At 33.1% G+C, this 144,179-nt stretch overlaps 9 protein-coding genes and 4 non-coding genes across 26 annotated transcripts; 6 read left to right on the top strand and 7 right to left on the bottom strand.

Moving 5' to 3' along the window:
* The first annotated feature begins 60,543 nt into the window (after positions 1-60,543).
* On the top strand, positions 60,544-63,058 carry LOC107925728 (UPF0481 protein At3g47200). The gene is made up of 2 exons (XM_041080222.1): positions 60,544-61,423; positions 62,283-63,058. The coding sequence occupies exons 1-2, from the start codon at positions 60,981-60,983 to the stop codon at positions 63,010-63,012; spliced, it is 1,173 nt and encodes a 390-aa protein (XP_040936156.1). The 5' UTR covers positions 60,544-60,980; the 3' UTR covers positions 63,013-63,058.
* A 5,312-nt stretch (positions 63,059-68,370) lies between these two features.
* LOC121209492 (UPF0481 protein At3g47200) lies at positions 68,371-71,216 on the top strand. 2 transcript variants are annotated; one of them, XM_041080221.1, is made up of 2 exons: positions 68,371-69,618; positions 70,438-71,216. In XM_041080221.1, exon 1 carries the CDS (start codon positions 68,848-68,850, stop codon positions 69,538-69,540), a length of 693 nt encoding a protein of 230 aa, XP_040936155.1. In that variant the 5' UTR covers positions 68,371-68,847; the 3' UTR covers positions 69,541-69,618; positions 70,438-71,216. The 2 variants fall into 2 exon arrangements, with proteins under 2 accessions (XP_040936155.1, XP_040936154.1); XM_041080220.1 differs by having other exon boundaries at positions 68,581-69,618.
* A 2,944-nt stretch (positions 71,217-74,160) lies between these two features.
* Positions 74,161-76,450, top strand: LOC121209491 (UPF0481 protein At3g47200). The gene is made up of 2 exons (XM_041080219.1): positions 74,161-75,025; positions 75,639-76,450. Exons 1-2 carry the CDS (start codon positions 74,238-74,240, stop codon positions 76,366-76,368), a joined length of 1,518 nt encoding a protein of 505 aa, XP_040936153.1. The 5' UTR covers positions 74,161-74,237; the 3' UTR covers positions 76,369-76,450.
* A 2,900-nt stretch (positions 76,451-79,350) lies between these two features.
* On the top strand, positions 79,351-85,370 carry LOC107942591 (L-galactono-1,4-lactone dehydrogenase, mitochondrial). The gene is made up of 6 exons (XM_016876289.2): positions 79,351-80,263; positions 81,218-81,468; positions 81,762-81,947; positions 82,790-83,210; positions 84,155-84,295; positions 85,009-85,370. Exons 1-6 carry the CDS (start codon positions 79,613-79,615, stop codon positions 85,165-85,167), a joined length of 1,809 nt encoding a protein of 602 aa, XP_016731778.1. The 5' UTR covers positions 79,351-79,612; the 3' UTR covers positions 85,168-85,370.
* Positions 85,371-87,171: 1,801 nt separating this feature from the next.
* LOC107942588 (condensin complex subunit 1) lies at positions 87,172-98,591 on the top strand. Of its 3 annotated transcripts, none has more exons than XM_041080217.1 (17): positions 87,172-87,425; positions 88,291-88,616; positions 88,867-89,027; positions 89,118-90,303; positions 90,458-90,649; positions 91,195-91,836; positions 91,939-92,115; positions 92,437-92,504; positions 92,588-92,810; positions 92,907-93,006; positions 93,105-93,220; positions 93,305-93,362; positions 94,130-94,281; positions 94,368-94,569; positions 95,348-95,518; positions 95,593-95,687; positions 98,313-98,591. In XM_041080217.1, the coding sequence occupies exons 1-17, from the start codon at positions 87,281-87,283 to the stop codon at positions 98,358-98,360; spliced, it is 4,062 nt and encodes a 1,353-aa protein (XP_040936151.1). In that variant the 5' UTR covers positions 87,172-87,280; the 3' UTR covers positions 98,361-98,591. The 3 variants fall into 3 exon arrangements, with proteins under 3 accessions (XP_040936151.1, XP_016731774.1, XP_040936152.1); XM_016876285.2 differs by lacking the exon at positions 98,313-98,591 and adding an exon at positions 97,186-97,507; XM_041080218.1 differs by lacking the exon at positions 87,172-87,425 and having other exon boundaries at positions 88,582-88,660; positions 98,313-98,589.
* Positions 98,592-98,665: 74 nt separating this feature from the next.
* LOC107942589 (eukaryotic translation initiation factor 2 subunit beta) lies at positions 98,666-103,034 on the bottom strand. The gene is made up of 10 exons (XM_016876286.2): positions 102,795-103,034; positions 102,602-102,642; positions 102,313-102,421; positions 101,972-102,021; positions 101,827-101,881; positions 101,625-101,716; positions 101,216-101,361; positions 100,802-100,944; positions 100,603-100,688; positions 98,666-98,913 (listed from the first exon to the last, which is right to left on the bottom strand). Exons 2-10 carry the CDS (start codon positions 102,635-102,637, stop codon positions 98,836-98,838), a joined length of 795 nt encoding a protein of 264 aa, XP_016731775.1. The 5' UTR covers positions 102,638-102,642; positions 102,795-103,034; the 3' UTR covers positions 98,666-98,835.
* LOC121210249 (small nucleolar RNA SNORD34) lies at positions 99,341-99,422 on the bottom strand. Its single transcript, XR_005905371.1, has one exon. It is a non-coding gene; the product is annotated as a small nucleolar RNA SNORD34 (small nucleolar RNA).
* Positions 99,527-99,609, bottom strand: LOC121210250 (small nucleolar RNA SNORD34). Its single transcript, XR_005905372.1, has one exon. It is a non-coding gene; the product is annotated as a small nucleolar RNA SNORD34 (small nucleolar RNA).
* On the bottom strand, positions 100,177-100,257 carry LOC121210248 (small nucleolar RNA SNORD34). Its single transcript, XR_005905370.1, has one exon. It is a non-coding gene; the product is annotated as a small nucleolar RNA SNORD34 (small nucleolar RNA).
* Positions 100,389-100,470, bottom strand: LOC121210252 (small nucleolar RNA SNORD34). The gene has a single exon (XR_005905373.1). It is a non-coding gene; the product is annotated as a small nucleolar RNA SNORD34 (small nucleolar RNA).
* A 5,665-nt stretch (positions 103,035-108,699) lies between the features above and the next one.
* Positions 108,700-115,358, top strand: LOC107942593 (cystathionine beta-lyase, chloroplastic). Its single transcript, XM_016876291.2, has 13 exons — positions 108,700-108,870; positions 109,309-109,479; positions 109,571-109,684; positions 110,212-110,282; positions 110,413-110,504; positions 110,834-110,921; positions 111,029-111,140; positions 111,816-111,912; positions 112,015-112,096; positions 113,334-113,451; positions 114,218-114,325; positions 114,411-114,513; positions 115,083-115,358. Exons 1-13 carry the CDS (start codon positions 108,805-108,807, stop codon positions 115,256-115,258), a joined length of 1,398 nt encoding a protein of 465 aa, XP_016731780.1. The 5' UTR covers positions 108,700-108,804; the 3' UTR covers positions 115,259-115,358.
* A 1,710-nt stretch (positions 115,359-117,068) lies between these two features.
* Positions 117,069-123,511, bottom strand: LOC107942590 (uncharacterized). 11 transcript variants are annotated; one of them, XM_041080213.1, is made up of 9 exons: positions 123,354-123,504; positions 121,762-121,801; positions 121,636-121,684; positions 120,792-120,897; positions 120,150-120,332; positions 119,043-119,474; positions 118,670-118,753; positions 118,494-118,573; positions 117,069-117,494 (listed from the first exon to the last, which is right to left on the bottom strand). In XM_041080213.1, the coding sequence occupies exons 2-8, from the start codon at positions 121,797-121,799 to the stop codon at positions 118,509-118,511; spliced, it is 957 nt and encodes a 318-aa protein (XP_040936147.1). In that variant the 5' UTR covers positions 121,800-121,801; positions 123,354-123,504; the 3' UTR covers positions 117,069-117,494; positions 118,494-118,508. The 11 variants fall into 11 exon arrangements, with proteins under 11 accessions (XP_040936147.1, XP_040936149.1, XP_016731776.1 ...); XM_041080214.1 differs by lacking the exon at positions 117,069-117,494 and adding an exon at positions 117,744-118,065; XM_041080215.1 differs by lacking the exon at positions 121,762-121,801 and having other exon boundaries at positions 121,636-121,715; positions 123,354-123,511.
* A 3,310-nt stretch (positions 123,512-126,821) lies between these two features.
* LOC107942592 (nucleolar protein 10) lies at positions 126,822-134,507 on the bottom strand. Its single transcript, XM_016876290.2, has 16 exons — positions 134,160-134,507; positions 133,930-134,028; positions 133,732-133,823; positions 133,073-133,173; positions 132,173-132,263; positions 131,238-131,296; positions 131,015-131,135; positions 130,722-130,790; positions 130,568-130,620; positions 130,312-130,420; positions 129,456-129,626; positions 129,184-129,342; positions 128,786-128,878; positions 128,438-128,632; positions 127,511-127,716; positions 126,822-127,401 (listed from the first exon to the last, which is right to left on the bottom strand). Exons 1-16 carry the CDS (start codon positions 134,290-134,292, stop codon positions 127,041-127,043), a joined length of 2,112 nt encoding a protein of 703 aa, XP_016731779.1. The 5' UTR covers positions 134,293-134,507; the 3' UTR covers positions 126,822-127,040.
* Between the last annotated feature and the right edge of the window lie 9,672 nt (positions 134,508-144,179).

The raw sequence follows: 144,179 nt of genomic DNA, 5'->3' as shown, positions 1-144,179 counted from the left end.
ACAGGTTCGGGAGTCGGTTACGCACGAGGAAGGATTAGCACCCTCATAACGCCCAAAAATTGGTACCTAGTTGATTAATTAATATCTTAGTGTCGAAAATTGAAAGCTTGAAAGACATTGAAATACGATCCCTCTTCGTAAAAATGCTAATTTGAAAATGACTGAATAAATTAAAACAAATGTTAAAGACTCTCTCATCTCGAAGCAATAAAATGTCACGCCCAGTAAGTTAGGACACGACATCTCAAACTTTGAGAATGAGCTTGCCTTTATTTATAATTCATATATTCTAAATTTTTTAAGGGTTGTTCAGTTATTTAGGATAAACAAGAAAAGTCGAACCCCAGTAAGTTAGGGCACATTTTCTCGAATTTCCTAATACCAAAAATTGCCTTTATTTTAAAACAAATTCTGAGGGCACGTTTTCTCAAATTTCCTAATACCAAAAATTGCCTTTATTTTAAAACAAATTCTTACTTCGAGGTAACAAAGTGTTATACCCAGTAAGTTAGGGCACAACACCTCGTACTTCCGAAAATAAGTATTATTCAAAACTCGTATTGCGATTTAAAAGAGTATTCTGTATTTAGATTAAATAAGAAAAGTCGAAACCCAGTAAGTTAAGGCATGATTGTCTCGAATTATCAAATACGGAATATTTACTTTTATGAAAGAATTATTATTGGATTAGATAAAACCTAAATTCGTGATGGAACGAGATAATAAAGAACGCATAACAAATAAAAATCAATAACTATAACAAGATAAACATAAACACAAATATGAATAGTAACGATAAATACGAAGGTAAGATAAATGAGTCGAACAAATAATAAGAAAGGAAAATAATGAATAAGCTATATGTTTGAAATTATTTAAAAAACTATAAGTAGAATAGATGATGAAATAATAATAATAAAAGTAATGATATGTAAATAAAATAAATATGCTAAAAAATATATATTTATTAAATTAGTTAATATAAAAAATAATAACGTATAAGTAAATACAAAAAAAAAAAAGAAAATATAATAATAATAATAGTAAAAACACAATAGTAATAATAATGAAAAGGTATTATAATATAATAGTAATAATGATGATAATAGTGGTATTAGTAATAATAATAATAATAGAAAATAATAACAATATTAAAAATAACACTCTCTCCCTCCCTTCTAAATCCGGCCATTGGTCCGGTTTTGCTTCGGTTACGGACCCCATGGGCCGCCGTCCGCGCCACTGTACACGGTGGCCGGACCTCAAAAAAAAACTTTTTCAGTAATGAAAATATGGATAAGCTTCTTACTTTTATTTTTACTTTCGTATAAAAAAACAAAATAAAATTGAAAGGAAAACAATAAACAAACAAAGAACTTAACATGAGAATAGACAAAAGAAACCTTTTTTGCTTTGATCTTTGATTAATCTCCAAAAACTAGCCTTTCCAAAAAAAAAAAAACCTCCTCTACCATAGTCTTGAATGGCTTTTTATAGCCAAATTTTACAAATAAATCTTTTGTAGGCAAGTGGAGTGGTTGGGGTGGTTTAGTGGAGTGGTTTAGTGGGGTGGTTTAGTGGAGTGGTTGGAGTGGTTTAGTGGAGTAAAGATATTTGGATTTTATTTCTTTTATTTTTTTTATTTCATAGATGGGCCATTAGTGTAACACCCCGAACCCGAGGCCGTCGCCGGAGTCGAACACGAGGTGTTAACAGACTTCAACCCACTTAAAAAAAATTTTCCAGACAAGCTGCCAGTCTGCGTACTAGTCGCTAAAAAAATCATATCTCGAGTTCTGAAACTCGAAATCCAGTTCCATAAATTTTCCCTGAAAATAGACTCATATGCCCATCTACACATTTTTTTCTAAAATTTTTGGTCGGACCAATTAGTACAGTTTATTAGTCAAAGTCTCCCATGTTACAGGGATCGACTACACTGACCTTTGTGCATTACGACTTGGATATCTCCCTGCACAGAGTTTCAACACTGATGCCATTTGTTTCTATAGAAACTAGACTCAGAGAGGAATCTATACATATATGGTATGACTCCTAATTATCTCTGGTTGATTTATAATGAATTTCCAAAGTCGGAACAGGGTATCCAGAAACCGTTCTGGCCCTGTCTCACGAGAACCTGAATATCTCTTAACATACTGTCCATATGATCTTTTCGTTGCTTCTATATGAAAATAGACTCATCGAGCTTCGAATACATAATTTATTCATCAATTAATTCCACTCCTACTATTTTTTAGTGATTTTTCAATCTCATGTCACTGCTGCTGCCAGCATCTGTTACGAAAGTAACTAGGTCCATTTCATGCCTACTCCTTGATCCAACTCAATCGAACATTCATGCCATTTTCGCATGGCTTAAAGTTTACATACCAAAGTTCAAACACAACATAATAGCCTATACATGCCGAAATGTTCTCCTAAGCCGACTAAGAAGAAAGTACCAAAACTTGCTATCCGGTGTGATGACTTCGATGACGGCCCGACCACGCAAAAAGAGATGTGTCCAAGAAACCTAGAATAGGTGACAAGGAAACACCGAGTGAGTTTATAACTCAGTAAGTCATAAGCTATGCACTACCATCCATCAATAACATTATCACAAGAGAAAACAAAATGGAACGAGGCTAATTACTCCATCCATTCCGAACCATACCATAGTTCCTCCGACCTATCGGTTTAATTTCATACCAATTTATGCATTCACAATCCACATACTCATCAATAGGATATTCGAGGCATTTTCATAAATCATTTTATTTTCGTTACAAACATACAACTAAACGGCCTTTCACCCATTCTACGATAAATTTCATGTACGTGACTTCAAGTATATTTGTCACATAGGTTCAAACTTACCAAGCTCAACACCAAGTATAGACATAACACCTATTAGCCATGAACTCAAGACACTTACCCGATCCGCTGTCCGTGATCGACTCAATAGCGTCGCACACTTAGTGTCCATAATGATTCAAGAATATATATTAAGTCCGCACACTCAGTGCTATATAATCAACTCGCACACTTAGTGCTACATAATCAAACTCGCACACTTAGTGCTACATAGTCAACTCGCACACTTAGTGCTACATAGTCAATTAGCACACTTAGTGCTACATAGTCAAACTCGCACACTTAGTGCTACATAGTCAATTCGCACACTTAGTGCTGCACAATTTAAACCCGCACACGTAGCGCCAATCTCATGGTCATAAATGTTTATACTCGCACATTTAGTGCCGAGATCAACAACTCAATACATCTCACCTCTTTTCTTTTCATTCAACACTTTCATCATCACATACGTACATGCATATATATATTTATTCATTCCATTCAGCATCATTACATAAACGTTATGACCATTTGAATTAATACCAACTATATGCTTAATGACTTACCTCGTGTTGGGTAAGACGGTTCCAACTCGGCTACTCGATGACCTTTTCTTTGCCTTTGCTCGATTCACCTCCTTTAACACCTTGAGCTTAATCAATAATTTAACTAGTTTAACCACCTTGCTAAATATTTACAATCCAATTTCACATGTATATGTATGTTAGTATATTCGGCTAATAACCTCATGCAACTACCATATCATCAAAAATCTAATCACACATGCACATGCATTAGGTAAGTTACCTTTGCTAATTTTAAACCCAACATCACACAAGCTCTCAAGTGATGGCCGAATGCTTCTTTTGTTACCCAACTAATCATTCGACAATTTCATCCCCTTTACCACCCTTTTATGCTTAATTATCTAAATCAAGATAAGATCATCAACATGCCTAACCATAGCCGAATGTGCAACATTAATCTATCACCTCTATCTCTTAAATACTATCAAGTTCATTTACTTCTAATTTCTTAAGTTCAACATCTTAATGCCCATTATAGCCACTCCCATAATCTAAATTTAAAAATCGGCAACACCTACATTTCAACTATCTTAGCCGAATACTCCTCAACACTTAGACTAAAGTATGCACATTAAACTTAATACAACTTTCATTATTCCTTTCACCCTCAAACATAATTTATAAATCTTGCCCTTCCTTCCATGTTTCGGTCAATTATTCAAATTACCTCATAACATGAACATTCTTTTCAACTAATCTAGCATGACTCATTCGGCCTTAACAAAGAACCACTTTTCATACAAGGACAAAAATAAATCAAATGAACCTCCCATTTAAACCCCATTCTATCTTCTACTTACTCAATAATACATGTTTCTTAGTTCATATTCATCTATAACCATTTCAAATCACATACTACAAAACATCATCAATTTGGCATATAAGAACATAACCAAAGGTTTCTTGCAACACAACTCAAAAATCAACACATGGGTCATGTTATGAGCATCAAAACAACTCAACTTCACAAAAAAAATGCCAAAAGAACCACATGATATCATACCTTAATCTATAAACTCACTTGGCCGAATGTCCTAGCTTCCATTTTTCTTTTCTTTTCCTTATGGTTTCGGCAAGATGATAGAAAAGATGATGGAACTTTGTTTTTATCACCACTTACTAATATAAATTTATTATACATAATTCCCACCAAATATAAAAAAATGAAGACAATGGAACACCATAATGCATGCGTATGTTGGCCGGCCATTCACATTCAAAAATGGTCTATTTGACATGCAAGTCCACTCTTTTTGGTACATGCACTAGTAGACCATTTTAAATTGGACTATCATATTTTCACCATGTCTCAAATCGATCCCTATTAACAATTTCTCATGCAATTGGTAAAATTAGGGAATGAAACTTCCACATACTCATGTTCACACATAATAAGCATAGAATATAGCAATTAATTATTTTACGACTCGGTCTTGTGGTCCCGAAACCACTTTCCGACTAGGGTCACATTAGGGCTGTCACAACTCTCCCCCACTTAAGAAATTTTCGTCCTCGAAAAGCTTACCAGTAAATAGGTTTGGGTATCGTTCTTTCATCGAACTCTCGGTTTCCCAAGTAGCTTCCTCGATCCCGTGTTTGAGCCATAACACCTTTACTAACGGAACCCTTTTGTTCCGCAACTCCTTCACTTCACGAGCTAGGATACACATCGGCTCTTCTTCATAACTCATATCGGCTTGAATTTCAACCTCCGACAGACTAATTATGTGCGAAGGATCAGATCTATAGCGTCGAAGCATCGAAACATGAAAGACATCGTGTATCCTTTCAAGTTCAGGGGGCAAAATCAATCTATATGCAACCGGACCAACTCGTTCGGAGATTTCGTACGGCCCAATGAATCTCGGGCTCAACTTGCCCTTACGGCCAAACCTGAGTACCTTTTTCCAAGGCGAAACTTTAAGGAACACTTTATCTCCCACCTGATATTCAATGTCCTTTCGTTTCAAGTCCGCATACGATTTCTGACGATCTGTGGCTGCCTTCAGACTTTCACGGATTACCTTTACTTTCTGTTCGGCATCTTTAATCAAATCGACTCCGAAAATTTTACTTTCACCGAGCTCGGTCCAAAACAATGGTGTACGGCATTTACGACCGTACAAAGCCTCGTAAGGTGCCATCTTAATACTTGATTGAAAACTATTGTTGTAAGCGAATTCAATCAAAGATAAATACCGTTCGCATGAACCACTAAACTCGAGGATGCAACATCTCAACATATCCTCAAGTATCTGAATCATCCACTCGGATTGACCATCGGTTTGTGGATGAAAAGCGGTGCTAAAATGCAGCTTGGTACCCAACGCTTCTTGCAATTTCTTCCAAAATCGCGAGGTGAATCTCGGATCTCTATCCGACACGATAGAAATAGGTACTCCATGTAATCTCACAATCTGAGAAACATACAATTCGGCTAGTTTATCCAATGAAAAATCCGTACGCACAGGGATAAAGTGAGCCGACTTAGTCAGTCTATCAACAACAACCCAAATCGCATCCTTCTTACTTGTTGACAATGGTAGTCCGGACACAAAGTCCATTGTGACTCGATCCCATTTCCACTCGGGTATCATGATCGGCTGAAGTAATCCTGAAGGCACTTGATGTTCCGCTTTCACTTGTTGACATATTAAACATCTCGAAACAAAGTCGGAGATGTCCCGTTTCATACCATGCCACCAAAACCGTCGTTTCAAATCGTTGTACATTTTCGTACTCCCCGGGTGAATTGACATTCGGCTACAATGAGCTTCGTTCAGAATCATCGAAATGAGTTCTGAATTTCTTGGAACACACAACCGACTTCTGAACCTCAAACAATCGTCATCATCAATTTGAAATTCGGATTCCATATTCGGAATACATTCAGCCCGTTTTGCAACCAATTCATCGTCGACTTTCTGAGCTTCACTAATTTGATGAATCAATGATGGTTTGGCCTTTAATTCAGCTACTAACACATTGTCGGGTAGAACAGACAAGTGCACATTCATCGCTCGTAAAGCAAACAGCGATTTTCGGCTTAAGGCGTCCGCAACCACATTAGCCTTTCCCGGGTGGTAATCAATGACAAGCTCGTAATCTTTCAACAACTCAAGCCAACGTCTTTGTCGCAGATTTAAATCTCTTTGAGTCATCAAATATTTGAGACTTTTGTGATCCGAAAATACATGGCACTTTTCGCCAAACAAATAATGTCGCCATATTTTCAAAGCAAATACGATGGCGGCTAGCTCGAGATCATGGGTTGGATAATTTCTCTCGTGTGGCTTCAATTGTCTCGACGCATAGGCCACAACTCGACCTTCTTGCATCAATACGCAACCCAACCCGAGTAGGGATGCGTCACTATAAATGACAAACTCTTTGCCTGATTCGGGTTACACTAAAATTGGAGCTTCAGTCAAATGAGTTTTCAGTTGATCGAAGCCTTTCTGACATTTCTCCGTCCATTCAAACTTAGCATCCTTTTGAAGTAGCTTCGTCATTGGTGTGGCTATCATCGAGAAACCTTTGACAAATCGTCGGTAATAACCGGCGAGTCCCAAAAAGCTCCGAACCTCAGTAATACTTCTCGGAGGTTTCCAGTTAAGTATGGCTGAGATTTTGTTCGGGTCAACTCGAATACCCGATGCGGATACCACATGACCCAAGAAGCTAACCTCTCTTAACCAGAACTCACACTTACTGAACTTAGCATATAACTTCTTATCCCGCAAAACTTGCAACACTAATCTCAAGTGTTCAGCATGTTCGATCTCATCTCTTGAATAGACCAAGATGTCATCAATGAACACAACTACGAACCGATCCAAATATGGTCTGAAGATCCGATTCATCAAATCCATAAATACCGCAGGGGCATTAGTGAGCCCAAATGGCATCACTAAGAACTCGTAGTGACCATATCTCGTCCTGAAGGCAGTTTTGGGTATGTCCGATTCTCGAATTCGCAACTGATAATAGCCCGATCTCAGATCTATTTTTGAGAACATTGAGGCTCCCTTCAGTTGGTCAAACAAATCATCGATACGCGGTAACGGATACTTATTCTTTATCGTCACTTTATTCAGTTGACGATAGTCAATGCACAACCTCATGGTTCCGTCCTTCTTTTTCACGAACAATACTGGTGCACCCCAAGGTGAGAAACTCGGTCGAGCGAAACCTCTATCCGTCAACTCTTGCAATTGAGCTTTCAATTCTTTTAACTCGGTTAGTGCCATACGATACGGAGCTATCGAAATTGGCGTAGTTCCAAGTACAAGCTCAATACCAAACTCTATCTCCCGAACAGGTGGCAAACCCGGTAACTCTTCAGGAAACACATTCGGGTATTCACAAACCACCGGCACAGATTCGGGTTTCTTTTCTAACTCTTTGTCATCAAGTACATACGCAAGGTATGCTTCGCACCCTTTTCTTACATATTTCTGGGCCAACATTGCTGATATTACAGCTGGCAACCCCCTTAAGTCCGCAGACTCAACTCGGATTATCTCGTTATTTGCGCACCTCAAATCGATAGTCTTACTTTTGCAATTCACAACCGCATCATGCGCAGTCAACCAATCCAAACCAAGAATAACATCAAATTCATCAAACGGCAAAAGCATCAAGTCCACCGAAAAACAAGAACCTCGAATTACTAGGGACATCTCTTACACACTTTGTCGACAAGCACGTAACGACCCAAGGGATTTGACACCCGAATTACGAACTCAGTAGTCTCAACAGGTAGAGTCTTACTGGATGCTAAGGTTTCACATACATATGAATGAGTAGAGCCAGGGTCAATCAATGCAATCACATTAGTATCAAAGAGAGTAAAGGTACCAGTGATGACGTCAGGGGAGGATGCCTCCTCTCGTGCGCGAGTGGCATATGCTCTAGCAGGAGTACGGTTCTCGGCTCGAACAGCCGTATCAGAGGTCCCTCTCTGACTACCACCCCTACCTCCTAAAATTCTCGGTGGTCTACCTCTAGTTGTCACTCCACTAGGTCTTGCACCTTGAATCTTATTCTTCTCATCAAGCTCCGTGCAATCTCTAATGAAGTGGTCCTTCGAACCGCATCCGTAACAGGCCCTGTTAATAGTCTTACCCCAACATTCACCTATGTGTCGTCTTCCACATTGGGGACATTCAGGTTTCTCTAGACGATTATTGCCCACACAGCTACCGAAGTAGCTCGGGAGTCCGTCGATGGTCTTGCTCTGATGGAAATTCCCGCAGTCGTCCTCGACTTATTAGTGTCCTCCCTGAACTTCTTTACGGCTGAGAATGGAGCTTTACCCGTCGATCTTTTACGATAGTCTCTAGCCTCAGATTCAGCCTTCTTCTTCTCCTTTCCAAGTTCTTCCGCCTTGTAGGCTCGTTCGACTAGTGTTACGAATTCTTTTATTTCCAAAATACCCATTAGTAGCTTTAAATCTTCATTCAATCCTTCTTCGAATCTTTTGCACATAGCAACCTCATCAGCTACACACTCCCGGGCATACCTACTGAGTCTTATGAATTCATGTTCGTATTCAGATACTGTCATACGGCCTTGCTTAAGTTCCAAGAATTTCTTACGCTTTTGATCAATGAACCGTTGACTAATATATTTCTTTCGAAATTCCGTCTGAAAGAAGTCCCAAGTTACTCGTTCGTTTGGGACTATGGAAATCAGGGTCCTCCACCAATAGTAGGCTGAGTCCCGCAACAAGGATATAGCACACTTTAGACATTCATCGGGTGTGCATGACAGTTCATCAAACACCCGAATGGTGTTATCAAGCCAGAACTCGGCCCTTTCAGCATCATCAGTAACTATGGCCCTGAACTCCTCAGCCCCGCGCTTCCTAATCAAGTCTACAAGTGGCTTACTCAGCCTCACAGGATCAGTAACTGATGGCATTACTGGCACCGGGGGTGGATTATTCAAATTCGGGAATTGTTGGACAGCCGGATTGGTTCGGGCATACTGCGCGACCCATTCATTCATCATGGTAAAGAAGGCTTGTTTAGCCCCCTCACCTTGATTATTCGCAGATGACTGAGGTTCAACAGGCGGCGTCCCTTGTGCAGGAGCAGCCGCTACACTTTCAATGTCATCCGTCAAGGTTCTCTCTACACCGGGATCCATTTACTAATCAAAACATAAATTTTAACCGTCAGAAGTCATCACACAGTTAAACATTAACATTCGGCATGTATAGCTAGACTCATACGTGCTATGGTAGTCCTAGAACCGACTAAACCATAGCTCTGATACCAATCAAATGTAAAACCCCGAGCCCGAGGCCGTCGCCGGAGTCGAACACGAGGTGTTAACAGACTTCAACCCACTTAAAAAAAATTTTCCAGACAAGCTGCCAGTCTGCGTACTAGTCGCTAAAAAAATCATATCTTGAGTTCTGAAACTTGAAATCCAGTTCCGTAAATTTTCCCTGAAAATAGACTCATATTCCCATATACACATTTTTTTCTAAAATTTTTGGTCGGACCAATTAGTACAGTTTATTAGTCAAAGTCTCCCATGTTACAGGGATCGACTACACTGACCTTTGTGCATTACGACTCAGATATCTCCCTGCACAGAGTTTCAACACTGATGCCATTTGTTTCTATAGAAACTAGACTCAGAGAGGAATCTATACATATATGGTATGACTCCTAATTATCTCCGGTTGATTTATAATGAATTTCCAAAGTCGGAACAGGGTATCCAGAAACCGTTCTGGCCCTGTCTCACGAGAACCTGAATATCTCTTAACATACTGTCCATATGATCTTTTCGTTGCTTCTATATGAAAATAGACTCATTGAGCTTCGAATACATAATTTATTCATCAATTAATTCCACTCCTACTATTTTTTAGTGATTTTTCAATCTCATGTCACTGCTGCTGCCAGCATCTGTTACGAAAGTAACTAGGTCCATTTCATGCCTACTCCTTGATCCAACTCAATCGAACATTCATGCCATTTCCGCATGGCTTAAAGTTTACATACCAAAGTTCAAACACAACATAATAGCCTATACATGCCGAAATGTTCTCCTAAGCCGACTAAGAAGAAAGTACCAAAACTTGCTATCCGGTGTGATGACTTCGATGACGGCCCGACCACGCAAAAAGAGATGTGTCCAAGAAACCTAGAATAGGTGACAAGGAAACACCGAGTGAGTTTATAACTCAGTAAGTCATAAGCTATGCACTACCATCCATCAATAACATTATCACAAGAGAAAACAAAATGGAACGAGGCTAATTACTCCATCCATTCCGAACCATACCATAGTTCCTCCGACCTATCGGTTTAATTTCATACCAATTTATGCATTCACAATCCACATACTCATCAATAGGATATTCGAGGCATTTTCATAAATCATTTTATTTTCGTTACAAACATACAACTAAACGGCCTTTCACCCATTCTACGATAAATTTCATGTACGTGACTTCAAGTATATTTGTCACATAGGTTCAAACTTACCAAGCTCAACACCAAGTATAGACATAGCACCTATTAGCCATGAACTCAAGACACTTACCCGATCCGCTGTCCGTGATCGACTCAATAGCGTCGCACACTTAGTGTCCATAATGATTCAAGAATATATATTAAGTCCGCACACTCAGTGCTATATAATCAACTCGCACACTTAGTACTACATAATCAAACTCGCATACTTAGTGCTACATAGTCAACTCGCACACTTAGTGCTACATAGTCAATTCGCACACTTAGTGCTACATAGTCAAACTCGCACACTTAGTGCTACATAGTCAATTCGCACACTTAGTGCTGCACAATTTAAACCCGCACACGTAGCGCCAATCTCATGGTCATAAATGTTTATACTCACACATTTAGTGCCGAGATCAACAACTCAATACATCTCACCTCTTTTCTTTTCATTCAACACTTTCATCATCACATACGTACATGCATATATATATTTATTCATTCCATTCAGCATCATTACATAAACGTTATGACCATTTGAATTAATACCAACTATATGCTTAATGACTTACCTCGTGTTGGGTAAGACGGTTCCAACTCGGCTACTCGATGACCTTTTCTTTGCCTTTGCTCGATTCACCTCCTTTAACACCTTGAGCTTAATCAATAATTTAACTAGTTTAACCACCTTGCTAAATATTTACAATCCAATTTCACATGTATATGTATGTTAGTATATTCGGCTAATAACCTCATGCAACTACCATATCATCAAAAATCTAATCACACATGCACATGCATTAGGTAAGTTACCTTTGCTAATTTTAAACCCAACATCACACAAGCTCTCAAGTGATGGCCGAATGCTTCTTTTGTTACCCAACTAATCATTCGACAATTTCATCCCCTTTACCACCCTTTTATGCCTAATTATCTAAATCAAGATAAGATCATCAACATGCCTAACCATAGCCGAATGTGCAACATTAATCTATCACCTCTATCTCTTAAATACTATCAAGTTCATTTACTTCTAATTTCTTAAGTTCAACATCTTAATGCCCATTATAGCCACTCCCATAATCTAAATTTAAAAATCGGCAACACCCACATTTCAACTATCTTAGCCGAATACTCCTCAACACTTAGACTAAAGTATGCACATTAAACTTAATACAACTTTCATTATTCCTTTCACCCTCAAACATAATTTATAAATCTTGCCCTTCCTTCCATGTTTCGGTCAATTATTCAAATTACCTCATAACATGAACATTCTTTTCAACTAATCTAGCATGACTCATTCGGCCTTAACAAAGAACCACTTTTCATACAAGGACAAAAATAAATCAAATGAACCTCCCATTTAAACCCCATTCTATCTTCTACTTACTCAATAATACATGTTTCTTAGTTCATATTCATCTATAACCATTTCAAATCACATACTACAAAACATCATCAATTTGGCATATAAGAACATAACCAAAGGTTTCTTGCAACACAACTCAAAAATCAACACATGGGTCATGTTATGAGCATCAAAACAACTCAACTTCACAAAAAAATGCCAAAAGAACCACATGATATCATACCTTAATCTATAAACTCACTTGGCCGAATGTCCTAGCTTCCATTTTTCTTTTCTTTTCCTTATGGTTTCGGCAAGATGATAGAAAAGATGATGGAACTTTGTTTTTATCACCACTTACTAATATAAATTTATTATACATAATTCCCACCAAATATAAAAAAATGAAGACAAGGGAACACCATAATGCATGCGTATGTTGGCCGGCCATTCACATTCAAAAATGGTCTATTTGACATGCAAGTCCACTCTTTTTGGTACATGCACTAGTAGACCATTTTAAATTGGACTATCATATTTTCACCATGTCTCAAATCGATCCCTATTAACAATTTCTCATGCAATTGGTAAAATTAGGGAATGAAACTTCCACATACTCATGTTCACACATAATAAGCATAGAATATAGTAATTAATTATTTTACGACTCTGTCTTGTGGTCCCGAAACCACTTTTCGACTAGGGTCACATTAGGGTTGTCACAATTAGGGTTTAGGTGATTGGGCTTGTAATTGGGTTATAGTTTGGGCTTTGGGTTTTAAGGTTTATTGGGCCCCGGGCAAATTTGGGCCTCTACAGTTGCCCCTCTTTGCTAATTGTCGTGTAACGAGAATGGAGCAAAGACTATAAAAGGACCAATTTTGCCCGGGCTCACTGAGTCTTGAGTTCTTGATCCTTGATCTTCTTTAAATGGCCTCTTGACGGCTTCAATCTGCTTCACTGCAACCAGGAAGGCGATATCTGCTATCTTTGATCTACTCCCCGTCTAATACAAAGACGCCAAATCTGTTATTTTCGATCTGCTCCCCGTCTAATACAGAGACGCCAAATTTGCTTCTTCAATCTACTCCTTGCAAACTCATGATTGTCATGTTGATATCTTCAATCTGCTCCCCGTCGAACACAGAGATGCCAAATCTGCTTCTTCGATTTGTTCCCTGAAAATACAGAGATGCCAAATCATCTTAGATCTACTTCCACTAAGCACGTGAAAGCCAAATCAGCTATGTCTTCGATTTGCTCCTTGTAAGCACAAGGATGCCAAATCATCTTGGATCTTGCTTCAGTATAAACATCTGAAGGCCAGATCTGCTATGTATCTGCTCTCCATCGAAATGGAGATGCCAGACTTCGACTTGATCTCTGACAATACAGAGATGCCAAATCATCTTAGACTTGCTTTAGTGTAAGCACGCGAAAGCCAAATCAGCTATGTCTTCGATTTACTCCTTGTAAGCATAAGGATGCCAAATCATCTTGGATCTTGCTTCAGTATAAACATCTGAAGGCCAGATCTGCTATGTATCTGCTCTCCGTCGAAATGGAGATGCCAGACTTTGACTTGTTCTCTGACAATACAAAGATGCCAAATCATCTTAGACTTACTTTAGCATAAGCACGCGAAAGCCAAATCAGCTATGTCTTCGATTTGCTCCTTGTAAGCACAAGAATGCCAAATCATCTTGGATCTTGCTTCAGTATAAACATCTGAAGGCCAGATCTGCTATGTATCTGCTCTCCGTCGAAATGGAGATGCCAGACTTCGACTTGTTCTCTGACAATACAAAGATGCCAAATCATCTTAGACTTGCTTTAGCGTAAGCACATGAAAGCCAAATCAGCTATGTCTTCGATTTGCTCCTTGTAAGCACAAGGATGCCAAATCATCTTGGATCTTGCTTCAGTATAAACATCTGAAGGCCAGATCTGCTATCGATCTGCTCTCCGTCGAAATGGAGATGCCAGACTTCGACTTGTTCTCTGACAATACAGATATGCCAAATCATCTTAGACTTGCTTTAGCGTAAGCACGCGAAAGCCAAATCAGCTATGTCTTCGATTTGCTCCTTGTAAGCACAAGGATGCCAAACCATCTTGGATCTGCTTTAGCTAGATCTGCTATGCTGTGACCTATTACCCTACTGCTTAGGGGTTAAGGTGCATCATCTTTGATAACCTATAGAATGATTATGCTTGATAATTAGGATGCCATGATCGAAATGAGTCGGATGTTCCTAATTAAACATGTTATGATGCAGAATTTTGTGAATATGACCCCTATCCTAGACGACACCACGCATTCCTTCATTTGTCTTTTCAAAGCATTATTCTTGCTCAACCTGTAGGCCTGTACCCTTCCTCTAATGCTACGGCCCACTGAGGATGTGTGAATTTCTCGAACAATTGTCCTGTTTTAGTTTCTTGTATTATCTAGAAATTCCAGAGTAATGCGCAAAACTTCATTTGTAAATATATTTAGTTCATCTATCATTATTTCAATGCAACATGGAAGATGAATAACTCTTTAAGAATAATTGGATTTGAATGAATTAAAAGGAAAGGATACAAAGGAAATGAAAGCCTATCTTTAGGAAGGAATAGAATCTAAAGATAGAAAACAGGATAAAAGTTAGATGCTCAAGATATTGCTGCTTTAGTGTCTATACACCAGCTCCATGAAGTCTTCCTTGAGTTCAACATGTGTTTAAAAGATCCAAAGTACTTTGTTGATGCCCCAAAATGCCACGTGCTTCGCTCTTCAAATATAGCAAGATCACTGTGTATTCTTCAAAATTTGAGCTGCCCTTTCTGGTTTTCAACTCAAAACCCCTTTGGTCATAAGGTGCCCTTTGCGAGTTTTCACCTTGGCCTCTCCGTTTTTTTTATCTTAAGGCGCCCTTGGTGGGTTTTCACCTTGGATTCTTTTCTCCTTTAGACAAAGTATTTTTTAACTGAATCTGAGTTCACTGGGTTGGGTAAACTTTTCCCATCCATTTCCATTAAGATCAATGCACCACCAGAGAAGGCTTTCTTCACGACATACGGCCCCTCCCAATTCGGTATCCATTTCCCCCTAAAGTTCTTTTGAATGGGAAGAATCCTTTTCAGTACAAGGTCTCCCTCGTGGAACTCTCTGGGTCAAACTTTCTTGTCATAAGCTCGCATCATTCGCTTCTGATACATCTGACCATGTCGAATGGCTCTTAGCCTCTTTTCCTCAATCAAGTTCAACTGGTCATATCGGGATTGAACCCATTCAATTTCATCTAACCTTATTTCTATTAATATTCGAAGAGAATGTATTTCTACTTCAATAGGTAACACTGCTTCCATCCCATAAACTAACGAGAATAGGGTTGCCCCAGTAGAGGTTCTGACAGATGTTCGATAGGCCAGGAGTGCAAACGGTAACTTCTTATGCCAATCTCTATAGGTCTCAGTCATCTTTCCCACTATTTTCTTAATGTTCTTGTTGGCAGCTTCTACTGCCCCATTCATTTTTGGACGATAGGGGGAAGAATTGTGATGCTTAATCTTGAACTGGTCGCAAACTTCTGCTATCATTTTGTTGTTCAAGTTCAATGCATTGTCTGATATGATCCTTTCAGGCATCCCATACCGACAAATGATCTCTTTCTTCAAAAATCGACTCACAGCCGACTTAGTAACATTTGCGTAAGAAGTGGCCTCTATCCATTTTGCAAAGTAGTCAATGACCACGAAGATAAACCGATGTCCATTTGAAGCCTTCGGTGATATTGGTCCAATGACATCCATGCCCCACATGGAAAAGGGCCATGGAGAAGTCATAACATGTAGAGGTGAAGGTGGTACATGTATCTTGTCTCCATAAATCTGACATTTATGACATTTCTTGGCGTAGTTGATACAGTCCCCTTCCATGGTGGCCCAATAATAGCCAAACCTCATGATTTGCCTTGTCATCGTGAATCCATTTGCATGCGTCCCGCACACACCTTCATGAACTTCTTCTAAAATTAGCTTAGCTTCTACAGCATCGACACATCTCAAAAGTACTTGGTCTTTCCTTCTCTTGTACAGGATATCCCCGTCTAAGACATAGTCACAAGCTAACCTTCTCAAAGTTCGTTTATCATTTTCACTAGCCTGTTCAGGGTATTTACGATCCCTCACATACCGTAATATATCCTGATACCAAGGGTTATTATCCTTTTCTTCACTCTCAATGTTGCAGCAATAAGCGGGAACCTCATAGACACTCATTTGAATTGGTCTCATTTCTTCTTCTTTATTTGCCCTAATCATTGAAGCCAAGGTTGCTAAAGCATCTGCCATCTGATTTTCATCCTGTGGGAGATAATTGAAGGTGATGTCATCAAACTCCTCAAGTAACCTCAAAACTATCTTTCGATAATTGATTAATTTAAGGTCCCGTGTCTCCCATTCACCTCTAAGCTGATAAATTACCAATGCAGAATCTCCATATACTTTTAAGGTTTTTATACCTCACTCTATAGCTGCTTGAAGTCCCATAATGCATGCCTCATACTCAGTCATATTGTTTGTGCAATCAAAGTTCAACTTACATGTGAAAGGGTAAAGATCACCATTCGGGGATACCAAAACTGCCCTAATTCCATTTCTGACTGAATTGGAAGCCCCATCAAAATTGAGTTTCCAAGAAGAATCTTCGGTCGTTGCTATACACATCAACTCCTCATTTGGAAAATCAAAGTTCAATGACTCATAATCCTCTAGAGCCCTACTGGCCAAGAAATCTGCTACCGCACTTCCTTTTATAGCCTTCTGGCTTATGTAGACTATATCAAATTCTGAAAGCAAAATTTGCCATCTTGCCATTCTTCCATTCAGTTCCGTTGACTCCATCATGTATTTCAATGGATCAAGCTTTGAGATGAGCCAAGTGGTATAGTATAGCATGTACTGTCTTAATCTCCGAGTTGTCCAAATCAGAGCACAACACAACTTTTCAATCGGTGGATATCTCATCTCACAGTCAGTGAACTTCTTACTGAGATAATAGATTGCCTTCTCCTTTTTCCCTGACTCGTCATGCTGGCCAAGCACACATCCCATGGAATTACTGAATACTGACAATTACAGTCTTAACGGCTTATCTAGGCTAGGTGGAGATAATACCGGAGCATTCAACAAGTACTGCTTGACCTTTTCAAAAGCATTCTGGCATTCCTCATCCCAAGTACCTTGATTGTGCTTTCTGAGAAGGTGAAAGATAGGGTCACATTTTTCGGTTAGTTGTGAAATGAACCGAGTGATGTAATTCAACCTTCCTAGGAATCCTCGAACTTCTTTCTGAGTACGTGGTGGAGGTAATTCTCGTATGGCTCTGACCTTGTCTGAGTCAACTTCAATTCCCTTTTCACTGACTACGAAGCCTAATAACTTTCCCGATCTGGCTCCAAAGGTACACTTTGCTGGATTGAGTTTCAACTGAAATTTTTTCAACCTCAAGAACAATCTTCTCAAGACCTCAATGTGCTCTTTTTCTGTATGCGACTTGGCAATCATATCATCAACATATACCTCAATATCCTTATGCATCATGTCGTGGAATAAGTTTATCATGGCCCGTTGGTATGTTGCCCTTGCGTTCTTTAGTCCAAACGGCGCTTGCACTCACATTTCTCTTTAATTCTGGCCGTGACCCACTGCTCGTTCATCCCTGTAGTGGCCATTAATTTCTTCCAAAAGGTAGGGACACAAGCAGCTCGAGAATAAATCTTATTACTCTGAAACCTGGGACAACGAAGTAAGGCGGTGTACTCCTCCACGGTAGGTACCAAGTCTTTTTCTCCAAAGGTGAAACAACTGTACACCGGGTTCCAAAACTGAGCAAGGGCTCGGAATAAGTGCTCATTTACCTGAATATCGAGTAAGCAAGGTAAATATCCGTAATTATCGTAGAATAACTGCTTGGTCCCATTGCCCCACTGATCCCAAATTTCCTTAAGCTCTTGGAGATTATTCTGTGTGACACTTATACGAGTATAATCTGGCAACTCCGACACATATCCTATAGCTATACTGTCTCCCTTTTCTAATTGAGTTTGCTCTGGCCATTTATGAACATCGGCGTTGCCCTCCACTCTATCAAGAAGTCCGTTTTCCATAATAAAACTTCCTAACTTAGAAACTGACCGTGAATCGATACCTTTATAAATGCAAAATGATATGCAAACAAAAGAAAATAAGTAGTCAGTATTGCATGATATCAATAAACCTCAACGATAGTTTATAAGGGTAATATCTAAGGTTTAATCCTAACTAAGTTGGGTTCTTACGGTTTTTCTATATGAGGTTGGTTCTAAAGTTTGAGGTAACTGAATCAGCAGATTCCTCGATCCTCACCCATTATAGGCTCATTTGAATCGAGTTCAATTCAGGGGAATACATTTCCCTATGGCTACACGGAGATGAAAATCTCACGAAACCATAGGTACGGATGTATTCTGAAAGTGATCCACTATCCTGCACGGAGGCGAAAACCTCACGAAGGCGTAGTTTCTCACTCCCACTTAAGGGTGTGACCACAACGGTCATGCAATGCAATGCGAGAAGATATATACATAAAAACTTGAAACGATTAAAGAAAATAGGAATAAAATGATGAAAATAGTACGAAAAACGGGTGAAACGCAATGAAGAGATCGTATATCAAAACCGGATTCTCAATTTTCGAAAAAAGATAAAAGTTAATCAACTTGTGGCTTGACTCTCTTATAACTACATCCCTAGTGGAGTCGCCAAGCTGTCGTAACCATTTTTTTGAAAAAAAACGAACGGGTATCGACTTGGAGAAAAACTAAAACGGGAGTCGCCACCAATCTTTTTAGGTGTGATTGGATCACCTTGTAAAAGTGGTTGTTTTTAATAATTGGTTTGATTTATTTAAACAACAATTTTGGTCCACGTAAATCAAGAAAACAGGTTCGGGAGTCGGTTACGCACGAGGAAGGATTAGCACCCTCATAACGCCCAATAATTGGTACCTAGTTGATTAATTAATATCTTAGTGTCGAAAATTGAAAGCTTGAAAGACATTGAAATACGATCCTTCTTCGTAAAAATGCTAATTTGAAAATGACTGAATAAATTAAAACAAATGTTAAAGACTCTCTCATCTCGAAGTAATAAAATGTCACGCCCAGTAAGTTAGGATACGACATCTTAAACTTTGAGAATGAGCTTGCCTTTATTTATAATTCATATATTCTAAATTTTTTAAGGGTTGTTCAGTTATTTAGGATAAACAAGAAAAGTCGAAACCCAGTAAGTTAGGGCACGTTTCTCGAATTTCCTAATACCGAAAATTGCCTTTATTTTAAAACAAATTCTTACTTCGAGGTAACAAAGTGTTATACCCAGTAAGTTAGGGCACAACACCTCGTACTTCTGAAAATAAGTATTACTCAAAACTCGTATTGCGATTTAAAAGAGTATTCCGTATTTAGATTAAATAAGAAAAGTCGAAACCCAGTAAGTTAGGGCATGATTGCCTCGAATTATCAAATACGGAATATTTACTTTTATGAAAGAATTATTATTGGGTTAGATAAAACCTAAATTCGTGATGGAACGAGATAATAAAGAACGCATAACAAATAAAAATCAATAACTATAACAAGATAAACATAAACACAAATATGAATAGTAACGATAAATACGAAGGTAAGATAAATGAGTCGAACAAATAATAAGAAAGGGAAATAATGAATAAGCTAAATGTTTGAAATTATTTAAAAAACTATAAGTAGAATAGATGATGAAATAATAATAATAATAATAAAAGTAATGATATGTAAATAAAATAAATATGCTAAAAATATATATTTATTAAATTAGTTAATATAAAAAATAATAACGTATAAGTAAATACAAAAAAAATATAATAATAATAATAGTAAAAACACAATAGTAATAATAATGAAAAGGTATTATAATATAATAGTAATAATGATGATTATAGTGGTATTAGTAATAATAATAATAATAATAATAGAAAATAATAACAATATTAAAAATAACACTCTCTCCCTCTCTTCTAAATCCGGCCATTGGTCCGGCTTTGCTTCGGTCACGAACCCCCACGGGCCGCCGTCGGCGCCACTGTACACGGTGGCCGGACCTCAAAAAAAAAACTTTTTCGGTAATGAAAATATGGATAAGCTTCTTACTTTTATTTTTAATTTCGTATAAAAAAATAAAATAAAATTAAAAGGAAAACAATAAACAAACAAAGAACTTAAGATGAGAATAGACAAAAGAAACCTTTTTTGCTTTGATATTTGATTAATCTCCAAAAACTAGCCTTTCCAAAAAAAAAACCTCCTCTACCATAGTCTTGAATGGCTTTTTATAGCCAAATTTTGCAAATAAATCTTTTGTAGGCAAGTGGAGTGGTTGGGGTGGTTCAGTGGAGTGGTTTAGTGGGGTGGTTGGGGTGGTTTAGTGGAGTGGTTGGAGTGGTTTAGTGGAGTAAAGATATTTAGATTTTATTTCTTTTATTTTTTTTATTTCATAAATGGGCCATTAGGGTTTAGGTGATTGGGCTTGTAATTGGGTTATAGTTTGGGCTTTAGGTTTTTATTTTGGGTTTTAAGGTTTATTGGGCCCCAAGCAAATTTGGGCCTCTACACCAGACAAAGCTTTCGACGGTGGCCAACCCAACTTCACTGCCAAACCATTAATACGAAAAGTCCCATCAAACCATTAATACAAGCAGTTTACATGCGTTACGTTAATGATGATGATGATGGTAAATTGTTTATTACGAACAATTTGCTGACATTTGTGTACTCGGATCTGTTCTTGTTGGAAAACCAATTACCTTTTCGTGTTCTTGAATTGCTTACAAGCTCGGGTAATGGCAAAATGTTCATGAATGCAATCCAAAGGTTCATCGACGATACTGTTATCAACCCAGCCGAGGACAGGTAATTTAAGGAATTAAATAAAGAATCATTTTGTGGACTTTATAAATGTTAAAATGTTAACTCTCATTTCCAGATTAGTTCATTAGTTTAATTATACAAATTTTAAAAATATTAAAAATAAAAAAATCAATTCGATTCTTTGATTCAATTATTCTAACTCCAACCTTGTTTCATTTTTTATTCAACTAATTTGACTTAGTTATACGACGATTTCACCGTCACTTAATATATGTGTTTCCTTGATTTATTGATCGATAAAGCCGAAGATGTTAAAGACCTGAGAGACGCCGGCATACTATTCAATGGGGAGTGATGAAGAAGTGGCTAAGCTTTTCGATAAGATGAACACTGATTTGGTTCCTAGTCCGATAATTTACAGTGGGGTTAAAGGGCAAATAAATAATCATTGTAAGAATATGCGGATTAATCATGCAACTCAAGGTTATCATTACTTATTTTAGGAGTCCTTGGACGTTTTTGGCATTTGTGGGTGCCATTGCTGCACTCTCTTAGTACTTTGCAGACTTATTTTGCCATGCATCAACTAAAGTAAGTTTTCTTTTCTAGTCTTTTTGTAAACTATTGTTATTTATGATAATTTTGTAACTCCTGGATTTTCGATTATTTTTAATTTGGTGTTTAATGAGAATATTTTATTTGAAAATAATATTGAAGAGACTTAATCAAATTTTTTGAAAAATTAATGACAACCTTTGAAATTTTCGAAAATTTCAACACTTATTTGTGAGGCTTAATTAGGATATTAAAAGATTATGAGTCATAAGAAAAAATGTCAAAAATTTTGAAGGATTTAATTATAATTTTTTAAAATTTTGAAGGGTCTCCTCTCACGTTCCGTTTCTAGGTTAAACTGAGTGATTTTTTATTTCTTTTTAATATTTATTTTCAACTAAATGCATTACTTCTGATACAAATTCGAAATTTTAACTAATGATTCAAAACTTGAGAAACCTAAACCTACTCAATATAAATTTCTTACATGCTGAAGTTTTATTTTTGTGTATTTGTTCTAAAATATTTTTATATTATATTAGTTAAATTTTTTATAATTTTTAAATGATTAAATTAAATTTTTATAATTTTTTAGATAACCAATATAATTTATAATTTTATACATTTAAAAAGTAAAAAATAAAATTTCAATTTTAAGAGGGTAAGACCCTTGCTTGCCCTCTACCATTGTTCTTGTGAAAAAATAAAAATAATCGTTTTATTATTGAAGTAATGTGTATCAATCAATATAACTGGAATCAATGCGAAATTGATGCAATCATAAGGTTCATCGACCACATTGTTATCATCCCAATCAAGATGAAAGAGCCTCGTTCACATCAACAGGACAGGTAATTTAAGGATTTTAAAAAGAATCAGTTAAAAGATATTTATAATTAAATCGGTCATTCAATTGATTATACTCTTATTTTCGGTTGATTAGTTCATTCTGTTCAATTATATAAATTTCTAAAAATATTAAAGATATATTAAAAGAAAAAGAAAAACGATTTGATCACTTAATTCAATTACTCTAACTTCTTTTTTTGGACCAATATTTTGCTCGATTCTCTATTTAATTAGTTCGATCAACATGTTTGGTCTGATTCCTAATTTTTTTTCATATATTAATTTATGATTTCATCATTTTTGAAAAACGTTGAATAATTTTTTTTTGAGGGGTCAAAGTGTAATTTTATTATAAAAATTTATAATTTAATAATTTTAAAAGGAATTAAAATATAATTTTCCATTTTTGAGAACGACACCTGCCTGTCCCTTTATATTGATCCTGTTGAGTGTACATTTTTTAATTAAAAATTATGATAAAATTATGATTTAAAATCCAAATTTTCAAAATGGAAAATATATAGTTTAGTATCCTTAAAAATGGTAACATTTTTGCATTAATACAATAATAAAAATTATATTTTAGTGTATATTATTTGAAATAGACTGGATTGAAAATTAATTGAGGTATCAGTTCAGAGAAAGTCATTAGACCAATTAATTTGAGAACTAATAATGATAAAATTAATATAATGATAAATTTGTATTTTCAACCTTCAAATTCATTATTATTATTATTTACTCATTCTAAAACAATTTTGACTTGTGACAAGATGAGGTTGTAATCCATTTCTCATAGCACCTGAAATTCAAGGGCTAAAAAAACAATTAAACCATCAAAAGTTTGTTTTGATTTTGGCTTACAGTGTTCTTCCAGCCAAGAAGATTTACAATCTATATGTCTACATTGTCTTTAAATACAATTGGAGAGTGCAGTGCAGAGGAGCAGTAGGGCAGAGAAAATGAATGCAATGGGTAGTGAAAATGGCAGAAAAAGGAGTAGTCCCCTCTCCGTGCATAGAATGGTCAATGTTGCCAATCCACAATCATTAATTGACAAATGAAATCAACCATGTGAAGTAAGACCAGACAATTTGGACCTTATACCATTTACATGATACGCGTATGCTTTATATATTATATATATATGAAAAAAAATGATGTGAAAATGGAAGTAACTGTACTAAAAGTTGGATTGTATTTTGTTTCTTATCTTAATAAATGAGTAAAAATATGTTAGATAAAAAAGTAAATTGGTCATTTCTGTTAAAACCTTCATCTATTTGTAAGGTTAAGAATTAGTGTGGTTAACGGAATAACCAAATAATGACATGTGGCGTGCCACGTGTACATTACACTGATGTGCATGAATCAGATTTTAGCAGGCAAGAAATTCAATGAACTTCTAAAACATGGTAACAAATATTAGAGATAAAATAATATTTACTCTTTGAACTTAACAATTTTTTTAATTTAATTCTTGAACTTAAATTCTATTAAAGAGCCATGTCATCATTTGAAAAAAACTTACATAAAATCTCAAAAAGAATAAAAAGAATTTTTTTTTTAAATTCCAAGTATTGATGTAGCATTGACCAATGTCTAAGGATTAAATTAAGAAAAACTATTAAATTTAGGATTAATTTAGATAAAAAAATTTAAAGACCAAAATAGATAAATTACCAAGGAGGGGTGGCAACAAGGGTAGGCAAGACTCTGGTCCCTAAAATAGAAATTTATACTTTAGGTTACATGTTAATGTACAGTAAAGTTGTATTTTGAGTCTCTTTAAAAAAATATAAAATTATAATTAAATTACATTTTAACCCATAAAAATATTTTTTTAACTCTATTCCTGTTATCAAATTCAGATAATTAGATATTACTTTTATCCCAAAATATTAGCACTTAAAAACAATTGATTAGTGCATACCTTTCTTAGATTTCGCTGGCTGTTGTTGTTGTATGCTTGAAATTTTTATCGTGGCAAAGACAAAATCATCAAAGAAGAATTCCTGTGATTGATCTTGTGGTTAAGAAATGTTCAGTGATAAACTATTTCAACAAGTCTACACGTAAGATATTTAGCATCTGATTTTCGTACAGCAGTATCCACAACCTCTTTTCGGGCTCTGTAGCAAGAAATGATATATTCTGTTACAGACAGTCCTTCACGTAAATTGTTTTGAATGTGTAAATCGATCATTTGTCCTTGGAGATCCGATATTAATCCACTCATACCCACTAATTGGAGCACTTGAGATGCATTTCCTCTGGCTCTTGAAAAGGACATTATATGGACTAGGCTAAACAGGTCAATCATCCTAAAATTAGGATTCATTTCTTATTGCAAATATTCACTTGTAGCATACCATATCTCAATTGATTAGGGTAATTTTTCTACCGTGTGTACATTCCCAAAATGGTGGTGTTTTTCCAAAATCAAACTTTACTGTTCAGCATCTTGGACTAGTCATCCCTTAGAAGGTATCCCTTTGAACTTGGTGTGTGCCACCAAAGAGAAGGTTAGAGACAAAATGGAGATACACGTGTTTTGATATTTTATGAAATACATTTTGTTATCCTCATGATTTTTTGAACTATCTAGAATAAGATATTGGACTAATTAAAACTTCTTTTTTTCTAATTTTTTTTTACTTTTATTTATTTTTAATAATTTTTAATTGAATCAAGTGAATCAATGAATCGATAATTTGATTAACTCAACCATCCATCTGATTTTGAAAACCTTAATTAACTTATGATTTATGAATAAAATACATTTTGTATTTAGAAAAAGGACTAAATTAAAAAAAAGGAACAATTGTGTTACACATTTTAAATGCGTTGCTGAATTGACACTTAAAGTTAACCGAATAATAGACAGAATAATCACATTGTTTGAATAAGTCTAGGATGCATTTCCTTTTCACAATTTTGGATCAAAATAACACACAATACAACAAAGTTTACAACACTTTTTTATTTTATAACAGCTTTGATTTTTAGTAGTTAAATTTTAAATTGAATTGAGTTGAATTATTAAGTGGGAAGAAAAGTTTTTTTTAGTATTATTTTCTCTATTTATAATATCTGAATTCAAGATTTACTTAAAAAGTATCGAATTTTTATTACTCAATTACGAGACTTTGGTGTATATGACACACTTTTAGTTAAATAAACTAATAAGATAACATTTAATCCTTAAATTTGGTAATTTTTTTTCAATTTGGTCTCTAGACTTTCTTTTTTGGTCCACATCTAGGGGCGAAGCCAAAAATTTTTTTGAGAGGGACTGGAATTAGGTGGTATATTTTAACGATAATAAAAATGTATTTTCACCATTTTAATAGTCTATATCTTTATAATTTTTAAATGATTAAATCAAATTTTATCATTTTTACGAGGTAAAGTGTGATTTTACCATTATTAATTTAAAATTTTATAAAGTATAAAGGTTCCTTGTTAGCCCCTTGGCTTCACCATTTTCCATATTAATCATGAATTTTGACAATTTTTCTCTTTTTTTGGTCATTATGGTGACGATTTTGCCATGTCAACACATAAATTTTATTAAAAATATAACTTTGGCATGACACAATATCAGAATGCCATGTCATCACATGCATCAAAATTGTGAAAAGTTGTCAAGTTAGAAGATTAATGTAGATAAAAAAGGTTTAAGGGACAAATTGAGAAAAGTTGCCAAATTTAAGAATTAAATGTTTTTTTTATCCAAGGTAGTTAGTGCTGCACTGATGAACACACCGTTTTCTTATAAAAACTGATACATATCAATACCGGCTTGTTTTTGTATATCCTTTCAGAATTATCGATAAAATTTTGAAATATTTAAAATCATTAAGTGAATGAGATTAAATAAATTTTAAATATAAAAATATTAATCAATTATATAAATACTCGTCAATAAATTTCACAAATAAAATTTATCAATCCAAAATAAATAAATAAATAAACCCAACTAATACATTAAACAAAAATTTATCGATAATATTACTTCAAAAAAATCCATAAATGATCCCATATTGAAGTTTAATAAAAGCATACACGTGAATGTGTGCTCGTTAAATATTTTTTTATTTTTTTATTAGTTTCTACTTAAAATATTAAAGTTTCTACTTTAATTTAGTTAAAAGTTAAAAGTTGGAAAAAGAAGTATTTATATATATATATATGTAATATAATTCAAATAGTAATCTATACACAATGTTCCTTCAGTGCTATTGATATAGATTAGAATTTTTATTAGTATGGAAATAAGGGTAAAGTTAGAGATTTTTTTTTAAGGATCGGAATTAAATTATAAATTTTGATAATACTTAAAATGTAATTTTATTATTGTATTAATTAATATTTTTATAATTTTTAAAAGAATTAAATTAAAATCTTATAGGGAGGGCCAGCCAATTGGAACAAAATCCTTTGATAAAATCATGAGAGTGGCTCCTACTAGAGAAAAAGAAAAGTAAGATCAAATACCAAACTTAGTAACTTGGCAAAAGTACAATTGTCATTTTCATTAGAAGGTTGAATTAGATGCACCATCCCATAAGTCTAGTTTATTCTCTCTGTATTTCCAATAAAAAGTAATTTTAAGATTATAGGACCGGATTTAATTAGTTCTTTTATTATTAAATAGATTAATTTAGTCCTTCTATTATTAAAAAAATCTCAAATTGAAATAAATATAACATTTATTGTTTAACAGAGTTCATATTTTTAAATTTTTATGATTCTATAAATGAAACCTTTTGCTTGGAATCGAATTGCAATTGCCAAAGAAGAAAAAAATCAAGATATTTTTTGTACAGTAAATGCTAATTCTATTGCACTTTAGATTTATTTGATTCTTTTTAAGATTATAGGGATTAAATTGATCTATTTAATAATAGAGTGATTAATTTGATCCAATCCTCTTAATACAAGGACTTCTTAAGTACCTTAACCTAATTTTAAGTTAGGATTAGTTTGGTCTGAACCAAATTATAGTTTAATAACTAATTTTTTACCCATGCAATACACGAATTTATTGTATGTATATATTAATAAAAATCTAATATATTTTTAATATCCTGAATATATTATATGAGTTAATGTTGCAAAAGAAAATTATTAAGATTAAAAAATTAAAATTTTGTAAGAAAAACATTACTTATATATTTGCATATTTTAATTGTTTAATTTTAATCATGATATTTGATATGATATATAGGCAAGTATAAAATAATGATTAAATAAATTGAAATACTTAAAATTACATTATCTCCAAATATATTTTAATAATAAAATTAATATTTTTAATTCAAATTTTATTATAAAAATATATAATTATTATTAATATATTTTTAATTCAAATTATTAATATTTTTTAATAAACGAGATTTCAAAATTTTGAGTTGGATTGAATTTCGCACATTAATGTTTTTAGTCATAATTAAAGTTTTTTTTTAACAATGATATTTTAAATTTTAAATTCATTGTGATATATAAATTATCATATCATCATACAATTGACCTAAATATTTAACACAATGTGTTATATTCTTATTGACTAAACGTTCTTATTGTCTAAACGTACAACTTATTTTTTTTTAATATTGTTAAATATTTGAAATAAATCGTATAACAGAATGATAATTTAAATACTAAAGTAAGTCAAAATAACTTAAGTAATAAAATGAAAACAAATATATTTGAAGGAAATGTTGTTTTTTCTATGGCAAAAAAGAATAGAAACGAAATGGCATCTTCCTTGGCGATTGCAAGTATAAATCGTGAGGAAATGTTCAATGCTTAGTGGTGAGCTATTGATTTGATGTAAACATAGATCTGTTAGTGATTGAATGTGTTTTCTTTTAGAATGTTATAATGTTAAACTTTTGAATGTTTTTCTGTTTGTTTTTTACAATAAAATAGATCAAATGAAGAAAAAAAAAAGAGCTAGTATTAAGAGTAGAGGTGTTCATTGGCCGGGCCGACCCGGGTTCGGGTAGGGCTCAACTAAAAAATCATGCTCATTTATTGGGCTCGGGCCGGGCTGGGACCAAAAAATGGGCCTAAAATTTTGCTCAAGCCCTACCCGGATAAAAATACTAAAACCCGGGCCCGGCCTGGCCCGGCCGTATTAATTTTTTATATTATTTTATTATTTTTTAAATATATATAATACATCAAAAATACTAAAAATATTAAAATAAATATTTCCCAACAAATTGAAAATAAATTTTGAAAAATATGTAGACTTAAATAACACTAAGATAAATGCAACTTAACAAACAATTACTTCTAAAATAATAAAAAATTAACAAATGCCTTTAAAATAATAAGAAAATTAACAATAAAATAAATTTTATACAATATCCAAACAATAACAACAAAATAATAGCAACATAATAGTAAATTGGTAGCAAAATATGGAGAAAACAACAAGAAAATAACATTCAAAAAAAAATATGCAGATTTTTTTTGTCCTTTAGTGAATTCGGGCTGGGCCGGGCCGGGCTAAAAATATCTTACTCGAGGCCCGGCCCATTTTTTAAACGGGCCTTATTTTTTTTGTCCAAGCCCATTTTTCGGGCCTATATTTTTGCCCAAACCCTCCCACATTTCGGGCGAGCCTTCGGGCCGGGCCGGGTAGCCCGGCCCATGCACACCTCTAATTAAGAGTATGAATTTCAAAAAGTGTTGTAGATATAAAATAAGTCTCACTCTCATCATATGAGTATATCATGTATAGATTTTGTCTAATTCTTTCTAGATTAATCTATACATATATTTGCACTTGGACCTATATTGTATTTTTATAAGTGAAACTTAAAAAATGACATAATCGTAAATTTAGTCCTCGAAATTTACATTTTTTGTCAAATTAGCCTTTTTTCTTTTATTATTATTATTATTATTTGAGCAAAATTTAGCTATTATCCTTTTAAAAAAAAAGTCAATTTGCTTTTCTTTAACAGAAATATTGACTAAAATATTAATTTTTTTACTGTGTTGGTGTTACAACTCATGTGACAATCCATGTATACTTCATGCTAACATAATAGTCCTTTTCTTATATGCCATGTCAATAAATAATTCTAAAATAATAATAAAAAACATGTACACATGAATTGTCATTTGAGTTATCATGTTTAAAATTTAATATTTTAGTCATTATTTTCAAAAAAAACATTAGTTCGACTCTTTTTTGAAAAATTGATAGTCAATTTAACTCTTTCAAAAATAAATAGTTAAATTTAACTAAAAAATAAAAATCAAATTGAAAATAATAAATATTAGAAAATATTACACCAAAAATATTTTGCATATGTTTATTATATAAGGTGTAGCGACGTAAAAATTTCGCTTTCGGTCGCTAATTGAGGCGATTATTTGAAAATTTAAAAAATCGACTTTCGATTTTATTAAAAAAGGGAGTCACCAAGGTCTTCCCAAGAGACAATTGTGTGATGGTGTAATGTCCATGACTTGAAACTCAACATCGTATATGTAGGGACCCACTTCTAGAGGGATTTCGATTTTTCCCATGACTTCTCGTCTTGTTCCATCAAATGCCCTTACTGTAGAATGGCAAGGCCTTAGGTAGGACAAATCCATCGGAATTCTGGAAAGTGTGGCCGAAGGCATTACGTTGAGTGTCGATCCATTGTCGATGAGCACATTCGGTATTATATAGCCCTTACAACGGGTTGTGATATGCAATGCTTTCATTGAACCTCTACCATTGGGCGGTATTTCATCATCACTAAAAGAAATGAAATTATCCGCGTTTAGGTTATTCACCCATCTGTCAAGCTTCTCAACGGATATATTCTTTGCCACATAAGCTTGATTCAACACCTTTAACAAGGCGTTCCGGTGCAGTTCTGAATTTAACAGCAGAGATAATACCGAAATTCGTGCTGGCTGCTTACTCAATTTTTCCACCACGTTGTACTCACTGTGCTTGATAAATTTTAAGAATTCATGTGCTTCCTCCTCGTCCACAGGCTTTTTAGCTTCTTGTTCAAGCACAGTTTCATACTCATCTTCGGTCACGTGCATCGGTGTTTTTCCTTTCTGTTTCAAGTCACTGTTCTTCTTCACCTCCTTCGAATAACATCTTCCACTACGAGTGAAATGACCTACTTCCCCGACGCTTCCAGTCATGGCTTTGGGTTTTTCATCTTCAGGTGTGACGATATTAACGTCATATTTCCATGGTACTGCTTTATTGTCTTTGTAGGGGAAAGGAGAAGGTACTTCAATTATTATTTTTGGTTTCATCGGTTCCTTCCTTGCATCGTAATAAATTACGAATAATCGATCGGTGCTATACAGAAAACCTGACGATTGATTGTCAGAGGCACATACTTCTCTCTCATTGGCCTCTCCTTCATTAATGATCTCAATCTCCTTATTATCTATCCGGTCTTGCAGTAACCTTTTAAATTCCTCACATGATTGAATGTCGTGCCCTACAATTCCATGAAAATCACAAAAAACTTGACATTCTTTTCTGAGATTATCGTCGGGGCGACAGAGCAATCCATTCTTAACCAGTACCTCCCAGATTTTCTACAGAGGCGTCCTTATTTCTGAAACAAATCTTCTGACTTGTCATTCATCTTCTTTCCCTACTGTGCTCATATTCCCTTCAATATGGTTAGGGAACGGGTTCCCAGTTGCATTACTAGCACTATCGAATCGTAGGATACCCGCACCAATTAGTCCTTGAACTCTCCTCTTAAAGGCTATGCAATTTTCCGTGGAATGTCCCTGGTTTCCCGCATGGTATACACAACTAGCGTTTGGGTCGTACCATTTCGGGTATGGGGGCCTCAAGGGTGCCATAGAATGCGGGGATATCAATTGCTTCTCCAAAAGTTTTGGGTACAGTTCCCCATATGACACAGGAATAGGAGTAAATTATGGTCTCTCGGAATTGGGTTTTGCTGGCCTCTACTCGTTTTTGGGTTGACCTTGGGCGGGTATTGTATTTTGTGGGAATGTGGCGATTGGTCTCAGGTTACTTGTGGCGTAAACAGGGTAAGAAGAGTAAGGAGGCGGTGTTTGGTAGTAAGCAGTTTGAGGAGGATAATAGAAATTCGGAGGTGGGTAATTTCGAGGTCGGGGTTGGTTTGGATACGGATTAGGGGTATAACGGCTTCCCATTCCCACCATGTGGGTTTCTGGTTCTTTCTTCTTCATGGGCGCTACCCTTCTTGAACTTTCTTGACCTTCCATTCTACCGCTCTTGATGGCGTTCTCTATAAGCTCACCGGATATTACAATATCCGCGAAGTCCTTCGTGGCGTTTCCCACTAGTTTGTCATAAAACGGCGTCTTTAAGGTGTTGATAAAAAGGACGGTTATCTCTGTTTTCGTTAGTGAGGGTTCCACTTGGGCTGAGACGTCCCTCCATCATTTGTAAAGTCATCCGATCAGGCACCATATCTGATACATGCTTGTACTGCTCACAGAATGCCGATGCCAAATCTTTCCAAGATCAGATCTTTTCCTTACTGAGCTGGTTGTACCACCGAAGAGCCGATCCTACTAGACTATCTTGAAAACAATGTACAAGTAGCTTATCTTCGTTCACGTAACCGGTCATTTTTCGGTAAAACATGACAAGATGTGCTTTTGGACATCTTATCCCATCGTACTTTTCGAAATCAGGCACCTTGAACTTCGGAGGCAGGATTAGGCCAGGTACCAAACTGAGTTCTTTAGCACCTAGTGCAGAGAAGACTTCAGTGCCTTCTATTGCCTTAAGTCTTTCCTTCAAGCTCCTATACCTTTCTTGAGCCTCGTGATCATCTATTTTCAACTTGGCTATTTCGACTGGATCATCTAAATCTGGAACTACAGGATTGGCAGGGGTTGCTCCGGGATTTGACATAAATGTTCCTTACCTTAGATGAGCAAATGGCATAGGTCGTTGTTCCAAGCCTGTGGATTCCCCTTGAGTATACCTCTTTGTGCTACGTGGGCATGTGGTGGAGTGAATCCTGGGGGATAGAGTGGATCCTGGTCATGATTAATTCTTGATTGAGGTTCCATACTGTCGGGGTTCTGCATGGGTCCTTTTCCTTTGACCAAAACTGACATCATCTCCGTCATTCTAGTCATTTGATCCTTTTGTTCAAGTGATTCCTCTCGAGATCTTACTATCAAATCCCTCGTTTCTTGCTGTAACTTAGCCAGTTGTTCTTGTAATTCCTTCTGGACTCTTTCCATCCTTTTGATTCTTTCATTGAACTCAACCTCCGCTCTAGCTTGTTGACGCGTTTTATACGAATGGCGTGGTTCCAGATTTGAAGTGTTGCAACTGCGAATTATATGATTCTAACTTTAGCGAATGATTATGGGATATGTATATGCAATGAGTGACTGAATAAATGTTGAATGAATGTCAGTCATGAAAGAAATGTGAGAAATTGGTGTTGATCTCGAGATAGTCCCTATTAGGCATTTCATTCATCAAAAGAGTTCATTACAAAACATTTCGCCATTTTTTATTCGTCCATTACACAAACTTTCTAGCTATATCGCTATATTTCTTTACTCGCTCTAAGAACTCTGATATGCTCGATTGTTGGCGCGATGGGAATTGGCAACTGAGATCCTCTGCTTCATCTGATAGTTGTACCATGTGCACAGCCGCTTGACGGATTTTGTTGATCAAAAAGCCAAGTTGCATTTCTCTTTCTTGGAGGTCCGTTTTATAAGCATGAGTGTCTCTATCATACTGATCATTCTTTTCTTCCAAGGCTTTTAAGAGAGTATCCAATTATTGCTGACGAGCTCGCAACGCATCTTCTAAATCCCGTACTCTTTCTCTTAAGCTTTGACGTTCAGATTGATTGGTTGTCTATTTGGTAGACATAGCTTCGTGTTCAGCGCTTTTCTTTCTTAATTATATCATAACCCGCGTAGCCTTTTCCTCCTCATTCTCTGCCCTCTTTTTCCAAAATTCTATCCCGCCTTTAGCATTGTTTAATTCTTCTCTCCACTCTGTTGACGACTTACCCAACCCACTATTCTTGATAGTGACTCTTAACTTTTTATTTTCCAGATGAAGGTCCCTTAAGTCATTTCTTACGACTTCAACTTCCTTTTGTACTTTCTCGGTTTTAGACCTTTCGATCTGGATGTCGATCTTCAACTGGTAATTTTCTTCTTGAAGAATACTAATGTCCCGCAACATTTTGACCTTTTCGCGCTCAAATTCCTGTCTTGCTATTTCTAGCTCGGATGGCACTTTTGCCGAGAAAGGATTCTAGACGGTGTAATTTGTCGACGAGATTTGCTGGCTGTTCACCCGTTGCTTTCTCCATATGTCGTAATCTTGGGTGAGGGTATCAGCATATAGACCTAATTCCATGTGATAAATTCTCTTCCAAGACTTTGCAGTATCTCGGACCCTCTTCATATATCCTTCACCCACAAAAGCAAACTCTGATTGTGCTAATCCTCCGGTGGCGGGTACGAATTGTCGTGAAGAAAATTACCTTTGGACCATTAACGGAGCATATCCAACTTCTCCCCATAACCCGAGTAGTGGCACCCAATCTTGATCTCCGACCTTGTATAGCAGAACTGACGGGCGTATCCACGGTGCTCTCCAAGTTACATCCTCGGCGCGAAGATTCTGAAAGACTGAGACCCAGTGTTGTTCGGTGACCTCCCTTGGCCATTCTTTCTTGAGATAAGCTTCTAACGGGGAGAATGTTTTAGAAAACATATGGAACGGTATGCGTTCTACTTTCTAGAAGTGGCTCAGAATCCAAACATTGAGTAACTGCGCGCATCCGATAAAACGACCTTCCCCTTTCTTCCTACAGCTACTTAGTGATCTGAAGGTTTTGGCCAGGATAGTTGGGACGGGGTTGATTCCTTGTTTTAATCTTTCGAAGAAATCTACCACCGCAACTTCTATGTGTCCAAGGACCTTCGGGAAGATGATCAAACCGTAAATGGCCAGAGCGAACAGATTTACCCTTTTCAACATGTCGGGATGGTTCAGAATCAAGTCTCGTAGGGAAGACCATGGAATGAAAATGGTTTCATTCTTTTTCTTTATCTGTTTTTCAGCCCACGCGTCAGTCATGTCTGTCAATCTCACTAACTTTTTCTTGAAGGTCATTGGCTTAGGTTCTTTCACATATATCTTATAGGGTTGTACGTTTTCGACACGAAGCAAAGCAGCGTACTCTTCTATAGTTGGGGTCATGTCTTCCTGATTGAAAGTAAAACATTGGTAGGCTGGATCCCAAAATCTGACCATGGCTTGGATCAATCGTTCGTCTACGTTGACAGTAATCAAGTCGGTTATATCCCCATATCTTTTAGTGAAGATACCCCTAGTATCCGAGTCCTACTGATTCCACACCCGAACCAAATCTTCAAGGTTATTCTGGCAAACATTTATAGATACGTGCTCGGGAAAATTGGCAATACATCCCTCCACTAGACTATCCCCTCTTTCTTTCTGAGTCTTTAGAGACCAATCTCGAACCGCGGCATTCCTCTCAGTTGTTTGTATAATTAACTGTTCCATTAGAAACCCGTTTTTTGGCAACCGATCTCTAGTCAACACCTTCCTAATATGATGCCTATAATGCATGATGTAAAATAAGAATAAAAACAAACAAAATTGGTTAGCACAACACATATGAACAGAGAAAAACTGTGGACAATCTAATAAATTAAGCTACTTGGTCCAATAGACTCGATTCCCTTGCATAGAAAGCATAAATGTAAAAGAAACAAAAGGTAAGATGTGTTTTTTCCATGTACTTATTTTGGTGACCAGTAAACGGACGGAGGTTCGGCACGGCTCTAGTTGGATGGCTCGTATGGTTCACTATATGCGGTTTTGGTTCTAGATGGGTACTCAAATCGTCTATACTGTCATCTAATAAGATTAGTACAGAGCCTTGGTCATGGCCCATCATAGGCTTACAATATCAATTCGAGGGATTACATTTACTTATGCCTATACGGAGGGACGAGTTAACTCACGAAAGCATAAGTCATATGTAACCTGAAAGTATTCACTAGCCTGTGCGAAGGAACGAGTTAACTGACGAAGGCGTAGCGTTTACTTTCACCTAACAGGGACGGAGCCCGGGTATAGAGCTCATGTTATGCAACAAAAATGAATGTGCACGGTGTGTGGGGAGAAACTTGCAAACCTTTCATTTATTTTAAAACTACAAAACTAAAACCATAAAACTTAAGGCTGAAAAACGAAAGATAAAACAAATTAGGAGATATGTATGTATGATTTTTTTTGAAAACAAAACTTAAGGATCATGATTAAATATTAATTTGAACAAGGAACTTTGAAAATTTTGACAACACGCGTTTAATTCAACTCGACTCTCAAAAATCGCTCCCCAGTGGAGTCGCCAACTGTAGCGACGTAAAAATTTCGCTTTCGGTCGCTAATTGAGGCGATTATTTGAAAATTTAAAAAATCGACTTTTGATTTTATTAAAAAAGGGAGTCGTCACCGATCTTTTTTCTAGGTGTGACCGGACACCTAATAAATCATCCTTTTTTAGAAAAGAAAACTTATTCTTACACAAAAATGAAGGCCGAATTTAGGTCTACGTCAAAAGCCAGAGTAACATTGGGTTCGGGAGTCGGTTACGCGCGAGGAAGGTATTAGCACCCTCGCGACGCCCAAAATTGGTATCTTATTAAACACGTGTTGTCTTGATTTTCAAAAATACGAATTCAATTTGACATTTAAGTGTGATCCGATTGAAGGAAATGAGAAGTTGTAAGTTTTTGGTTTTTTAGAAGGATATCCCGTTTTTAACACGAGCCGACTAACTTCACCCAACATAGCAATGAAATCAATGACTTAATGTTAAAATCGGTACATTGCCTTATTCTTAAAATTAAAATGTAAAAAGTTTCTAAAATGATAGTAAAAAAATCTAAGAATATTATTGTAAAAAATGCGAATAGTGATGTGAATAATATAAAATATTAAAATATCAAAATATTAGAATAATAATAATTAATATTGACAAATAAAAAATAAAATAGAAATAAAAAAGTGTACATAATATATATATTAGAAATAACAATGATGTTTAAAAATAATACTATTAATAATACTACATAAATATGTACATATATAAAAAATAAATACGTGATAATATTAAAAATATGTACATAATATAGTGTAAAAAATACATACATAATATAATTAAAATATATACATAAGATAACATGTAAATATATATATAAATAATATAGTATTAAAGATATATACATAAAATAGTATAATATATATATACGTAATATAGAATTTAGAATATACCTAATATTTTAAAAGAATATATATAATATAATATTAAGAAATATAATAATAACAAAAAAAAAGAGAGAGGGAGAGAGTGGGTGATTTCCGGCCACAAGGCCGGCCACCGTCTGGTCACCGGACCGCCGCCGGCCACTGTCGGCGCCACCGTACACGGCAGCTGGACCTCAAAAAAAACTTTTTCGGTAAAAATGGATAAGCTTCCTCCTTTTATTTTTACTTTCGGATAAAAGAAACAAAATAAGATTGAAAGAAAAAATGATAAGCAAACAAAGAACTTAAAACGAGAATAGACGAAGAAACCTCTTTTACTTTGATCTTTGATTAATCTCCAAAAAAACTATTCTTTCCAAAAACTAGCCTTTACAATAACTCTTCTCCTTGATTACTCTCAAAAAACCACTCAAAAATTCTTTACAATAACTTTCTCCCCAAAAACTTCTTCCTCCTCTAAATACAAAATATGAGAAGGCTTATATAGCCATTTACAAAATATTTTTTATTGTTTATGTCTTCATTTGTAGGTACAAGTGGTGGTGGAGCAAGTGTGGCTAGTGGAGTAGGTAGTGGAGCAAGTGTGGCTAGTGGAGTTGGTGGTGGAGCAAGTGTGGCTAGTGGAGTTGGTGGTGGCAAAGGCTAGGATTTAGTTGAGAAAAGTTTAGGTTGTGGGCTAGGTTTTTTTATTTTAATTTGGGCTTAGGGTTTGGGCCATTGGGATTTTGATGTAAATTGGGCTTTGGGTAGTTAAGATTTTAGGTTTTGGGTTTAATTTTGGTAGGTTAGGTAAGGCTAAATTGGGTTTTGATGTAAATGGGTTAAAATTGGCCTACAACATAAGGTATAGAAACATTTGTCGTTATCATAGCCATTTTGCCACCTTTTTTCCAACATCACTCACTCAGCCAAAAACAGTCTACAAAATCACTTATTTAATTACTTCGAACCGCTCAGACTGAAAATGTCGTCCACGGAGGAAGGAGGCGGCGCCGTCGGAGCAGTTTTCACCGATCAAGCAATCATCAACAACAACACCAACAATGATTCCGTGAGCATTGATATGTCATTCACGGAAGTCCCTATCAGCGATGGCGAATTAGTGAATCTCCAGTCAGCTTTCGACGGTGCCAAACTCGAACACAGTACCAAACAATTGATACAAAGAGTCCCATCAACCCTTGGCCGTCACGAAGATTTCTGGAAATATTTCAAGCCGAAAGTGATATCAATCGGCCCACTCCACCACGATGATCCCACTCTCCATAAGTCCAAGAAGCTCAAGCTCGAATTAGCAACACATTTCATAAAAAAAATTGACGTCGATAAGGATACCTTGTACAACAACATGAAGGCAGAGATGGATGACTTGAAGAAATGCTATGATCCAAAGGAATTAGAGAAGTATAGCAACGATAACGAGAAACTGGCTTGGATGTTCTTCGTTGACAGCTGCGCAATTTTACAAGCAGTTTATATGCTTTACTGCCAATATTATCATACGTCGAACGAATTGTATATTAAAAACAAATTGCTAACATTTGTGTACTCGGATCTGTTCTTGTTGGAAAACCAATTACCTTTTCGTGTTCTTGAATTGCTTACAAGCTCGAGCAAAAATGGCGAAAAGTTCATGGAGGCAATCAAAAGGTTCATCAACAGGACTGTTAATGACCCACAATCAGATCAGCAGGACAGGTAATTTAAGGAATTTACAAAAGAATCATTTTGTGGAGTTTATAAATGTAAAATAGGTGATAGAATTGATTAGGGTCTCATTTTCGGTTTAATTATATAAAATTTTAAAAACATTAAAGATATATTAAAAATATAAAAAAAATCTATTCGACCACTCGTCCCAATGGGTCTAACTCATTATTCTAGATCAATACTGTGCTCAATTCTCTGTTTAATCAGATCGGCTGACAAATTTAGTTTAATTCTTAAATTTTTTTCATCTATTAATTTATGATTTTATCATTTTTCAAAAGAATTGAACAATTTTTTATTAATTTAAAGAGTCAAAGTATAATTTTATTATATATAAAAACTTATAATTTAATAATTTTTAAAAGAATTAAATTTTTTTTATTCAAATCGGATAAATTGAACTTATAAATCAATGATGTTATAGATTCAACCGTTGAAAACCTTAATTTTAGCTGCCTTCCGACTAACACAGATTTTACTCTAGTGAATGGTGGCCGCAGCAAGGAGAGCGAATTCACTTATTGCATCTACTACGAGTAAGACTCCTTTTCACTAAAGAAAATCCATGGCAGCATTATAGGGTTAGCGATCGATTTTTCATGTATTTGATAAATCACAGCAACCTAACAAGAACAAAAGGAAACCATTTAAAAGAGCTTAAAAATGCCGGAATATGGTTAAAAGCAAGTGAAACAAGTTGTTTAACCGACATTAATTTCAATCGTTCCTTCTTCCTCGGAAAATTACAGTTACCGCCGATCACCGTCGATGATTCAACCATAAACTTAATAGCTTGCGAAATGTGTCCGGATTTCCACAACAATTTCACCGTTACTTCATATATAGGTTTCCTTGATTCATTGATCGATGAAGTCAAAGATGTTAAAGAACTGAGAGACGCCGGTATACTATACAATAGATTGGGGAGTGATAAAGAAGTGGCTAAGCTTATCAAGAAGATGAACATTGATTTGGTTCCTAGTCTGATGATTTACCGTCTGGTTAAATGGAAAATACATGATCATTGTAAGACTACGTGGATTAATCTTGCAGCTCAAGGTTATCAAACGTATTTTAGGAGTCCTTGGACGTTTTTGGCATTAGTGGGTGCCATTACTACACTTTTGCTTAGTGCTTTGCAGACTTATTATACCATACATCAACCAAAGTAAGTGTTCTTTTTGTAAACTCTTGTTATTTATGAGAATTTTGTAACTCCTAGATTTTCGATTCAATCTATTTAATTTTTTAAATTAAAAAAATCCATCCCGAACCGAACGCAGATAGGTTCAATTAGATTTTACCATCCCTATTGTCTTCTTAAATTAGTAAATTTATTATTTAATCCTTTTAAAATTTATGAAATTATAAATTAAAATATTAATAAATTTGTATTTTGAACCTTCAAATGTTCCCACACAGGCAAGGTCAATCTGGGCACGTGGGCCCACACAGGCATGTGGGCCCTTAATTCTGAAATGTTCCTTAGGGTCGCAGGGGTCGTTCCGATCGACTGTGGACCTACCGTAGGGTCGGTAAGAGTTAACCAAAACCTTATTTTATGTGCTATGATATTTTGATAGACTGATCTGATTAGGATACTATATGTATGTCTGACTGTACTGTTTAAGTATGTCTCCATCTGTATACGAGCATGTTAAGCATGTTTACCCTGATATTTCTGCATCTATATTATGTATCTGTGTTTGGGGTGGGAATTGTATATGTGGAGGAAGTGATCTGTATGGCGATTCTTTGCCTTTATTCTGGCAGCTTGATTCCATATTATTTGTTATGTGCCATTTTTACTCTATATGGTGTGCAGGGATGGGTGGGTGTTTTTAGCCCCACATGGTGTGATGGGATGGTCGGATATGGTGTGTAGAGGATGGGGTAGGATTCTGCTATCTATATATGTCATGGACTTAGGTCCGAATCTGTATCTAACTGTATATTAGATTCTGTGTATGTTGCATGACTATTTCTATTGGGTTACACACTGAGTTTACAAAAACTCACATCTGTTTGTCTGTTCTGTTCAGATAATCCACAGACTTAGGCGGATCAGTGCGACAAAGGCTTAGCGGTGACCACTCAACAGAGAACTATTTTTACTTAGTAATTAACAGTTTTAATTAAAAATTTGGATTTATTTAAGATCTTGTAATTTTTGGGACTCTCTGAACTGTATGGTTTTAACTGTTGGTTTTAGTTTCGATTGTTTTCTATCCTGCGTGGCTTGTCAAAATGATTTATGAAAACGATGGTTTTACGCAAACAAAGGTTTTTCTGAAAATACGAACTAGATTTCCAAAATATATCAGTTTCTAAGACTTTCGCTGTAAATTATGTTCTGGAAAATGAATTAATTGTATAACGCTTTCAGTAATAGTTATATAAACGAATATGGGTTATAAAACTTGGATGATTTAGCAAACGACTATACAAAGTTTTATCGAAGTAACACTGATTTTAAAACCCTTCTTTGTAACACTCCCGGATTTGACCATAACGTCTAGACCGAGTTTAGGGTGTTACACTCCCTGTGCATAGAATGGTCAATGTTGTCAATCCACAATCATTAATTGACAAATGAAATCAACCATGTGAAGTAACACCAGAAAATTTGCACATTATACCATTTACATGATAGGCATATGCTAAAAAAAATTTAAAATATAATATGATAAAATAATGTGAAATTTGAAAAAAAATAACATGGAAGTCCTTGTACATTGAGTTGGATTACATTTTACTCCCTATACTGAAAAATGAGTAAATTAGTCCCTATATGTTAGATCAAAAAGTAACTTGGTCATTTTTGTTAAAATTTTCATGTATTTGTAATGTTAAAAACTAGTGTGACTAACGGAATAACCAAATAATGACATATGACGTGCCATTGTACCTCAAACTAATGTATATGAATCAATTTTTAATAATAGAAAAGGGTTAAAATTTTAATAAAATGATAAATTTACTCTTTGGCACACAGACTTTTATGATACTTTTACATGTGAAAATTACATCGATATATATTATCATAATTTATCATAATTTATATAAATACATATGTTAAACATAATTACACTAGAATTGGATATTTTGAAAAATGATTTGTTGAAAATGTATTAATTTTTTTGGAAACTTGCTTATGGTGCATTGTATACATCACTCGAATAATATGAATCCTAAAACTTTGGAAGATAAGAGAAGAATGACTAAGGCAACATATCTTTCGGTAGTGAAAACTATTATGCATGCCATATTGTTCAAAACACCAAATATATTGTATAGCTTTAAGTGTCACGAGCTGATAACCAAAGTTATCCAAGTGATGGTTTTCGAAATCTTTTTTTTAGGGAATCGACTTTTTATTTTAGAAAACAAAAATGGAGTCGCCACTAATCCTTTTTATTAGGTGTGATCGAACCACCTTGAAATTTAATCATTTTAATAAAAAGGTTAAATTTACTAAAACGATGATTTTTGGTCTACAAAATCTAGGAAATGGGTTCGGGAGTCGTTACGCATGAGGTAGGATTAGCACCCTCATAACACCCAAAATTGGTACCTAGTTGATTACTTGATGTCTTAGTGTCGAGAATTGAGAATTCACAGAAAATTTAAAGTACAATCCCCTTCTTGCATGATTTTATTAAAATATCGCCAACTAAATTAAATTTTATGGAAAGAGCCTTCTTATTTCGAGTCAATCGAGAAAAAGGATCATGTCCCGTAAGTTAGGGATCGAGCCAATAAGATAAAATATTGATATTTGAGAAAATTTCAACAAAAATAATATTAATTAGCAACAATAATCACTTAATAATATTAATAGTATCCAGCGGCGAAGCCAGAAAAATTTTTTAGGCGGGCCGGATGAAATTTTAATTTTCTATAGTTTATATCTTTATAATTAGTAAAGGATTAAAGCAAATTTTTATAATTTTAGGGGGAGCCAAAGTGCAATTTTACCTTTACTAATTTAAAATTTTTTAAAAATTTTAAGGGCCTAAAATACAATTTTACATTTTAGGGTGGGTCGAGGCCCATGCCAGCCCCCTGGCTACGCCCCTGATAGTAACAATAATTAAAAATAAAAGTCCAAAACAAAACAATCGGGAAATTCGTAGGAAAAAATGTAAATAGCATAAATTATAAATGCTAGAAATTAAATAACAAAAAGTAAAAGGGTAGGATTAAATAAAAAAGGGATTAAATCAAAACCATAACAAAATTTTAGGGGATAAATAAATAAAACAGTAAATAAAGGGTCAGATTAAAAATGCAACAAAGCACATGGACCAAAAGGGAAAATAACCCAAACCCAGTACGCATCATTCCCCAAAGGGTCGATAGTCTGGGGACTAAAATGGAACAATTCAAAATTAGGTGGTGTAATTTGAAAAAAGGAAAAAGAAAAGAATTAGGACCATATTCAAAAGCGCTTAGAGGAGGAAGGACTAGGGCAGCAATAAGACCCCCTCTACGAAAACACGTGGATCCTAGGTGATCCGAATCAGGTCATCGGGTCAGCCCTCAAACGATGCTGTTTTGGGTGTCTGAAAGTTAAGCCAAAACGACATTATAAAGTACGTCCTAAATAAGTAAAAAATTAAAAAAAAATCATTTGAGGTTAGCTTTAAAAACAAAAATCTTTTTCATCTCTTTTCTCTTTAAGACCCCCTCTTGTCCGGTCATAAAGGCCCGAAAAAAAAACCAAGTGTTTTTTTTTAAAAAGAAAATTAAAAGAAGAGAGAAGGCCCCTGCACATATTCGCCCGACGAAGGGCTCCCACGAAGGTAGGGGACAAAGCGTCGCAGGTAAAAATCGAGCTTTTTGTTTTTTTATATTTTTCAAAATAAAAAGAACAATCGATAAACTACCTATTTTTTTAAACTTTGTTGTTTTTTTTTCTTTTTTTGTATTCGATCTTCCCCTCTTTAAAATTACAGAGTGTTCAGCCTTTATAGCAGAACCAAATACAATATTTTATTCTTTTCTTTTTGTTTTTCTCTGTTTCTGCTTTCCGTTTCTTCTTTTGCAAGTGTCATGGTAGTGGTCAACGACAAGGGAAGGTGTGCCCCTTAGCCATTTCGGTTAAACGATGGCATGGGGCAAACCTAAGGCATGGGTGTCTTCGGGAAAAGTGCCTGCTAACGTGGCAAGGAGCAAGGAAACTAGGGTTTATGGTTGTTTAGGATAGTTGGGCTATTAGGCTTTGGATTATTATGCATTAGGGTTAGCTGATGGATTTAGTCATTGGGCTTGTAATTTGGACTGTTAATGGACTTTTATTTGTTTTTATTTTGGTTTTTGTTTTATTTGTTTGGGCTGGATAAAATTGGGCCTCTACAATGGTCATTGGGTTGAGGTGAAATAACTTACGAAGAACTAATGATATTTTTCTAATTTATGGAGGAATTTAGTTTCGTGTCGAAGTTTAAACAGATGTTGCATTCCAATCAGATGATAATAGTAAATCGCAACATGAGTTCATATTTACATTAAACATTATTGTAGTAATAAGATTATCTTAAAATAAAAGTATAATATTAAATTCTAAATATACATAAAGTACTATGCTTGAAATATATTTTATTATTATTGAAATATAGGAGCCAAGAGTGTAACGCCCTAAAACCTTAGGAACTTGTTTGTGAAAATTTGCAGTAATTAATTTCTGTATCTTTGGTTCTGTGTTCTGCTTTTGTGTTTGAGGTCTGGAGTTCGAGTTGCATTATTAAAAGTTTTATTGTTTTAGAACCAACCCACAAGCATGCACTACCCAGTTAAGTTTAATCTTACTCACAAGCATGCACTACCCAGTTAAGTTTAATCTTATATGTAAGAATGACAAGAATGATCCTACTGGTTCATTGGTTAAGCATCTATCTATATTCAGTCTGGTTCTGAGTTTGAATCCCATCATATGCATTAGGAATATATTTTTTTTGCAAATATCGGGAAGGGTGGTGGTTAGTTTAAGTAGTCTAAGGAAAAAGTTGTTGTTCTTTTTCTTTTTACTTTTAGTTCTTTAATTTTTGCTTCTTCTTCCTAAAATTCCTTTCTTTTCTTTTTTTCCTGCAATTGATCTCGTGTGGTTGTAAAGTCTAATTGCTTGTAAGACCAATTCAGTGTAAGTTTCGTTGTGATTTCCTATTGTTATGCTTTTCGTTCTGTTACCGTTTTCTATCAAAACAGGACTTTACTGTTTCATTAAATTACTATTAAACGCTCCATTTACTACTTTGTTTAGGCAAAGGTGTTGCCAAATACAGTAATATACAGCAGAAATGCAAGTACATACAACAGCGGTAATGCCGCATCATTGACAAAGAACCTTGCCTTCCCTCCCAACTTTGTCCCCTGCTTAAAGTTTATTGGCTCCCCTTCTATTCCCAAAAGCTAATTCAATAAGAGCGCTTTCTTCCTTTATTGATTCAAAAAGCTTTTTCTAACTAACCGTTCCACAACAATATTTGGACACTCAGGTTAGTTTCAATAGGACGAAACGGGGCATGTTCGACCTCATGTCTAGCCAGCGCCAGGTCGAACGAGCCCCTAGTTCTTGTTTGAAGACTGGAACATTAGCAACATGGATTAGGATGACTCTTCGAAATAATAAGGCCCCGTAGGAATACTAGAAAATCCAATGTGACATAGTGAAGCTAGACCGGGAAGTGGGGTATCCCTGGAAAAGAAAGAGGTCGGCCTTAAGTTCTAGCTTAGATAGCTTAGACTGAAGAGTTGTAGCTTTGCTTTCTGAAAGAGTTATTTTTTCGTTATTAGAGAGAAGCAAAAGCCTTAGAAGGGAGCACTGTTTCGTACGAGGTGAGTGTGCGAATTGGAGTAGAATGGTGTCAAACCTTTCGACGTATGTTAACAATAAGTGATTTTTGTTGAACATTGGAATTGATGATATAATTGTTTTTGGAATGGATAATTAGGTTCCGGGTAGTCTCTGTATCATTTCCCAATCAAAACTGGATCAGGTGCGTACCGCAAACTCTACTTTTCAAGTTTTGGATCGCCAAAAATAGAGGCTATCAACGACACACTGCCAGACATAGGGGTGTGTGGTTAAGCCGTGTACCTCACATGGGCATCTAGCAGGTTGTGTAAATGATCGTGTAACTCACTGTTTATGGAATAAAACCACACGGCTAAGGACACAGGCGTGTGCCCAGGCCGTATAACTCACTGTTTATGGTATAAAACCACACGGCCAAGGACATAGGCGTGTGTCCAGGCCGTGTGGCAGTAACTTGGATTCGAAAACTATTTTGAGGCAGAGGAGGTTGCCCATCATTGATATTGGTTCCCTTGATATACGAATAATTGTATTTGCTTAAAAGATACCGATTTGTGGACACAAACTTGAATGCGCACTATTCCACTACTCTGTTAATGAACTGCATAATTAACCATGTATTGAATTGTTATAACTGAACTTGTGTTATGTACTACTGCATTCTGCATTAAAGTGTGGTGGGAGATTGTGAAGAATACGGGATTCCATACTGAAATCATAGCTATGCCACATTAAGTGACATTCTGATTCTGGCGCTTGTCGCCTATTGAGCTAGCAGCTAAGCTGCGTTTCTATTAAAGTGTCTTTGAACACTATTGAGGTGTGCAGGGATGGATAGGCATTAAATGTCCATAGTGGTGTGCTGGGATAGCTGAAGATGGTGTGTAGTGGATAGAATAGAGACATTACATTGAGTCAGATCTAAAATCTTCTAAATTCGAATAATACATATATACATATGTGGGATCTCTGTGCTGAACTTAAAAAGGAAAAAACTTCTGTGTTGAACTGAAGCTCTGAATTGGAAATTCTTATAATCGTTGTTGTATTTTATTTCGTTTTACGCACTGAGTTCATGACTCATCCTGTTATTGTTGAATTTTAGGTAGTAACCAGACTTGATCGGGTCAGTGTGCGGAAGCTCGATCTGATAATAAACATTGATCCTAGTATAATTATTATTTCCAATAGGAATGTTGTTTTATGATATTACGAATTTAGGAAACTGTGTGTGTAAATTGTTATTGTCTTGAATTTTATGGAATTTCTGGTTGCTTTAGTTGTTTATTATCGTGTAATCATGGGAATGCATGTTGTGACTTCCGAACTTGGTCTGGACGCCTAGGCCGAGTTTAGGGTGTTACAAAGAGCCCCAACAAAACAAACTTAACATCACAAAACACACTCAAAAGAACTAAACTTGTACCACATCAACAGGTCCATAATACATACACTAAAAAAAGTACAACTCAATACAAACACAACACGAGAATAAGTACCTTTAATAATCTTAAAAGGCGTTTTCCTTCCTTATATAACAAAACTTTAAATCGTAATTTTTTTACACCATTCCTTACAATAGAAACATACTCACATACCCGCATACAATAATCCTTTGATATTAAACTTTATAAATCTTAAAAATTCGTTCAGTTCATCTTCGATTCTTCCATACAACACCGACGAAAACTGAACTTCTTTATTACATCCATGACTAGCAAAAGAATACCCTTATCTTTCTTTCATACTAATTTTTATTTTAATTTCTTTCACATCCTCCTTTAACTCTTTTATTTCCCTTTTCAAGCCTCTCAATTCTTCTATAATTTTAATATGCCCCTTATTGATCTTATACATGTTCTCTGCCATGCTACATTCCATATGCTCTATCTTATGTTTTTTATCATCAATGTTGCTTAACACATATGCTAATTTTTAAGGCAATTTAGCCCTCCCTTCTTTTATTCCTTCTATGTCATTTTATTTTTCTTTCAATTTGATCCTGTTTGTGATTTACCTTGTCATTTCATCCAGTTTCTCTCCTATTTTTTGAATATATTTTAAGATTCTACTAATCTGGAGGATATGAAAAAATTTAGCCAATTTAATTGTTTGTGTTCTTGGAATCCACCTGGCCTGCTAAAATGTAGGGGATGAATTCACCATAACCAAGGCCTAAGTCTCTGTAACTTGATATGGGTAATTCATTGGATTTCAGATCATATTTTTCTTGGTTCTAATGATTTTAGAAATTTCTCATTCATTTTTTTCGATTATGGGACCTAAAATTAAACGAAGAAGAACAAAGCAATGGTTAATAACAAAAGTAAGCAGGTAAGAAATTCAATGAACTTCTAAAATAGGGTAATGAATATGAGGGATAAACCAATATTCAGTCTTTAAACTTAACAATTCCTTTAATCTAGTCCTTGAATTTGAATTCTATTAAACAACCATGTCATCATTTGGAAATTTTAAATAACTTACATAAAATCTAAAAAGAATAAAAATAGGTTTTTTTTAATTCCAAGTAATGATTCAATGACTAAATTAGAAAAAAACTATCCAAATTCAAGATTACTTTAGACAAAAAAAAAGTTCAAAGACCAAAGTAGATAAATTACCAATGAGGGGTGGCAACAAGGGGTAGGCAAGGCCTTGGTCCCTTAAAATGAAAATTGATGCTTTGGGTCTCTTTGAAAGTTGTAATTTTACATGCTAATGCTTGGTAAAATTGCATATTAACCTCCAAAATAATAAAAATTTGATTAAATTATATTTTAACTCATGTAAAAATATATATTTAAAAACTTAAACTTGTAAAACCTTTTTTAACTTCGTTCCTATTATCAAATTCAGATAATTAGATACTACTTTTATCCTAAATACTAGCACTTAAAAAAAAATTGATTAGTGCATACCTGTAGAAAACATAGTAATTATCTGTATTTTCTTATTATTTCAATAGAACATATTACATCTTTTATATATACAAACTATGCATCTAATTTAGGAAACTCTAAGATAGGAAAGATACTAATATTAGGAGATATGATCCCTTAAAATAAGGGATTGTAATAAAAATAATATTTATAGAATCCCTTAACTGAAGGGATTACAACAGTTCATATATTTCTACAATTCTTACACTCTCACTCAAGCTAGAGGATATACATTGTATAATCCCAGTTTGAATAGAAATTTATTGAAAACAGTCTTTGGTAAAGCCTTAGTAAGAATGTCTACAATCTATCCTTATGAAGGAATGTATGAAAGAGTGGTTGTCTTTTTGTTGACTTGGTCAGTAATAAAATGCCTATCAATCTCAACATGCTTTGTTCGGTTATGTTGAACTGGGTTCTTGGCAATTTGAATGGCAGATTGATTATCATACAAAACTTCAAAGTGATCCTCCTGATTCGTGTCAAGTTCTTTTAGTAATTTAAGTAGCCAAATTCATTCGCATATCCCCAAAACTAGTGCTCTAAATTTAGCTTCAGCACTACTTATTGAAACGACAGACTGTTTTTTACTTCTTCAAGTTGTAAGGTTACCCCAAACAAAAGTGCAGTAGCCACTAGTGGATCTTCTTTCAGTGAGATCTCTGGCCCAACTAAAGTCTGTAAAAATCTTAACAGTTCTGTCTTGTGTCTTCTTAAACATTAAGCCGTGTCCTGGAGTTTTCTTCAAGTGCTTGAGAATTCTATTTGCTGCTGCCATATGCTTTTCAATAGGATTAGTCATGTGTTGACTTATCACATTTATGGGAAAGGCTATATCTAACCCCGTCAAAGATAAATAAATTAGTTTTCCACCTAATCTTTGAAATTTCTCTCTGTCTACTAAGGACCAATCTTCTTTGTTAAATCTCAAGTTTGCCTCCATTAGTGTATCAGCCTGTTTACAACCAAAAAAACCAGTTTCTTTGAGTAAATCAAGTACATACTTTCTTTAGTTGATCACAAGTCCTTCTTTTGATCTTGCCACCTCCATTCCTAGGAAATACCTTAGTTTTCCCAAGTCATTGGTTTCGAAATCACTGTTTAACAACTTATTCAAATTGCTAATCTCTTCCTCATCATCTCCAGTAAGAATTATGTCATCCACGTACACAATTAGGATAGCTTTCTTATTTGTAGAAGATACATCGATGAAAAGAATATGATCGGCAAGGGACTGCTTGTAGCTGTTTTTAAGAATGACTTTAGTGAACCTCTCGAACCAAGCTCTGGGTGATTGTTTTAATCCATATAGAGACTTGTTGAGCTTGCAAACCTTGTTGTTACCTTCAACAGACTTTAAGCCAGGTGGCAATTTCATATAGACTTCTTCCTCTAGCTTGCCATTTCGAAATGCATTTTTTACATCAATTTGGTGTAATTGCCAATCGTAATTTACAGCCAAACTTAGGAGTACTCGAACACTGTTAAGCTTTGCCACAGGTGCAAAAGTTTCTGTGAAATCTATCCCATATGTTTGCGTAAAGCCTCTAGCCACTAGTCTAGATTTGTATCGTTGGATACTGCCATTAGAGTTATACTTTACAATAAAGATCTATTTACATCCGACAGCCATTTTTCCTTGAGGAAGGTCTGTAACGGTTCAAGTAGCATTTTTCTTTAGTGTACAAATTTCCTCTTTAATAGCCCTTCTCCATTTTGGATCCTTTAGAGCTTCAACTATGCTTGTGGGAACTTGTTCTTTATCCAAGGTTGTTGTAAATGCTTGAAAAGAAGGCATCAATGAATTATAACCAGCAAATTTTTCAATAGAATGCTTGGTGCACTGTCTAACCCCTTTTTCTAATGGCAATAGGAAAGTCATCTAGAGTAGTGGACTTACTGATTTCTTCTTCCATTTCGGTATCTGGACCCAAATCTAATTCTCGGCAAGAATCAGATTGCAAAACAGTCTTAGGGATATATTTTCTTTTTCTTGTGTAGACACAAAGCTGTTTGGGTGGTGTTGTTTTTGGAAGACTTTCAACAGGAGTAGGTGTATTTTCAAGAAGGGTGTTTAAAGTAGGTGTGGTGGAATTAGTGATAGATATCACATGAGAATTAATGGGAGTAGTCACGGGTGACAAATCTGCAGGTAAAGGCGAAAATGGTGGCAATTCTAAAGGTTGAGAATGAAGATTAGAAGGAGATACCTAATGTAGCTGAAAACTACTCCATGTTTCCCCTTGAATTTTAGCTGGAGTGAAATAGGGATCTTGCTCATAAAATTTTATATCCATAGTGGTAAAAAATAGTTTAGAAGGAGGACAATAGCATTTGTAACCCTTCTTAAGTGAATAATACCCAACCAGTACACATTTCAAAGACTTAGGATCTAACTTGGACTTATTAGAAGCAATATTTTGGATAAAAATAGTGCAGCCAAAGATTTTAAGTGGCAGAATGGAACAGATAAGCTTAAAATGGGGAAAGTACTGCAAAAATATAGATTGTGGTGTTTGAAATTTTAAAACCTTAATAGGCATTCGGTTGATTAAATATGTGGCAGTTAATAAGGCTTCCCTCCATAAATATTTGGGAACATTAGTGGTAAATAGAAGAGAACGAGTAACTTCAAGGAGGTGCCTATTTTTTCTTTCAGCAATGTCGTTTTGCTGTGGGGTTCCAATACAAGAACTAGTTAGTTGAACTATGCCTTTTCCCTGAAAAAATCACCTAAAGTCCTAGCAAAAAATTCACTGCCATTATCAGATTTAAAGAGCTGAATTTTAGACCCAAATTGAGTGAGAACCATGTTATAAAATTACGCAAAAACACCAGCAGTTTCAGATTTATATTTCAGCAAATAAGTCTAAGTTATCCTATTGTGATCATCCATGAAAGTGATAAACCACTTACAATTATCAGCATTCTTCACCCAAGAAGAACCCCAAATATCACTTTGGATCAAGGCAAAAGGGTGAGAAGGCTTGTATGTAGAAGGAAAATAAGATGATTTAGTATGTTTGGCAAGAGAGCAAACTGTACAAGAAAAAGAATTTGGCCTTTTATTAATGAATAGAGCAGGAAACAATTTTGCAAGGTATTGGAAACTAGGATGGCCTAAACGAAAATGCCATAACATAACAGTATCAACTTTTTTTAAAGCGGTGAAAGATTTAGAGATCTCGATTTTAGGAGAGGAAGGGAGGATATAGAGGCCATTCTGCAAGCTAGCCTTACCAATCACTTCTTCGAGTTCAGTGCCTAGCTACAAAGTACAATCAAGATCATTAAAAATTGCAGAGCAGTGCATGTCTGTGGAAAGTTTACTAACATAAATGAAATTGCAAGCCAGATTTGGTACAAAGAGAACATTTTAAGAGTAATCTGCTCATTGAGAACAACAGTGCCATGTCCTTCTATTTTGTACAAAGAACCATCAACCATTTTAACAGCTTTACCAAAGATTTGGAAAAAGTTGCTAAACAAGGCCTTATTACCAGTCATATGATCCGTAGCACCAGAATTGAGGATCCAATTAGGAGTGAACTGGGAGGAGAAAAATGTTGTAGAATAAGGGTTGCCTTCTGATTCTTTCATGACCAGATTACCCTCACAAGACCCCTGAAACATTCTAAACAATTTTTGAAGTTCAGCAATCTGTTCTTTGCTGAAGTTAGTAAAAGATGTGGTAGCGGCAAGGCTAGATTTATTATCTCGAGAGTTCTTGGACTTCCAGTCCTGAGGCTTCCCATGAAGCTTCAAACACTTCTCCTTGGAGTGGCTGGGCTTTTTGCAATGATCACACCAAGGTCTCCCCCGTTTGGAAGAGGGAGATGATTGATGGGTCAGTAAGACAGATCCTTCAGGAGTGGAATATGGTTCATCAGGCAGCATCACACACCTTCGGCTTTCTTCTTTCTTGACCATAGAGAAAGCCTCTCGAAGGGAGGGAAGTGGAGAAATAGCCAGGACCCTGCCGCGAACCTCGTACAGGTCCTTGTTTAAGCCTTAGAGAAATTGAAAAAGCCTTCTCTGAGTGACAATTTACTGATAAAGGGCAGCATATCTTGGATCTGCCCAATCATGCTGTGCATACAAATCTAATTACTACCAAATAACGGTAAGTGTATTGTAGTAGAGAGTGACGGGCATGGTTCCCTACTTAAGGGTGGCTACCTGATCTTCAACATGATACAATTCGGCAATGTTATCAGTGCTAGAGTAGGTTTCACAGATTGCACTCCAGATTTCAGTGGCTGTGGTGTAAAGAAGAAAGTTTCTGCTTATACTCGGGGTCATGGAATTAAGGAGCCAAGTCATAACCCGACCATTGTCACGTATCTACTTAGCAAAACCAGTGTCAGTCACAACAGGCTTCTTAATTTCACCAGTAGTATAGCCCAATCATTCTCAGCCCAAGAGAAAATTCTTAACCGATTGGGACCATTCAAAAAAATTGTTGCCATTCAATCAATGGTAAGTGATAGTCAGACCAGACGAATCTGATTGAGCATCAGAACCAGAAAATTTTTTTGGATTTAAAGTAATCTCCGAAGTAAGAGAAGGAGATGTAGAAGAAGAAGTGTCGGACATAGTCTAGGTTGGAAAGAAACCGTAACCTAATATGATACCATGTAGAAAATAGAGTAATTCTCTGTATTTTCTTATTATTTCAATAGAACATATTACATCTTTTATATATACAAACTATGTCTCTAATTTAGGAAACTCTAAGATAGGAAAGATACTAATATTTGGATATATGATCCCTTAAAATAAGGGATTGTAATAAAAAGAATATTTACAGAATCCCTTAACTGAAAGGATTACAACAGTTCATATATTTCTATAATTCCTACAATACCTTCTTAGATTTCTCTGGCTACTGCTGCTGCAGTTGTTGTATGCTTGAAAATTTTAAGTGATTGTTGCTAAAGTGTGTATGTCACTACCAAATACTAAGGCCCTTTTTCGTATATAGATTCTTTAATAACTGTTGGTACCTGTATTGTTGACCTATCCATGTCTGGGTCACTTGGTTCGATCCGAAAGCTTACCCGAAAAGTGGGAGGATTTGAGTAATAATATAGGTCTAAAAAATGGGCTTGAGCAAAAAATAAAACTTGTTTAAAAAACGGGTTGGGCCTCAGGTAAGGCTTTTTTAGCCCCAAGCCTAGCTCAGCCTGAATATACAAAAAAAAAGATTTTTTATTGTTTTCTTACTATTTTTTTTACTATTTTGTTGTTTTTTTTTTTCACTATTTTGCTATCAATTTACTATTATTTTGTTGTTATTGTTTGGATATTGTATAACTCTTGTTTTATTGTTAATTTTGTTACTATTTTAGAGAGTTACTATTTTAGAGACATTTACTTGGTAAGTTGCACTTATCTTAGTGTTATTTAAGTATACCTATTTTTTAAATTTATTTTCAATTTGTTGGGAAACATTTAGTTTAATGTTTTTATTATTTTTGATGTATTATATATATTTTAAAATTATATAAAAATAATATAAAAAAATAGTACGGCCGGACCAAACCGGACTTGGGCAAAATTTTAGGCCTATTTTTGGCCCGAGCCTAGCAAACGAGCCAAAAATTTTGGTTGGGCCCGGCCCATGGACACCTCTACTATCTTGTAGGGATGAGCTTTTCTTCATAATTACCTTGCAAAAGTAAACTATGATTTTTTTCCCTTTTTGTCATTCTACTATAAAAAGTTATAAAATAGTCACTGAGCTATTTAATTTTGTCTTTTTTTTATCACTCAACTATCTTGGATTTTTGGGTACTTTTATTATTATGTTAGCCAGCTGGTGACTAAAAAAACAAAATTGAATAATTAAGTGACCAAAAATAGAAATTTACTAATAGATGAATGATCATTTTGTAACTTTTCATAATTGAATAACCTTTACTGTACTTCATCCAAAAAGTTACGAGTTAAATATTGAATAACTTTTTAAAAATATAATTTTAATAACTTTTTAGTTCTAGATTATTCAATCTATTAAAGATAATCAAAATTGTTTTACCTTAATTACACCAAAAAGATAAAAAAAATTGGTTGGGTTGGTTGGCATGTGAATAATATGTTGTTGCAAATTGAGATTTTTCATGAGTTAGGTAAAATAACAAATGCAATTAATATATATGTAAAGAAGCATGGTGAAAGCTTCTAAGTATAATAACTTCAATAAAAAATTTTGATGTTGTTAAGGTTGTAAATGAACTGAATTTGAGCAAAAAATCTCTGTTCATGTTTGTTTGTTTATTTTTAAACTTGTTCATGTTCAGTTTGTGTTCGTTAAGAAATTTAAATTTTTGTTCACGATCATTTATTTCAAATTATGTGTGTTCATGTTTGTTTGTTTAATATTCACAAACATGTTCATTTAACTTAATCGAATATGTTCACGAACATTAAATGAACATGTTCATAAACATATAATTGTACATGTTCACGAACAAGTCAATAAATACTAAACAAACAATAAATACATACATACACACACATATATTGTTTAGACATAAAATAGTCAAATATAAATATTAATAATTATATTATAAATGAAAAAAATACAAACTAAGATAATTTTATTAATATATACTAATGAAATTTTTATAACAAAATATTATTAATAAATAAACGAGCCAATAAATGAATTTGTTCGTGAACATAAACGAACCGAACACACCTCTATTCGTGTTTGTTCGTTTATTAAACGAACATAAAAACTTTTGTTTATACTCGTTTATTTAGCTTAATATAAGAATATAAACGAACGTTATACGAACGGTTTACGAATAGTTCGTCGAACGTTCTGTTCATTTACACCCCTAGACGTTGCTAAAAATATAAAGTTTGAGAATATGGGCAATCTACTATAGCTTTCAGAGAAAATAGAGTGAATTATAGACTCAATTAAAAAAAAGACTAAATTAAAAAATAATAATTATGTTACATATCTTAAATGTGTTGTACAATTGACCGTTAAAGTTAATCGAATAATCATTTTGTTTGAATAAGTTTAGGATGCATTTTCACAATTTTGGATCAAAACAACACATAATACAACAAAATGTAGAACACTTTTTTTATTTTTTTTATTTTTTATAATAGCTTTGATTTTTAGTAGTTAAATTTTAAATTGAATTGAGTTGAATTTTTAAGTGGGTAGTAAATATTTTTAGTATGGTTTTCTCTATTCATAATATTTTAATTCAAGATTACTTAAAAAATATTGAATTTTTATTACTCAATTACGAGATTTTGGTGTATATGATGCACTTTTAGTTAAATAAAATAATAAGACAACATTTAATCCTTAAATTTGGTAACTTTTTTCAATTTGGTCTCTAGACTTTATTTTTTTGTCTATATATATTTAGGGGTGAAGTTTAAAAAATATATTTTTTTAGGTGGAATTAAATTGTATATTTTTATAATAATAAAAATATAACTTCACCATTTTAGTAGTCTATATCTTTATAATTTTTATAGGATTAAATAATTTTTTATTATTTTTGAGGATAAAATGTAATTTTATCATTATTAATTTAAAATTTTATAAATTATAAAACAACCTTTGTAAATGCCCAAATTTGACCGGGCCCAATAAACCAACATCAGACCCAAACCCAATACATCCCCATTACACCCAAAACCAAACCAAATCCCCAAACCCATATTAGATAACTCCAAAATAGACCTAAACCAACTAAAACAAACCCAAATGGCCCAATAAAAAAAACTAAGCCCAATTTAAACCCAAATTAACCCTAGCCCAAACAAAAAAAAGGGGAAGAATCAGATCTTTCAAACCCTAGGTGTGCCGCACCTAGGGCATTCGGCCAACTGTCCTCTGTCCCATCGCCCATACCACCTGCTTCACCGCCACTGTGCCACCGCTCAAGTTGCACCTGCAAGAATTAAAAAGAAATGACAAGTAGTTGAACAAAAATACTTTGTAAACGGCTATATAAAGCCTTTTAATCTTTGTAGGTTTTTTTGGAGAGACATTTTGAATAAAAAAATCAGTGATTCAAAGCAAATAATAACAAATCAGGAGAAAAAAAACCAAATCAGAGGAACCCAAAATACCAGAAATCAAACCCGAAAACCTAAGGTGATTTTATTTTATTTTTTTATTTTTTTTATTTTCGAATCTATTTACTTGCATGTATATATATTACAAACACATAAAAAAAATAAAAAATATATATAACTTTTTTGAATTTCCACGGTGGCCAGCGACGGCGGCGGACGGAGTCGGAGCTTGGCAGGAGGGAGAGGGCCTTGAGAGAGAATAGAGAGTTTTTGAAGTTTTTTAAAAACAAAGGAAGAATGAGTTTTTTTTTTAAAAAAATTTACTTATATAGGCCCCCCAAAGCGACGTCGTTTTGGGACTGGCCTTAAATACCCAAAACGACGTCATTTTGACCTGGACCAGATCGAACCGACCCGTCTAGAATCCGCGTGTTTTTGGAAAAGGGTCTATTTGCGCATTTAGCCCTTCTGTTTTTTTACAATTTTATGGTTAAGTCTTTCGTTATTTTTAATTTAGCCCTGCAATTTTGTTTTTTCTTCATTTTGGTCCCGTGCAAAGCGCTGCGTTTAGGTGGGAGGGGATATTTTCTCCTTTAGTCCCTCCTTATTATTCGCACATTCAAATTGACCCTTTTACTCTTGGTTTATTTCAGCTTTGCCCCAAAACTTCGTTTTTAGATTCAATTTGGTCCTTTTCGTTACTTTTGTTATTTTATTATCAATTAAATATATTATTAATATTAGTATTATACTTGTACTTATATTTATTTTATTCTAATGCCATTATTATTATTATTATTATTATTATTATTATTATTATTATTATTATTATTATTTTACTATCGTTATTTTGCAAACATATATTATTATTTATATTATTACTATTATTATTACTATTATTACTATTTCTTTTACGTCTATTTTTATTAATATTATTATTATAATCTCATTTTATTATTATCATTATTATTAATACATTATTATTTTTACTATACTATTATTATTCCCTTTTATATATTATTATTATTGTTATTAACATATTATTATTATTAATGTATTGTTACTCTCTATTACTATTATTATTATCTTAGTATTAAACTAATTAATTTCGTTTTGTTATTATTATATTATATATTTTCTTTTTTTGTGTTTATTTGCTTATTACTTTATTATTAATTTAGTATTATTAATTATTATTTATTATTATTATCCTTATTGACATGCCATCACTTTATTATTAATATATATGATTATTACTCTTGTTAACATATTATTATTTTCTACTTTGGCTTATTATTATTATTATTATTATTGTTATTATTTTATTATTATTATTTTTGTTATTATTTATTTTAATTCTTTTAATACTACTTTAATTATTTGTAGTTAGTTTAATTTAAATCGTTTGTTTATTTGTTTTATTTAAACTTTATTAGTTTTTATTGTATTATTTTTTTATTATTTGTTCACTTGCTTATTAATCCCTTTTTTATTTTTACTTTCATCCGTATTATTGTTATTTTATTACATATTCATTTACTTGTGCATATATATATTTTCCTTTAAATTTATTTATGTATCTAATCTGTTTATTTATGTATATTTTATTTATATTAAACACTTTCATAAACTAGCATATTTGTACATTAGGTTTTCAGTTTCATATATATCATTAGTTAAATCAATTTATTTTATTTAAAATTATTCTATATATTATTATTTTGAATTTCTTTTTACATAATATATATTTTAATAATCATTCATATTCTATTAGTTTTATATACATATAAGTTATTTCAAATTCATCAACTCATCAATTCATGTATTATGTATATTATGTGTTCCTCGATTCATCATTATTTTAAAATTATCTTATATCACATTGGCTTCTAATTTCTATTTTGTCTTATACATTTTGCATTGATTGTTTCATATTATATCATAAATATTATTGTTGCATATTGTTTATTCGTTTTTGTATTGTTATATCAATCGTTCTCTATCCATGCTTGAAAATTTAATATCATTTTCCTTAAATTAATTATATTTAATTGTTTGTTTTGTTAGTTGGCTAAATAAGGTTATATTATATTCATGCACCAAGTATTGTATGTGTGCACATTATTCCATGTTTTTTATTTTTACTTTTAGTCTACAAATGTTGCATTATAATTTTCAACTTTTTAAAAGCAATCGTTCCATTTTATTTCAAGTAAAATTAAAGCGTCTCAAGCTAGCTTATAATGGTTTATTTAAAGGTTTTCAAATAAGGCAATCTTCGATGTTTTGGAAATTCGAAGAAATCGTGCCCTACTGTGCTGGGTTTCGATTCTTCGTTAGACTAAATCATAGGACATTCTTTTTTAATTTTCAACGTGCAAGCCTTCGGGGATCAAAAATCAATCGTATTTTCAAATGTATGAAGAATCGTGTCCAATCGTGCTGGATGTGATGCTATATACCTTCGAAACAAGAGAATTTTGACAACCAACTTGAACCACACAAATGTTTAAAAAAAAAGAACCATATTTCAAAATATTTTAAAATCTTAGACATTAAGACATTAATTAATCAATTTGGTACCAATTTTGGGCGTTACGAGGGTGCTAATCCTTCCTCGTACGTAATCGACTCCCGAACCCGTTTTCTTGATTTTCGTAGACCAAAATCGTTGTTTTAGTAAAACAAAACTTTTTAAAACAATTAAATTATGAGGTGGTCCAATCACACCTAATAAAAAATCGGTGGCGACTTCCATGTTCGTTTTCGTTTTCAAAACCAAAGTCGATCCCCGTTTTCAAAAAAATAGTTTCGACAGCTTTAATAAAAATTTTATCATTTTTGGAGGTCCTGCCAACCCCCTGGCTTTCTCATTGTCCACAATAGTCACGAATTTTGACAACTTTTCTCATTTTTGGTCATTATGGTGACATTTCTGCTATGTCAACACCTAATTTTTATTAAAAATATAATTTATCCAAGGTAGTTAGTACTACACTAATGGATGCACTATTTTTCTACAAAAACTGATACATATTAGTACCAACTTGTTTTTGTATATCTTTTCAAGAATACGTATAGATTTCAAAAATATTTAATATTTAAAAAATATTTAAAAACAATAAATAATTTTTATCATTCAACAAAATAAAGAAAAGTATTCATAACATTATTTTAAAAAATTTACAATAAAATTTAAATTTTAATAAAAAGCCTACACCCATTAAGCTTTTAGAGATTTTATATTTCGACTTTTTCTTTTTATTGTCTTTATTTGTTAAATAATTTTGTTTTCTACTTTAATTTACTTAAAGTTTAAAGTTGGTAAAAGAAATGGTATTTTTATATCAAATCTCTCTCATTAAAAAACAAATTAGTGTGTTAAAAAGAGCAGCCAATGGAACTAAATCCTTTGATAAAGTCGTCAGAGTGGCTCCTACTAGAGAAAAAGTAAAGTAAGATCAAATTCCTAACTTAATCACTTGGCAAAGTTCAATTCTCATTACTATTATAAATATATATATTTTAAAAAAAAAGAAGAAGCAATTTTATGGAGAATATATTTGAGAGATCCTTATATTATAGGGATTTGATCAAATTAATCCATTTATCATTAAATGGATCAATTTAATAAAATACTTTTTGTATTTAGAAAAAAGATTAAATTAAAAAAAAAAGAACAATTTTGTTACACATCTTAAATGCAATGCCTAATTGACACTCTAAGCTAACATTTTAAATGTATGGCAATCCATGTGCACTTGATACTAATATAGCACTGCTTTTCTTATATGCTATGTTAATAAAAATATATAAAAACATGTATATGTGGATTGCCATGTGAATTGTCGTTTTTAGAAATTTAACATTTTAGTCACTATTTTTATTAAAAATTATTAATTTGACTCTTTTCTAAAAGATTGATAATCAAATTTGACTAGTAGAGAACTAAATTTAACTAAAGATAATAACAATCAACTTGAAAAAATATAAATATTAAAGGATAAATTTGATATTACACCAAAAGTATTTTCCATAATATAAGGTATAGAAACATTCGTCGTCATCGTAGCCATTTTGCTACCTTTTTTCAAACATGGTTCACTCAGCCAAAAACAGTTTACAAAATCACCTTGTTTATTACTTCCAACCGCTCAGCCTGAAAATGTCGTCCACGGAGGAAGGAGGCGGCACCGTCGGAGCTCCCGGAGGAGCAGTTTCCACGGATCAAACAATCACCACCAACACCAATCCCCTAGACACGATCATTCCAATGCCGGGTAAGGACTTCACTCTCAGCGATGGCGAATTAAAGAATCTCCGGTCATTAGACGAAGCTTTCGACGGCAACCAACTTGACCCCAAAGCCAAACCATTGATACGAAGAGTCCCATCAACCCTTGGCCGTCACGAAGATTTCAGGAAGTATTTCAAGCCGAAAGTGATCTCAATCGGCCCACTCCACCACAATATCCCACCTTCCACGGATCCGAGATGCTCAAGCTCAGATTAGCAGCACATTTCGTCGAAAACATTGGCGTCAATAACGAAATCTTGTACAAAAATATAAAGACAGAGATCAATGGCTTGAGGAAATGCTATGATCCAAAGGTATTAGAGAAGTATAGCATCGATGACGAGAAACTGGCTTGGATGCTCTTCGTTGACGGCTGCGCAATTTTACAAGCAGTTTATATGCGTTACGGTAAAGATTATAATCTTACGCCGAACGAATTGTTTATTAAAAACCAATTGCTGACATTTGTGTGCTCGGATCTGTTCTTGTTGGAAAACCAAATACCTTTTCGTGTTCTTGAATTGCTTACAAGCTCGAGCAAAAATGGCGAAAAGTTCATGAAGGCGATCAGAAGGTTCATCGACGACACTGTTATCACCCCAGCCGACATGAAAGAGCCACAATCACACCAGCAGGACAGGTAATTTAAGGAATTTAAAACAGAATCATTATGTGTAGTTTATAAATGTTATTAGATGGGTCATTGAATCGATTACTCTCTCATTTCTGGTTTATTAGTTGATTTCGGTTGAATTATATAAAATTTTGAAAATATTAAAAATATAGAAAAATTCGATTCATCACTCTATTCAATTGATCTAATCTCTTATTAGTTCAGTACCTTGCTCGATTTTCTGTTCAACTAACTCAACCGACGAGTATGATTTGATTCTTAAATTTTTTTCATGTGTGATTTCATCATTTACGAAAAGGGTTGAACAATTTTTCTTTTTCTATTTTAATAATTTTACTATACAAAATTATCATTTTTTAATTTTTTAAGAGATTAAAATGTAATTTTCCATTTTTCAAAACGACCCCTGCCAGTCTTGTTCCTGTTGAGTGTACATTTTTTAAGGAAAAAAATTATGATTTAGAATCCAACTTTTTAAAATGGAAAATTGATAGTCTAACATCTTTAAAAATGGCAAAAGTTTTGCATTAATACATTAATAAAATTGTATTTTAGTCAATGTTGTTTGAATCGGATCCGAATAAAATTATTAGACCAGTTGATTTGAAAACCTATACCAACAAGTTAAATTGGGAAAAAAAACTAATTAAATCAGGTAATCGAATTGAACTTTTTAATAATTTATTTAATTAAATTAGATGAATTGATCGGATCAATTAAACTTATAAATCGATGACCTGAACAGTTCGACTATTGAATTTGAATACCTTTTAACTTTAACTTTAATAATGATAAAAATTTACAATTCCAAATTTAAAAAAAAAAATTATAGCTTCACTCCCGACTAACAGAGATTTTGCTCTAGTGAATGGTGGCCGCAGCAAGAAGGAGAGCGAATTCACTTATTGCATCTACTACGAGTAAGACTCCTTTTCAATAAAGAAAAAAAAGAAAATCCATGGCGGCATTCTAGGTTTTGCACTCGATTTTTCATGTACTTGATAAATCGCAGCAACCAAACAGGAACAAAACGGCACCATTCACACACCTTTCGTAACGTAAAAGAGCTTGAAAACGCCGGGATAAGGTTAAAAGCAAGCGAAACAAGTTGTTTAACCGACATCAGTTTCAACAGTATCTTCTTCGTCGGAAATTTATGGTTGCCGCCGGTCATCGTCGATGATTCAACCGGTCCTAAATTCATGAACTTAATAGCTTACGAAATGTGTCCGGATTTCGACAACGATTTCACCGTCACTTCATATATGTGTTTCCTTGATTCATTGATCGATGAAGCCGAAGATGTTAAAGCCCTGAGACGCGCTGGCATACTATACAACGGACTGGGGAGTGATGAAGAAGTGGCTAAGGTTTTCAATAAGATGAACACTGATTTGGTTCCTAGTCCGATGATTTACAGTTATGTTGAACAGCAAATAGATAATCATTGTAAGAATATGTGGATTAATTATGCAGCTAAAGCTTATCATACTCTTTTTAGGAGTCCTTGGACGTGTTTGGCATTTGTGGCTGCCATTGCAGCACTTTATCTTAGTGCTTTGCATACTTATTATACCATACATCAACCAAAGTAAGTGTTGTTTACTTGTCTTTTTGTAAACTCTTGAGATTTTTCGATTTTCCATTTTCGTTTCAATCTATTTAATTATTGGTGTTTAATAAGATTTTTTTTAAAATAAAATTTAAGAGACTTAATCAAAAGTTTTGAGAAAATTAAAGACAAATTTTGGAATTTTTTGTAAGACTTAATTAGGATTTTGTAAAATCTCTCCCGCTCCTCGTTTACTTTTCAAAAAGAAAAAAGAGCAAAGCAAAAAAAAATCATTAAAGCAAAAAAGCAAAGCAGAGCAACCCCATTTCTCTTTAACCCACCAAAACAGAAATTTGATAACTTTTGAAAATTTTTGTAAGACTTACTTAGGATTTTGTCAAAATCTCTCCCTTTCCGCATTTACTTTTCAAAAAGAAAAAAGAGCAAAGCAGAAAAGCAAAGCAAAGTAACCCCATTTCTCTTTAACCCACCAAAACTGAAATTTGATCACTTTTTACGTTCTAGATTATTCCATCTATGAAAGATAATAAAAATTATTTTACCTTAATTACACCAAAAAAAAAAATTGGTTGATTGGCATGTGAATAATAAGTATAATAACTTCAAAAAAAAACATGTTGCTAAAACTATCAAGTTTAATTATTTATGTACATGTTTTTACAAGGAGAAAAAAAATCAAAAATAAAACCGTCAAAGAAGAAGACCTTGTGGTCAAGAAATATTCAGTGATAGAACTCATCCATGTTCGAGCTTCTAAGGAAGTAAGTGAAATATCTTTATTTGGACAATTCTTATTGAAGGTAGTGTGCGGCACCAAAGAGAAGATTACAAACGTAATGAAGATACACAAATTTTACATGTATGTTGGCATTTTATGAAATACATTTTGTTATCCTCATGATTTTAGGAGTTATTTAGGGTACCAATCTAGAATAAGATATTGTACTAATCAAATTTTATTTTTTTTATTTTTTTATGTATTTTTAATAATTTATAATCAAATCGAGTGTATCTGATTTCAAAATCCTTAATTATCCTATGATTTATGAGTGAAATACTTTTTATAATTAGAAAAAGGACTAAATTAAAAAAGAAAATCTTAGATGCTTTGCGTAATTGACACATAAAGTTAAACCGAATAATAGAGGGAATAATCATTTGGTTTGAATAAGTTTAAGATGCATTTCCTTTTCACTATTTTGGATCAAAATAACATATAATACAACAAAGTTTACAACACTTTTTTATTATTATATATAATAGCTTTGATTTTTAGTAGTTAAATTTTAAATTGAGTTGAGTTCGAAATCTTAGGTGGGCAGTAAAAAAATTTTAGTATCGTTTTCTCTATTCATAAAGTCTAAATTTAATATTTATTTAAAAACATCAAATTTCTGTTATTCAATTACGAGACTTCGGTGTATATGGTACATTTTTTTTAAATAAAATAATAAGACAACATTTAATCCTTAAATTTGACCATTTTTTTAATTTCAATTTCTATACTTTCTTTTTTGTCCACATTCAGGGGAGAAGCTAAAATTGTTTTTGGGAGGGGCTGAAATTAAGTTGGATATTTTTATAATAATAAAAAAATATAATTTTACCCTTTTAATAGCCTAGAGCTTTATAATTTTTAAATGATATATTAAATTAATTTATATCATTTTTGGGGGCAAGGTGCAATTTTACCATTATTAATTTAAAATTTTATCAATTATAAATGGGCCTAAATGAAAAAAAATCATTTTAGGAGGGGTCGAGGCACCTGCGAACCCCCTGGCTTCACCATTGTCAACATCAGTAATGAATTTTGGCACATTTTCTCATTTTTGGTCATTATGGTGACATTTTTGCATTGGCAACACCTAATTTTTATTAAAATATAATTTCTAGATGATAACATGACACAATATTAGAGTGTTGTGTCATCACATGCATCAAAATAGAGAAAACTTATCAAGTTAAAAGATTAATGTAGATAAAATAAAAGTTGAACGACTAAGTTAAGGAAAGTTGCTAAATTCAAGGATTAAAGGTCTTTTTTTTATCCAATGTAGTCAGTATTTCACTAATGGGCATCGTTTTTCTACAGAAACTACTAATACATATCAGTACCGACTTGTTTTTGTACATCCTTTCAAAATTATCGATAAAATTTTAAAATATTTAAAAAGTTGAATGAGATTAAATAAACTTTAAATATAAAAATATTCATCAATTATATAAATATTCATCAATGAACTTCACAAACAAAATTCATCATCCAACAAATTCAAAAAGAAAAAAGAAACCAACCAATAAATTAAACAAAGAAATCCACAATAAGATCATCTCATACTAAAAAATTAAAGTTTAATAAAAGCTACACCTAAATGTGTTTTGATTGAGTTTTTAGAGATTTTATATTTCCACTTTTTCTTTTCATTGGCTTATTTGTTGCATTTTTTTTTGTTTTCTACTTAAAATTATTAAAATTTCTACTTAATTTAGTTTAAGTTATTTTTATATATTTTTTAATATCATTCATATACCAATCAATGCACAATATTTTAATTAGTGCAATTGATATAAACTAGAATTTTTACTAGTGCTGAAATAAGGACGAAGTTAGAATTCTTTTTGAGGGATCAAAATTAAGTTATAAATTTTGATAAGAGTTAAGATCCAATGTCATCATTGTATTACTAATAGCTTTATAAGTTTTTAAAAGGTTATATTAAAATCTAGTAATTTATGAGGGATCAAAGTATAATTTTATTATTATAATTTAAAATCTCATTTTCCGTTGCTCGTGTGTGGAGAATGAAATTAATCGTTTCGATTTCTTATTAAAATAATATGTACTGACTGATATGATTGAAGTCAATACAAAATTAACTACATTAATTTATCTCATTAAGAAAATAGTATGTTGGAGCAGCCAATGGAACTAAATCCTTTGATAAAGTCATGAGTGTGGCTCCTACCAGAGAAAAAAGAAAAATAAGATCAAATATCATACTCCGTTTGGCAACCAGGAAAACATTTTCCGGAAAATATTTTCCTGGTTTGAAATTGATTGGTAACCTGAAAACATTTTCCGGAAAATGTTTTCCTGATTTTACGTTGTTTGGTAACCTGAAAACATTTTACCTACGGAAAACATTTTCAGGAACACGGGTAAAATTGCCTGCTTTTTGGCTCCGTTTGGCAACCAGGAAAACATTTTCTGGAAAATATTTTCCTGGTTTTATGTTATTTGGTAACCTGAAAACATTTTACCTACGGAAAACATTTTCAGGAACACGGGTAAAATTGCTTGCTTTTTATGTAAAATGTCTTACAGATTTTTTTCCTGTAAGACATTTTCCAAACTCAATGCTCCGTTCATCTTCCTTCTTCTTCTCATCCAGGTAACTTTTCTCCTTCTTCTTCTTCTATTCTCCCTAAGCTCTCACTCTCTCGAACATTTCAATACAAAGAATCGAATTTATTATTTCTTTTCACTTTTACCCACTTACCCCATCTCTGCAATCTGCGTTTTTTTTCTAAGGACAGTTGGGAATTTGTTTAAAGATCTCGTGCGCCAAAGGGTTCCACTTCCACAGCATCCTCTAGGCATTGCTCTTCTGTTGCTGCTTCTACACCTAAAATCCCTCATTCTTCAAAACAAGTAAGGTTTTTTAGGGGTGATTTTTGCTGTGTTTATGGGATTTTTGTTAGTTTCCATTAAAAAAATAAATAAACAAAATGCAAAGATGGAGCTAAGGAACCATTGGAATTACATCATGATTTCAGGCCAAGATTAAAAAATGAAAAGGTTCTTCATTAGCAATAATAAGCAATTAAAAATAAACATTTTATAAGGATACATACAACACTAATCTCTGTTGAGTTTTTTACACAGGAAGAGAAACAAATCTAATTTACCCGAATAAAATATGAACCTCTTGTTGAAACTGGAGCAACAAAGTAGTAAACCCGAATAAAGTATGTGTTAAGTTTTAATCAAATGATCAGTGAAACAAAGCAAAGAAATTTTGTGTTTGAAAGTTCAAAACAGAAGCAAAATCGGATGAACAAAATGAGAGAACAAGTTGGTTACTGTTTTTGAGATCAACGAATCCTGCTGATGATTGCTTACTGTTTTATAATAATTGAGTATTATTATATATTTAAAATGATTTATTTATTTATAAATAAATCATTGCAATACATGTAAAAATAATTTAAAAAATAAATTTATTAATAATATATATAAAGTAAACTCAATCAAACAAAGAAAAGATAATAAATTCTTAAATATATAATTTTTTATTAAAACAGCTTTTCAGGAAAATATTTTCAGGAAATCTGCCAAACAACAGAAAATATTTTACAAAGATTCATCCAAACACCAGAAAAGTAAATCATTTTTCAGAAATTATTTTCCAAGAAATTATTTTCCAGAAGTCATTTTTCAGAAAACATTTTACCTGCAAACAAACAAAGCTAAGTGACTTGGGAAAGTACAATTATCATTAGTATTATAAAAATATATATTATACTTAAAGACATGTTAAAAGGTTGAATTAGATGAACCATCCCATAAGTCCAGCTTATTCTGTCTGTATTTCCAAATAATAATAATAATAATAATTTTAAGGGAATATATTTGAGAGGTCACTATATTATTAATTAGATTAATCCTTTTACTATTAAATAGATTAATTTAGTTCCTATACTATTAAAAATTAAATAAAATCAAATTAAAATAAATATACATTTATTGTTTAACAAATTTAACATTTTTTAAATTTTTATGGTTCTGTAAATGAAACTATTTGTTTGGAATTAAATTGCTATTGCAATTGCAATTGCAAAAAAAAAATATTTTTTATACTGTAAATATTAACTCTATTGCACTTTGGATTTATTTTATTTTTTTAAAAGTATAGGGACTAAATTGATCTATTTAATTATAGTGGGGTTAATGTGATCCAATCCTCATAATAGAATGACTTCCCAAGTACCTTAACCTAATTTTAAATTAGGTTTAATTTGGTTAGTTTAATATCTTATTAAGGGTATGAAATCCAGGAAGTGCTGTAGTCTTAATTTCTCAGCTAATGAGAAGGTTTTAAGTATATGAGTATTTAGGTTTTATAATATTATTCTCAACTGTGGGTCTCACTCTCTTTATATATGTATATCATGTGTGAATTTTGTTCAATTCTTTTTTTATTAATTCATATATATATTTGCACTTGACCCTATATTATATTTGTATAAGTGAAAATTTTAAAAAATGACATAATAAGAAATTTAGTCCTCGACATTTATATTTTTTTGTCAAATTGGTCTTTATTATTATTATTATTATTATAGCTAAATTTAGTCGTTAACCTTTCAAAAAAGAGTCAAATTGTTTTTCTTTAACAAAAATGTTAACTAAAACATTAAAATTTTAAGGTGCTGGTGTTACAACTCGTATGGCAATCCATGTGCACTTCATGCTAATATAACACTGTTGTTTTTATATGCCACGTCAATAAATAATTTAAAAATAAAAAATAAAAAACATGTACACGTGGATTGTCATGTGAGTCACTATTTTAGTTAAAAGATATTAATTTAACTTTTTTCTAAAAAATTAGTAATCAAATTTGACTCGTAGAGAACTAAATTTAACTAAAAAGAATAAGAATTAAATTGAAAAAATATAAATATTAAATACTAAATTTGATATTATACCGAAAAGTATTTTCCATAATATAAGGTATAGAAACATTTGTCGTTATCGTAGCCATTTTGCCACCCTTTTTTCCAACATCACTCAGCCAAAATCAGTTTACAAAATCACCTTGGTAATTACTTCGAACCGCTCAGCCTGAAAATGTCGTCCACGGAGGAAGGAGGCGGCGCCGTCGGAGCTCCCGGCGGAGCAGTTTCCAATGATCAAACAATCACCACCAACAACAATCCCTTAGAGACGATTATTCCAATGCCGGATACGGACTTCACTCTCAGCAAAGGCGAATTAGAGAATCTCCGGTCATTAGACGAATCTTTCGACGGTAACCAACTCGACCCCAATGCCAAACCATTGATACGAAGAGTCCCATCAACCCTTGGCTGTCACGAAGATTTCAGGAAGTATTTCAAGCCGAAGGTGATCCAAATCGGCCCACTCCACAACGATGATCCCACCCTCCATGGATCCCAGAATCTCAAGCAAAACTTAGTAAAATGTTTCACCAAAAACATTGGCGTCAATACGAAAACCTTGTACGAAAACATGAAGAAAGAGATCGATGGCTTGAAGAAATGCTATGATCCAAAGGAATTAGAGAAGTATAGCAACGGTAAAGAGAAACTGGCTTGGATTTTATTCGTCGACGGCTGCGCAATTTTACAAGCAGTTTATATTCGTTACGGCCAAGATTATAATTCTACGCTGATCGAGAGGTGTACTATAAAAGAAATGCTGACATTTGAGTACTCGGATCTATTCTTGTTGGAAAACCAATTACCTTTTCGTGTTCTTAATTGCTTACAAGCTCGAGCAAAAATGGCGAAAAGTTCATGAAGGCGATCAAAAGGTTCATCGACTACACTGTTATCACCCAGCCGAGATGAAAGAGTCACAATCACATCAGCAGGACAGGTAATTTAAGGAATTTAAAACAGAATCATTATGTGGAGTTTATAATTCTGGTTTATTAGTTGATTTCGGTTGAATTATATAAAATTTTGAAAATATTAAAAATATAAAAAAATTCTATTTATCGCTCAATTTAATTGGTTTAATCTTTTATTCTAGTCCAATAACTTACTTGATTCTCTGTTCAACCAACTAGACTTACAAGTATAATTTGATTCTTAAATTTTTTTTTCATGTGTGATTTCATCATTTTCGAAAAGGGTTGAACAATTTTTCGGTTTAAAATATAATTTTACCATATATAAAATTCTAAATTTTTAATTTTTAAAAGATTATAAAATGTAATTTTCCATCTTTCAAAACGACCCCTGCCTGTCTTGTTACTGTTGAGTGTACATTTTTTTAGGAAAAAATTATGATTTAGAATACAACTTTTTAAAATGGATAATTGATAGTTTAACATCTTTTTTAAATTTTTGCATTAATACAATAATACAAATTGTATTTTAGTCAATGTTATTTGAATCAAATTGGATTAGAAATTAATAAAGGTATTAGTCTAAATAAAATCATTAGACCAGTTGATTTGAGAACCTATATAAACAAATTGAATCGAAAAAAATTAAACTAATTGAATCGGGTCATCGAACTGAAATTTTTAATTATTTATTTAATCAAACTGGATGAATTGATTGGATCAATTAAACTTATAAATCTATAACTTGACCGATTCCACTATCGATAAAAATTTACAATTCCAAATTTTAAAAAATAAAATAAAATTTATAGCTTCGCTCGCGACTAACACAGATTTTGCTCTAGTGAATGGTGGCCGCAGCAAGAAGGAGAGCGAATTCACTTATTGCATCTACTACGAGTAAGACTCCTTTTCAATAAAGAAAAAAAAGAAAATCCATGGCGGCATTCTAGGTTTTGCACTCGATTTTTCATGTACTTGATAAATCGCAGCAACCAAACAGGAACAAAACGGCACCATTCACACACCTTTCGTAACGTAAAAGAGCTTGAAAACGCCGGGATAAGGTTAAAAGCAAGCGAAACAAGTTGTTTAACCGACATCAGTTTCAACAGTATCTTCTTCGTCAGAAATTTATGGTTGCCGCCGGTCATCGTCGATGATTCAACCATGAACTTAATAGCTTACGAAATGTGTCCGGATTTCTACAACAATTTCACCGTCACTTCATATATGGGTTTCCTTGTTTCATTGATCAATGAAGCCGAAAATGTTCAGGAACTGAGAGACGCCGGCGTACTACACAATAGATTGACGAGTGATGAAGAAGTGGTTAAGCTTTTCAATAAGATGAACACTGATTTGGTTCCTAGTCCGATGATTTACAGTTACGTTAAACAGCAAATACATAATCATCGTGAGAATATGTGGAGTAAATATCCAGCTCAAGCTTTTCATACTTGTTTTAGGACTCGTTGGACGTTTTTCGCATTTGTGGGTGCCATTGCTACACTTTTTGTTTCTTCTTTGCAGACTCATTATACCATACATCAACCAAAGTAAGTGCTGTTCACTGGTCTTTTTGTAAACTCTTGTTATTTATGAGAATTTTGTAATTCCGGTATTTTCGATTCAATCTATTTAATTTAATTTTTAGTGTTTAATGAGAATTTCAAAAAATAATTTTTAAGAGATAATTTTTTTTAAAAGATTAATGAGAATTTTTGAAAATTTCAAAACTTTTTTGGGGCTTAATTAGGATTTTTAAAAACTTGGGAGGCCTCATAGGCAAATCTAGGGGGCTGACAGGCCCAGCCCACCTAAAATGTAAAATTGTTATTTCTGCACTTAAATTTTTTTAAAAATTTTAAATTAGTATAGATAAAATTATAATTTGATCTCTTAAAATTATAAAAATTCAATTTAATCATTTAAAATTTATAAAGATATAGACTATAAAAAATTAAAATTTCATTCGGCCCCTTAAAAAAATTGTTCTGGCTTCGACCCTGGAAGGCCTAAGTAAAAATGTCAAAAATTTTAAAGGATTTAATGATAATTTTTTGAAATTCTGAAGGGGGTCTTCTCTTACGTTCCGTCCCTAGGTTGAACACAAAGATTTCTTGATTTTTTTAATGTTTAAATATTTTCAACTAAATGCATCAATTCTCGTACCAACTCAAAAATTTAACTAATCAATCCAGTTTAATCATAAAAAATTAATAATCCAAACTCGTTTAATATTGACCGAAATACAAATTAACCATAAAAAGTTAATAATTTTTTTATACATTTTACCAATGCTCTTTAATTTTTTTTTATATACAATTTATAGCCTGGGTCAATTTGTTTACAATGCAGAGTGATCTATCCTAAAAACTTACATAACAAAAAGAATATATATATTTTTAAAATTCATTTAACTTAAATATATAATTGTTATATTGAGTTTTAGTTCGGTTGATATTAATATTGTTGTCAATGTAAAAGGACGTGGATTCGAGCGCGTTAAGGTGTCTTTATCCTCTTATTTAATGGTTAGAAGTTATAAGTAGGTCTAGATATTGTAACGAAAATCTTGTATTGTTATCAAGTAATAATCACAATTGAAATATGATTTTGCATGACAAAATATCAGAGTCTCATATCATTGCATGCACTAAAATTGAGAAAAGTTGTCAAGCTAGAGGACTAATGTAGATAAGAAAAAAAGTTTAAGGATTAAGTAGAGAAAAATTGTCAAATTCAAGGACTAGATGATTTTTTTATCCAAGGTGATTAGTACTATACTGATGGACGCATTATTTTCTATAGAAACTTATACATATCAGTATTGATATGTTTTTGTGTCTCCTTTCAAAATTATTAATAAATTTTAAAAATAAAAATATTAATCAATTACATAAGTTCATAAATAAAATTCATCATTCAACAAATCCAAAATAAATAAATAAAAAATTGTGTTCATTAAGCTTTTAGATGTTTTATGTTTCCCTTTTTTTTCGGCTTATTTGTTAAATATTTTTTTTTTATTTTCTACTTTAATTTAGCTAAAGTTTAAAGTTCGTAAAAGAAATTATATATATATTTTTCAATACCACAATGCATAATATTTAGGTCAGTGCAGTTGACGCGGATTAAAAATTTTATTAGTGTAAAAATAAGAGCGAAGTCGAAAAAGAAATTTGAAGGGTCGAAATTAAGTTGTAAATTTTGATATGAGTTAAAATGTAATTTCATCATTGTATTAGCTAATATTTTTATAAATTCTTAAAGTATTAAATTAAAACTTTGTAATTTTTGAGAAACAAAGTGTTATTTTACCATTATAATTTATACATCTTAAAGAGTAAAAAAACAATTTTCCAACAACAAGGGGACTAAGGTCGCTGCCTGCCTCCTCTTCTGTTGCCCTTATACGAAAAATAAAATTGAGCGTTTTAATTTTTTATTGAAACAATATAGACTGACTGATATGATTAAAATCGATACAAAACCGACTAAATTAATCTATCTCATTAAAAAAAATAGTGTGTTAAAAAGAGCAGCCAATGGAACTAAATCCTTTGATAAAGCCGGAAGAGTGGTTCCTACTAGAGAAAAAGTAAAGTAAGATCAAATTCCAAACTTGGTAACTTGGCAAAGTACATTTATCATCGTCATTATTATTAAAAAATATAAGACATGTTTATTCTGTCTGTATTTTCAAAAAAGAAATTTTAGGGAATATATTTGAGAGGTCCTTATATTATAGAGATCTAATTAAATTAGTCCATTTATTATTAAACGGATCAATTTAGTTTTTATATTATTAAAATGAATCAAATAAGACCAATTTAGAATAAATATAATATATATTGTTTAACAGAGTTAATATTTTTAAAGTTTTTATGGTTTTGTAAATGAAACATTTTGTTTGAAATTGAACTGCAATTGTAAAAAAAAAAAAAGCAAGACATTTTTTATACAGTAATTGTTAACTCTATTTCAGTTTGGACTTATTTGATTTTTTTTAATAGTATAAGGACTAAATTGATCTATTTAAGAAATAGAGAGATTAATTTGATCCAATCCTCATAATACAAGAACCTTCTAAGTTCCAAGTATTTTAACCTAATTTTAAGTTAAGATTAGCTTGGTCTTAGCCAAATTCTAGTTTAATAATTTTTCAAAACCAGTAAAATTGTTTTTTTATAGAAATACAGACTAAAATATTAAATTTTTAATGATATTTGTGTGATAATTCGTACATTTTATGGTAACTTAACACCACTTTTCTTACGTCAATAAATAATTTAAAAATATTTAAAAAATGTACTGGTGAATTGCCACGTGAGTTATGATATTTAAAATTTTAACATTTTAGTCATTATTTTTGAAAAAATATTAATTTAAATCTTTTTTAAAAGATTGGTAGTCAGTTTTGACTCTTTCAAAGGATAAAGAGTTAATTAACTAAAAGAATAAGAATTAAATTAACAAGAATATAAATATTAAGGGCTAAAATTGATATTACACCAAAAACAAATTTCCATATGTTTATCCATTTTGTCAATTTTGCCACCTTCTTTCCAACATCACTCACTCAGCCAAAAACAATCTACAAAATCACCTTGTTAATTACTTCGAACCGCTCAGCCTGAAAATGTCGTCCACGGAGGAAGGAAGCGGCACCGTCGGAGCTCCCGGCAGAGCAGTTTCCGCTGATCAAACAATCATCAACAACAATCCCCTTGAGACGATCATTCCAATACAGTGTACGAACTTCCTTCTCAGCAATGGCGAATTAGAGAATCTCTGGTCATTAGACGAAGCTTTAAAAGGCAACCAACTCGAACCCAGGGCCAAACCATTGATACAAAGAGTCCCATCAACCCTTGGCCGTCACAAAGATTTCAGGAAGTATTTCAAGCCGAAAGTGATCTCAATCGGCCCACTCCACCACGATGATCCCACCCTCCATGGATCCGAGAAGCTCAAGCTCAAATTAGCAGCACATTTCGTCAAAAACATTGGCGTCAATAAGGAAACCTTGTACAACAACATGAAGACAGAGATCGGTGGCTTGAAGAAATGCTATGATCCAAAGGAATTAGAGAAGTATAGCAACGATGACGAGAAACTGGCTTGGATGTTCTTCGTTGACGGCAGCGCAATTTTACAAGCAATTTATATGCGTTACGGTAATGATGATGTTGATGACCAAGATAATGATCCTATGCCGAACGAATTGTTGATTAAAAACGATTTGCTGACATATGTATACTTGGACCTGTTCTTGTTGGAAAACCAATTACCTTTTCGAGTTCTTGAATTGCTTACAAGCTGGGGGGAAAATGGCGAAAAGTTCATGAAGGCAATCAAAAGGTTCATCGACGATAATGTTATCACCCCAGCCGAGATGAAAGAGCCACAATCGCATCAGCAGGACAGGTAATTTAAGGGATTTAAATATTTTAAAAAAAATTGTAGAGTTTATAAATGTTAAAGGTTTTTATATCTATATTAGTGATGGAATACTATTCTTATTTTCGGTCAAATCAGTTCATTCGGTTCAATTATATAAATTTTTTTAAAAATATAAAAAAAATCGATTCATTCGGTTCAATAGATTTGATTTGATTCTTAAATTTCTTTTTATGTATTTATCATTTAAAAAAGGATAAATATTTTTTTTTCATTTTGAGGGATAAGAAAATTTATAGTTTAATCTTTTTAAAAATAGTATTTTTTTTTTGCATTAATACATTAATAAAATTTATATTTTAGTTAATATTATTTGAATGAAATTGAATCAGAAATTAAGTATCGATCTAGAGAAAATTATTAGTTTAAACTAATTGATCCAAACTTTTTAACAACTTATTTAATTAAATTGAATGAATCGATCGATCGGATCTATTCAATCTGTAAATTGATTAGTTAATCAATTTGACCATCTATCCAATTTTAAAACTGTAATTTTAGCTACAAAAATTTACAGTTCTGAATCCAACGAAAAAGAAAATTTTATTTTGGCTCCCGACTAACACAGATTTTGCTCCAGTGAACGGTGGCAGCAGCAAGAAGAAGAGCCAATTCACCTATTGAATCTACTACGACAAAGACTCCTCTTCAGAAAAGAAGAAAAAGGAAAACCATGGCGGCTTTGTAGGTTTTGCACTCGATTTTTCATGTACTTGATAAATCGCAGCAACCAAACAAGAACAAGACGGCACCATTCGCACACCTTTCGTAACGTAAAAGAGCTTAAAAACGCCGGGATATGGTTAAGAGCAAGCGAAACAAGTTGTTTAACCGACATTAGTTTCAACCGTATCTTCTTCGTTGGAAAATTATGGTTACCGCCGATCACGGTCGATGATTCAACCGGTCCTAAATTCATGAACTTAATAGCTCACGAAATGTGTCCGGATTTCATGAACGATTTCACCGTCACTTCATATATTTGTTTCCTTGATTCATTGATCGATGAAGCCGAAGATGTTAAAGACCTGAGAGACGCCGGCATACTATACAACGGATTGGGGAGTGATGAAGAAGTGGCTAAGCTTTTCAATAAGATGAACACTGATTTGGTTCCTAGTCCGACGATTTACAATGGGGTTAAACGGCAAATACATAATCATTGTAAGAATATGTGGATTAATTATGCAGCTCAAGCTTATCATACTCATTTTAGGAGTCCTTGGACGTTTTTGGCATTTGTGGGTGCCATTGCTGCACTTCTTCTTAGTGCTTTGCAGACTTATTATACCATAAATCAACCAAAGTAAGTGTTCTTTTACTAGTCTTTTTATAAACTCTTGTTATTTGTAATAATTTTATAAGATATTCGATTCAATAGATTTAATTTTTTATGTTTATTGAGGAATTATTTTGAATTTTTTTTTGAAGAGGTTTAATGAAAATTTTTGAGAAAATTAATAAGTTCTTTTGAAAATTTTGAAAATTTCAAAACTTTTGTGAGGCTTAATTAGGATTTTTAAAAATTTAGGAGGCCTAAATAAAAATGTCAAGAATTTTGAAGGATTTAATGATAAATTTTTTTAAATTTTGAGGGACCTTCTCTTACATTCTATCCTAAGTTGAACAAAGAGATTTCTTTATTTTTTTCAATTTTGATTTGATCTCAAAAATCTAATTAATTAATCCAGCTTTATCATAAAAAGTTAATAATTCAAACTCGTTTAACATTGACATGAATGCAAACTGATCCGAACAAAAATTAATTCGAATTCAAAATGACCTTAAACCAAAACAACGTATACTTAAAAATATAATTTTATCTGTAATAACATAATCCAAAAACCAAAACCTCAAACCAAAAATGATTCGAAATTTGTAAAATCTAAACCCAACCGATATAAATTTCTTACATGCTGAAGGTTTTTTTGTGTGTATTTGTTCTGAAATGCTTTTATATTTTTTTTCTTCAATTTGTGGCAGCAAAGACTCATCCAACCTCAAAAATTGAAGCTGCTTGAAGAACACTAAAGGATTCAAGGAATCAAGTGTAATTGTGTTTAATTTATTATAAATATTGAAAGTTAATAACTTTTATATACATTTTGCCAAAGCTCTTTAATTTTTTGTATATACAATATTTATAGCCTGGGTAAATTTGTTGTCAGTATAAAAGGATGTAGGTTCGAACGTGCTAAAATACCTTTATCCTCCTATTTAAGGATTGAGGAAGGGTTATAAGTAGTTCTAGATATATTGTAACGAAGATCTTATACCGCTATCAAGTAATAATTACAATTGAAGTAATTTTGAAGTTAAGTATTTCGATCCTGAAATTTTTAAGGATGGATGTTGGGAGTTTGGGAGGGATAACCACAAACCCTTAAAGATTAATCTTCATGAACCGTAAATCGGATATGAAATATACCTTAGTCAAATTGAATTATTAATTTAACTAAAAATCTTGCAACCATCTTGAATTCAAAAGTGACTAGGCCATCGTGATTTCTCATGATCAATAGGTCCTTCACTTGTAAGTTTTTCGAATCTATTCCATCCCTTCCTCCTTTGATTTAGGTCTTATTTTGTTTAAGGACCTAATTGATATGGATTTGAAGGTTTGGAAGAACAATTTATTATATCAATGTTTTAGCCACGATGAACATAAGGTTATTGAGGAAATCCCTAATGAGTCTCCTACTAAGCGATATAAATCTGTGTGCCATTTTTCGGAAGATGAATCTTACAACACTTGATATGAGTACTAGCAACTCTTTTCTTAACCTCTCTCATCCTCGACCCCTAACGAATAAAATGCTGATAATGATTTGTCTTATAAAGATTGGAATCATCCATGAGAGCTTAACGTGATACTAAAAATCAAGAATCTCCTTAAGAGATCCTGCCACAATGTAGCTACTATTAAACAAAACATTGCCAAAAGGTTTAGGGAGGTGGATCCCCATTGATTGAGGTGTGGGGAAGAGGTGAATTCATTAAACATTTTTTTTACTAGAGTAGATTGGGGTGTATCAAGGTTTACTTATAAACCTCAAAGAGAGGGCTTTTCCAACCTTAAGGATTTGTGTAATTGTTTTGTTTTTGAAAAACCCAACATTGATAAGTTTGTGTTTTGGCAACAAGTGTTACATGATTTCTCTTATTCTAATGAATCACAAACTTCAACTAGGAGCCTAAGACTCCCTAATAGTGATTTGATCTTTCTTCTCACAAAAAAAAAAAAACTTGTTGCATGTGTTAAATGTAATTGTGATTCTTTTTTTTTAATCATGTTTTGGGGCTATTTATTGGATCATGATAGGGTACTAATGTCATGAGGCTAGATCTTTCGTCTTGCCATCTGTGCGACCTTAGGCGATCCGTTCGTTCTAAACTCACCTAAGTTAGCCTAAACACCACTAGTGAGGATTCCTTTAGAATTCATCCAATGCACCAATTTACATAGCAGAAACAATTATGCCAAAAGAAGTCATAAAAGAACAATAGAAAAATCACATAAAAGAATGCACAAGAGGAGTTTGAGTAAATACAATGTTCTATTATTATCAAAGAATAATGAAACAACAAAGAATAGAGTGGTTTCCAACTCCCCAAAATTGACAGTCAAGATCAAGTTACATCGACGGACGAGATTAGCCTATCTATTGATTTTAGTGATTTACAATATTATAAAATATCATATCAAATCTAATCTTTACAATATATTATTCCTATGAATTTTCTAAGATTAGTTCTCATATTTACCAAGATAGCCTTATGTTGCCATATCTTTATCATTGGGCCAATTTTTATAGGCCAAATAATCCTCATCTAAATAATAGGCTCCCATTAGATGCATTTGATGCATTGGTCACAGGCTTTGAACTGCTGCCCATGATACTAAGGTATGATTTCTTCAATCTTGATATCATAAATTTGTTAAGGTTGTGGAAGCTTTAGTTATTTGTGTTGCGTGATTGCGTCAATTGATCGAGATTGGCTCAAAGTTATTTTTGAGTTCAAAATTTAAAATTATGATTGAGAAAACTTTACTTAAATATCATCATGGCCTAAACATAATTGTGATTAAAAATATTAATGCATCGAGCCTATGTTCAACTCCAAAAAGAAAAATTAGGCCTAGACCCAAGCCTATCCCTCCAAATAGCTTGTTTAATTGTTTAAAAAATAATAATAATAAATTTAATTATACCAAATTTAAATATCCAAAAGTACATATTCTTCTTTTGGATGTTTGAAAATAAAAAGACAGTTAGACCTCCATTCAATATGGGTTGGACTGTGGATGACAAAGTTACCAAAATTTGGTAGTAGACCACAGTGAAAACTAGGAACCTTACTTCACAGTGTCTATAGAGCTTCACAATCATTATCATAAACATCCAAACCAGAAAGCAACATTAATAAGCTCCTTTCCTTCCTTAGATGCTTCCTTTCTTAACCAATTCTATGAAATGATCTAAGACAAAAGAACAAAACCCCAAAATTTTCCTTCCATTAGTTCATCCTTTGGAACCCTTCCTTTCTCCCACCATGTTTCGATCGCTTTCCCTCAAACGCTCTTTCAAAACCCATCTCAAAACACTCATCCATTGCCCTCAACAACCACCACCTCCGCCGCCACCGTCGCCAGTCCTCTTCTCTTCAATCCGCGCTCTTTCAACCGCCTCTTCACCTCCTTCCTCTTCCTCCGACTCCGAGCTGCGCAAGTACCTCGGTTACACCGCCCTCCTCGCCTTCTGCGGCGTCGCCACTTACTACTCCTTCCCGTTCCCTGAAAACGCCAAGCACAAGAAAGCCCAGCTCTTCCGTTACTCGCCGCTCCCCGAAGACCTCCACACGGTGTCCAATTGGAGTGGTACCCACGAAGTGCAGACCCGGCATTTCCACCAGCCAGAGAACCTGAAACAGCTTGAGGAGTTGGTTAAGGAGTCGAGTGAGAAGCGGGTCAAGCTTCGACCCGTTGGGTCTGGGTTGTCCCCGAATGGGATCGGGTTAGCCCGTGGTGGGATGGTGAATTTGGCATTAATGGATAAGGTGTTGGAAGTGGATAAGGAGAAGAAGAGGGTGAGGGTTCAAGCTGGGATAAGAGTGCAACAATTAGTGGATGAGATTAAGGATTATGGTATAACACTTCAAAACTTTGCTTCCATTAGAGAGCAGCAAATTGGTGGCATTCTTCAGGTTTTTCCCCCCTTGTTTTACATAATTATTCATCATTAGCATGAATAATAGTATAAGCCAGCTTCATTATTACTTTTGCTACTTGAATTTTGCCTCAAAAAAATAGCTATTGTATGATAACAATGCATAATTCTATTTTTTCATGTAACTGGTAATATCAAAATTGTTATTGCATTTCATATTTTTGTTTTTAATGAACAATTATTATTTTTTGTACAAATTCTGAAGAAGGAAATTGCAAAAAGGTGAATATCAGATAGCAATGGTAACAATCTGATTCTAATGAAGTCTTAAACCTCTATATATCTTATGTACATGGTGTGTTTGACATATGCTTTAGAATCAGCCTTTGAAATGATAAAGACTTTAGAGGAGGCATGTTTAGTGTTATTTCGATTTGACTTTATTTGTATGCATGCCTGAAGTGTAATGTTAAGCATAATTAGTGTAATTCTTCTCAGTTTTATCAGTTGGTGACAAATTTGTTTTTTTTTTCTGTACTTAGAACTTATATAATGTGTGGATTTCTTGTGCTTCAAATGGTGGAACCTTTGGGGCTGTGATAGACCAGTACTTTTCTGCAGAAATTAGCAAGACAAAGAAGCCTGAAAGTATTTTTAAAATTATATACGGGTTTTTGATTGTGTAAAAGGAAGAGAAGAAACCCAATGAAAGAAAAAAGATAATAATTTCAGATCATCTTATAGCTTTGTATCACATGAGGTCAGTGTTCACGTCTTAGGTTTGTCTTATTTTCTTATAATCTTCATTAAATAGGGTTGTTTAATGACAACTTACGTTGTCTTGATTTGTATACATGTGAATTTTGGATAAAGTGGAAAGCTAGGGAGCCAAGCTTGTTCGTTATTAATGAAGTGAAACGCTTGAAGGTGTGTCCTTTTGCAGTTAACTGTTTTGATTTGACCTTCCTCTTTTTGGTCTTCTCATCTTTAGGTAGGTGCTCATGGAACTGGTGCAAAATTGCCTCCCATTGATGAACAGATTATTAGCATGAAACTTGTTACTCCTGCCAAGGGAACAATAGAACTTTCAAAAGAGAAAGACCCAGAGTTATTTTATTTAGCTCGCTGTGGTCTTGGGGGCCTTGGAGTGGTTGCTGAAGTGACCATTCAGTGTGTGGAAAGACAGGAGCTTGTAGAGCACACAACTGTCTCAAACTTGAAAGACCTCAAGAAAAACCACAAGTAATTTATTTTTACTGAATCTGTGAATCACAAAGTTCCTTCTACCTCATAAAATTACCAGCAACTTGCAACTAGATTTATCATATACTAAATTTTTTGGGATCAACATGAAGTTTGGCTGATTTTATTTCACGCATTACTTATTTTGCTTGTGGTTATGATATTTGACAACTCAACCTTTTAGTGAGTCTAAATCGGAAAAATACTCGTATATTCATTTTCTTAGACCAAAGAATGAATAATTAAGTAATTGATTCTCAAACATTGAAAGCTTTTTAACTTTTTGTTTGTAGGAAGATGTTGTCCGAGAATAAGCATGTCAAGTACTTGTACATTCCATATACTGACACCGTTGTAGTTGTGACATGCAACCCTGTTTCAAAATGGAGAGGTCCACCCAAATTCAAACCCAAACATACTACGGATGAGGCTATGCAGGATATCCGTGAGCTCTACAAAGAATCTCTAAAGAAGTACAGGTACTTCTATCGCCTTTTGGCATTTGTCTGATTTGTTGAAAATGCAACAAGGCCAATGGAAATGTTGGTTCTCTTGTGCGAATAGCCTGGCTGCTAATCACTTATTTTTTCCCCTTTTTTTAATATTCTTTTTGTTAATTACATTTCTTAGTTTTATATTGGTATTTAGTAGCCTCGATGGAGTAACTGAGAAAAGGCGAGGAAAGAATAAACTGATAAACTACTTGTGTGACTGTTTCTGAATTTGGTTTCTTTCTGGTAAATGTACCATGGAGGTCCTTGTACTAGGAGTCCGATTGTAATTTGCCCCCTCTACTAAAAAAACAAACAAATTAGTCCCTTATGTTAGATTAAAGAGTAAACTGGTCCTATTATAAATTTCATTCATTTCTACTGTTAAAAACTAGTCCATGTATGTCAACATAAGGTACACGAGGCACACAAGTGTAACTCTTTGGTTATACTATCAACCACACCAGTTTTTAATAGTAGAAATTGATGAAATTTTTAACAAAAAGGACCAATTTGCTCTTTGGTCTGATGTATAGGACTAATTTGCTCATTTTTTTAGTAAAGGGGGCAAATGCAATTTGACTCCTAGTATAAGGGCCTCCATAGTACTCTTACTGTTTCTTTGTCAACTTTTTTACCATTGAATTTCTTGTCCACTGACAGTATGGATTATGGGTCTTAATCAGGGACTGATTTGGATTGGTTAGTCTAGCTGGAAAATAAAAGCTCTACTATTTCTTCCTTTTTATGGCTTAGGGTACTAATTGTAGCTGGTTATGTGCAAATTTAAGATTTTCACTCAGTTATCTACTTTACTTGGTTTTCTGCAGGGCTAGAGATATTAAGACTAAATCTTCTGACAGCGATGAACCAAACATAAATGAGTTCTCATTCACCGAGTTAAGAGATAAACTGCTTAGTCTTGATCCTCTCAACAAAGATCATGTCATGAAGGTTAATCATGCTGAGGCTGAATTCTGGAGGAAGTCTGAAGGATATCGAGTTGGATGGAGTGATGATATCTTGGGCTTTGATTGTGGGGGGCAACAATGGGTATCGGAAACCTGTTTTCCTGCTGGAACTCTTTCCAAGCCTAGTATGAAGGACCTTGAATACATTGAAGAGCTAAAGAAACTCATTGAGACGAATGAGTTACCTGCTCCTGCTCCTATAGAACAACGATGGACAGCTCGCAGCCAGAGCCCGATGAGTCCTGCATCAAGCTCAGCAGAAGATGATATATTCTCATGGGTAATTTCTTTTCCCTTCAGTGATTTACAAATCTAGAGTTCTCTTACCCATCCACAAATATGAAACTATCTTTAGCCTTATTAGGGAAATATACCATAAGGCACATGTTCAAGTTCACAAGTGCATTCACACACACATATAGGGTTGGCTTTCTGCATATCTATTTTGGTTCACTTTTTTTTTTTGGTTAATGCACTATTTGGGGCCTGGACTTAATAATTGTTCCCACATTGGTGCTTGAATTTTTTTTGTCTAAGTTAGTCCCTGAACTTGGCAATTGTTCGCAAATTGAGGCCTGGACTTTTTTTTGTCAAAGTTAGCACTTGCACTTGGCAATTATTACCACATTTGGGCCTAAAATTTTTTTTTGGCCCAACTCTTTTTAAAGAAATATCAGGGATTAACTTGGACTAAAAAAATGTTCAAGCTCCAATTTGGAAACAATTACCAAGTTCAAGCGCCAAATAGTGTATTAACCCTTCTTTTTAAGTTGAACCACTGAAATTTTATGTTCTCGGTTTCATCCTGCTGACAGCATAACCTATGGATTAACTAGCAACAATGAACAATTGGTAGAAAATTACGAAGCACTGATGACACGCTTTATATCCCAATTTATTGTGTCAGACACTGACACACCGCCAACATGGCGGAATATGTATCCGAGATGCTAAAACATTGAAAAAAGGAATTGGACAGAGTTAAGACAGTCTTGACGCATTCTAACAAGGGAGGCAACATGAATGGACTCATGATGAAGGATTTTCTGCCTAATTTTATTCTTTTCACAGAGAATAATAGAGCCTACAGCAATTACCAATGTTTGAAACTAAAAATCAATGCAAGGATTCAGTATATATATATGTTGAGTAGAATATGTTTTAGGGGTGAATTACTTGTGCTTCTCATATCAAAATCTGTTTTTATTTTCTTTTTGGTTTCAGGTTGGTATAATCATGTACCTTCCTACAATGGATGCCCGCCAAAGAAAGGAAATAACAGAAGAATTCTTCCACTACAGGCATCTTACGCAGTCACAGTTGTGGGATAAATATTCTGCCTATGAACATTGGGCTAAGATTGAGGTAATGAATATATCTCGAAAAATATTCGTGTTTGGCATTATTTAAGAGTATACCGTTACCAGGATTGCACATTCACCATAGTTAGTTTATAGAGTCTCAATGCCTAATGGTTAAACTAGTGGCCATTCAGTTGCATGCAGGGGCGGCACCAAGGGGGGGCTGGCAGGGGCCAGGGCCCACCCCTAAAGCAGGAAAATATTGCTTTGGTCCGTTTAAATTTTATGAAATTATAAGTTAGTGAATGGTTAAATTGCATTTAGGCCCCCAAAAAAAGATAAAATTTTAATTTGATCTTTCAAAATTATAAAAATATAAGTTAATACAATGATAAATTTGTATTTTAGCTCTCATAAAGTACATAACTCAATTCCCCCCCCCCCCAAAAAAAAAAAAAATTGTCTTCACCCCTGCTTGCAGGAATATGTTGTGAGTTGTGACCTATATGGTACTTCATTCAGTCCTTGAAAACAGGTTTTGTGAAATTTTGTTTTGATTGTTCCAAGGGTCAGATTTTTGGTGTACCTATCTGTACGGAAATCCTGTAAATGTTATGCAGAAATCAGGTTAAACCTTTCTGGCATATGCTTCTTTGTGCATGCACTTGAACATGCATTTTTTAGCTTATTTATGGTGTTACTACCCTACAGAAGTGAACTTCTAATAAGTCTCATTTTCTTCTTGTTTAATCACAATCAATGCCATGCAATGTTTAGGTCCCAAAGGACAAGGAAGAACTTGAAGCTCTTCAAGCGAGACTCAAAGCCCGTTTTCCAGTCGATGCATATAACAAAGCAAGGAGGGAATTGGATCCAAACAGAATCCTTTCTAATAACATTCTCGAAAAGCTGTTCCCGTTATCCGACACTGTTTGAAAAAGCACTCTATTGGTCAGTTCTTTATTCATTTAAATTCTTAAGAATTAGAAATTTAAAATCCATGTGGGCTGTTCTTTTGGCCAATGAAGCATCTTTTAACACTTTGTACACTAAAATGGGAAGGATATGATGACATTTCTGTATATTACTAGAATTCTTCTACATATAATAAGCCATTCTGAGTGTTGGTATTTTATCAATGCTACTAGCATGCTATCAAGTTCAGTTGGATGTTATGGTCAATTGGGATAAAAAGTTATCTTGAGATGCTGTACATTCCTGCATTTTCAACTTAAAAATTCTAGTTAAATTGCTAAAATTGTTAGTATTTTTTATTAAACTTTACTTACTAATTCTGGCATGCTTTATTGAGTAAAATTGTAATGGTGTCAATAATTAAATTAAGATTTTTCTTAATTTAAAAAAAAAAAAAGAGGATTTAGTTTTAAACTTAGACTTATGTTTAGTAAAGGATATGAACGAAAATAGTTGAGTTCGGTTTTGAAAAATAGTTAAAAAAATATTTTGGACTAATTATAGGGAAACCTTTAATTTTAGTCAAAAATAAAAAAATGCAACGATACTAATTTAGTAGTGGATAAATAGAATTTTTAATGGATCAATTCGAGCAATTATTTAATTAGAGCAATTATTTAATTAGAGTAATTAAATTGACAAAAAAATATATTACAATAACATCTTAATTTAAGAGTGACTTGCTGTATAGCTTACCAAGCAATTTAGGTTGAGCATGGTTCAAATTTTTGCTTGGTTGAATGAATATGGTAAAGGAATAGAACACAAATTGGTGTATCCAATTGAATGTACGAGTCTACTTTTCAAACATTTGATCCAGTTGATAAACACTTCTAGAACTTGCAAGAAAATAAAATTATTGGTTTATTTATTTATGGGTTTATTTATTTATGGGTTAGTATTTAGTATACTGATAATGTATTTTTTTTTATTTCACAAGTAACTTTAAAAAATTATCATATATATTTTAAATATTTTATTATATATCTATAAGATAATTGTTAACCTCTCAACCCTTTTTGTGGAGTCTAAAATCTTCATTAACAATGTATACTATATATTCTTTTGTTTATAAATATTATATTCATTATTATATATGCATGTTATTAGAAGTATGCAAAAGGATTTTTTGTTAGCACATTGAAGATTCGAATAACAATTTATAATATGAATAAAAATACATATTTATAATCATCGTTATACCAAAAAATTACTCATTTTAATTTAATATCCAATCATTTCATTTGAATATCTATTATCTTTGTTTTCATTATAGTTTATCTTATTTTATAAATGTTCACAAGCCATGGGTCCCAACTTCAAATATTAGAGTTTAAACTTAATTATATTTTAAATATATTTTTTTATCTAAGCTTATTATTCAAATCTGTCTTTTCTTTAAATCATGTCAAATATCTGACGAGGCTTTAAATTTGGGTGAATAGTTCGACTTAAAATTTAAATTTAAATAAATTAATTAAAATATACCATAAGTTTTTGTATTTTTTTGGTAAATTTGATATTTATTCCATGTATTTTTATTTTAAAAAATTACTCTCTATTTTTTATATTTCAAAATTCAAGTCTAATTGTTAATATTAATTTGTTAAAATTAAATTCATTATAATAGTTATTTTTTAATTACATTACTATCAAGTAGGTATTTTTATTTATTTCAAAATGCCACACAAATAAATTTGAGAAAAAAATTAAATAATATTAACAATCAGAAATAAATCTGTCAAATTAATAAATTAAAACTCCGAGAATAAATAACTTTTAAATAACTAAATTTTAAATTTTCTCACAAAATCCAAAGCTGATATACAATATAATTTATTTGGATAATCTGGCCCTGAATTTCATTTTAAAGAGTAACAAATAGTTCGAAAACCTTCTGACCCGGCCCGGTCAACCCCCCACCCTACCCCTCAAAAAGTTCCCGCTCTCACGTATTTGAATTATTTGAGGGAAAATTTAAAAAAAAAAAAAAGACGAAGCAGAGAAGCTCTCTTTCTCTTTCTCTCTCAGTGTGTATTTTTCCGCTCTCCAGTTGAAGATCTACTAAAAACAAATGGCTCCTCTCTTTGTTTTCCCTCAGAAACTACAAGCCTTAGAGAAGGACGACGAAGAAGAATACCAAGGCAATCGTCTCTTTGTTCAAAACGCTATCGATATCGCTAGGTTTCGTCCTTCGGAACTCGAAGAATTTGTCAAAGGTTCAAATTTCTAATTCTATTTTTATGGTTTTTGTTGTTTTTTTGTTAAAATTTGTGTAAATTCCGGTTTCTTTTATGCTGAAATGGATTAATTTTAATAGCATAAAGTGAATTTATGGAAAATGGAGATGATTGTTTGCATTGTATATATATTTGTTTGATTTCTTTTTCATTAAATTCTCAGTTCCTCGAAGTTGAGAAAATGAGTCAGCGAAATAATCTGATTTGGTTATATATTATGACTTTTTTTCGTTTTAAAATTTGTGTAGATTCAGTTATTTATTTATTTATATATTTTATTTTAACAGCTTAAAGGAAGTTCTGGAAAATGGAGATGCAATTTGTGCTTCTTCTGATACTTTCGAACTGATTTCTGTTTAAATAACATATATATATTTTTGGTTTTGTCCTCATAAAAATCCCTAACCTTTTTATTTGGTTTCTTCGTCTACAAATTCTTTCTTCCCCGCGGTTGAGAAAATAAGTCAATAGAAATAAACTGATTTGGTTTCGATAATTTATTTGGAAAAAAATTATTTAAGTTTCTGATTTTCCTTGCATAAATTGCTTTAGCTTAAAGGGAATTCTGGAAAATAGTGATGGATTTGTTTAAATTCTGCTTTAACTTATTTGTTTTGCTTTTTAAAAGTCTTTTCCTCCCGCATTCGAGGAAACGAGTCAACGAAATAAGTTGTTTTGGTTTCGATAAATTATTTGGGAAGACGAAACTGATCTGAGTTTCTCGTTTTCCTTAGCATGTACTAATAGAATTTGTATGTCAATGTTGTTAGCATTTTTGAAGTTTAATTAGTTATAAATGATTTCATAGTAATTTGACTAAATTTTGTTTCTTCTTTCAATACAGGGGTATCCTTTGATCTGTCTGATAAAGAGCTCTACTGTATCGAAGAGCAAGATGTGTTTGATCGTGTGTACTCCTTGGTTCGAGGTTTTTCGAGTCTCGCCCCATCGTGCAAGTTTATTCTTGCAGAAAGTCTTCGGTCCAATCTCAGTGTTCTGCTCCCAAATGTGGATTCGCTCGTGCGTGTTTCCCAAGTTCAGGATGATGATGAAACCCCAACGCTTGATCGTGTCACTTCATATAGAAACGCTTTTAAAATTTACTCATTCTTTCTCCTCCATATTATTTTGACCGAGGAGTCTAACACTGGTTCCAGCAACAATGCAAAGGTATAGCCCGTTTTACATGGACTTGGGCGCGAGTGTTGCACATGGTATGTGTTTGACACGTGTGTGCTCAAAACTTTAAAAAGAATTCCATTTACTTGGTTGGTTTTTGGAGGGTCAGATCCCTACACCATGTCTAAATATGTCAGGGTTTGGATTTAGGTACTTAAGGAAAAATGAACAGTAAGATCAACATAGACCCTTGCTACATGTTGGTGTTATGATTGATAGCTTTTGGTTGGTCATTTGTCAGGTGATAGCAAGTAGTCGTAAGAAGCAGCCAGTAAACTCATGGAATTGGGAGTCACAGAGGGGCCGGATGCTTAACCTGATTGCGAACTCACTCGAGATCAACCTCTCGTTGCTCTTTGGATCTGCTGACCCAGACGAAAATTATCTATCTTTTATTGTAAAGTAAGTGATTTTTGTCTAAATAACCCTACAAGCTATAATGAACTGTATTTTCTGTTGAAGTTAATTTTACTTCTGATTTTGGTTTCGTAGAAATACCTTTTCTATGTTTGAAAAGGCCACACTTCTAAAGGACTCAGAAACAAAAGATGCTCTATGTCATATCATTGGAGCTTGCGCTACAAAGTATCACTACACAGAGCAATCATCTGCTTCGATTATGCATCTTCTTCACAAATATGACTTTGTTGTTACCCACATGGCTGATGCCGTTGCTTTTGCTGAGAAGAAGTACGCTGATGGAACACTTGCTTGTTCTCTTATCAGAGAGATAGGGAGGACTAACCCCAAATCCTATGTGAAGGATACAGCAGGGGCTGAAAATATTGGGCGCTTCCTGGTGGAGCTTGCTGATCGACTACCAAAGCTAGTTTCGACTAACATTGGACTTTTGATTCCACACTTTGGGGGAGAATCTTATAAGATAAGGAATGCCCTTGTAGGTGTTTTGGGTAAATTAGTTGCAAAAGCATTTAAGGATGTTGAAGGTGAAGTGAGTGCTAAATCCATTCGTCTTCAGACCAAGCAAGCCATGTTGGAAATTTTGCTTGAGCGGTGTAGAGATGTTTCAGCTTATACGAGGAGTCGAGTTCTTCAAGTTTGGGCTGAGCTATGTGAAGAGCATTCTGTTTCAATTGGTTTATGGAATGAGGTTGCATCTGTTGCCGCTGGGAGATTGGAAGATAAGAGTGCCATTGTTAGAAAATCTGCATTAAATTTACTAATTATGATGTTGCAGCATAATCCTTTTGGTCCACAACTTCGAATAGCTTCATTTCAAGCAACTCTGGAGCAATACAAGAAGAAGCTAAATGAGCTTGAACCTGTTAAATTGACTGAAGGCATGACGGATGGAGTACCCTCTGATAATGATTCAATTAATGGCGAAGGTGAAGTTGATAATGGAAATGCTGAAGAGGTCACGAACTACCAACCTGAGAGTTTAACTGATAGTTTAGCCCATACGGAACAAGAGATTGCTAGTCAAGATAGTTCTGTGCCAGATGTTGGGAACGTGGAGCAGACTAGGGCCTTGGTTGCCTCCCTTGAGGCTGGCTTGAAATTTTCTGAGTGCATAGCTGCGACAATGCCAACACTCCTTCAATTGATGGCTTCGTCTTCTGCCACAGATGTTGAGAACACTATTCTCTTGCTGATGAGATGTAGACAATTCCAAATTGATGGTGCAGAAGCCTGTCTACGCAAGATGTTGCCACTGGTAGGCTATCATTTCTTGTCATGCCTTCATGTTTATGTTTCCTTCGAATTCACCTTCTCTCTCATCATTTTGTGCTTTGGAGGTTGGTATCCTGTGAATGTGTTTTTTTTATTTAACATTTGACATGAGTAGTATTTGTTACTGGATTTTTCAGGTATTTTCTCAAGACAAATCCATATATGAAGCTGTGGAGAATGCTTTTGTAACAATATATATTAGGAAAAGCCCAGTAGAGACTGCTAAAAATCTTTTGAATCTAGCCATTGATTCAAATGTAGGGGATCAAGCGGCCCTTGAGTTCATTGTTGGTGCCTTGGTGTCTAAAGGTGATATTTCCAGTATAGCGGTAAGTTCACTTTCATGTCTTCGGCATATCCGTGTTGAATTTGCATTAAAATCATTCCTCGGTTACCAATGGAAACCTCGAAGGGACAAGCCTTCTTCCCTTGGAATTGCCTTTTTTTGTTGCTAGTGGCAGTAATAAAATAGATGCACAATTATAGTCGCTAAAACATGATTACAAATAAGAAAATATTCGTTGGTTGTAATGAATGAATCCTTGTTTGTTGGAATAATTTTGTAATAGATTTTTAAGGCATTTTCGTATTCTATAGATCCACAAATGAAATTGGATTGCGCAAACTGCTTTATCATGAATATTTGCGCTTAAGTTTCCTTGTGGTTACCCATAGAGGAAGGGATTGAAATCTTTGAGATTAAGGAGTTTAAGTTCTACCAAAGAATATTTAGCACAATAAGTCTGAATCGTATTGTTGATTAACTTTGGTCTGTCCTCCCTTTTGAGAGTTTTATCTGCAATTATGTAACAGTTAAAAAAAGTCTGCTTTAATAAAATGAATGGTTTTTTTTCATTGTCCAATTTTCTTACAGATATCCGCACTATGGGATTTCTTTTGCTTTAATGTTAATGGAACAACTGCTGAGCAATGTCGTGGAGCTTTAGCTATCATCTGCATGGCAGCGAAATCATCCAGTGCAATTCTTGGCTCCCACTTACAAGACATTATTGATATTGGGTTTGGACGTTGGGCCAAAGTAGATCCTTTATTAGCTAGGACAGCATGCATTGCTATCCAGAGATTGTCTAATGAGGACAAGAAAAAGTTGGTGCTTAGTAATGGGAGCCGAATATTTGGTATTCTGGAAAGCTTGATCACAGGGTTTGGGCTTCCAGATAACATATGGTATGCTGCTGCTGATAAAGCAATAGATGCATTATACATACTTCATCCTACACCAGAAACCTTAGCTGCTGATCTTGTTAAGAAATCTCTTAGTTCGGTTTTTGATGGTACCAGAGGAGATGCATTACAAAACGACATTGCCAGTGGTAACTCCATTGTGCTTTCCAGTATTCAAGTAGTAAAGCTTAGCCGATATTTATTTGTCGCAAGTCATGTTGCCATGAACCAACTGGCGTACATTGAATCTTGTGTTCGGAAGATCCAGAAACAGAAAGGCAATAAAGGAAAAGTGGATTCTGAAGGTACAGAAAATGCAGAAACACAAAAGGTAAGAACACAGTCTAACCTGTTATATATTTCTTAACTATGAACTTTATAATCTGATTTAAGACACCTATAATGAATTAATATATCTGATGATGTCTTTCAGGATAATGGTATCAATGCTGAACTGGGTCTTGTTGCTTCTGAGGATGCAGTGCTAGACACACTTGCTGAGAGAGCTGAGAAAGAAATTGTTTCTGGTAGTTACAGTGAAAAGAATTTGATTGGAGAATGTGCACTTTTCCTTAGTAAACTGTGCCGAAATTTTGTTTTGATGCAGAAGGTGCATGCTGTAGTTTTCCTTCTCTATTTTATTTCTTTCATTTTCTAAGTTCCTTTGGGTTCCATTATGTACTTTCTCAATAAAGAGCACCGTGCACAACGTTATGATTTATGACTATAGTCTATACCATTGGAATTCACGACTGAAATCATCTCTCATCTGGACATTTGCAATGTTCTTGAGAATTATCTCATTTATATATATCAAATATAAATGGAAACAAAATGAAGCGACTAAGTTGTACTAGATTGCATATATGCTTGTTATTTTCACAGAGTTACAAATCTTGTTCAATAAATTGACTTGACTTTTTTGTCTCAGTATCCAATACTACAGGCCTCTGCAATGCTTGCCTTATGTCGATTCATGATTATAGATGCCAAATTTTGGTAACTCTCTCAACCTATAGATTTTGCTATTTTGAGTCCAAAGGAGACTTTATGCCTGAACTTTTTATTGAATGGATTTCCAGTGATGAAAATCTCCAGCTTCTCTTCACTGTTGTGGAGAATGCGCCATCAGAAATTGTTCGTTCCAATTGCACTATTGCTCTTGGAGATTTGGCGGTTCGCTTTCCTAATCTGTTAGAGCCATGGACAGAGAACATGTATGCTCGGTTAAAGGATCCTTCAGTTTCAGTTAGAAAGAATGCTGTTCTGGTCCTTTCACATCTCATTCTAAATGACATGATGAAGGTCTGACAGGCTGACTATTGGCTGCATACTCTTTCTTTTTCTTTTAGATATAATATAAACCTGAAGGGTTCTGATTCTTGGACATGTTTGGATCAGGTAAAAGGTTACATAAACGAGATGGCTGTACGAGTAGAAGACAAAGATGAGAGGATCTCTAATTTGGCTAAACTCTTTTTTCATGAGTTGTCAAAGAAAGGTGAATTGTGATAGTCCAACTGTAGAAATGACTAACATACATTTCCTCGACTCAAGTACGTATCTGACAATTATATTTCCAACTTTTTTTTATGGCAGGAAGCAATCCAATATATAATTTACTTCCAGATATCCTTGGCAAATTATCCACCCAAGATCTGCAGAAAGTGTCTTTCTGCAACATCATGCAGTTCTTAATCGGTTCCATCAAGAAGGTTTACATTGTTGATATAAAACTGAAACTACTGTTCTTTATAATCTCGTTAACATGATATATTGATATCTACTATATTTTGCAGGACAAACAAATGGAATCACTTGTTGAAAAGCTCTGCAATAGATTTAGTGGAGTTACAGGCATGCTATCTTTGATTTCATTAACTTCTTTTTGCATTTATTCATCCAAGATGATATCCTTCTTATTGTGTCCTCTTTCGAATATTATTATTCCCAAGTTCCTGAATTTGGTTAAAAAAGGTTAATGATAATGGCAAGAAAAATTCTGTAGAATACCCCAATTGTAAATTTGACATTTTCAATAAAATTAGAAGCACAATTTGCACACTTGCAAAGATGGAAAATAAATTTGATCCATCACCCTAAATAAAATAGTAAATTTTGTCCCTTCTTCCTAGTGTTTATATAGAATTGGCCATTCATGTATCGCATCATCTTACTACTTTGTTTTAAGCTTGAACATGTATGCGTCACGGGGCTAGAACATGCGTCAGGGGCCGTGAATGTTCTAGCTTCGTGACATATGAATGTTATTTCTTGAGATCATTTATATTGATTTTTAAAATGCTTTTCCTTTTTTTCTTTGGCTGAAAACAATTGCATAATCATAATTGCTGCTGCAAATTAGGTTGTCTGTTAGTTGAAATAACAGATTACTTAAAGAGCTGCAGGTTTCTATCACATTTTGCTGCCTTTAGTAGTATGTGCAGGATCTCGGAAGCAAATAAAAGATCATCTTTAAATATAGTATATAGGATTCCAAACAGCTGCAGCTTCCATGGTTCTCTGTTTCTCTTCTCTTTGTTACTACTTTTAACTATTGATGCATTTATATTATGAATTTAGAACTCAGATTTTGCTTATAAAATAGTTCATCTTTGTTGCAGATGTTTTGCAATGGGAGAATATTTCTTACTGCCTTTCTCAGTTATCATTCACTGAAAAGGGAGTGAAAAAGCTAATAGAGTCATTCAAGACTTACGAACATGCCCTATCTGAGGATTCCGTGATGGATCATTTTAGAAACATCATTAACAAGGTACCCTTTTGTTTTCTGAGTTTTCTGGCCTTTATTTTCAACTCAGATCAGATTATCCATTTTCTCTTCACATTGGTTGCAAACAGGGCAAGAAGTTTGCTAAACCAGAACTGAAAGTATGCATTGAGGAGTTCGAGGAGAAACTTAATAAGTTCCACATGGAAAAGAAGGAGCAAGAGGTTACTGCAAGAAATGCAGAAATACATCGACAGAAGGTTGGCAATATGGAAGGTTTTGTTATGGCTGGAAATAATGGAGAAGAAAGTGCAGAATCTGACATTGCTGAAGGTTGGTTCATGAATTTTAACCATTTTCCAGTGACTTTATCTTAACTCTTGCTACTTCCACTATATTATTATTTTTCTTGTATCTCTAATCTACAAGCTTCCAATACGTTGAGTTGCAAAATTTCTAGACATGCCTTAATTATACAATTTATATGATGTTTGAGGAGAGAGGATTTTGACTGGTCTGACTCTATTTATGTACATAGTAGCATTATATTGGAATATTTCACGGTAAAAGTATCATGGAAGTCTTTTTATTAGGAGATGGATTGCATTTTACCTCTCTACTCAAAATTGGGTAAATTAGCCGCTATACATTAGATTAAATAACAATTTGATCATTTTGATAAAAAATTCATTCATTTTTACCGTTTAAAATTGGTCCTTGTACATCATCCAGTTTTTACCCGTAAAAATGGATGAATTTTTTAACAGCAAAGATTAATTTGCTCTTTGATCTGATGTTACAGAGACTAATTTACTCATTTTTTTTAGTAAAAAGTGAAAAATGCAATATGACTCGGGCTTTCATGGTACTTTAAGCAATATTTCACAATACGCCATTATACATCATGAACGTAAACAAGAATGTCAATATGTTGGATGGTAACATCTTTTTTCAACTTTAAGTTAATATCTTATCCAGTGCGTCTTCAAGCACATGTATTGCTGCAATATTTCTAGATTCTTAGCTGCTTCCATTAGGAGAAAATAGTTTCAAATATTCATTCCAGCTTTCTTAAAATAAAAGTTTAATTAGTGAAGTTTGTATCTTTTAGGTGTTAGCGATAGTGAGGTTATCAATACGCCAGTGGAAGCGCAAACCGAATCTTCAAATGATGAATCGACGTCAAAACTTGTTGAGCCAGAGGAATCTTCTGGAGCTTGCAGTGAAGTGACTGAACAAGAAGAGGAGACTGAAATTCAATCACAAAGAGATAATAAGAAAGGTAATTTTGGCTTCATAACTCTGTTCTTTTAAGTTTATGAATGGGTAGTAACAAATACTATGCTACTGTTATAGGGGCGTCCCGATCCCGAGTTAAAAAAAGCAATATGAAAGATGTGAAGGTGACATTGTCTGCAACCACCCAGAAAGTTACAAGATTAAGGAAAAAGGTAGTTTCACTTGTTTTGTCTTTGCTAGGCATAATTTACTTTCATTTCCTTTACGTACATAGGTACATACATGGTAAAAGTACTATGGAGGTCCTTATATTAGGAGTTAGATTGCATTTTGTCCCTCTACTCAAAAGATGAGTAAATTAGTTCTTGTATTAGATCAATGAGCAAATTGGTCATTTTGTTAAAACTTTCATCCATTTTCTACTGTAAAAAATTGGTCCCTGTACGTTGACATGAGTAACACATGGCGCACCAAGTTTAACTGTCTGGTTATTCCGTCAGCTATGCCAGTTGATAACGGTAGAAATCGATGAAAATTTTAACTGAAAGGATTAGTTTACTCTTTGATTTAATATACAATGACTAATTTGCTCATTCTTTGAATAAAAGGGGCAAAATGTAAATTGACTAGTATAGGAGCCTTTATGGTACTTTTACAGTACATACATGCATACATATGTATGTATATTCTCGCATCTAACTCTAGCTCACCTTATAAATAGAGATATTTGGAAGCTCTTTGGTTCTAAAAAATAAAGGTAGTAAAATGCTAGACACTAGTTTAAGGGGAAATAGGGATTCAAAGATGATGGTTGATAGGATTGTCTAAGGATTTTCAACCTTAGGCTATTTCTCACCTAAGGGTTCCTGGGAAATCATATATAGCAACTAACACATTCACCCTCAGATGGATTCATCAAGCCTTTCTTGAAATAAGAAATATATGGTAAAAGATTATGTTGCTCTGACTTTGTTTTATTGAAATACCCCATATGGAAATATGACTTTTAAGGACCATCTAAAATACATGAAGAAACTTTAAAAAAATCTAACCATACTTATTAGATATATACTTATATCCGACAATTGAGTCCAAGTAATATAAGTGATAGGGCTGAAACCACAAAACTGCCACCAAAAATTCCAATAGGCCACATATAGAGATCCAAAAATGGTTTAGATCAATCTTATGAATAAATAAGATTTGTAGAAACGTTCAAGATTACAATGATATCCTAGTGACCAAATAAGATAATAAGATTTAGATCGGTGGTCAAATTGGCTGGACTGTCAGTTCTCAATTTGATTGGTCAAATAAATTTATTTTATTTAATTAATTAAATTATTAAAGTTTTAAGAAAAAAAGAGGAAAAAAAATTCAATTGATCTAACATTTATCTCCAAACTGATACCTCAATTAGTTCTTAGTTCAAGTTACTAGTCTAGTTCAGTTTAAACAGTATTGCAAAAAAAAAAAAAAAACATTGTTGAAACTTAACCCCACTTAGACACTTGAGGTGTCCTATATCAAACCTTAAATCTGCATTTAAATCCCAAATTAAGTAGGCCTCTGAACAAGCTTTTCTCTATTGTTTCACTTGAGTTAGGGGCTGCTACCAGTGTCCTCAGCTTCTTTGTATGTGTGCGTTTCTTATAGTAGCTTTAGTGTCTAAACTACATAATTTTTAAGGAAACATTCAACAATGTGCAGGTAGAAGAATGACAACATATTTGAGTCAATTATTAAATGGGTGAAAAAGCCAGGAGTTATTTCAGTAGGCTTTTGTTTTTTTTTTTTTAATGCTACTGTTGTTTGTAACATCTAATAATACTCCAAAAGTAATGACTGTCATTTGTATAAAATTTCTTATCATATGACTTCTCTTTGTTAGTTGGAAAAGGAATCCGTACTATGATTTTCTTTTTGGTGGAATATAAGAAGAGAAAATTGGATTTCTTTAGGACCTTGTTTGGTTTGGTAAACAGAAATGATTTGTTAAATATTCAATATAAAAATTTAGTTGTAAAACTAACTTAATTTTTTGTACTTAGTTTGCCTTTGTTTAATTGTATTGTTGAATAATTAATAACATCTTGGTTTAATAACAATGTTCAAGCGGAAATTTGACAACTAAGTTCTATTATGTACAAATCATGTTATGTTTTTAGAATTAATCAATTGGATTAAAAATTGATTAAATTTTATGTTTTATTATATTTTATAATTTTTAATAATTTATTAAACTTGAACCAATTGAACTAAAAATTAATCGCCTAATTAATTTGTTCATTGATCATTGATTGGATTGAGAAATAGTAACGTCATTTAGTTTCAAAAACATTGATGACTTATTTTTGGATTTATTCTAATTTAAGTTAGCACTATTATGATTAATGATTTTGATTATAATTTTATACATATATTGACTGTAAATATAATTTTTTTAATAAATTATTATATTTTGTTTCCTTCAAATAAATAAAAAATATTCGATTATTTATTTGATATCATAATCTTTTTAACTACAAAAACATTAATTTTATTTGATAATAAATTTATAAAGACATTGTGAGCAAAATGCATAAGACATGGTCCAAAATAAAAATACACATACCATTAGTCTCTGCCTTCTGTAGCAATGGCTTATAGCCATCGTCCCCTAATGTTTTTAACCTCTTTAATCACATTTTCTGGATTCGACAATATTATTATATTTTAACATTATTGGCCTTTTATTATTTTACATACATTATATATAATTTTTATTTTGAACTTTTAATGAGGCATTTGCAAAAAATATAATTATTTTAAATTATAAAAGTAGAAGTTCAATGCAGGTCAACAAGCATCCTACTATAGGACAACGTGCTATACATGCTGCCTAGGTTGTGGATTGATACAAGAACCAGATAGGTCTTAAAATCAGGTAGAAGTGAATTCCATGACAAATAACATTGGACAAGAGTATTTATTTCTCGTTAAATACATATCATCATGATAAAACTTGTGAAAATAATCGATTTAGGTCCGAGTAATAGTGGCTTCTATATATTGTAATAATCGAACCGAATTTAATAAAACCAAACGGAACGCTCCGAATCGAAATCAGAGAACCGGCCCAACAACCAGCACAACTATATGATTTTGATTTAGAGATAAGCAAAAGTTGATCGCATGGGGAAAAATAACATGTCTCAAACACACACATTCCTTCAATTTTAGTACCATTCAAAATCTCATCAGCATTATTATCAATAAAAGAAAAAAAAAATCTCATCAACGTTTTACTCATAGATACTAACAACAGGTGTTCCTAAATTTCTCACTTCTGGAATATCATTTTGGCTGGAATCAAAAACCCTAAGTACCAGCATTTCTGCGGCCAACACGAGCAACAAAACCAGCTTTAATCGGAGCAACTGATCGGCCAGACCCGCACTACAAAACCAAAAAAGAAGATCAGAACTTTTTAGACAATGGTAGGAAGTGGGGAAGAAAAAAGAAAAGGTAAAATCAACTTTATTCTCATTCCTAAACAACTCCAATACAAATAAACATTAGAAAGTCTTTAAAGGGAGCTTCAGAACTATCTATCGTTTTTCTCATTCACAAAACAATATGGCAATGTAGGCAGTTGTCAAACATCATTAGCGCCGTTTCAAGAGAAGACAAAATATAAGCAATATTTTAAAACCTAATATAAAACTTCTTAAAAAACAAAACCAAACAAAAAAATACACCCAAAAACTTTACTCCAATCAACACACAAGACAATTTTCGAAGAGATATTAACGTCGTCATTTCTCACATGAAAAATATGCGGACAGTTCTCAGAGCATAATCACACTCTATATGACCAGCAACTTAAGGCCTCAGATTTGTTACTTTTATTGTCATCAAAGTAATGATCTGACAATGTAGGCAATTCTCAATCATCATAAGCCTCGTAAAAGCATAGATTCATTAATAATTACATCACTCAAAAACAAAGCTATACACAGATTACATGCATGTCCGTTGCAAATAAGTTTTTAAGTTATGACCAGCAACTTTAGGCCTCAGATTTTGTTTATTTTATTGTCATCAGAGTAAAGATCTGACAATGTAGGCAATTCTTAATCATCATAAGCCTCTAAAAGAGTAGATTCATTAAGAATTATCACTGGAAACAAAGCTATATACAGTATGTTTCAACATTAGGAGAAAATGAAATTGGCTGGTCCGAGTTTTAAGTTACAACCAGCAGCTTCAGGCGTCAGATTTGTAACTTTTAATTTCATCAGACTGAAGGTCTGACAATGTAGGCAATTCTTAATCATCATGAGCCTCTTAAATCTGTAGATTCATTAATAATTACATCACTAAAAACAAAACCATATACAGACTACACGCATGTTTTAACATAGGGAGAAAACGGTTGGTCCATGCCCAACAAGCATGACCACCACCATCACAAATAACTTGTAAGTTACGACCAGAAACTTTAGTCCTCAGATTTGTAAGTTTTAATCTCATCAGACTGAAGGTCTGACAATGTAGGCAATTATTAATCATCATAAGCCTCTAAAAGCATAGATTAATTAATAATTACATCATTCAAAACAAAGCTATATACAGACTACATGCATGTTTTAATGTAGGGAGAAAATGAAATTGGTTGGTCCACCATCACAAATAAGTTTTAAGTTATGACCGGCAACTTTAGGCCTCAGATTTGCATTTCTATTTTCATCAGACTAAAGGTCTAACAATGTAGGCAATTCTTAATCATCATAAGCCTCAAAAAGCATAGGTTCTTCACTAATTACATCACTCAAACAAAGCAATACAGAGTACATACATGATATAAAGAGAAAATGAAATTGGTTGATCCACCAACAAAAAATAAGTTTTTTAAGTTACGACCATTGACTTTAGGCCTCAGATTTGTAGTTTTTGTTGTCTTCAGACTGAAGGTCTGACAATGTAGGCAATTCTTAATCATCATAAGCCTCTAAAAAGCATAGATTCTTTACAAATTACATCACTCAAAACAATGATATATATAAGCACCCAAGGCAATTAACAGCAGGCTTATCTGAGAAAGATGAAAGGGATGGAGGAGAATTTGAAAATTGTTTTTGTTACCTTCTCACATCTGAGAAAGAAAAGACGATTCTCCTTTGAAAGAATTGTATCTGGACTTTTGCATCCAAGGCAAATGACATACTCATCTGTGAAGAGGAAACCAAAAATCCCAAAGTCAGTCCATCAAAATATTCCCAGCTTCAAGTAACATTTCTTATCATCTCAATATAAGTGACAATGACAGAAAAAAGGCACTTACTGATGTAACGCCTTAGGATCCCTTCAAAATTTTTTGGTGCAAACCTGCCCTTCACAACCAACCTTTGCTGCCCATCAAGTGATCCACTTGTCCCCAGCTCAGCAAGCAAGAAGGCCATGACATGGTCTGGTTGTCGATGCATTCTAAACGATTTTCTCAGCCAAGAAGTTGTTAGAAAGGGTGTGGTGTTTGTGTGGAATTCATTTGCAAATAGAACATCATTAGATGGTAAATTTAACTAAAAACCCCAAATCTGATTAACTCCTATGTGAAAGACTAACATGACCATGCAACATGACTAACATTCAAGCAATATATTTTTATACCAATTGGAAGGCTGTGTGTGTGTGCACACACGTGCGTGTGTATAAATGAAAAGGACTACACAATAAAGGAAAAAGGACAGTAACATACGTCTTGCATAGATCCATGAAATTTACAAAAACAGTTTTCTTGGTGCCCTCACGAAGAACTTGTGGAGGCCTCATAACAGTTCTACGTCTGTCTCCAGCAAGCTCAGGGTTGTTCTCCCGGAGAATGTTGAACACCCGACCGAGTAGCTGCATTCATCCCATCAAGTGAAGGTTAAATAGACAGTACAACAGATGAAATAGCATATAAACTCAAATAATTTTCAAGTATGCTGTTACCAAATAAGATCAAGAAGAAGCACAAAGCCATTCAATCAGTCAATAGCCATAGAGAAACATATAATAAATCCATTTAAGATTTCAACAAGTACAGTTCATAGGTGTATTAACATTAATATCCAAAGAAAATAAAAGTATGAAACGTCAACAATGCACCAAGGTACACACTATACCTCATCATATATATAATCACGGTCAGTTCCATCCCAAGGGTACCGTTGTTGCAAGACAATGCCTTCACCTTCTTCATCCCCATCAATATGACCTAGATAAAGGGTAAAAAGGCATAAGAAAATATTAGTAACAGATTTCACACAACACCAGTGTCCATTTCACAATATCACCAATCAATAGTTTAATGAAGGAAAATCTAACCATCAAAATCATCTCCTGCATCCCCACTTTCGTCAGTGAATGTATTGGCCTCTACCTACAATATCACAGAAAGTACAATCAAAATATTTTAATTGATAGAGAACATACTAACATGTATATATATTAATTTAAAGCTATGACTTACTGGTTTCTTCTTCTTCTTTTTCAGATTGCTAAAGTCAAGCCCTTCAGAAACTGTAAGTAAAAAGAGAAATAAATAAGTCTCCTAACAAAACAAAGCACATTTTCTAGGACTCTAACCTCTTGATGTTTTTATAATTTGCCTTTTACCCTTTTTCTTCTGTTTTAATTATATTTCGTTCTTACTTTAATATTTTTACTCATTTTCTCAGAACCATCTAGTCTCTATAGTTAGCTCTCAATCTTCCAGTCGAAAAGCAACATGAGGATTGTAACTTTACATGAATTTTCGATTTCTCAATCAACAATAGATCTTTGTTTGTATGAATAATTAGCAAAAAGTACCTGATAATGCCTCCGTTTTCTCTGCCAACTTGTCAACAGATTCATCTGCAGGGTCCTGAATCACAACCTTCTTCTTCTTCTTCTTTTTACTAGGATCAAATGATGTGATCTGAAGCAAAAGGCATTCATCAAACAAAAAAAAAATAAAACAGATCATGTGAAAATATCTAAAATCGTATCGAGTAATATAGGTCAATTATTTATGCGAAGAAAGCATAAAATACGAACCACTGCAATCTTCTTTCATAAATTAATTACAAAAAAAAAAGAAGATAAAAATAACACTTACTTCCGGCACCTCATCCTTCACTTCATCATCTGCCATGATTGCTGCAAAGCAAAGGAAATTTCATAAGGAATGGACAAAAGAGATTCTCTATTAAATTAAAAAAAAAACCCTAGAATATATATAAAGCATGGAAACTGCTCGCAACCCTTGCGTAGGGAACGGAAATGGTAAATGCAACAAAGAAAACACTAACCTGCGTGCTTTGCTTTGCTTTAGATTTGAGAAGAAACAGTTGATTTGTGGAAGAAATGTGAAATGAAGGGTACAGAGTCGGCTGGCGTTTGGAAGATAACAATATGTGTGCTTGGATTCTAATAGAAAATGCTTTGGCTAAAATAAAATTTAGGGTTGGCCAGAAGGGGCTTTTTTTAATTAAATTGTTTTTTAAATATATTTTAATGTATCCAAAGTAGAAATTTCCATCATATCACTTTGTTTGAAAAGTGAGAGGTTTTAGATAAAAATATAAGTTTAAAAGAATAAATAAAAATAATAGGTTGAGTTTCGGGTAAAGTTTTTTACCCCGAGCCTAGTCTGAATTTGTAAAAAAAAATATAAATTTTTTATTAGGACAAATCTTAAAATTATATATGAAATTAATTTTGCATATAATTTTGTATTTGAATTTGAATTTTGTGTAATTTTATATTTTAAATTTTGATTTGATCAAATTTTTACAAATTATTAATACAATTATTGATATAGCATCATTTTATATTTATATATTGCATACATAATTAATTATATTTATAAAATATAAAAGTAAATTTATGTGTTTATTTTTTTGAATATGTACGATTGAATCAAAATTAAATTTTCATGTTACATTTGAACCATAATCAAAGTTCCTTGTGTATTATTACACCAAATCAAAGTTCATGTATCAAATTGCACATTAAATCAAACTTCATGTATAATTTTGAGATTTATCCCTTTTTATTAATATCAAAGTCTATTTTAGATAATAAAATTTATATGTATAAAAATAATTAATTATATAATAATACTAGTTCTCTTTATTCAATACACGGGTTGATTATATGTATTAATTAAATTATACTAATTATTCCTTGATCTTTTTATAAATTTAATAACATTTCGTTAACATATGGTTATAAAATTAAAATATAATAATATATATTTAATTCTATAAACATGATAATTGATTTTAGATTGAATTAAAATAAACAATATTAGATATAATAATAATTTTACTTTTAATAGTGTATTTAGTTTGTAAAATTAATGATAATATTTTTTTTAAAACTGTTTTAACATTTAAAGTGGCTTGTTTTGTAAATTTGTAAATTGAATTATTGAAGGGTTAGTATTTGTTATACTGACACTGTATTTTTTTTATTCTACCGGCAGTTTTAAAAAATTGTCACATGTTTTATTTTAAATATTTTATTATATATTTATAAGACACTTGTCAACTCAATAACTTTACTTGTGCAGTTTAAAAACTCATCTAACAATGTACCAAATATTTTCTCTTTATTAAATATAAGCAAACTGGAATCGCTAATTATGAAAAAATAATTTGTAGAACACCATTAAAAAGTTACATAAAAAAGGTAAAGGGATTTATGTTGGAATTTTTCCCTCCACAAATGTTGTTATCTTTTCTTGCCACATGTCAATTTTTCACAATGTGAACACATTAAAAACTTAAGAATATTATCAAGCCCGTTTGTGACAGTTTTGGACCTTGAGCAAAACAATAAGTTAGGCCTTTTTTTTAAACTTTATAAAATGTAATATAATAAAAACTGAAAAAAAATAGGATTATAGAATATGAAGCATTTATAATGAAAAAATTAAAAGTATTAGACATTTAATTAATTTATTTTAGTCTGATTTTTTTTTCCACATTAAAAACTAAAAAAATATTTTTTAGGCCCCTTCCAGCCTTGAACCCTGGACGATTACATCTCAAATAACCCGAGCAAGACATGAATACATAACATTTGGATCAAACTCTAACTAAATATAGCTATTTTCTTTCTCTGAACATAAACATAAAGTTTACTAGAAGAACACTACTTTACTTTATTTTTCTTGATTAATTTTGGAGTCTATCACTAAAGTGGTCACTTCCATTTGTAAAATCATCGGAGGTTCATTTTTCTTCTTTCATTAATGAATTGGTCCAAGCAATAAATATAAGTATGAAGATTATTTTTGTTTCACTTAAATCATTCATGTAAGTAGTATATTGTTTTACTTTATATCGGTGAACCATGCCATTAGTATATTTGTTATTAAGTGATCATTCATGTAAATAGTATATTTTCTTACTTTATATCTGGTAACTTAAATTTATTTTTACATTAAACACAAGCATTAAAAATTTTGTCATGTTACAGACAAACCATAATCTATTACCATAATACTTAACATTCCACCGTTAGGTGATTTTTGATGATCTCCACTCTCGACAAATTCACCAAAAATTTTATCCATGTTATTAAAAGGCTTAACTCATAACTCATTTCCCTAAATCCTAAATACTCGGATAATGTATTAAGTAAGCCACAAATTCTTAAGTGATTTTTTTAACTCAATTGCTATTTTCAAAACATCAAGAAGCCTAAAACATGTTTCCCTAAACCTTAAAAATAACATTGAGCCTCACCCAATAACTTTAAACCTTAAACACTTAATTCCAAATCTACTTTATTAGTTCAATTTTTTTATAAGAACGAATTTCCTCAAGTGTTTCAACATCCTCGATATAACTTTAAATAGAAATTACTTCACATTTCAATAATTTTAGAAATCGAATAAAAAAATTTCTTATCTAACCCGATATCAAGTTGAGCACCCCTTAAAAAACCAAACAATCATTATTTTTAGTAAGCATTGTTTGTGCAATCGATATGATTTATCTTCTCTTAGCAGATTATTCAATTATAATACCATATTAAAACCCATTTTTTTCCTTTTATTCTTCAATTATTGTTCAACTTTCACTGCCTCCTTAAGATAAAGGCTTCGGTAGAGGAAATTGATGAAAGAAAATGTTAGTGAAGGTGGATACAGAGCCAAGTCACTCAACAGGTGCACTACAACATCAATAAACGATATCCCATTCAGAATCTTTAAGCAACAAGTACGTGATCTCCTTCTACCTCTTCGTAATAAAGAGCAAGCATCACCAAAGGACTACCTGACATCCTTCCTCAAGCAACTCACAAAATAAAGAAGAATCAACCTTGCAGGATGAGGAAAAAAAAGGACCAAGGTAAGAGGTCTCATTCCCGTTGGAAGAATAAACTAAATGCCAAGGTAAGATGTCACACCCCCTCTATGAAATGGCTAAGGTGAAAGGTCTTGTCCCCTTTACGACCAAAAAGATCAAGGCAAGAGGTCTCACCCTCTTGTTAGCATCAACTAAAGGCCAATGTGAGAGGTTTTTTCCACTTGACGAATTGGCTAAAGTGATATGTTTTGTACCTCTTACGCCCATGAAAACCAAGATGAGAGATCTTGTCCCTTCGAAGATTCTGCTAAAGACCAAGGCGTGAGGCTTAACACCCTATATGATAATAGCAACGACAAAGGGACTCATCTAATGATACAATTTCAGACACTGATAACCCTTCATCTAATGACTCTCGACTAAACTGAGAATACATATCTACAATGTGTTAACATTAATGGAAGACAATTAATAATAGTTGCTATTAACATTAATGGGAGACAATCAATAATGACAACCACCAACATGAATATTCTGACTAAGGAAAGACTTGGTATTTAAGAGATCCTTGTGATCCACCTCTCTTCCCTGGGAATTGAACTTTGTGTGATTTTTTAGTACAATAATTTACACGCTTCCGACCCTATTGGAACTACACAATGATACACTTTCGACACTGCAACAGTAACATGACAGTCGTTTCCTCTGTTGTGGTGGTACATAATAACTCTTCACCCTCGATCAGAACGTCGTTTACCAGAAATTATATAGGATTGACAACCGTATTTGAAGAAATAACAGTAGGGTAGAAGACAAAGAGAAAGCATAAGCAATTTTTTAGCAACAAAGGAAACGAAAACACGAGGAAACAAAGAGACACAACGGAACACCGATTTTGAAATGACTTGTTTATAAGTATTTGGGCGAGAAAATGAAGTGACATCCTAAACAAGACAGCAACAAGAACGAAATAGCACAAATCTCCAATCATAAGCAAACACTTGTTTGGAAGCAATCGGTACAAAAGCAAGATAATCGGGGCAATAAAGATGAAGCTTCAAAAACCCTCCACTAACCTTGTCAAAGGTCTGTAGCAAGCCTTGTCAGCAAACCGGATCAAGCCAAATCACTTTATAACTTGCCTTTTGTCTAAAGGGTTATTGTTATACCCTCACCTTGGACCCCCTCGCTAGATCATGCAAAGGCTACAAGGATTTTGGTGAACCTTAACTTTATGCACAAAATGAAGCTCGGCATCATGGCCTCACTAGAGAAGCAATATGATTTGCTCGAACATCCAGTCACACGAAGTGAGTGAGCGCACACAATCCTCAAAATATATAAGTGAAATAGTTTCTAACAACATCTGACAATACATCATGTGTTGATTTAACGAATGGCTAGTTCAATCTCTTCAAGTCAACTTTAACAATATCCTAAGTTATATCTGTCACCTCATATGACACCTATAAAGTAGAGAACTCAATGGTTGGGATCCATGCCAGTCACCCTCCTATAAGTACCTCATAAGCAAGGGCGAAACTAGAACAATTTTTTAGGCGCTGAATGAAATTTTAATTTTTTATATTTTATATCTTTATAATTTTTAAAAAATTAAATCGATTTTTTTTATTTTAGGAGGGCTAAAGTATAATTTAGCCTAAATATCAATTTTCCTGTCTAAAGGGGGTCAGGGCCCATGCCAGCCCCCCTTAGATTCGCCTCTGCTCATAAGCATCGAACCGAAGGTATTAGTCATTCATATAGTCTATACTCCACCAAAACTCAATCCCAAATTCTTTCAAACTAATAATCTAGTGGTTTCATGCATCACTCACGATGTGATTCGTTTTTGTGTTATGATAATTTCTAAATTTTAAAATGTTCTACTTAATTTCTTAAAGTATTGTTAACCAAATATTTTTCCCGTTAATTTTATAATTATATTAATTGTTAAATGCCATCTAAAATATGTCGGGAAGCATATTTAAAACAAATATATTAAATTATAAGCACATTTGTTACTTATTGTATAAACGACTTGAATTTAATGGATTAAAAATTAAATTTCACAAATTCTGACATTATCTTTATTTTTTTTAATACATCATTTACATAAAACACTTAAAATGATTTTATATATAAAAAATATTTAATAGTTAATTTGATGGGTTTTATTTTATTAAAGGAGAAATTAAATTGATGTCACGTATTAATTGATTTCTAATTCAATTAAAAATCATCAAAAGATATTTTCTTTTATAAAGTAAGTAATCAAAAGATATTTCCTTTTATAAAGTAAGTATACTTTTATTTTTTATATTTTTAATAAAATAATACTATGATGAGATTTGAAATGGAGATGCATAATACCCAAACTTTTAAGTTAACAATTTCAACCAGATCCTCAAAGAAAAAAATTACAAATATATTTTTGGGTAAACTACACTTATAGTAATCAAATTATTATTTTTTTGTTGTCATTCAATTATGAAAAGTTATAAAATGATTATCAATTATTAGTAAATTTCCCTTTTAGTTATCCAACTACGCAAAATAACAAAATGATCACTCGGCTATTCAATTTTATCTTTTTTGGTCACCTCACTACCTTATATTTTTGGGTGTTTTCATTGTTACCTTAGCTCGTTGATTACCAAAAAAGATAAAATTGAATAATCATTTTGTAACGCTTCATAGTTGGCTGACAAAAAAATACTAATAGTTGAATGACCATTTTATAACTTTTCATAATTAGGTAACAAAAAGATACTAATAATTAAATGACTACTATTGTAATTTACCCTATTTTTTAAAATAATGTTATTTAAAATGGTTTCTAAATTTAAATACTAATATAAAATTTGACAATTTGCATGGATGCCGAGTGGAATTAACCCTATTATAAGTTGTAGTTAACTGGCGGCACTGAAAAAGCTCATAAAGCCTAAAACAGTTTTAAAATATAATCATCCGCAGTTGATCTGGGAGATCAGAAATGGCATCATCGCCCACTCTCAAGCCTTTCGTTTCCTCTCTCTACTCTGATCCTACCCGCCACTGCGTAAACTCTTTTCTTTTGCCTTTCTTTCTATTGGCTTTTCGATTTTATCCGTAATTTTTTCTTTCAAAATGATAAGTGTGTGTTTTAAAATATACGAAACTGCTTGTTTTAGTGGAATTTTTTTCTTCCAATATTGATTTCTGATAATGCCTGGTTAAAGCTGTTACGATTTGAGCTATTCTAATGTCGATGAAGTGAATTTTAGATAAAGTAAAAGAAAGTGCTACTGTAATTGAATTCTACTGAGCTTTCAAAACTGTTACGAAGAAAACGACTAATAACATTTTTATTAATAATTAAATTGATTTTTAAAATTTTTTATTTAAAATAATTTCAACAAGCAAACATTACAGTAACTGAATTGATATTTAAATGGAGCTTTTGTAAATAGCTGAATTAATGGAATGGAAAACATTATTCTGTTTGTTATTTATGTAGGGTTCTTTGCTAGAAAATTATTTTCCAAGAAGTTTTCAGGTTAAGAAGGAATTAAATTTAGAGGAAAAGCTAAAGTTGTCCACAAAGCAATTCAGATTGAATTGTTTAGGGCACAGAGACGTGGATGTTAGTGCTTCAGTTTTGGCTGATTCTGTTACAGATGCTCAATTGGTTTGTATCATTCTTTTATGTTCTAAAGGGTGGTTATACTGGTGTCTGCAATTGTTGTTATATTTATTTTTTCTCTTACGTTACAAAACAGGATGTCAACGAGGAAGACCCTAGCATTTCGACTTTATTGATGAATTTTGATAGTAATTTTGATCCTTATGGTGCAATGAGTACACCTCTTTACCAAACAGCTACATTTAAGCAGGTAATCTTATTGACATATGTTGGTTTGCAGTATCTTTTACCAGTTGTTTATCTACGTGCAACACTTCAGTAAAGAAAATTTAAGAAATTTCTGAATTTCTAAGGTTTAGCATTTTACAGTTTATATGATTTTGCTTGGTTTAATGCTTTGCTTGCAATAAGCTTTGTAGTTTGATTCATACACTGAATTTCCTAATATTGTGTCAATTCTGAGGATAGCAAGTTGAACCATGAATAATATTAACTGGGATTACGCAGATCCAAGATTGATCTGGCTCCTGCATTGTATCTCAGTAGTTTTGATATGTAGCCTGCATTCTGGCATCAGTTATGGTTTTTTTTCATCATCCAATACATATTACTTTATATGGAAAATCCAAAAAGTAATCAAAATATATGCAGACAAAAGTTAACACTTACATGGTCATATACAGCCAGACATGAATGCTTATTATCTATTTCTTGCCTATATCTGGCATCTCACTGAGGTCAGACTTTAATTAGCATTTTCTATACTTTGTTTTGAAGCCTTTGGCAACTGAAAATGGACCTTATGATTATACTAGGAGTGGAAACCCTACGCGGGATGTCCTGGAAAGGTGTAATTTCGTGTTTTGCCATACTCAGCATGGTTGAAGGCCTTCGATCTATCATCAGTGATACCAACCCTTTTAGCTTCTACGATGTACTTTTCTGGAGTATTTAGATGTGTGTATTTTTATCTTGTAGGCTCTTGGCAAAGCTTGAGAAGGCAGATAGAGCATTTTGCTTTACCAGCGGAATGGCTGCTTTGTCTGCTGTTGCTAATCTTGTTGGAACTGGTACTTTATCTTTTACCACTTTATCTGTTTCGTTTTGCAGTATATTTCATTTGAGTTTATAACGCTTATAATTTTTTTTTCAGCAACTTGAGACTGGTTATGATGGTATTTGTCATGTACATGACAATTTTTCAATTCGCTTGTTGCCCTTTTACTGTTTGTAGCATTGTTATAAAAGATGTTTTTCCTGTTTTCTCATTCTCCTTGCTCCATTCATGTTTTTTTTATGCTTAGTAATTCAAGTCTGTAGTTTATTTCTGTAAAGCCTCTAATTCCTTTCGTGGACTTAAAGAAAACCTTAATAATATTGTTTTTTTCTCTTCTTTTAGGCCAAGAAATTGTTGCTGGAGATGACATCTATGGTGGCTCTGATCGTTTATTATCTCAAGTAACTCCAAGAACTGGAGTTGTGGTAAAGTTAGTATATTCTGTTATTTTGTGCACTGTGATCCTACTGTATATTGTCTTGTTCTGTTCACTCTGATCCTAGCGCTATAGAAATCTAAATTGCTTCAAATGTTTAGACGAGTAAACACTAGTGATCTGAGTGAAGTTGCAAAAGTTATTGGCCCCAAGACAAAGCTTGTGTGGCTGGAGAGTCCTACCAATCCTCGACAACAAATTGCTGATATTCGTGTGAGACATTTTTCTTTTTTCTAGTCATATATATTTTCATTGACCATTATGTTTGGATTTTGTTAGTCTTACGATTTCAGTTGTTAGATACATGTTAATTTGACATTTTGCTAAAATGCATTGATATAATAATGCATATATGTTGTTTTCTGCACAAGACAGGATATAGAAGTGTGCATGATTTAAATCTATTGTCAATTAATATATGCTGGATCATTTTTGTTGTGGTTATACATGTGTGAAATTAGGTATTTGAGTTTGTTATTTCATTGTTGAAATCATAATTACAGGTGATGCATCTTAGCTCTAATAGCAAAGTGCTTTTGTTAAGCATCCAACCTAAAACCAAGTGGAGAGGCCCAACTTTAGTATAAGACCATAGGAAACCAGATACTTAATACATGGAATAACACCACGTAACACTCCCCCTCATGTGGTTCTCAAAACACCTCTTTACATTCCCCTTACATGTAGCTCACAAACCTCACATGGAGTTAGGCAGGTAGAACAGGATTGAACCTATCTTCTGATACCATATTAGCATCTAACGTAAAACCAATTGGTAACAAGTGAAGAAACGGAACATTATCAGGGAAAAAAAGGGAGACCCAATATATAACGGATGTGGAATAACATCACTTAACCTTTTCTCTTTCCTGTTTGTATAATTTTCAGAGAATTGCAGAAATGGCTCATACCCATGGGGCCATTTTGTTGGTGGACAACAGTATTATGACTCCGGTCTTGTCAAGGCCATTGGAACTTGGAGCAGGTATCAACAATATACATATCTTTGGTTTCAGTTCTAAATTTTTAAGCAAGTAGGATTTTATGGTTCAGATTATTGGTAATTTTGAGGTTGATTTTGTTTCAGACATTGTCATGCATTCTGCTACTAAATTTATAGCTGGGCATAGTGACCTCATGGCAGGCGTGCTTGCTGTTAAAGGAGAGAGGTATTAGCTCCTTTCTCATGCAGTTCTTTTGTAATGTTGGATATTATACCTATTTTAAAATTCATAATATAAATTTAAAGATCCAGTAATATTTGATGATTTGAAGTATTTATAACCATCACCTAATCTTTCTACTTTCACATGGACAGATATTTGCTTAATCTTATTTACTCTTTTTTTTTACCCCTACATGCTTCTTTTCAACTTGTTTACGAAAAGGTTAATAAGACTATGTTCTTGTAAATTGAGGGTTAAGACACTGAACGTCAAACTTCCAAGTGGAGGAAGTTTGGGAGTATGATATGATTTCCTAGAGTTTTGGTTGGAAGACTTATACCCCAACTTCAATATTATTTTTCAGAACTTTTTAATTGAGGTCCTTGGAGTAGAAAAGAACCAAGAAAGAATCGGTTAAACTTTCATTGTGAAATAATAGTTGCTTTTCTAGAAAAATCTTTGGGGGATTCATTGTATATTAGTTTTATATGTATTTTATACTGGATCAATTGCTATTTACCTATATATTTTACCTGTTGTTTCAAGTGCTAGGTTTCTAGTATAGGATTTACGCAGTTTCAGTTGCTTTCTTTGATGCATTCTATCTAATTAAGTTTTATAAGAGTAGAGGGTCCCTAAGTAGCTATTTGTTGAATTTTGAAGAACTAATCTTCTCACATTTTTACTAACACTTAGCTGGAACCTCTGCAACTGTTTTGTCTAAACCAGACGATCTTTTCATAAATGTCCCTTTTTTTTCAGAATTCATACAAGCTTTTTTTTTAATAAATACAAGAAAGTAGAAGGCATAAGTAATTCTAAATTTCCTACATTCTGCGTAATTGGTGATTCATCTTTTGCATCTGTAAACTATCTTTTTTTTGCTCACAGCTCATAAGAATGGTAAAGTCTTGCTGCTGTTATTTAAAAAATTAATCTTGTATTACATATATGGCCAAAAACTTCTAGATCTTTTAAGTTTGTGTCCCTAAATTTGTTTTTGCTTCTTTTTTTTTAATTCAACAGTTCTACCATCTTGCCATGAATTATACACATAAGAATGCTCTTACGAAGAAAAATGGGTCTCTTTGTATGCCCTTTTCTTATCAGTAGTTATCATCACTCTTCCTATTCTTCTACTAAAGGATTTAACCTCCACTATTATAATTAACTTTTACCGGTCATATTTCCTTATTGTTACCTTCCTAATTCTGAAATCTTTTCTTTTGTTAACTACTAGCTTGGCAAAGGAGTTGTATTTCCTACAAAACGCAGTTGGCTCTGGTTTAGCTCCTTTTGATTGTTGGATCTGTTTAAGAGGCATCAAGACCATGGCTTTACGTGTTGAAAAGCAACAGGTAATGCTTTAGATATATACTTTTATTCCTGCACGTAATTTTATGAAGAATATGTTTGATTGAATGTTGCTATCTTTTGTTCGTTATATGCAATGTGCTTCATGTGGGACTTGGGGAAGTAGAATAGCCTAGAGATATCATTTAGTCTATTCTTATACAACACTATGTATGGCCTTGATATGGAGAAAGAGGGGTGTTGAGATTGACCTCTTCCACTAGCGTGTCCCGTTGATTATATGGTCTGATTTGTACTTTGACAAATTAGACATATTTTCTGTCACCATTAATTGTGTGTTAATGTTACCTTTTCAGTGATCATCTACTGGAGAATTTTCAAGTTCCTATTCTGCCTTTTAACGACCTTCTATCTGGCTATTTTTCTCTAGGCTTGTCAATTGGATGGATTGGTTTTGGATGGGATTGGATTAATTTGTATCACGTCTATTTTGGTTTTAAAGTTTTCGAGTCCTTTTAGATTCAGGTCACCTCGGGATCGTATCATTTGAGTTTACCCATTTGGTTTTCCGGTCGTGTCATCTCGGGTTGTGAGTTCGGGTCATTTTTGGCTTAGGTCTTTTTGAGTTAGGTGGATTCTGGTTGTTGACTTTTTATGGTTGAATCGGATTGGGTCAGGTTTGGATTCATGTTAATCAGGTTGGTTTTTGGGTTTGGGTCCAAATTTACAGGTCCAATTTTCCCCATAGTTTCTATGGTTGAAATTTGCTTGACTTCAAACATGAAACTAAGGTTTCTGAATCTCCTACAGGAAAATGCACAGAAGATAGCCGAGTTCCTTTCTTCCCATCCACGAGTGAAGAAAGTGAACTATGCTGGTCTTGCTAATCACCTTGGACGTGATTTACACTATTCTCAGGTATTTATTGATAGATTAAATTCCAATTTCAACATCCTTGTCTTTAATATCCTTAGCATTAAATATCCTAATCTCACTCTTGTAGGCAAAGGGCGCAGGATCTGTACTTAGTTTTTTGACAGGTTCTCTGGCACTCTCGAAGCATATTGTTGAGACGACTAAATACTTCAGCATAACAGTTAGTTTCGGTAACGACACCATCTATGTTCTTTTATAACATAGAAATGCATAATTGAACTTTCAGTACTTATTACCTTTTAGTCATCAATCTGAACTTTTGGAATATCTTCTGTAACAGAATTCGTATCACTTGCCTTAATAGATTCTATTTCTTGAAGAGGGAAGAAAACGAAAAATAAAATAAAAAAACCCATATAGACGAATCTTAAAAGTAAATTAAAGGTTTAGTTTTCGTAGTGCAGATGTGTTACATCAGTCTTAAATTTTAATGGAAGAACGAAATATTGTTTCTGCTAGAGATATTCTTTTACCTATTTTATAATATGCATGCTTTCATGTTTAATATTTTCGTATTTTACATCGTCTTCTGTTACTTTGAATCGTATAATGCTAGGTTAGCTGTTAGATAAGATTACTGAGTTGTCATTGCTCTGCAAAATAAGCTATAAGATAGTCGGTATTAGTGGCAAGTAACATTTAGGTAGATTTATCACTATCGAATATTCAGATTGTTGAACTTGTTGAACCCTTTTGGTGATGATCGAAACTCAATATGTGATTGTGATTGATTTAATAGGGAGCGTGAAATCTCTCATAAGCCTACCGTGCTTCATGTCACATGCAAGTATTCCGAGTGCAGTCCGTGAGGCTCGAGGTCTAACCGAAGATCTTGTTCGTTTATCAGTTGGAATCGAGGATGTAGAGGATCTCATTGCGGATTTAGACAATGCCCTCAGAACTGGCCCTCTGTAGTTGCTGTCTTGCTTGCTAGATGATGTATTTGATTAGTCCTTTAAACTGTTTTGGTTTGTACAATTATTGAGTTAATAAATGAGAGATTAATATACATTAATAATCATGGCTAACTTTGAAATTTTAATATACATTTTCTTTTTTTGTGAATTAGGGCAAAGCCCAAACAAAAAATTTTAATATATTTTTAAAAAAATGTTATTATGTAATTGATTTATATTAAAGATCATGCCATTTAGCTAAAATTATGTCTTTGTTAAGTGCTTAGTACATTTAAGTCATTACTTTTTGTAAATTTGAAATTTAGTCTTTTTTAGATTTCAAAAATCAAATTCAACGTTAAAATTAGTTATAGTAGTATCAAGTGTGTGTTTTATATTTCAAAATGTCACATTAATGAATTTAACGAAAAAAATTAACAATGTTAACTATTGAATTTAATTTTAAAATTTAAAAAGTAGAGTTAAATTTTTGAAAATAAAAATATAAGGATTAAATTTTAAAGTTGTGAAGATTAGAGGAACTTAAAGTATATTTTAACATATATTTAATAGTTATTTTGTTATAAAATTATTAAGTAATAGAATTGTGATAGTGAAGGCTCAATTACAGTGCTAAAGTTCAAAAAACAAACTGCGATAGTGTCATGAGGCTAGAACTAATCTGTGACCCATGATAAAAGTCGTTCCATCCAAACTTGGATATCCACCCATAGTTGAACAAATTATGTTCTATTATATGTTATTTGGACTCTATTTTTTTTAAAATATTTATATATGTATACTCCATAATTCTTTTAACATAAATATGAGTTTAATAATCCTTCGTATGTATAGAAAATAAAAGTGACATCATAAATTCATAGCATTATCTCGAGATGTTTCATATAAACTTTTGTAATCTTATTTGTTTTCTAACTTTTTAACGATTTTTTCTTTATTTCTCAATCTGCAAATTTAAAGTATTCATTGGTTTGATTATTTTGACCCCAAATTTGAATGTTATTAGAGATATTAGATATTAGTCCCAAGTTACATAGTATAAGATTTGATATGGCATAACTTGTAAATCCCTAAATAGTTAATATTGTCCGTCAATGTAAATATATCTTAACCGTTAGTTTTGAGAAACTCAATTATAAATGAAAAATCTCTCCTTCATTTGTACTCACTCCATTCATTGTTTTATTATTCTTTATGAATAAGAGATTATTAAAGAACATTTACTCAAACACCTTGTCTGCGTTCTTTTTATTGTTTTTTTGTTGCTTCTTTCAGCATAAATTACTTCCGCTATACAAATTCGTACCTTGAAAAACTTTTAAAAGAATCTTCACTTAAGTAAAGGCTGACTTAAGCGACCATGTTATACGAAACCGAATGCGGATCAGAACAAAAACTTTTAAACTCTCACTCTTAAAGAATTAAGAAGACAATTTAAGTTAAAATATACTCTCAGACTTGGTCATAAATACGCCTATTCCATAAATTTGTCAATCATAATTATTAACACCATTAATACTTTTTCATCAAAATTTATCCTCAGTACATCTATGCCATAAATTTGGCAATCAATACATCCATGCAATCATACCAACTTCATAAGCAAATTTTGACCAAATATATTAACCGTCAATGATTTGACAGAAAAAATAAACTAAAATGTTCAAGTAGGGGGACTAAATTTCAAACTTCTCCAAAGGACATAACTGGCACCATAATTTGACCACATACATAATTTGACTACATATTTAGAGCAATACCAACAAAACAAATATAAAACCAGAATATATAAAACCAAAACCAGAATATATAAAACCATCCAATATTCATATTTCTGCACCAAATTGAGTCACAAACTTAGATTAAACTCCACAAAACACCATAAAACATTTAATATGATTCCACAATGCATTAGTTATAAATAGCAAACAAAATCTATCAATCCCTAATTACCTGTCAATAAAATCATAAGCAAAGGACACACTAAGAGTGCCAACAGATTCTATGGCAACACGGCCGCTTCCATGGACTCCAATTGGCACCAAAATAAACAAAAACTGTATGTTTCATTCGAATTTATTTTTAGAACTCGGTTTCCCTCTCCGAACCATGCTATCCGTCGCTACCAAAGATGTCAGTGAAATCCTTCTATCCATCAACCATTGAATTTGATGACTTCCTAAAATGCTATATATACAAAATCCCCTTTTTATTACAAAGGAGAGCAGTAGTACCTGAAGTAATACATGGCACGATGACGGCATTGTGAGTGATTACAATCTGCGGAGTAAAATAAAAATGCCAAGGAAGAAAAGTTTGATCGCACAAAATTAATAATTGCACTTTCATACTGGTTTTTTCTTTCTTCTTTTTTTGCATTTACTACTTATGACTAAACCTATCGAAGAGTCAGGCAACACGTCCAGTGTGATAAACCCAATCCGCATATGGCTGAACACAGCATGAATTATTATTAATAATAAAATATTCTTTTCATTTCAATTTAATTATAAAAAGGATTTTATAACATTTTATAACTTTTTGAATAGTAAAACAGGCTGTCAGTCCAACACAGCTCATGGACAGGTCTACATGTTACATTAAGCTATAGCTCAAGGGGCAAAGGGGTAGGGGAGATTAACTTTAGACCCTATCACACCTAAGGAGTAGTAAAAACTATTAGAGTAAGCCTTGGTTGTTTTCTTCTTAATAAAAGATGGGTCCTTACATAGAGGTGTTCATGAGCCGGTTCAAGGCCTGATTCTATAAAAACTCCGGCTTGAGCCCGAGCCAGCTCGACCCAACCTGCCCAAATGACTAGTTTTAAAGTTTTAAGAACAAAAAATATTTTTATTTAATTTAATTATAAAAATATATAAATATTAATATAGAATTATATTTATTATTTTAAAACAGTAAAACAGGCTAGCCCGAGGTTGAAAATCTAGGCCCAAGCACTGCCCAAAGCAGGCCTGCCTGGAACTTGAACACCTTGGACCTTACTCATTAGGAAATGGGTTTCATGGGATAAAGTCTATTGACAAATTAGTACCTACATAAAAGAAAATTTTATCGGCAAATTAAATAAAACACAGAAAACACATAGTGGTGGCAGAAAAGAATCTTAGCAACCGCAAAAACTGGTCTCAAAAGAATGGGCAAGTAAATTCCAAAACAGTTACTAGCACAGCAGATAAATGAAAATATAAAGTAAATATTTGTAAAGCAAATACCATTAACGCGTAGAGCTATTCACTTCGAAAATCGTCATAACTCAATCCCTCTGATATGGTGTCCAACCTTTTGTTGTCGCCTATAAGCCAAAGACAAAAATTGTCAAGATCTTCATAAATCAGAATCAAGAAACTTCAGTATATAGTTCTTTCAACTAGAAGGAGACAAGGTTCACCTTGATGCTCCCTTTCACGAGAATCCAGAAATGTTTCATTATCAGGCGCTAAGAAAGGTGACCGGGGGTAGCTCTCCAGTATATCTGAAATTATAAAGAGGTTACTCCAAAAGAAAGTTTAATTATATAGATTTTTTTCTTGGATAATGTATATCTAACCTCTTAACTAATGCTAACTGGGCTAAAAACTTGCTTAGCTAATTTTAAAATAGACTCACAACCAAGATGTCGAGGCACAAACACATGCTTGCATGCAGACAAATATATGTATATGTGGTATGCTGAACATGCATGTCCCCACACAAACTGACAGAGAGAAAGAAACCTGAACTCTGAGAAAAATCAGCTGTAAGATCGGAAAGACTGAAATTACGAGGGATCTGGCCTAAAAATCCAAATGAAGAAATGTCGGCATCCAGAAGTGGTTCATTCAGTGGTTGAGTGCTTGATTCTACAGTACTGAAAGACGTATCCCCAATTGTTGGACGTGCCTCCAGAACATTGCTCTCAGCGCCAAACATGTAAGGAGCACCGCCTGAATAACCAGCTTCAGGTTTTATCATTTTCCCATTCATTCCTTGCATCAGACCCATGTTTGAATTCTGAGTTGAGAGCATGCCTTGAGGGGCATCAATCCTGCTTGCATGGCTAGGCAGCTCAATGGGAGGATGAATTCCAGCATGCAATGCCGAACTACCATTGGTGAATACATTAGGCAAACTGGAGTCCATGGGATGGTGCATGTTCTCCTGCTTCAGAGCTGGTCCTGTGTTCTCTGGGGCATAGCAGGATGAGTTCTGAGGCACTGTTAGAGAAAGCTAAATTAGTCGTCAAAAAAAAAAGAAAGGAGATCGTCAGCATCTAAACTAAACCTAGGAAAACTCAATAATTGGAAATAGTATTAACTATTTATAACACCTGCCACCTCTAGTAATCTATCAAATTAAAAATGGATTGCTACATTCTCAAAAATCAATGAAAATTGCAAGAAAGATAAAGGAAGATTGGGGAAGTCATCAGACCAAAAAACAGTGCCCAAAGGCAATATGTTTTCCGGCAATTGGTATAAAAATCAGATATGGGAATAAGTGCAAAAGAAGTAATCACCCTGATGTCTACTCCTGCCTATATCCAATTTCCACATAGTTACTCATACAGAGGAAGTTAAAATGAAAGTCTTCAAGCCTATTGTCAACACTCAGTTTAAGAAAAAATTAGACAAGCCTCGTATACCAACATAAATAGAGCCTAAACAAACTACCCTCAATCTTTGTCTCCACAGTAATACTAACATAAAAAGATCATAAAGGAACTACTCTCAAACTTTGCTTCTAGAAACATGTAAAATGATTGTTTAACAAATCAAATCTCAACAGAATAAAGTGTGCTAGGAAAGTGCTAATTCAACAAATTTGGGGCATGCCCATGCATCAAACTAAAATGTCAATAACATGTTCAACAGGGCAAAAAGAAATCTTACTCAGTGGCATTTGAGGTCCGTTAGAATTAGAGATTGAGGAAACTCCAGCTGTACGAATCTGACTCATCAATCGAACTTGTTGCTCAAGCAGCTCGTTGAATTCCACTATTTGTTGCTTCACCATCAGTCTCAGATAATAAGCCTGGAAGAATTCTCTATTCTCTTCTTCAAGCTTTTGCCAAACTGAAAAGCATGAGATATTTTTGAAAGGAAGTTATTAAAAAAAAAAAAAACCTAATGTCATGTAATGACCGCAAAATATTGGAAAAACCTCATGAAGTCATGATCAGCAACAATACCTGTCAGTTTACCAACACAATGGTCCTTACCCAACAATAAGTTAAAGCTAGGTTCCAAATTAGGGGGATTTGGACTGCCTAGTCTCTAGGGTTCTCTCAAAATGGGTTTTTACAAGGGGAAGACAAATCTATGTGAGATATGTGTACCATATTGACATCCCTGATCCCATGCCAGATAGAACGCAAAGCTAGAGCATGGGTTTAGTCTATCTTTTCTTATAATTTTTCTAATATGTAATTTATAATACATACAGCTATCAGGTTAGGGGTGTTTTATAAGGACAGATAATCAGGAAAAAATGTGGATGTTATGATGAAATAAAATATTTAAACTGACTGTTACCAAGTTCAGTAAAACCAGGCTCAATTTTGGCCTGAGCCAGCAGAGTTTCCACAACTTCCTTCTGCGTCATGTAGAGTTGAAGACATCGTTCTATAAGGTTTTGAACCTGAAGACACACATGTAAGAGCAAAAACACCTTTAGCCATTGTGGGCATCATATACCTCTCAGAGCCTACAAGTCAAACAAATCTACGACTGTAGAAGCACCTTCATGAACACACAAACAAAGGATGACCAGCAGTCGGCCATGTAGAACTAATTGCATCTTAGATATACATCTTAATTTTGCGACGGGAACAAAAAGGAATAATTTTATGCAGTTTGTGCTGTTTCTCCTTTATCTTTTGTATCTCTCCACTTCATGGTATAAATAAGCTATCTTTCACTGCTCTTAAAAAGGTTTGTTTACTATGATTATAGATTATACTAGTATCAGATCTAAACAAGGACCAGTTCCATAAATCAAAGGTAGATTCCACAACTTCAATATATTAACCTACAATTTTGCTTTACACTTTTACAGTTTTATTAACTTACCAGACATTTTTTTCTGCTTCACATTATTTCTAGCAAATAGTTCATTCTTAAAAACAGCTTCAGAATTTTAAATTCATAAAAACATTGAAAAGTTCTCAAAATGTGAAATACTAACAAAACAAACACATCTACATAACAACCACATCTGCCCAACATAAAGTAATAATTTTAGCAAGACATATAAAAGGAACAAGGATATCGACATAATTAATATGGAAATTTATATGCATGACCAAATTAATGCATAACATACAGTTTACTGGACATGATCGTTCTTTAACTGAAAGAAGCAAGGTCAACATCTTACCAACTGTATATCCTGGCGCGAAACCCTTTTAACATCTCCAGTAGACATCCTTCATTCAAAGTACCAAAGAAGATATTAACCTAACACATATATACCAGTAATTATAAACTACCTTGCCAAGATTACCAAAACAACAAATCAGGCAACCTTGCATGCAGCACCATACCTGAAAATAAACACAGTTTGACAACAAATACAAAAATATACATATTCAAGCATAAGTAAATTAATATCCTTATACGATTCACTCTTGCTCAAATAAACACAATTTGACAACAAATACAAAAATATACATATTCAAGCATAAGTAAATTAATATCCTTATACGATTCACTCTTGCTCAATTTTTCATCAATAATTTAACAGCAAAATTATAAAATAAGAAAAAAAATTAACTTGGCAGACAAGAACTTGATTATATGATCATGCAAACAGAAGATTAGATTAAAACAAGAGATTTAACTGCCTCAAAGTCATCTAATTTCATCTAGCACTACAAGTTTAAAGCAGTGACCAACATGAAACAATATAATAAAGAATTCTCAACAACTATTAATCTTTTCTTCTCCCTGATCAAATTTTCATCAATAATTTAACATCAAAATTATCAACAAAAAAAAAAAAGAACTTTACAAGTAAAACTTGATTATTTGATCATGCAAACACAAGATTCAGTTAAAACAATAGATTAAATCACCTCAAAGTCACTTAATTTCATAAAACACTACGAGTTTAAAGCAGTGATCCACATGAAACAACATAACTAAAAAAATTTCAACAATTATTCATCTTCTCTTTTTACTGATAAATTTTTCATTAATAATTTAACAGCAAAATTATTAAATAAGGAAAAAATTCACTTGACAAACAAAACTTGGGTTCGATTAAAATAAGAGATTAAATTGCCTCAAAGTCATCTAATTTCATCTAGCACTACTAATTTAAAGCAGTGATCAGCATGAAACAACGTAGTTAAAGAATTTTCTACAATTATTAATCTTTTCATTTTCCTAATCAATTTTTTTTCCAATAATAGAACCACAAATTTATCAAATAAGGGGAAAAAGAACATTGACAAACAAAACTCGATTATATGATCATGCAAACACAACATTAGATCAAAACAAGAGATTAAATTGCCTCAAAGTCATCTAATTTCATCTAGCACTTCTAATTTAAAGCGGTGATCAGCATGAAACAACGGAATTAAAGAATTTTCTAAAATTATTCATCTTTCATTTTCCTAATCATATTTTTCCAATAATAGAACATCAAACTTATCAAATAAGGGGGGAAAACTTTGACAAACAAAACTCGATTATATGATCATGCAAACAAAAGATTCGATTAAAACAAAAGATTATACTGCCTCAAATTCATCTAATTTCACCGAACACAACAAGCTTAAACCAGTGATTAACACGAAACAACATAATTAAAAAAATCAACAATTCCTCATCCTTTTCTCTCTCTTTTTTTTCATTTAAATTAGGAAAAAAAAAAGACGATCACAAACGCAAAACAAAGGGTAAAATAACACAAAATATAACAAAAATTTGAAAAATTAATTCCGTTTCGATTCACCGCGGCATGCAAAAAAAAAACACGGATTTGTATGATAATGATACCTACCGGATACGTTTTCAAAAAAATTGTAAAAATTTGTAGATAAAAAATTGAAAAAATAAACAAATAAATAAAGAGGATTTTCAACTGACCTTCGAGTTTCAGCCGATTCGTACAAAGCAGGGTAACCTGAGAAATTAAAAGGCAAAAAAAAAGAAAAAATAAAGAGAAAATAAAGAAGATCAGAGAAAAAGGTGGTGGTTTATTTAATTATTTATTATTTATTGTATTAATAAATGAAAATCCAGTGGAGACAGTGATGGGAGAAATTTTTGTATTTATAGACACTTACCTTCTTTTTTAAATAAAATAAATAAATATATAAAAAAAAACGGCACAGCATTGTGGTTATACATGTCAGGGGATACCCACCTAAGAGTAGGGTGTCCAGAACAAAGGGTTAAAATACCTGGGAGGTCCTTGTATTATATGAACTGAATCAAATTAGTCTTTCTTATTGTTAAATGGATCAATTTAGTCCCTATACTATTAAAAAGAATTAAATAAATCCAAATTGTAATAGAGTTAACATTTATTATATAAAAATATCATGGAAATTATTTTTCAACTACAGTTCAATTCTAAACAAAATATTGTATTTATAGAACCACAACAACTTTAAAAATATTAACTCTGGTAAACATTAAATGTTAACTCTATTCTAATTTAGCCTTATTTGATTCATTTTAATAGTATAGGGATTAAATTGATCCATTTAATGGTAAAGGGACTAGTTTGGTCAGACATTTATAATAGAGAGACCTCTCATGTACATTGACCGCAAAATAAGAGTTAATATACTATTTGATACTTAAGTTTGGCTTCAATATTCAATTTGGTATATGAGGTTTTTTTGTTCTAATTTGGTACCTGAGTTCAGCTTCAATGTTCACTTTGGTTCCAGAATTTTTTTCAATTTGATACTTCAAGATTTTTTTGTCTCAATTTAGTACTTGAGTTTGATTTCAATGTTAATTTTGGTACTAGAGTTTTTTTTTATTATTTGTCTCAAATCATGTTTTTCTATTAGAATATACGTGTTCAACATTAATTAGACCACGTAATTTCATTTGACTTTTGTACCAAATGAGACATTTTCTTATAAAAGAAAAGTCATGTCCAACCAGTCAAATTGATCAAATCAATTGACTCTAAATTTTTAAACTGAGTTTAGTTAATTTGATTTCAAAAATAGATGAATTTAATTGTATTAGGTCGGTTTCAGTTTTACAAAAATCAAACCTGAGCTAATCGAATTTGTCAACTTTAAATTATATTTTAAATACATTTACAATTTTATATAAAAACTCCTTACCACTTAAGCTACTCTTGGTTCTATGAACCATAGTTCGAACAATCATTCACAGCACACTGACATTTGACAGAGCACGAAAAATAAAATACCCACAAGGGAATAATACTTTCAATTGTTGGGGAGGATCAGTCGACTACTCAAAAAATAACATTTTAAAGAATTCTTTCAAAAAAAATTAATCTTTCGATACAGCCTCGTTGTAATAAAATAATTATTTTGACTTTTTTTTTTTCTAGAATATTATTGTATAGTTGATATTTGCAGGTCATGTGACTTTAGTTTGGATATAGATGTTCATTTCTGAATGGTTTATGTGTGATGTTGTGAATGCTTGTATGTAGCTTTGTGTTGGATTTGATGTTTTGTTTTGTTATTTTCTAAACTTAGTGTTATTCTTGTTTTGGACTTTATCTATTTGCCTAACTCGTATTGGATTTTCTAATTTGGATTTTGTACTTTGTGTTGCACTTTCAATTTCTACTTTGTGTTTTATTGGTTAATCTAATCCGTGGTAGATTGTCGATTAGTGTAATTTTCTTTTAAAAGCTAATGAAATGATTGAAAATATATTAATTTTGTTAATTTTCAGGTTTATAGACTGAATCGATTAATTGTTCACCCCATATTTAAGAGGTTCATAAAGGAATAAAATATTTCATTAAATATCAATTTAGAAAAAAAAATTATTTATTACATTTTTAAATTATAATTTATATAACTTTAATTTCAATTAGAATTATAATTCAATTAGAATTATTCATTATAAATACTTTTATAATTAATATAATTGTATTGGATTTTCTAATCTGATTTTGTTGCTCAAATTTAAAAAAAAATACTTTTAAAAAGTAACATAAAAAAGTGATATGAAAAAATTGTGGTTATATTAATTTAAAATATTTGACATTGTTTTTAAAAGTAGTGGTGAAAAGTTAAAATGTTCTTTAAAATACTATACATAAAATATACTTTTTAAATACTTTTTAATAATTAATTAATTATTTGTAAATTTAATTATATATGAAAAATTTTAAAATTTTAAATGTAATAATATTTAATATTTAATTAAATAATTCTAAACTTAGTGTTATTCTTGTTTTGGACTTTATTTAGATATGAAATAATTTAAAATTTTAAATATAATAGTATTTAATATTTAATTAAATTATTGTAATAATATTTGTAAATTATATTTAAATAATTCAATATAAAATATAAATTAATTTTAAATTTTATATACATTTTAAATAGTTAATACAAATAAGAGTGGTTTGATAATATATACTTCAAAACGTAAAAATCAAAAACTAAATAGACTTAACCCAAACTCTTACATTATTTTACCCTACTTTCAACCTAAAAACCACTCCAAGAGTTAATATTTGACATTGCTTTTGAGGTTAATTTCTACACTTAAAAATATTTGTCAAACTAGCCCTTAGCTTAAATGTTAAATATTAAAGAATACATTAAAGCATTGATATTTAAGGTTTTAACACAAGAAATATATATAAAATTGCTAATTATTAAATAAAATTATATTTAAAAATAAGAAGATGAACTTAACAAGTTTAAGTTAACCCCATAAAATTTAAACAATATTTTGAATAGCAAAGTATATATTGATAACAAATATATAAAGACTTAAATTGCTCAATTTTATAATTTAAACCAAGATAATATAGACGTAACGTTTTTATACTGATACTAGCATGCTTTGATATACTATTTTAAATTTATCAATATTTTAAATTTTTTTACATATTTATTTATAGTTTAATTTACAGTTTCTTATTAAGTTGTATATACATATAAATATTATATATATTTATTTGATTTAATTTTTAGTTTCTCAATAAATTATATATTATACAGAAATACAATTACATTTCAATTATATTCATATAAATATAAGTTTTAAAATTATTATTTAAGTTCAATAAATTAAAAAATTAAAATGATTTAAGATAAAATATTTAAAAATAGACTTAAAATATCAAAATTTTATACCAATTAATATAGACCGGTACACATCAATATTGACAGAAACAGGCCAAAATACACTAAAATTTTAACGTAACGAAACATAAACTACTTGGTACCAATTTAGGATTAAAACAATATATAACAGCCGGTACAATACCGACTATCATGATCTAAGCACTAAATTACACTTTTACTATAGTATAAGAGAGTTAAATAATTTAACCTTGAGAAACATGATTGCAAAAACCAAAACCAGTAATGAAGAGAGTAATATTGTTTAGCAATATATTTGTATAATCTACCAAAAGAACATTTGAGCTTTTTAACTAAGGGTAACAAACAAAATTTTGCTTCTCCATAAGAAAAAAATGCATAACCCTAGAAATAAATACAACAAAAACCATATATGGATATGGCGGCATAAGCAGGAAGGATCCTGACCTGAAAATTGAGCAAATATATAAATGCAAAGACATGATTACCTTCTGCCTCTCCTTCCTCTCCCACGCCCTCCGCCTCTGCCTCCACCCCTGCCTCGGCCTCGGCCTCGGCCTGTGAACGTTGATCTATCTGGCTTCAGCCCTAATGATTGAACTCCTCTCTTTTCGTGTCTGGTCATTCTGTCCTCATCGTCCTCCTTGTATTTGGCTGAACTTTTAGTGATGAAGGAAATTTGTCGTGACCCTCCCGGCCCCAACTTCACGTCATTTGGTAAACCTGAAAACTGGTCATCTTGGAGAGCCTTCACTCTCTCCCCCATAGGAAGTGAATCTTCCTTTGCAAGTGAAACGTTGTTCCAAAACGCTTCCGCGTGCCGCTCATCTTTAACTTCATACATTCTGTACATTTTTTGTGAGAGAAAAGATGATTAATAATGCAGAAAACTATCGCTTGATGAATGAAGCCGTACAGGATGCCTATAAGTCATAAAGACAAGAAACAGCTCACCTTGGACCTCGTGACTTCTTTCTTTTATGATTGACACCCAAATCTTCAGATGATTGGGATGCTTCTGAAGCATCAGAATCACTCGAACTCTGATCATCGTTTTCCACAACAGGTTCGAAATGTTCCTCAACCATTGACGGTTGCTTCTTGGAAGCCATAGGATGTAAAGCAAGATACTCTTGTGATTGCTCGTCGATTTCATATTCCTGGATAAGAATCAGGAAGGGAAACGTTAAACAGAGATCCAGCAATTAAGATCCATAAGTACTAACATAAAAATGTATGAATTACTGAATAGCAGATAAATCAACTAGGATAAGCAAAAACAAACTCAGAACTCGCTAATATAAGAAAGGCACAGTAGTTACAATTTACACTCTAATTGACAAAAACAGGTAGATGTACCATGGAGACCCTATAAGGAGTTAGATTGCATTTTGCCTCTTTTACTAAAAAAATGAACAAATTAATTCTTATTAGATCAAAAAGCAAACTGGTCATTTATTGAAAAATTCATCTATGTAACTGATAGAATAACCATAAAATTACCCATGTGTACCTCATTCTGACATACAAGAACCAGTTTTTAAGAGTAGAAATGGATGAAATAAATATTAACAGAAGGACCAATTTGCTCTTCAATCTAAATGTATAGGGACTAATTAACACATTTTTTGAGTTGAGGAGGCAAAATGCAATTCGACTCCTATTCAAGGGCCTCCATGGTTCTTAGATACATTTTCTATTAAAAATACTCTGCCAAAGTTCTTGATCGTGTAACAACTTTTCGAAAAGGATAACAATTACCAAGATAATTAAAGCGGACAATAAAAAATGTGAAAATAAAAATTAAAAATAATATTAAGAGCTGGAGAAAAGGTGAAAATTAAACTGAAAGCTAGTAATAGCATGGCCAGATTATCATACCTTATTTTCAAACATTTGTGCAAATCGCTCATCTTTAAATATTTCAGTGCTAAGCGCACCTTTCTTCTTCTTCTTTGAAGTTTTCTTACTCTCGTTATCATCAATGTCTTTCTTCGTGTTTTCAGCCTCTTCATTCTCCACGATCCGCACTGCAAGTTCTTGATTAACCTTAACCTTGGGTATTTTCCTCTTCATCTGCAGGAAAAATAAATGAAGAAAATAAAATTAATCAACAAACTTAGATTCTCCAACCCTAAAGATCTCTACATATTGAACTTTTCTTTATGGAATAGGTCGGGTAAAACACAATGGAATCAAAGTTTTAAAAACAGGAATGAAAATACTGACCGTAATACGGTTGCGACGTTCAGCCTCCAGTTTCTCTTGTTTTCGCTGCTCTATGTAAGTTTCATATGCAAAAGGATCTGCCAATGCTTTTGCCTGCAAATATATGTAAAATATGAATAGAAAAATAGTGAAGATGTACAAAAGAACCACATTGAGCATTGAAAGCACTATCTGATCAGAAAATAGAAAAATTACATAACTCTCTTTCTGAATTTAATCTAGCAACTCTGAACTCATTTTTTTGTTTCTGCATCTCAACTTTTATTTACTTCTAGATATTTCGTGTTTCACACACCCAACCACACAAATTTCCAGCAGGTGACACAATGCAATTATCAGGAGTTTTTAAGCTGCATAATATCCTTAACAAGAAATAATAAAAAGACTAGCAGTCTTGCCTTTTTGTACAAACGAAAGTCAATGAAGAACCCGTGCATGTAGGCTCGCAGAAGATTGGTCCCAATTAGATTTGTCAAATTCAACTTCTCAAGATCCTCTTTTGTTAAAAATTTATAGTTGTCATATATGCTTGTTTGTCCACCCTCCTCAAGCTCTTCCTATAAAATATATACAAAGTAAACACTAGTGCACCACATCTGCATATCCCAACATAGTACATCCAATAAAAGGATAAAACAAAGACTGATTAGGATACAAGTTAAAAACACACCGTAAGAGATTCCAGTGAAGAACACCACTTGGGAACAGGTCCCAAAGCAGGTATGAAATAAGCAGGAATCTGGCTAGCATCCAAAGCCAGCAACATCAGCCCACTATCATTGAACACACATATATCATTGATTGCCCCAGCTGTTGGTTCAATGCTTGTCATTCCTTCTCCCTTGAAAAAGAAAAATCACTCAAGAATTAGATATGAGTTTTGACTTTGAGAAAGAGACAGTTTTGGACCATTATCAGGCATATATTTCACTTATGTGGTTGTATATGAACCTGCTTTTGTAAGTTAATGTGTGGCAAGATGAATTATGCCTCCTGCACCCCCAAAAGGGTAAAAAAAATCATATGCATGTTGATGAATGTGGAAATCCATACATGTATTGTGTGCATGAATGTTTGCATACGCAGTGAACAGTAACATACCTCCAATAAATGAAAAATGATGACGGTGATGATATATCTCCATTTGACAAAGTAATTTAATCGAGTCTAATACAAAACATCTAAAACTTCAAAGCAAGAGAACAATACCATCACCTTTTACATGGACAATTGGAAAGTTCTGAATATGCAAAATACACATGATAAAGGCATTGGCATGCATATATATCTAGATGTTGCAAAAATCCTGAATAATGATGATGGTGACCATACTCTCTTAAGTCCCATAAAAACATAGACAAGCAGAAAGTTTAAAACAATAAAACCACACTAGAGAAGTATAGACAATTGAAATGTTTGTATGTTTAAATGACAACACATTCCTGGAGATTGTGGATGGGACCTTGCTCACTTACGGTTCCCTTGGAAAACAAAAACAAAGAACAGTATATTAGGGAGGAAATTACCGTCTCAGGATCCCATATTTTAACAATATGAGTATCTGTGGTAATTAATTTTGGTTGGTCAAAGTTCGGAGTATTATGCCACTTAATATCCAATATTGGGCTGCCATACCTGTTTAACAGGAATATAGTTTCTAAAAATTAATAACTGAATCAAGGAAAACTAAGCTCACTCGTACAAGAAGACTCACACGCGTACCCACCCATAGTTTCCTCATCGACGAAATAAATAGAAATGTTAAGAAACATTATCACTTACATGTGATCCTTAACTCGGATAGGAGATGAAGAACGTAAGTCATAGATTAGCACCTAAACATGAGCAAACCCATGAGATATTTTTAAGGTGATAGAACAAAAGTATAATGTAATGAGGGCATGATGAGATCATTCATCAGTGCTATGCATCATACCTTTCCTGCACTGCTTCCAACACCCATGAGGAAACCTCCACTCTCGTCAAACCCAATTGCAGTAACTTCCTATATATAAGCAGAACAAATAAGTGTTTTAAACATGAAAGAACATATTATAGGCTACAGGAAAAACACTAGGCTGCGAAAAGGATCTCTGCGGTGATATATGTAGGACGCTACTAAAAAGTCAACTATTTTCTGGTAAGTGTTTCTTTTTTTGGAACAGTAAAAACAATTTATAGCTATAAAATGTCAGAAAAAGTAATCAGAGATCAAGCAGCAAAAGTTACCTCCTCTGCATCACCGGCAGGAGAAACAGCATTTATTCTGCCAATTGAAGTTTTCATTCTCATGTCGAAACATTGAACAGCACCATCCTCACCGCCACAAGCAACTAAGCCATGAAACTTGCTGAAACCATAGAAACATATTATCCTTGAATCAGCAAACCTAGTAAGCATATTGTCTAGAACAATAGGCAAAGAGGATAAATAGGAAAAAATCCCCAAGAACCTTCTAGAAACCACATTTAGTGCTGGAGATTGAGTGTTAAGAGAAGATAGGAACCGTCCCTGTTGAAAAATGAAATCCATCATCAACATAACAAATTATGCATTTTTAGCAAAAAAAAAAAATTCAAAAACCCAATATTGCAAAATCCCAGCTTTAGGCATGAATAAAACTTTCCTAAAATAAGTAAAACATGATGTAATTCGCATCCTATACTACACATAAAAGAATAGTACCACTCTATCCAAAACTTACAGCAACAGAGACAACAGTACTAAGCCCTAAACAAAATCTTGTTTTCTCTCAGCAAACTTCCTTACCAAGCATATAGCAAACAGATCACCATAAGCTGATTCTCTCAAGTTACTCCTAAAAAATATACTGTACAAATCTCCTACATAAAATGAACTAAGGTTCGCCATCCCTTCACCATTATTGAAAGAGGTAAATCAATTTTCACCCAAAAATTTATTCAGGACCACAAACAAATATGTTGGTGATAAAATTGCCTATCCATAAAATAAACTAACTCACAAACTCTATAAAAATAGATCATAAGTTCTTCTAAATGATGACAAACAATTTTGTTAGAATTTTCTATTGTACATTTGATTTGACATTTGATAAAGCAATGTTCGGTCAACAACTATCCTTAGCTTCTCCTTGCAAAAATTCAACCAATTACGAATTACCAACATTTTTTCAAATGAAAATTCGCAAACATTAATTGAGAAAGATGACCATAAATATGGTTTTCACTTTTCTGTTCAATATACAACGTTGCACTTATTGGCTAAATCAGGTGTCTACTTGTGCAACATTATGCTTGTATCTTCCCAAGCAATTGGTGATTCCTTCACAAATCAAAAGCTGATGGAAATCTCAAATGTCCATAGAGGCAGCAAGAGACAACTCATTAAACAATCTAAGTGATATACCTGTTCTAAATTAATTCGGTATAGATCTGGAGATGAAGCAGCACAAAGCAAGTCACAAGACCAGCAATCATATGCAATATTCCTTCCCATCCTGTCAAGCATCAGATAGACCAAAAAAATCACCATTCAGAACTTGTATAATTTGTTAACTAGTCAGTCAACACTATGTGTGGTAAAGGTCTAAACAAATATACGAACATCAGGAATAACAATTAGATTCTCCTACAAGTATAGACAGACATAAAAGATAAGAAATCTATAATTAAGCAAAACTCTTCTAAATATCCAATATTTAGCAATTTCTGTGCCTGTGCATGAGATCAAAAAGATGCACACTGAGCATAACTTCTTCTGTAAGGAAAAAGAGTATAAAAAGTGTACAACGGAACAGAATTGTGATTGCAAAGAGTAGCATAAATTCAAATTTTTATTCAGGCACCAATACTTGAAGACATTGATTATCGAAGTAAACAAAACATACATTGGGAGAGTAAGTTGCGGATTTAACCTTTCAAGTTGGTTGTATTTAATTTCCTAATCTTTTAATTGTTCCAGTAGGAACTTCAACGTTATCATGGTTGCAACCAACGCTTTTCACAAGAATGTTACAACAAAACCTAATTGGCACTGTTTTCTTTTCCCCTTTTCATTTCTATTGTTCTTTCTTTTTTTCCTTTTTGTTCCCATCGGTGCAGATGTGGAGAAAGATCGGGTAGATTATATCCCAAACAAACAAATGGAAATAACATCATCTTAAATATGACATACCAACAATCTGTGCCAAGAGCTAATTATAAAATCTACTGATCACTAAACTCAACCAATCAATCATTGATATGCAATGACAAACTGAAACTAATCCAAAAAGTAGACAGAGCAAAAAGTAAAGAACTATGAAACCTTGGAATCCGCAGACTGTGGTGCTTCCCATATTTTGCATGCAAATTAACAGAACGATCAGCACATAGGAATGCAAGTTTGGAATAGTCCCCATCCAATATCTATACATATAGAAAAATACCAAATCAAAATGTATCACACAGTACAAGAAAATTGTGTACAAGGGTAAGGAGATATTTATATTCGGATAAGATTGTAAAATAGGTGTTCTGATATGAGTTTCAGAACTTAATATTATAAAATGAGAACCCATAAACTTTTTTTTTGGGGGGGGGGGGGGAGAGAATGATTAACAAGATAATGAAGATATAAAAGTGATTCAATTATATGACAGCTTATAAAAAGTTTAAAAAAGTGAAGATAACCCTAAAATCCCTGCATTCATATTTGGTGCCCTACCAAAGTTGCAAAGAAAATTATACCCTTCAATCAAAAAAAGGTTCAACAACCAAAAAGGTTGTAATGAGATGTCTTATCTTATCGTAGAATGGCTAAAGCTAATGACTCTTCTTCCTTTGAAGAAACAAACAGCTACGTTGAGAAGGCTTAACCGACTGTTATTTTTCAATACAGAAACAAGGATGTTGCTATAGTTTCAAAGAAACATCAAATTACTGCAAAATTAGGTAATAGCCTCTCTAAAAACAGAAAAAAGATACCTGAAAATCAATTATTTCGGAATCGAGGTGCCTCTCAAACTTCATTGAAAATTGCCTAAGTTCATATACTTTCACTTGTGGAGGATATATACCTGAATGCCAACAGTGAATCATGAATGAATGAATTTCCTAAATTAATAAAACAGAAAAAAAAAAGAAAGAAACATCAGAGAAGTTGAAAGCTGAGCTGCAATAAACCTGACACAATAAGGTACTCCCCATCAGGTGTTATCTTGATTTTCGAGGTAGCAGTTTCGAATCTCAAATCCTGAATCAACTCCAACCTCTCCGTGTAATCTAGCATTAAGTAAACACAAACGTTAAAATGTCATAAAACAATAGAAATTTCTTTATCTAAAAAAAACAACAATGGTTTAGGGGTTAGGGTTTAGGGTTCTAGGAGTGACTTCAAAAGAGAAAAAGCTTACTTTTGTCTTTGCGGAGGGATCGTTGCTTCTTGGGAGCAAGCCAGGCAGCAACGGAGCGTTGATGGGAAGAAATCGTATACATCTTCACACCGTTAATGGAAACCGACTTCATCTTTCCTCCATGAGCCGCCATGTTTGTTGCTCTTCTCTCCTTTTTCTTATGGTATTAGAAATAAACAGAGAGACAAAGCAATTTTTCAAGTGGCGACAGGCAACCGCAGCACCAGCAGACGGTTTCGATGGTTCTACGTATCGAAACCAGTCAAACACAGAGAAGAACAATGGGAAGACGAGGGAAGAGAGGGAGGGAAGGGGTACAAAGCCTTTTTGTTGCTGCGGCTGCTATGGAGAAACAAAAGGGAACTAAAAACGACAGAGAGAATAGAAGTTGAAAAAAAGGTTAAATTCTTCTATTAGTCCTTGTATCATGTGTATGTTGTAATTTATCTTCTCTATTTTTATTTAGTCATTTTTGTCCCTATACTTTCATATTTTTTAAATTCTGGTCCTGACCAATTAAGGTATCAATATTATATCGAAGGGCAAATCATTTTTGTTTTTCAGTTTTTTGACGTTTTTAAATAATTTTCAAATATATTTTTTGATAAAAAATTATATATTATATATTATATATGTAAATAAATAGAAAAATTAAAACAGTGAAGTTAAATTTTAAAAGTTAGTTTTAAATATCAAAATTATTATCAATCAGTAAACATCGAAACTGGTCAAAACACACTAAAATAATAGAAATGTACCAAAATTTTGACCGAAACAGAACATAGACCACTTGGTACCAACCGATACCAAATACCAATATGTACCACCACTATAATGTGACCAAATGGTAATTGTTAATTTCGTTTAAGTTAAATTATATTATTTTAAAAGCTTACGTGATAAATATATTAATATATGTGTAAATCATGTTAACATATTATTTTTACATAATATTCACAGAAAAATTATATTCTTTTAATTAATAGATTTATTAACTTTTGTTTAAGTCCAAATTAGAAAAAGCATATAAACTAAAAATAATTAAATTAAATAATAAGGACTAAATTGTACTTAAATTACAAAATTAATTACAAAATTTGACCTAGAAAAAGTAACAACTATTATTTGATATTTACTAAAAATTAAAGAGACGAAAATTGGCGAAATTGAAAAGCATAAATATTAAATAAGGACTAAATTTTTAATAATAAAATAATTTGACCTTTTTTTTTCTTTTGCTCAAAAAAATAATAATAACTAAATTGGGCTTTTTAAATGCAGGAAATTGGGTTCAGAAAACAAAACCCAAAAAATAGCGAATGAGTTTTTTTGGGGGCTTTTCTAAATTCAGAATAACTTATTTGTGCTTTTTAAATTCAAGGAATTGGGACGAAGTGGTTTTTTTCTTACTCGGCCCAAAATACAAATGGGTAAATTACACTTAGGGCAAATTATTAGTAAGTTTACGTTTTGACCACTTAACTTTAAAAAGTTATAAAATTATTGCTAAACTATTTAAAAATATTTATTTAAGTCATTGGGAATGGGCTGTTAAAATCGTTGTTATATAGCTTTTTTTGTCCGTTGTAATATCCCGAATTAGGGCCTAATCGGAATAGTATTTTCGTGACCACAAATCTGAGATAGAAACGATTATTTTATAATTATTTTGAGGTTCATGATATGATTGCATGATTGTTTGAAAATTTCGTGATGAAATTCTATGCATAAAGTGCTTAAGTTGAGATTAGGGACTAAATCGAATAATTTGCAAAACTTGCATTCTAGAAGTTTTTAGTATGAAATTGCTTTGGAATATTAATGAGGAGGTCTTAAATAGCAATTTGACCAATTTCTAAGTCTATGGACAAACATTGGACATGGATGGAATTTTGGAAAGTTTAGTAGTAGTAAGGGCATTTTGGTCATTTGAATATTAAATGAAATAAAATGGGAAAAATAACACAAAAATGATCATCTTCTCCATAAATTGCTGCTGAATTTTGCTGTCCACCATAGCTAGGGTTTCAACACTTAAGCCTTGATTGTAAGTGATTTCTATGCCCGTTTTTAATGTTCTTTACATTTTTGGAATCCCGGTAGCTCGATTTAGCTTAGGGTAGCAATAATTCAACCTAGGGTTCGTATTTGGAAAAATACCCATAGGTGAAATTTGGGTATTTTGGTGTTTTATGATAGAATATGAGGTTTTAAATTATGTTAAACAACTTGTGCTACTCGGTTTTAAGTGAAAACGAGTAAAAGGGCTTAATCGGTAAAAATACCTAATAGTCATAAGTGCATGTTAGAGTGTGAATTTGATGTTGCTATAGAAGGGAAAAATGATCGGCATGTCATAAAACATAAGAAAATAGGATGAAGTTTAATTTCCGAGCCTTGGAGTAAAAGTGCAAATATGTAAAAGTTTAGGGGCAAAAATGTAATTTTGCCAAAGTTCGTATTAGGGACTGTTTTGACGAATGTATGTATCAAATAAGATTATTTTGGCATTATAGATCAAGAGAAACGAGATTCAATTCGTTATCGAGGGAAAAACAAAGTTTACGAAGAATAAGCTCGATTGCTAATATTTTGTATCGAGGTAAGTTCATGTGTAAATGTGGTAACATAATTGTCATTTTAAGTAATTTAATGTTATTTATATGATATGATGATTATTATCATGAAATATTATGCTTTGTGGTTATTATTGAGTAATATGCAAATTATGTGTACTACGTGTTAAATATGAATTGCTACTGAGTATCGGTTTTGATATTCCATGGAAGACAGCAAAGTGATCGAGGAAAAAAACCCGTTTGAACCTTGGGAATAGAATACAAGTGACATGTCACTAGGATATTTGAGTTCCGAACTCGTTGAGTTGAGTCCGAGTTTGTGAGATGTAACTAGGCATCCGAGCTCGTTAAGTTGAGTCCGAGTTCACTTATGGATGCGAACGCCCGAGCTCGTTGAGTTGAGTCCGAGTTCACTTATGGGTGGGTTACATGGTAGCTTGGCTACATAAGTTCAAGCTATTGAGTTTGTCTAGCTGCAGGTATGGCACTTACGTTCATGAAATCCGTGTATTCGAATTATATTCCGATGTGTTAAACGGGTGAATCTTAAGTGAATAAGGAGAATGCCTAAAACGAAGGTGACATGTTGGTAAGTGTGGTGAATGAGAAAATTTGACAGGCATGTACTTAAACTCTCGGGTTGAGAACTTGGTATGACGAAATCGTAGTAAGATATTAAATGCAAATGTAACATGAATGTCTTGGTGTTGTTTATGCAAATGATGTTTTATGTTGAATTGTATGATTATGTTACTTACTATTTGCATGTGAACTTACTAAGCATTTATGCTTACTCCCTCATTTTTCATTCATTGTAGTTGTTGACAAGCCGGCTTGAGAATCAGGATAGGTTGAAGGCTCGTTCACACTATCCGAAGACCTGAATCGGTAAAATGGCTTGTATATTTTGAATATGGCATGTATGGCAAAATACTCACTTTGTATAAATGATCTTATGATGTGGTTATAGTTTGGCAAGAAAAGGGGTTTGTGAATGATTAGCCATTGGAATGGCCAATCTAAGTCATATTTGATACCATGTATGTTTAAAATGCTAATTAGTCCATTAAAATCTATAGTAAAGTAAATTTTGTTACAAAGCAGAATATTGCTGCAGCAATGATGTGAATTTGAAAAATCACTAAAAATAGTAAAAATGGAGTTAAATGATGAATAAGTTATGGAATCGAAGCTTAATGAGTCTATGTTCATATAGATGGGACAAAATAGGTATATGAGTTATATTTTATGAGATATTTAAATTTTTGTGAAATAGGGCCAGAGCGATTTCTGAATCCCCTGTTTTGACTTTAAAAATTCACCATAAATTTAAAAAAAAAACAATTAGGAGTTGTATCTTACATGTATGAAATCCTTATTGAGTCTAGTTTTATAAGAAACAAACAGAATAATCATTGAAATTCTGTACAGAGAGATATCTGATTCGTAATACACAGGGGTCAGAGTAGCCGAACCCTGAAACAGGGGAAACTTTAACTAATAAACTGTACTAATTGGCCTGACCAAAAATTCTATAAAAAATTAGTAAATATATATATGAGTCTAGTTTCAGGAAAAATTTACGGAATTAGATTTCGAGTTCCGTAACTCGAGATATGAATTTTTAAGCGTCTGTGATGCAGTTAGCCAGCTTGTCTCGAAATTTTAAAAATAAGTTGTTTGAGTTGTTTAATTAATGATTTAAGCCCGTTTACACCTCGTGTTCGAATCCGGGAACGATCTTGGGTACGGGGCATTACATTTGGTGGTATCAGAGCAGGTTTAGTCAGTTATCAGACTAACGTATTGTATGTACGGGTTTTGCTATACATGCCATATGCATATATTGTGATAGTGTGACGACTTCTGACCTTTTAAATGATTTTTTTATAGTAAATGGATCCCGATTCAGCTGCGGCTGATGATGTAGAGAGTAATACACCAGGTCCGGCTGAAGGGGCGGTGCTGACTGAAAATCCACCTCCTACTGTTGGTCAATGAGGAGGAGAAGGGGCTCGAGAAGCCTTTCTCCAAATGATGAACGCCTGGTATACTGAGTTCGTTCGTACGAACCCGAATGCACAACCTCCCCTACCTCCCCCAATTCCTCAACCTGTACCCCCGATGCCTCAAGGTATAGATCTGATGAAATTTCACAGAATTCCAGTTGACAGAATCCGTAAGCAAGGGGCCAAAGAATTCAGAGCAAATGTTGATGATGATGCTGAAAAAGCAGAGTTTTGGCTTGAGAATTCTATTCGAGTGTTTGATGAATTGTCTTGTACACCTGAGGAATGCTTGAAATGTGCTATATCATTATTGAGGGATTCAACCTATCATTGGTGGAAGACACTGACTTCAGTGGTACCGAAAGAGAAAGTAACTTGGGAGTTCTTTCAAGAAGAATTTCGAAAGAAATACATCAGCGAAAGATTTGTTGATCAGAAGCATAAAGAGCTTCTTAAATTGAAGCAGGGGAACATGACAGTTACTGAATACGAAAGGGAGTTCTTCAGGTTGAGTAAGTATGCTAGAGAATATATTCCTACAGAGGCTAAAATGTGTAGACGATTTGAATACGGACTCAATGAAGACATTAAAGTATTTGTTGGGATTCTTGAATTAAAAGAAATGGTAGTACTTGTTGATCGAGCTTGCAAGGCTGAAGAACTACTTAAAGAGAAGAAAAAAGTAGAGGCTGAGACTAGAAATTGGAAGAAAAAATCGACAAGCAGTTCATTCTCACAGCAATCTAGAAAATCTAGAAATATGAATCCTCGTTCTCAGGTTTCGGCCGGGCAATCATATGGAAATTCTAAGAAGCAAAATGTGGGTCATAAATCTCAGATTACTTCCGTGTCTAGCGTGGGGAATTCGAGATTTGTTAAGTCCAAGTGCCAGCGGTGTGGTAGAAATCATTTTGGCCCATGTAGAGCGAATGAATGTTTTCGGTGTGGTTCTCCGGATCATTTTATTAGAGACTGCCCAGAGAGAGTTGAAAAAGAAAAACTTCAGAGTGTAAAAGCTAGTGGTACAGACTCGAGGGGAAGATATTCGAGAAAAGATGGAAATGAAGCAAGCAGCAAGAATGTAGTCAGAGATTCAGCAGCTAAATCTGAAGCAAGGGCTCTAGCTAGAACTTATGCCATAAAGGCACGTGAAGATTCTTCATCACCTGACGTGATTACTGGTATATTTTCTCTTTATGATGTTAATGTTAATGCTTTGATTGATCCCGGTTCTACTCATTCATATGTGTGCATGAAATTGGTGTCTAGTATGAATATACCTGTTGAGAACACAGGTTTTATGATTAGAGTGTAGAATCCATTAGGCAAATGTGTGATAGTTGATAAAGTATGCAAGAAATGCCCTTTAATGATTCGGGGTCATTACTTTCCGGCCGACTTAATGTTGCTGCCGTTTGATGAATTTGATGTTATTTTGGGTATGGATTGGTTGACATTGCATGATGCTATAGTAAATTGCAAAGAGAAGGTTATAGAATTAAAGTGTGAAAGTGGTGAAATTCTGCGGGTTGAACCAGGCAAATCAGAGGCATTATCTAGTGTGATTTATTCGATGTCGGCTCAGAGATATTTGAGGAAGGGTTATAAAGCTTATTTGGCGTATGTAATTAATACAAAAGAAATTGAAAAGAAATTTGAATTAGTGCCGGTTGTGTGTGAATTCTCGGATGTATTTCTAGAAGAATTACCAGGTTTGCCTCCAGTCAGGGAAGTAGAATTTGGTATTGATTTGATACCGGGAACAGCTCCGATCTCTGAGCTGACATCGAAGAAATCACACTAGATAATGCCTCTGATTTGCCTAGTTCAACCAGCAGAATTTCACCACTTTCACACTTTAATTCTATAACCTTTTCTTTGCAATTTACTATAGCATCATGCAATGTCAACCAATCCATACCCAAAGTAACATCAAATTCATCAAACGGCAGCAACATCAAGTCGGCCGGAAAGTAATGACCCCGAATCATTAAAGGGCATTTCTTGCATACTTTATCAACTATCGCATATTTGCCTAATGGATTCGACACTCTAATCATAAATTCTGTGTTCTCAACAGGTATATTCATACTAGACACCAATTTCATGCATACATATGAATGAGTATAACCGGGATCAATCAAAGTATTAACATTAACATCATAAAGATAAAATATACCAGTAATCACGTCAGGTGATGAAGAATCTTTACGTGCCTTTATAGCATAAGTTCTACCTGGAGCCACTGCTTCAGATTTAGCTGCTGAATCTCTGACTACATTCTTGCTGCTTGCTTCATTTCCAGCTTTTCTCGAATATCTTCCCCTCGAGTCTGTACCACTAGCTTTTACACTTTGAAGTTTTTCTTTTTCAATTCTTTCTGGGCAGTCTCTAATAAAATGATCTGGAGAACCACACCGAAAACATTCATTCGCTCTACATGAGCCAAAATGATTTCTACCACACCACTGGCACTTGGGCTTAACAAATCTCGAATTCCCCACGATAGCCACGGAAGTAATCTAAGATTTATGACCCACATTTTGCTTCTTAGAATTTTCATATGATTGCCCGGCCGAAACCTGAGAACGAGGATTCATATTTCTAGATTTTCTAGATTGTTGTGAGAATGAACTGCTTGTCGATTTTTTCTTCCAATTTCTAGTCTTCAGCCTTGCAAGCTCGATCAACAAGTACTACCATTTCTTTTAATTCAAGAATCCCAACAAATACTTTAATGTCTTCATTGAGTCTGTCTTCAAATCGTCTGCACATTTTAGCCTCTGTAGGAATATATTCTCTAGCATACTTATTCAACCTGACGAACTCCCTTTCGTATTCAGTAACTGTCATGTTCCCCTGCTTTAATTCAAGAAACTCTTTACGCTTCTGATCAACAAATCTTTCGCTGATGTATTTCTTCCGAAATTCTTCTTGAAAGAACTCCCAAGTTACTTTCTCTTTCGGTACCACTGAAGTCAATGTCTTCCACCAATGATAGGCTGAATCCCTCAATAATGATATAGCACATTTCAAGCATTCCTCAGGTGTACAAGACAATTCATCAAATACCCGAATAGAATTCTCAAGCCAAAACTCTGCTTTCTCGGCATCATCATCAACATTTGCTCTAAATTCTTCGGCCCCTTGCTTACGGATTTTGTCAACTGGAGTTCTGTGAAATTTCATCAGATCTACACCTTGAGGCATCGGGGGTACAGATTGAGGAATTGGAGGAGCTGGGGGAGGTTGTGCATTCGGGTTCGTACGAACGAACTCAATATACCAGTCGTTCATCATCTGGAGAAAGGCTTCTCGAGCCCATTCTCGTCCTCCTTGACCAACAGTAGGAGGTGGATTTTCAGTCGGCACCGCCCTTTCAGCCGGACCTGGTGCATTACTCTCTACATCATCAGCCGCAGCTGAATCGGGATCCGTTTACTATAAAAAAATCATTTAAAAGGTCAGAAGTCGTCACACTATCACAATATATGTATATGGCATGTATAGCAAAACCCGTACATACAACACGTTAGTCCGAGAATTGACTAAACCTGCTTTGATACCACCAAATGTAACGCCCCGTACCCAAGATCGTTTTCGGAGTCAACACGAGGTGTTAACGGGCTTAAATCATTAATTAAACAACTCAAACAACTTATTTTTAAAATTTCCAGACAAGCTGGCTAACTGCGTCACAGTCGCTTAAAAATTCATATCTTGAGTTCTAAAACTAGAAATCCAATTCCGTAATTTTTTCCTGAAACTAAACTCATATATATATTTAATAATTTGTTTCTAGAATTTTTGGTCAGGCCAATTAGTACAGTTTATTAGTTAAAGTTTCCCTTGTTTCAGGGTTTAGCTACTCTGACCCCTGTGTATTACGAATCAGATATCTCTTTGTACAGAATTTCAATGATTATGCTGTTTGTTTCTCATAAAACTGGACTCAATAAGGATTTCATACATGTAATATAAAACTCCTAATTGTTTTCGTAAAATTTATGGTGAATTTTTAAAGTCAGAACAGGGGATTCAGAAATCGCTCTAGCCCTGTTTCACAAAAATTTAAATATCTCATAAAATATAACTCATATACCTGTTTTGTTCCATCCATATGAAAATAGACTCATCAAGCTTCGATTCTATAACTTATTCGTCATTTAAATCTGATTCTACTATTTTTAGTGATTTTTCAAATTCACATCATTGCTGCAGCAATATTCTGTTTTGTAACAAATTTTACTTTACTATAGATTTTAATGGACTAATTAGCATTTTAAACATACATAGTATCAAATATGATTTAGATTGGCCATTCCAATGGCTAATCATTCACAAACCCCTTTTCTTTCCAAACCATAACCATATCATAAGATCATTTATACAAAGTGAGTATTTTGCCATACATGCCATATTCAAAATATACAAGCCATTTTACCGATTTAGGTCTTCGGATAGTGTGAACAAGCCTTCGACCTATCCCGATTCTCAAGCCGGCTTGTCAACAACTACAATGAATGAAAAAGGAGGGAGTAAGGATAAATGCTTAGTAAGTTCACATGCAAATAGTAAGTAACATAATCATACAATTCAACATAAAACATCATTTGCATAAACAACACCAAGACATTCATGTTACATTTGCATTTAATATCTTACCACGATTTTTTCATACCAAGTTCTCAACCCGAGAGTTTAAGCAAATACCTGTCAAATTTTCTCATTCACCACACTTACCAACGAAGGTTCGTTTTAAGCATTCTTCTTATTCACTTAAGATTCACCCGTTGAACACATCGGAATATAATTCGAATACACGGATTTCATGAACGTAAGTGCCATACCCGCAGCTGGACAAATTCACACTCTAACATGCACTTATGACTATTAGGTATTTTTACCGATTAAGCCCTTTTACTCGTTGCCACTTAAAACCGAGTAGCACAAGTTGTCTAACATAATTTAAAACCTCATATTCTATCATAAAACACCAAAATACACAAATTTCACCTATAGGTATTTTTCCAAATACGAACCCTAGGTTGAATTATTGCTAGCATAAGCTAAATCTAGCTACCGGGATTCAAAAAATGTAAAGAACATTAAAAACGAGCATAGAAATCACTTACAATCAAGGCTTAAAAGTGTTGAAACCCTAGCTATGATGGACAGAAAAATTCAGCAGCAACTTATGGACAAGATGATCATTTTTGTGTTATTTTTCCCATTTTATTTCATTTAATATGCAAATGACCAAAACGCCCTTACTACTAAACTTTTCAAAAATTCCATCCATGTACAATTTTTGTCCATAGACTTAGAAATTGGTCAAATTGCTATTTAATACGTCCTCATTAATATTCCAAAGCAATTTCATACTAAAAACTTCTAGAATACAAGTTTTGCAAATTATTCGATTTAGTCCC

Source organism: Gossypium hirsutum, chromosome A11 (assembly GCF_007990345.1).
Source record: "Gossypium hirsutum isolate 1008001.06 chromosome A11, Gossypium_hirsutum_v2.1, whole genome shotgun sequence".
Lineage (NCBI taxonomy): Eukaryota > Viridiplantae > Streptophyta > Magnoliopsida > Malvales > Malvaceae > Gossypium > Gossypium hirsutum.
This window is presented reverse-complemented; position numbering and strand designations above follow the sequence as displayed.

What these genes read in the sequence shown, in the direction of transcription:
- LOC107942589 (XM_016876286.2), bottom strand. Translation starts at nt 102,637, where the DNA reads ATGGCAGATGATGAAGTGAAGGATGAGGTGCCGGAA. An exon ending in AAAAGAAGAAGAAGAAACCA is followed by an intron (nt 101,882 to 101,971) that starts GTAAGTCATAGC and finishes GTGATATTGTAG; the next exon opens with GTAGAGGCCAATACATTCAC. An exon ending in GTGATTATATATATGATGAG is followed by an intron (nt 101,362 to 101,624) that starts GTATAGTGTGTA and finishes GGATGAATGCAG; the next exon opens with CTACTCGGTCGGGTGTTCAA.
- LOC107942592 (XM_016876290.2), bottom strand. Translation starts at nt 134,292, where the DNA reads ATGGCGGCTCATGGAGGAAAGATGAAGTCGGTTTCCATTAACGGTGTG. An exon ending in CCGAAATAATTGATTTTCAG is followed by an intron (nt 133,174 to 133,731) that starts GTATCTTTTTTC and finishes CTATATGTATAG; the next exon opens with ATATTGGATGGGGACTATTC. An exon ending in AACGTCGCAACCGTATTACG is followed by an intron (nt 128,633 to 128,785) that starts GTCAGTATTTTC and finishes TTTTTCCTGCAG; the next exon opens with ATGAAGAGGAAAATACCCAA.
- LOC121209492 (XM_041080220.1), top strand. Translation starts at nt 69,587, where the DNA reads ATGAAAGAGTCACAATCACATCAGCAGGACAG. An exon ending in CAATCACATCAGCAGGACAG is followed by an intron (nt 69,619 to 70,437) that starts GTAATTTAAGGA and finishes ATTTTGCTCTAG; the next exon opens with TGAATGGTGGCCGCAGCAAG.
- LOC107942588 (XM_041080217.1), top strand. Translation starts at nt 87,281, where the DNA reads ATGGCTCCTCTCTTTGTTTTCCCTCAGAAACTACAAGCCTTAGAGAAG. An exon ending in TATCTATCTTTTATTGTAAA is followed by an intron (nt 89,028 to 89,117) that starts GTAAGTGATTTT and finishes TTGGTTTCGTAG; the next exon opens with AAATACCTTTTCTATGTTTG. An exon ending in TTCTAAATGACATGATGAAG is followed by an intron (nt 92,811 to 92,906) that starts GTCTGACAGGCT and finishes TGTTTGGATCAG; the next exon opens with GTAAAAGGTTACATAAACGA.
- LOC107942593 (XM_016876291.2), top strand. Translation starts at nt 108,805, where the DNA reads ATGGCATCATCGCCCACTCTCAAGCCTTTCGTTTCCTCTCTCTACTCT. An exon ending in CTGTTACAGATGCTCAATTG is followed by an intron (nt 109,480 to 109,570) that starts GTTTGTATCATT and finishes GTTACAAAACAG; the next exon opens with GATGTCAACGAGGAAGACCC. An exon ending in GCCATTGGAACTTGGAGCAG is followed by an intron (nt 111,913 to 112,014) that starts GTATCAACAATA and finishes ATTTTGTTTCAG; the next exon opens with ACATTGTCATGCATTCTGCT.
- LOC121209491 (XM_041080219.1), top strand. Translation starts at nt 74,238, where the DNA reads ATGTCGTCCACGGAGGAAGGAAGCGGCACCGTCGGAGCTCCCGGCAGA. An exon ending in CAATCGCATCAGCAGGACAG is followed by an intron (nt 75,026 to 75,638) that starts GTAATTTAAGGG and finishes ATTTTGCTCCAG; the next exon opens with TGAACGGTGGCAGCAGCAAG.
- LOC107942590 (XM_016876287.2), bottom strand. Translation starts at nt 121,683, where the DNA reads ATGTCTACTGGAGATGTTAAAAGGGTTTCGCGCCAGGATATACAGTTG. An exon ending in CGCGCCAGGATATACAGTTG is followed by an intron (nt 120,898 to 121,635) that starts GTAAGATGTTGA and finishes GTGTGTCTTCAG; the next exon opens with GTTCAAAACCTTATAGAACG. An exon ending in TGATTTTTCTCAGAGTTCAG is followed by an intron (nt 118,754 to 118,994) that starts GTTTCTTTCTCT and finishes TTATAATTTCAG; the next exon opens with ATATACTGGAGAGCTACCCC.
- LOC107942591 (XM_016876289.2), top strand. Translation starts at nt 79,613, where the DNA reads ATGTTTCGATCGCTTTCCCTCAAACGCTCTTTCAAAACCCATCTCAAA. An exon ending in AAATTGGTGGCATTCTTCAG is followed by an intron (nt 80,264 to 81,217) that starts GTTTTTCCCCCC and finishes TCTCATCTTTAG; the next exon opens with GTAGGTGCTCATGGAACTGG. An exon ending in GAATCTCTAAAGAAGTACAG is followed by an intron (nt 81,948 to 82,789) that starts GTACTTCTATCG and finishes GGTTTTCTGCAG; the next exon opens with GGCTAGAGATATTAAGACTA.
- LOC107925728 (XM_041080222.1), top strand. Translation starts at nt 60,981, where the DNA reads ATGCTCAAGCTCAGATTAGCAGCACATTTCGTCGAAAACATTGGCGTC. An exon ending in CAATCACACCAGCAGGACAG is followed by an intron (nt 61,424 to 62,282) that starts GTAATTTAAGGA and finishes ATTTTGCTCTAG; the next exon opens with TGAATGGTGGCCGCAGCAAG.